The 121,896-nt window shown below is 62.4% G+C and overlaps 1 protein-coding gene across 12 annotated transcripts; it reads left to right on the plus strand.

Annotated features, from left to right (window-relative positions):
* The first annotated feature begins 41,583 nt into the window (after positions 1–41,583).
* Positions 41,584–120,174, plus strand: IKZF1 (IKAROS family zinc finger 1). 12 transcript variants are annotated; one of them, XM_036010375.1, is made up of 9 exons: positions 41,586–41,632; positions 55,371–55,424; positions 62,537–62,656; positions 91,558–91,617; positions 97,486–97,746; positions 102,942–103,109; positions 107,097–107,222; positions 111,201–111,305; positions 119,441–120,174. In XM_036010375.1, exons 2-9 carry the CDS (start codon positions 55,385–55,387, stop codon positions 120,148–120,150), a joined length of 1,590 nt encoding a protein of 529 aa, XP_035866268.1. In that variant the 5' UTR covers positions 41,586–41,632; positions 55,371–55,384; the 3' UTR covers positions 120,151–120,174. The 12 variants fall into 12 exon arrangements, with proteins under 12 accessions (XP_028381411.1, XP_035866269.1, XP_035866268.1 ...); XM_036010374.1 differs by having other exon boundaries at positions 41,588–41,632; positions 111,201–111,335; XM_036010378.1 differs by lacking the exon at positions 41,586–41,632 and adding an exon at positions 42,227–42,495 and having other exon boundaries at positions 111,201–111,335.
* The last annotated feature ends 1,722 nt before the right edge of the window (positions 120,175–121,896 follow it).

The following is a 121,896-nucleotide window of genomic DNA, read 5'->3' on the forward strand; positions in this document are numbered from 1 at the left end:
CAAAGGTGAAGGGTGAGCAGCCAGGGCTGGGGCGCAAAGGCTGGGGACTCCAAGGACAGGACGAGGGAGCCCAAGGTGAATGGGGCGGGGGACCCCAGTTCAGGTCCATTCACATGACACCCCAGGCCCCACTCAGGGGACACTCCGGGGAAGCGACCACACAGCAGTGGTGAGAGGCTGCCGGCTGTAGGCGCAGACAGCCCCGGGAGCCTGTTTCAGCTCCGCCTGTTTCACTACAGGCGAACCTGCGTAACGCCCTGGGCCCCCGGACTGGACCGCCCTCATCTCCGAAGTGGGTCCTTGGACACGGCTCAGCCGGGTGCCGAGTCTGCACGCGTGTTAATGCTGACGGTAGCAGGTGACACAGTAAGTGACACAGTCCGTTCACCCTACGCGCTCACTCCCGTTTATCTTGGTGGGAAGATGCGGCAGGAAGTTGGGAAGGGGAAGTACCCGAAAATGCCCTGATTTTATACAAATACAGCACGAATGCTTTAAAACCCCGAGGGCTCCAAGGGAATCACTTGAATTTCTCAATAACAATAATCATGTCATTTATACCACCATGCTCAGGGCGTCTTCCCTGGTGGTTGCTCTGTTTCCATTCCTGTGACCGTATTGTGCGCTTTGTGGTTACTGCTGGTGCCCTCTCCTCACCCCCAGACAGTGAGTGTCCGGGCCCGAGACCTGACTCCCAGCGGAGGACTCCTCCCGGCCCCACCCCCAGCTCTGTTTCCCGCGCTCGCTCCCCTCTCTGTTCACGAGAGAAAACTCCCAGAAGTGGGCCCTGGGACGGAGAGCAAAGCAAGCCCTTGACTCTCCTGCGACCCTGTCCCCACTGGCCTCAGCAGCCTTTATTCAGGTTTATTCTGGGCTGCGCGGTGACGGCGTGGGTGTGGCAGGGATTCTGGCTCCCCGTGTGAGTGGGCGGTAAGTACCAAGGATTTTCTGCTTGGAGCGAGGTTTCCTGTTTGGGGGGGATTCTCGCAAACCCGCCGACTTCAGCGAGTTGCCGTGAATACACAGAAACACCCTGCATCACCACCCAGAGGAGGGATCAGGATTCGGATTCCCGGCTGCCAGTTCTTAGAATTAATTTCTTATTTTCCACCAAAGGTCACCTTCCCCATTTTGGTCTTTCCATGATCGGTTGTCACACCACCTGACCTGCTCGTTCTAAAGATGAGGGGGGAGGGGGCAACCCCGCACGGAGCACGGCCGGTTGGAACCTGGGGGCTCCCGGCCACAGCGAGCCTCGGAAGGAGCACACCTCTCCCGCCTCGCTGCGGGTCTGAGACGACCCCAAGGCCTTTCGGATCCAGGAGACCATCTGCCCTGGAGCACACCGCACTGCGTCCTGGGGGGCCCCGGATGCATGTGGAGTGGCTTTCCAAACACCGTCGGCTCTTCCGAGGAACTTCAAGTTCTCGGTCATGTGCCCAGTTTGGGGAGTGGGAGGCACACCGGGAAAGCCGAGATGGGAATTCTCTTTGCCCGGGGCTGCTGGCTGGACACTTCCCCAATTCGCCCATTTCCAGGAAGAAAACTGTGATGCGTGCCACATGCAAATGACTCCTGAGACGGTGCATCTCCTGCCCACACTGCCTTATCACCAGCCGGGACCAGAGCGGGACTTCGGTCCACGGTGACAGTGGAACAGGACGTCGCCATTACCTCGTTAAAGAGTTTATTGTAAATTCCCGAGACACCGGTTCTCAGGAAAGGAGAAAAGCAGCACAAAACTTCTCCACTTAGAACTGTTCTTTCTGGGGGCTGTCGGCAGCACGTTAAGGTTTAAAGGACAAGAGCCTCACCCCAGAACATAGATACAGCCCTCCCACCGGCCCCGTACATGGCTTTGCCTTCCGGATGAATTTTGCAAATGGCCATCCTGCGTTATCCGGGTCCTCTGATTACTGAGTGACGCTTCCAGCCATTCGTGCTCCTAGTCGGGACGGTGCTTACCGTGGGGAAACAGACCTCATTTCTTACGTTCCAGGGTGCCAACGAGTACAAACCCAGCTACCGCAGGCTTCGCAACATCCCTCACTCCAGATGGGCACGCGTTACAGGTGCATGTCCTGCGTGGTACAGTTTGTGACCTGGAAGGCACGGCATGACAGAAACACGCTTCATCACACCCAGGTCATGAGATGCGCTCCGACGCCAAACTGCGGACGTAACGGAAAACACGAGTCGTAGTTGTAAGATGCTCGGTTTGCGTTTCCTTTACTTGTTTATTCGGGGTCACCTGACTCCATCCCGGTCCGTGTGATCGATCACACTGTAACGACTGGATCTTTTCCTGTTGGCGAATGTCTCACGTGTGAACTGGATTTCTGAGACAGGGACCGGGCACCCCAGGAGGCGGGCGGTACAGGGGGAAGCAGGAGCCTGAGCAAGGATGGGGGGGAAGCCGCACCTCGGCGAGGGGGCGGTTTGGAGAAGGCACGCAGGGGCCCAGCACCGGTCCAGGCCCAGGTGTGCTCGCCATCCTGGAGGGCTGCTGTTCCCCACCTTCAGGTGCGGCACACCTGCGTGTACTCACTACCCCAGGACACCATTCTCCATGCAGCCGGGAGCTCACACAGAGGACCCCAGTGACAACGCAGGCCCAGGTCTTCAGTGAGCTCCCCTTCCATATCCGCAACCCCGTTTCCTGCTAGGTCAAACATGGCGTCTCCCCGGAAGGGACCTGCCGCCCCTTGTGGCTGCCCTCCCCTGCCCCGACGCCTCTGCCATCCCAGCTGGGCTCGGATGCGCCCACTCGGTTTCCCTGGCACACACTGGGGCCTGGGCACACGCTGAAACCAAAAACGTGAAAAAAGGAAGCTTGGCCCTAGGGTTTTCTCTCTCCTGGGGGGTCTGCCCGCTCTCCTGCACGCTCAGGCCTGGAGCTCGTGTTCCCTCGGTCTGGAGTGCTGTGTTGGGTTCTGGCGGGGCCGGGGGGTGGGGGTGGACCAGTAGGAGCTTACTCGGGCCCCGTGGAAGCTGCTAGGGGTGTTTGTTTGTCTCGTTTTGTCCTGTTCTGTGTTTGCGGATGTTTTCATAATATTAACAAAGGATCTTCTAGTCCCAGTTTCCTAAGACTTTTTAAAATCATGGACGGATGTTCAGTTTTCTCATATGCTTTTTCTTCATTACTTACAGCATTACTCAAATATTCTATTTCTTATGCGTCCGTTTTCAAAAGCTGTGTTTTTCTAGGGATTTTACTGTTTTGTCCGATCTGTCAAAGTTATTGGCATAAAGCTTTCAATAAAATCCTAATATCACCTTTTTAATATGTGTGGTTTCTGTAGTGATGCCCCTTTTTTCATCCTCAACATTGGTAATGTATGCTGTTTTTATCGTCGTTGTTATTCTTTTATCTGCGGCCAGGAATCTGTCAATTGGATTAGCTTTTAAAAAAAAAAGTAACTTTCAAGCTCTCTGTTTCCTTATATTGAAGGAGTAAAAATCTTAGGTTTTCTTTTTCCCATCCTTTGTAACTCAGTCTGACCATCACAGTCTTCTGATTTGGGACATTCCAGTGTCCATTATTGTAACTGATTCCACACTGAGGTGTCAACCCACCACTTTACAGTTACTTTCAGCGGGCTGCCCTCCTTCCAGACGCACCTTCCTACCTTCTTATTTCTTTATTTGTACCTGGTGAAGCTGTTCAGGAAACTCATTGCTGGCCCCCCCTGCTCGCTCGATGACCCCTCAGCCTTTCCTTGCTGTCCCAGCAGTTCTTCCAGACCTCGCCACACGCCTCCTCCGGCGTATCTGCCAGGGTGTCACCACTTCCTAAGCAACGCCCGGCCTGCTGCCTTCATGTCTGGGGGTGGAGGTAATGAAACCTAAAATGTCACAAAGTTGCAGAGTCAGTCACGTGCAGGTACAAGAAGTAACAAAATGTCAAAGTTGCAGTCAGTCACCTGCAGGGCAAGAAGTAACACAGAGAGACCCCGTGTCCCCCGGCCCTCCTCTCGTCTTGTGACCCCACCTTGCACAACCCCAGCGAGGGCCGGGCCAGGTAGCTCAGTGAGAGCGTCACCCCTACACGCCACGGCTGCCGGTTTGATCCCCGGTCGGGGCACGGGCAAGCAGCCCCAGTGCGTCCATCAGAAGTGGAATGACAAATCAGTGTTTCTCTCCCTCTCCCCCTCCCTCTCTCGAAAACAAGTTTTTAAACGCAGTCGCATCCTCGCATGCACAGTCTTGGCACTGACGCAGCCGGCTGAGCTCAGCCAGACGCCCACTCTGGCTGGACTTGGGTGCGTCCAGCGCTCTCGGTGCCCCGCACGTGCCGGTCCGGCACCCACCACCCCGGTGGGGACGTGGCAGAGCTCCGCCACGCGAGGCCCCGGTGCCGCCCCCCACCCACCCCCACGCCTCACCCGCCGCAACGCTCCCCTGTCCTCCGTCTGTATAATTGTGTCGTCCGGACTTAGTCATTCTGCAGTCACTGTGTTTCTTTGTTCGATGTCCTTAACGGTGGCTCCGAGGGCTGCGGTTCACAGCACAGCCCGCCCGCTGCCCCCAACCTTCTGCCCCTGCGGTGGGGGGACGGGCAGAGACCCCGCGCACCCGTCGGTCGCTCTCCCTTCCCCACGGGGTTCCAGACACCGAACATCACCCATAAAACTCACGGGGAGGGAGCTCTCTTGCACATTCCAACACGCTGGTGCTTTCTCTGGTTCCTTCATCATCCCTGCTCCTCTGAGATTTCTCCTCTCTCATCTGTTTTCTATTCAAAGGACATCTTTCAGCCATTTTTAAGGGCTGGTCTTTTCGTGACACATTCTTTTAGGCTTTATTTTTTTAATGTTACGAATGTCTTTATTTCCCCGTAATTTCTGAAAGGCCATTTTCCTAAATGTAAAGTTCCCGGTGGGCAGGTCTTTCTCTCCACATTTGAACAAAGGCCCTTCACTGGTCCCTCTGGTCGGCTCCCGTGAGACGTCCCTTGTCACTCACATCATCCCGGGCGGGTGGGGGAAGGGTTGTTTCTCTCGGACCACTTCCAAGGCATTTTCTTGGTGTTCAGTTTTTGGACGTTGAATGAGGACACGCCTTAGCCTGGATTTCTCTGAGTTCATCCTATTGGAGGTCACTAGGATTCTTGATTCTGTAGACTTTTCTGTTTCCCCAGATTCAGGGGTTTTCCGCTCTCAAATTCACTGAATCCCAGATTTTTGGCAACATTTCTATTAAATTTTCTGTTATACCTTTCGATGAAGTTTCTGTTATACTGTCTGCACGTTTTATTAGAATTGTCAATAGATACGTTATTTGTATTATACTCCTATGAGCAGAATTTTTTACTAATTATTTAAACTTGTTCCTGCTGGCATCTACGCCATTTCATATTTGGTAAGTTTGGTTAAGGATTGTAATCATTATGGATTGTTTTCAGAGTGATTTTTAAAAGACATTAATATTCTAATATATACTGTCTTTATCCATGAGGTTGATATAATGTGTAATATTTCCAAGGTCATTTGGTCTGGAAAACCTTTATTTTTAACATAACAGTTAAGATTATTACCTCGTGGAGCTTGTATTCTGCAGACTTTATTCAGAAAGTGTTTCAACAGACTTCTTATTAAAATGACTTACAGTCCTGGTTTTAACCATTAGCAAAAGAGATTCTCACCTTGAAAATTCATGATATATTATGGTTTGCATCTGATATTGTAGATATATATAATACCACATTTATTGGGTAAAAAATCAAGTAGTACCTAAACTCCACCTTTAAGACATTGGTAGAAACATATGTAAAACTCAACAAATAGACTCAGAAAATGCATAATGTCAATAAAAAGATATAAATTACCATTAAAAAACAAATGGAAATTCTGGAGCTGAAAATAATAATAACTGAAATTTTAAATTTCCCTAAAGGGCTTTACAGCAAACTTGAGGTAGTATAAGAAAATTCAGTAACCTTCAGACAGAGCAGAAAAGTATTCAATATGAAGAACAAAGATAAAAGATTGAACAAAAATGAACAAAGTCTCTGAGACCTGTGTATACCACCAGGTTTATCAGTATATACACATAATGAGCGTCCCGGATGCACAGGTGAGAGAGAAAGGGGTACAATAATTATCTGGAAAAAAACAGTCACTGAAAACCTAGCAAATTGATCAAAAATATGAATCTATGGATCCGAAAGCTCAATACATTCCAGTTGGACAAATACCAAGAGATGCACAACTAGACACATCTTAGTTACTTTTTTTAAAAGCTAAACATGAAGAGAAAATCTTGAATACATCCGAAGAGAATAGATGTATCATTTAGAACAGAAAAACAATTCAATTAACGCTCTTTTCTCATTAGAAACAACACAGGCTACACAGCAGTGGAATGACACATTCAATGCGGTGAGAGAAAGTGTCAATCAAGAATTACACACCCTCCAAAACTATCCGCCAAAGGTGAGAGAAACACCGGCGAAACCAGGACAGAGAGGGTGTGCGGGCCGCACACCTGCAGGACCGGAGCCCAGAAAGAAGCCCTTCCCACTGGGAGGAACTAGACCCGAACGTACCCCGAATTCCTGGATGCAGTGTGGACAAGTACAAAACACTCCACAAACACTGTCCTTACTGCTTTTCTTAACTTCTTTAGAGGGTATCGGGTAGCGTAAAGCAACGATTTACACCACTGTGTTCTTAAGCTCACAGCCTCCACGTAGCAACAACCTAGATAATAACAGTCGCTCACAACAGGGGCAGGGGGCGGGGAAGAGGCACTGGGGCAAAGTTCCCATCTGGAGTGTGCTGTGAGGTTAAGTTCAGTGTTGCGGTCCCTCGTGTGACCATTAAGAAAATGAAGGGTTCCAGTGCAGTAAATATCAGAGACATTAAAATAGTGCACTAAAATATTACCTAACTCAAAAGAAAGCATACATAAGACAAATGGAAAGCAGATTTTAAAAACCGGCTGGCATTCATTCATCCACATCAATAATTACATTAACTGCAAACAAATGAAAACAGCCCCCACAAAAGGGGCAGATTGTTAGACTGGGTAAAAGACATACGACTCAACTATAAGCTGTCTATAGAAAATACGGCTTAGATTCAAATACATCAATAGGTTGGAATCAAGAAGATGATAAAAGATAACAAGTGAGCCCTGGCTGGGGTAGCTCAGTGAACTGAGTGTGGGCTGCGAACCAAAGTGTCGCAGGTTCAATTCCCAGTCAGAGCACATGCCTAGGTTGCAGACCACAATCCCCAGCAACCGCACATTGATGTTTCTCTCTGTCTCTCTCTATCTCCCTCCCTTCCCTCTCTAAAAATAAAATAAAAAATAAAACCTTTAAAAAAAAGATAACAAGTGGATGATAAACATTAAAGAGATGAATTTTCTATACTTGTAGCAGATAATAGCCACTGTATGAAAAAAGTATCACTAGGGACATTTCATAATGAGAAAAACAGCCATGTGTCAGGAAGATAAGGTAATTATAAACATATATATGTACTTATAACAGAGTCAAAAATGTGAATCAAAAGATAACAGAAATAAAAGGAGAAACACGCAATTCATGGATGATAGTTGGAAATTTTAATAACTCTTCCAGTAGTTGACAGAACAGTGAATCAGAAAAGTAGCGAGAGTACAGGAGACCTGAACGACACTCCCCACCAACTTGACCTGACAGGTGGGGAACTGTCCCCTCACAGACCAGAGAGCACCTGTTACTTCACGGTGCCCACGAAATGTTCTCCAGGATCAACCAGACCCTGAGCCATGAACAGCCTCCATACATTTGACAGATGGAAGTCATACGAAGCATGTTCTCTGACCGTGATGAAATCAAGTAAGAAATCCAGAACAGAAATAAATCTGGGGAAAAACCCATTTCTGAATAACCAGTGGCTCAAATTAAAAATTGCAAGGGGATTTTAGAGAATAGTTTAAATCAAATGCAATTTATCAACACGTATCAAAATTTATGGGAAGCTGCTCCCGCGGTGCTTACTGGGAAATCGGCGCCTTTGGCGTCCGCGTGAGCACACACGGGCGTCTCAGATCGACGACTTGCACTTCCAGCTCACAAGTGAGAAGGAGAGGCTTCACCTGAGCCTCAGGCAGGTGAAGAGCACACACACCTGCTGACGCTGTCCCGGGTCCCCCGATGCCCCCAAAGCACCATCTGGGGCGCACTCAGGCCGGGGGTCAGGGCGCGGCTGCTCCCAGCACCCGGGAGTACGCCGTCGAGGCGTTCTTAGCCATGGGTTCTCTGTAGCAACCCCCCGACTCTGTGGATGTAGCATGAACGCAGACACTGGCAGCGATGTGAAAACGTAAAAACCCTTTGAGGCTTGGAGATGGGGTACCAAGCGGTGGTGGACCAAACGGGGTCTGTGGGCCCCAGTTGGCCCGCCCTCTCTGCGGACGGTTGATGGAGTGAGTCAAGAAGTCAAATGCCCTGTGTGCATCGAGCCCCACGGAGGACGGGGCAGGAGCTTCCCGGTGCTGCGTCTCCCACCAGTGAACGCGGGAGGCGGCAGAGGCCAGAAGGGAGGGCACCGGCACTGCGGAGACCCTCCAGGGTCAGGAAGGAGGAGCGGCGGGCTCACCGGTGGTCACAGCTCCTGGAAGTGTGCTCCTCCGGTTTCGGGAAATCCGGGAGGCAAAGGATGAGGGGTGGAATTGGACGTGCAGACATGCCAGGACCTTCATTGTACAGATACAGGAGTAGAGAGAAGTCAGGTGACCTCCCCAAGGCCCCTGCAGAGTATGAGGACCGCCCAGGGGCCGTCTGCAGTTCGGAGCACGAGTCGCTCTCACCAAGCCAGGCTCCCCGGCCCTGCCGGCCACCAGCTCCTGCTGGCTCTCCCCTCACTGCGGTTCTCAGACCTCCCCTCCCAGCGGTAACACGCCCCAGCCCCCTGGTGGCAGCCAGAGCCTGGATCCGCCCCGGAGGCTCCCGGTTGCCTTTGGCCTTGTTTCCTCTGTCCCAGAAAGGGACGCACCTTCGTGAGTCAGTCCCTGTGCCTCCAGCCCGGGGAGCCCTTCCTCCCTGCGCTGCGTGACGGCTGCCCCCGCGGGTGTGGGAGAGATCGCTATCTGCGGCCGCTCGAGTATCTAGGACACCCTGTTCCATCGATAGGTCAAGTTTTCACTGATGGGATTTCACTGTCTGGTTTTCCCGGCAGCTGCTTCTGGGCAGTGTTTGTTCCTGGAAAACTGAGCATGGAGACTCCTCACCACGCTGCTCCTGAAGCAGCCCAGGTGGGAAAAAGGGCCCATAGGAAGGAGACACCGTGCCCCCCGCCCCCGGTGCAGGGTCCACGGACCCTCCCCTCCTCCTGCTTGAACTTTTAGGGCGGATAAGCATCGGCAGGTTGATCGCTTATCTGGAAACTCTGAACTTTCTGTGCCTATTTGGGTAGGAAATATCGTGAGATTAGGTTCGGTTGCCTGATTTCCAGAACTTCCTGATTTCTGAAGGGGCAGGAAATTCTTTGAAAACAACAAGAAAAAGAAGAGCCACGGGGGTGTCAGGCGGCCGTGACGGAGGGGGGGTTGCGGCCCAGGCGGAAGCGTGGGTGCTCACCTCTCTCTCCACCCTCCCCGAGCCTGCCCCCTGGGACACCTCGGCACTGGCCACGTGCTGGCAGGCAGGCAGGCGGGCGGCGTGAACCTCCTGCCGTCGGGGATTTCTGGCGTTGGTGCCACTCGGTGGTTAGCTCTGTCCTTGGAGGGATGGTCACGCCTCAGGACACCCAGGCTTTCTCCTCGGGGACTCTCAGATTCCCCATCTGGGACACACGCCCAGAGAAACCCACTTTCTCACCAGGTTTCTCTCGGGGATCAATAAGCCAATGAGCAGCTCCTGGTGCAGGACAGGCTCGGAAAAGGCCCACCACCGTCCCCCGGGGGGGCCTGTTCTAGCAAGAGGAGTGCCCCAAACGGGGCGGGTCCTGGACTCTCTGAGCGCACTAGCGCCCCATGTGGCGAAGGATGGAATGGACGGGGGAGTTCTGCTCTGGGCCTTGGTTCAGTCTGCACCCCAGGATGGTGTGGCTGGTTCAGGGTGGGGGTGCAGGGGTGCGGGGGCGGGGGTGCATCAGGCGGTCTCTCTGTGGCATAGATTTCCACGCTTCAAAGGGGCCTCTAGAACCAGCTTGATCAACGTAGCCTTCCAGTCGATGTAATGACCTTCCGAACACTTCCAGTCGTTATGGGATTGTTCCAGGCTTCGACGGAGGGTGTGAGAAGCAGGATGGGGAGAGGCGATGAGGCACGCCCACTGCCCTTCTGAGGCGAGAGGCAGAGCCTGGCAGGTGTTTGGGGGGCGGCGAGCCTGGGCCGCCTTCGGAGGAAGGGGGGAGAGGACAGAGGGTGTCGGTAAGGAGACCGACATGTCGCCGTGTGTCCAGTGGAAAGTTTCCTATTTCACCTGCTTCGGCAGCAACATTCCATCACACAGATGGAGAGTGAGGCCGTATATGGTCAGCGTGGAGGCAGGATCTTCCTCCAACCGACCTCGCTCCCCAGAGGAAATCTCTGTTCCCGCGGGCATGCCCTGCCCCGGAGCACAGGAAGTGACGTGAGGAGGGGGTGTGTGGCAGAGGGTGGCGATCCACACGGGGCCCGGGGCCGCGGCTGGAAAGGGGAGGGCGGAGGGAGGGGGGCGGTGCTTGAGGCCCGGGCACACCACGGGTGAGCAGGGCCTGCAGGAGCACGGGTCAGAGTTCGGACCTTGCCCTGGGGTTAGAATAGGGAACTGGGAAGGCGCTGAAAGGGCAGCCAGTGTTCTAGGAAAATCAGCCAGGCTTCTGCGAGCACCAGACAACAAGGGGACGCCCCGGAGGCAGAGAGTGGGGGGGATGGCGAGGGTCCCGATGGGCGAGGCTGAGAGCCTCGCTGGACTGTGCCATTCTCTCGTCCACTCGCTCACTCGCTCGTTCACTCACTCACTCACTCACTCTCTCATTCGTTCACTCACTTATTCACTCACTCATTCACTCTCTCACGATGCCCTTTCAGGTGCTTGGACTGCAGCAGGAACAAGACGAGCCGTGCTTCTCTTCCTGGCACCCGCACTGTCGGGGTGAATGGCAGAGGGTAGAAGAGAAATGACTTTGGGGAAGAGTAAACAGGATCCCAGCATCGGGTGGGGGACTGGTGACAAGTGGGGACAGGGTGACTTCTCTGAGTGACACTGTCTCCTCATGGACACACAGAGGCCACGGGACAGCCTGTGGGACAGCATGAGGTGAGGTGGAGAGGTCAAGGCCAGGGACCCAAAGAGCCTCTGTCCAGAGGGTGGCGGGTCCCCAGAGTCCGGGCAGAGGACCGAGGCCTGAGCCTGCGGGTCTAGGGCCGGATGTGGGGTGGGCAGTGGGAGTGCGGGAGCCCACGCAGGGAGGTGCAGCAGGCCCCGTGCTGGCTCTGAAGTCGGGGTGAGGAAGGGGCACTGCTCCTGCAGGCCCCCAGGACTGGGGACCACGGGCAGGGGAGGTGAGTGCCGGGCTCTGGGGAAAGGGGAAGTTTCCGGCCTTACAAAGAAACAGAGCAGGAGCGGAGGTAGCCCGTGACTCATCTGTGGCTTGAGGCCTCTTTCTTTTCAGGGCGGCTCTGTTTTCTTTCACACCGCCGTGGAATTTCCAGAGTGGGAATGGCTGACGAGAACTCACTTTCGGAGCTGTGAGCCTCAGGGAAGGGGGTCCTGCCGGGCTCGCCCGACAGGGTGTGAGGTTGGCAAAAGTGACAAGGGGACATTTTGTGTCAGGACACCCATGGCTCATCTTCAGGTTCAGGCACACGGGGCCAGCGCCCCTACCTGCAAAGTGGTTTCACAGGGGGCTCCCAGGAGACCGGCGAGCAAGTGGGATGGGGGGGGTGCAGAGCAAGGCCGCTGGGCGTGCCACGGAGAGGAATGCGGACGGCGGGGCTCCAGGAGACGCCGCGGATGAGAACCCCCGGAGGAAACGTAGAAACCGGCTCACGAGCAGGTCTCGCCCTGAGCGCCCTTGTCCACGGGCAGGGCAGGGCAGGGCAGGGCAGGGCAGGGCTCAGGGTGCTGCTGGTCCACACAGAGCCTGCCCTGGCCCTGAGCTTCAGAAGGGGGGACTTCTGTCAGGAGCACAGCTGATCATCGTCTCTCCGATGAAGACTCGGCCAAGAAGACGATGGCTCCCAGCGGCTGTTTCTCTCAAGACTCCTTGGCGGGCGAAGCCACCCCGCGCCCCCGGCGGCGGTCTGATGGACGCAGAGAGGGGGGCCCAGCGGGGTCGTGTCTGGGGCCCCAGGGGAAAACCGGGTCACAGGTCGGATAACCGTGAAGGACCGGCCCCTCCACGCAGCCCCTGCTCCCCCTGGCAGACGCAGCCTCTGAGCGTGTGGGCCTCCCCAGTGCGCACAGGTGTCCTACCTGCTGCCGGGTGCGCCCCCTCACCTGGCGGGCTGGAGACCGCGCCGCCTTCCCTGGCTCCCGCACCCCCTCTCCAGTGCCCCCCTCCTCCTGCTGCACCCCCAGCACGGTGGCCCCCACAGGGAATGTGCACCGTGGGTGTCTCGTCATCAACCTGCCTTCCTCCTACGGTGGTGGGGGGGAGGGTCTCTCCCCCCTTCCCACCACCCAGCCTCCTCGTCGCAGGGAGACCAGGCGAGCCGGCTTCCCGGGGAGGTGGACAGGCCGGCCTCTCGTCCTGCTTCCTCAGGGCCCCAGCGTGACCCAGGGCTTCTGCCCGGGCTCCAAGTCCTCCAGGCCCCCCTCCCTGGCCCGGTGCTGTGGCACAGCTAGACACTCACGAGGTCACACCCCCGCGTGCCCCCTGCCTCCGCCCGCCCCGTGTATGACTTGTGATGATACTTTCAAAAAACCTCAGGAGCCAGTGACGCCAACCACCCCAGCAGAGAGCCGGTGCGGCCGCGGGGCCCCACGCAGGCCCCTCAGGGTGGGTCGGAGGGCAGGGGCGGCGGCGTCTTCCTAACGGTCACATCGCCGTCTCCAGGTGCTAGCTCGCTGGCTCTCTCCCTGCCCCTCCCGCAGGGAGGGCTCCTGCCTGGCCTTCCCTTCCGGATTCTCGGCGGTTTATCGGATCTGTCTGTCCCTGGCTTTCCTGGGCAGTGCAGAGCCAGGAGCAGGCAGGGCTCGGCCTCAGCCGGGGAGGTGTGGCGGCCAGCCACGTGGGGTGGCCGGGGAGGGGGGTGGCCCCCGAGAGGTGAGGTGGGGCCCTCACATCTCCTCCCAGCAGGCCTTGCAGCTGCAGGAAGCCACCCACCCCAACTGCAGAAACCACCGGCTCCTGTGGGCTGGCCCGACACCCCGTGTGTGTGTGTGTGCACTTTGAAACAGGAGCACCGTTTCTCAGCTGGAACCCGGGAAGGGCACTGCTTGCCCTGAGCCACGTGGCCGGGATTTCAGTGTTCCCGGCCCCAGAGGGACCCCCGTCGCACTGCCCTGGAAGCCTCCCTCACCCCGTGTGTGGAAAGGGGGGCCTGAGTCTTGTTCGGGGCTCCCAGCAGCCAGCGCTCCGTCACGGAGGGGTGAGGCCCCTCTGGGTGGCGGCAGGGCATGCACCCCACCCAGGGCCATGGATGAGAGCTGCATACCCGCTTCCGCACCCCTGTGCCCGCTCTCCTCTGCCCAGAGCACCCTCATCCCTCCCACCTCCCTGGCCCCTACTCAGCTAGGGCGTGAATCACACCCGGCCCCGGCCCCGGCTGTGCAGGCCTCCTCCTGCTGTCCTCTGGCTTCCAGAGCGTGGGTCTGCCGCCAGTGGCTCTGAGTTCCCACAGGACGGGCCCCAGCAGAGCATGGGCCGTGGGGGGGCACTGGGCCCTGTGTGCCTCAGCCACCTGGTGGGACAGAGTCACCCGATTCTTCCTAGTCAGGGCAGCTGCGGGGCCGGAGTGGACTCGGCAGCCACTTCCTGGGGCCCCTCCTAGACCTGGGGTCCCTGGCCGACTCTGCTCAGCTGCTCGAAGCTCAGGGCCTGCCAAGGCCGCCCACTTGGGGCGGCTGCCGCTCAGGAGCTGGTCAGGGACTCGGCCAGTGAGGCCTGGGTGAGCCCCACACCCCGCAGAGGGCAGTGGCTCGGGTCCCGGGTGCAACGGGGTGCACAGCGAACACTCCACGGCTGTGGTCTCAAATGGCTGGTCATTGTACCTCAAATCTGTGTTTTGTATGTGGGGTCGGGGGGAGCAGGGAGCACGCCTCAGCTCCCACACAGGCCCCGGTCCAGGGGCCGCCCCTACCAGGGCAGGATGGGCTCAGGGCCTCCTGCCCCTCCCCCCCAGAAACCGCTGCTTCCTGCCACCCAGGCTGGGACCTGGGAGTGGGGACATGGGGACGCTCAGGTGCACAGAGTCCCGGGCCTGGCCCTGGGGGCTCTGAGGACTTGCAGTTGCCCCGTGGGTGTGCCCCCCCCCCAAAAGGAGATGACATCAAGCAGCAAATAAGAACATGATCACCTGCAGAGAGAGACAGGCAAGAAGGAGCGGGTATTTCAGTTCGCACAGTGCCCTGCCTGGCTGGCGTGTGCTGAGTGGCCCGGGACCCGGGACGCAGGGCACACTGCAGGGCTGACCCTCAGAGTCCCCGTGCCCCTGGAACTGGGGGCCAGCGCCGTCCAACCGGCGTGCCCCCCAAATGTGCGAACCATGCAGGACCTGACACTGAGGCTGGGGCACTGCCCTCTGTCCCCCCAGACTGTCACATAAAGAAGTGACGACGGCCGACACAACATGAGCTGCCTGGTGTGGTTCCCCGCCTTGGACCATCAGTGCACAGGTCCTGCAACCCAGTCGCATCTGATTGGTCGTGTTGCATAATGGGGCTGCGTCTGATTGGCTAATTCTTGGTGCTAGAAGTCCTTATATACAAGTATAGGCACCTGATTTTTTAAAAAGTCACTTTGGAGCAAAAAGGGTAGGTTATTACTGTTATTATTATTGTTATTGCTTTGTAAGTCAATCAAAATTATACCTATTTTTTGGGTCATATCAGCAAAAAAAAAAAAAAAAAAAAAAAAGCTCTTGTGGTGTGCTGCAGAATTTCCGTAATTAGTTCACATGAGCCGTGAGGTGGAAAAGGTGGGGAACTGCCGGTTGAGGTTGCAGCTCTTCTTAAGGAGCAGGGCGGGGACGCGGGGGGCCGCCCGCCTCTGTCTCCTGCAGCTTGCGCTCCACGCCAGCCGGGGCTTCGGCGGCTGGGGTCAGGCGGCCTCCCCCTCGGAGATAAAAGGGATTGTCGGGGGTTTCAGAGCTGCCCTCTGAGCCCTGGTGTCTAAATTAAGCCCGCAAGTTTGCATCTGCGATTATTTATGCCTGGAAATAAGGAAGTGAAATTCCCGCCTGCTGGAAAGGCCGTTGCCCGGCTGCTCCGTGGGGCGTGCGGCCGAGAGCGGCTCCGCCAGGGTGGCTCACACACACAGACCCGGGGCCGGGCCGGGCAGCTGCCACTCAGGGCGGAGGGGGACCCCCTTCGTGTCCTCCCCGGGGAGGCAGGAAAGAGCACAGACTTCACAGGGGAGGGGAAGGGCTAGCTGAGACTGGGCAGCAGCCAGCAGGGCCAGCCCCCAGGAGGGACGGGTGCCCGGGCAGGGACAGTCAGCACGGCCTGTGTGCATCAAGGGGCCTCATGACCTGTCACAGTGCTCAGGGACCCTCTGTGTGTGTCCTGGACCTCTGCTCGCCCCTAGGTCATGTCAGGGCCTGCTTCTTTGTCCTGTGCCTGCGGTTTCCTGCACTGGGGAGGTCTCATGGGGCTTTGAGTGGCTTTCACGCCCTCCCCTGAGTGGATGCATGAGAGGCACGGATTCGACAGCCAGCCCTAGGAGTGTGGGCCCTGCACACCCGAAACCAGCTGTGTGTCACACCATCTGACACCCATTAAGTAGTCAGGGACATGGTCCACCCAGAGCCAAAGATCTTCCTGGGTCCCAGGGAAGGAGAAATTCACTCTCAGGCCTGAGCTACAGGGGCAAACGTCCACCCTTCCTCTAGATGGCAGGGCTCGGGACGTGAGGTCTGGATGCGAGGGCAGAGCTTCTTGGAGGAAGATGCCAGCCCCCCAACCACCCTCCAGGGTCCGGGGCTGAGGCCAACATTGTAGACAGCAGACAGCAGAAACGGACAGTCACCGATGTCCTTGCCGGTCCCCTGGCTCCAGCTCTCTCTGAGCCTTCTGTGAAGGGTTTTATTTGAGCTGGTGCCTTTCCTATACTGTTTAGATAGATTTCAGTCGCTTCTTCACTTTAAAATTTTACTGACTTATTAGGTGTTAAGTCATTGTTCAAGTCACCTTTTGGTTAAGTCAGGAGGGACACTGTTAATTTTACCTCTTCTTGAGCATGCGACACATCAATGGTATGAGAAACCATATTAAACCTCCATCACATTTATTGAAAATATCTCTGTTTGAGCCCTGGCTGGTGTAGCTCAGTGGATTGAGCGTGAGCTGTGAACCAAAGCATCGCAGGTTCGATTCCCAGCCAGGGCACATGCCTGGGTTGCAGGCCATGACCCCCGGCAACTGCACATTGATGTTTCTCTCTCTCCCTCTTTCTCCCTCACCTCCCTCTCTAAAAATAAATAAATAAAATCTTTAAAAAATCTTTTTAAAAAAGAGATAAACTTCCACTTAAAAAAAGAAAGTATCTCCATTTGTTTTCCTTTTCATTTTATTTTTATCAAGTGCTTGTTTGGTAGAAGTTCCCTATGCTCGTGTGGCACATCTCTTACTCTCTTCCTCCGTGATTTGTCACATGAAAACTTTCTGACACAGACTTTGCTTTGCTCTTTATCTGTGAGATCTGTCTATGTCCTTCGTTTTTCCAAGATGCGTGCCTTAGAGTTATTTACCTGCTTTGTTTTGGTGTGTTTTCCACGGTACCCTTCTTCCTTCATGACATTTCTCAGGGATCTGTCGTTCCCAGCTAGAGATACTCAGTTCGAAGTGTCCCGTGCAGCGCCGGCTGGGTGGGTCACAGACGTGAAGGACAAGCCGGCGCTGAGCCAGAAGGAAAACCAGGTGTCGAAGGGCTGGGCGGGCCATGCCCTCCGCCCCTCCCTCTCTTCCTTCCCTTCACCGCCAGGACCCTGGCAGACACGTCTCCACGCGGAAGAGGGCGTGGGTGCCCTGGTTGGACACCGTGTAGCTCTGTCACCCAAGTCATGGAGTGACCCGTTCTCAGCCACCACCAGGAATGTCCGGGGAGGCCCAACTGCCGGGCCCGGGTCACCTGCAGGCGGGCCCAAGGCGGCGAAGAAAATAACACCTGGTATTTCCTCAAGAAGAAAATGCTTCACTCTCAGTTGTGAGATGGCTGTGAAACCCACCCTTCAAATCTGAGCCCTGTGTGACCCCGAGCCTCCTGGGAATGGGGACAGGTGATGGGCCGACCTGGGCTTCCGTCCTGAGCAGCGCTGGGGGGCCTGCCGGTGACCTGTGCCACACCCCGCCTCCCCCACGGCGGTGACCTCGGTCATCTGCTGCGCCAGAGAGCTGGGGCTTTGGGGGTCTCGGGATGGCTCAGGACGTCCCGCATCTGCATTTATTCCTGGAAGGGGATTTTGGCCTCTACGTCTAGGCTCCTCCGTAAAGGGGCTCAGTTGCTTGCGACCCAATTAAGAAGCTTTGGGACCAAGCTTTTCTCTATTACTTTAACCAGAGCAGGGAGGCCAGGAAAACAACCTTCTTCCTGGAACTCGGCCTGAGCGTTGCTCTGTTTGCACTAATGACTGCGTCGTTTATTTGAGTTCCCGGGCCCCCTTCTCGGGAAATAAGTCAGCCCCTCGCATGGGCGCCAGCCTGCACCACCGCCTGGCACCTTGCAGACCGGTTTTGGAGGAGTTTTCTCCGCTGCTTGAACCCTTCTGCTTCCCCGGTGCACACTGGCGAAGTTCATGTGCATCACGCGGGCGCTGGTTTTGGTCAGCACCGTCAACGATGCACCTGTGACCTAACGGGGCTGTCGAGGGGGCAGGGGAGCTGGGGTTCAAACCGGGAGAGCTCCCGGTCCCGGGCAGCGAGGGGCCTCGTGGGGGAGAGCTTCCAGCTGCGCTGCGGAGGGATACACGGATAACGGCAGGCCGGCTGCCTGGGCGCGCGCTGAGACCGGCCTTGGAGGGATGTAGGAGAGCGCCCCGTCTCGCTGCCTCTGCCCTCCCGAACCGGAGGGTCCGGGGCGAGCTCCGGAACAAGGAACAAGGAAGCAGGCTAGAACGAGGCTCTCCCTGCAGCGGGGCCGCGGCCCTCCAGTCACTGTCCTCTGTGGCCGCCCACGTGGCGGGGTGGGCCACAGCCAGGGTTCACCGCGCACCGAACGGTCCCTAGAAATACCGTGTGATAACCTCTAAGGCATGTACGCTTTGCTGTTGTTTTAACAGAGGCGGGGGGCCAGGAAAGCAGCGTTCTTTACGGAATTTTGCCTGAGTAGCACTCTCTATTCCTTCCAAGGAACATCTATCTATTTGGGGTTCTCAAATTTAAAAAGAAGTAAAGCAAAACAATTTGCATTGGGTTGAAGCGTCTGCATTGTCCTGCACACAGGTCCTCTCCGGGGGCGGGGCCAGGGAGCGGGGCCAGGGGCCTGAGGCCAGCCCCCTGCGGAGCACCAGGCAGGGCTCCAGGTCGGGGTGTTCGGAAGGCTGGTTCATGGGGTGTTCGGGAGGCAGTGGGAGATGAGCTCAACCCGTCCCCCTCCAGCCACCCCCTCCCCAGGAGCAAGCGTGGGGTCCCCAGCAGCCGCACACCCTGCTGGACATCAGGAACGGCTGCCGCCCTCTGAGCAGCTGGGCCCTCCTGCCTGGCCACCCGCGGCAGCCCATGCAGCCGCCTCTGGAGCTCCCAGGACGGGAGGGCTGCCATGGCGGAATGAGGGCCCTGCCGTGTCCCTCATCTGGGGCCGTTGCTGGGGCCCCTGAGTGTCTGCAAGAGAAGCTTCCAGTCCTGCCCCTGAAACTGACGACACCGCGGCGACCAGAACCGACTTGACTAAACCGAGGCTGGGAGTGGGGGTGGGGGGGCCCACAGATCTGCATCCTGGAGGGACCCTGTGTCCCAGAAGGGGCTCCTGGCACTCAGTCTCCCCGTCACGCGGGAGAAGGCGCCGGAACCGCTGTGCCGACGTGAACACGGGACGTTCTCGGAGAACAGCGTGTCCGGGGACGCTCTTGCCCCGGGTGCCAGGCTCCCTTCCCGCCCCCTCGCCTGCCTGTGTGGTCGTCACAGCCGCGCCGACCCCGGCCAGGCTGCACACCAGGCCTGCTCTGACGTGCTGACAAACACTGACTGTCAGTCTTCGATCGTCCCCACCCAGTGCTGCAGAGCGGGACCGCCATCCCCATTGTGCAGGTGAGGAAACCGAGACGCAGAGAGGCGAGGTCATTTGTCCAGGGATTCGCAGCGTGTCGGAGGCAGAGCCGGGATCGGAACCCAGGCAGTCCCACTGCGGACTCCCTGCTCTCCACCTCGGTGCCTTGTCCCAGGCGGGGAAGCGGGTGGCATGGGGCACAGGTGCAGGAGGGGGCTCTGCTTCTGTGACAGCGTGTCCCCAAGGCCAGAGACGCAGACAGGGAGGCAAGCGCACTGCGGTGGCCTCTCACACCCCATTGACTCTGTGCCTCTAACTGTCCCAGCCCACGCAAGGACAGGCTCGGGGGCCCTGGCACGCTGCCTCCCAGGCTCGGTCTCTGAAAGCCCCCCCACCCCTGGCCAGGCTCCCTTCCCCTCCTTAATGCTTGGGCTGGTTGATCTCATTAATTGGCACAAGCTACGTTCCCCCCTCTAATAAATAACCCTTCATTTAATCCATCTCCTTGCTAGAGCATGTGCTACCTACAGAGACGGTCGGTGCTCCTTCTGCGGAGGCCCTGATGGCGGGGAGACGGCCATCGCGGCAAATCCGTTGTTTCCGGAACATTAGCCCGGAACCCTTAATCGCCCTGCCGGAGCGCCAGGTCCCGCGGCCGCACGGTGGCGAGGCCCCTGGCCCACCCCGCTCTCTCCCTCGGAGGAAGCCCGCTCGAAGGCACGGGCTGGAAGGACATTGGTGTAAATTGGGGATTTAGAGGTCTCCCTGATGGGGAGCAGTGAGGTGGTGCCACTAATGGCCGTCTCAGTCCTGTTATTAAATTACCTGGACATTGTGTTCTTGGTTTCTGTGCCCCATTACGCTCAGCGGCATCTTTCTCTAAGTGGCACCTTGGGACATCTTTCTAATAGCCTATTAAACACTAACGGAGCTGTCTGTACTGAAGGAACTCATTCGTTAGCCGCTCTCATCCGAATAAACGCTCCTTTCTCTTTCGGACGGTCAGCCAGGAGAGCGGCCAGCGAGCGCTCACGAGTGTGGTGCCAGCTGCAGGCCCTCGTGGCCGGGCTGCCCCCCACCCCCCCACCCAAAGACTGGTTGGGAAGGGGTCCCTCCACGCCTGCCGTGCCTTCTTGTCACCCGAGACCCCCACTTCCAGCACCTCCTAACCGCCCCCAGTAACGGTGCTGGGCAACAACTCCTGAAGTTCACGGGGAAAGGAAAACCCGCTGGGGCCACCTGTAGCAGAATCCCACGTGAGGGAGGCGCGGGCCTGGGCTGCGAGTGGGTAGAGGTTTCGGGGAAATGGGGGCCCCGCCCACCACAATGGAGGGAAAGACAGGCATCCTTCAGTGGCCTGGACAGGCCAGGGTTCTGCCCCGGACTCAGCCACCGGCTGCCCTCCGCCAGCTCCCCTCCCCACGGTCCTGGCGTCCAACCGTCCCTGTGGAGGGGTTGGAAAGCCTGGGTGGGTCTGTTTGTCACACAAAGGTTCTCCCTTGCCTTAAAGACAAAGTAACAATTTTTGAAGTCTTTCGTCAGGTTTTATTACATGAGAAAAGCCAAAAATGGGGAAATAAAATTCTTAAATTTACATTGATAGGGTAATGATTCAGTCGAAAATGGTGTATCCGTCATCTAGAATATTGAGGATTTCCTAAAAGAATGAAGTGTGCTTGAAGCTGAAAGTTTTTTTCAAGACATTTTTCAAGTATTAAGTAGATACAGTGTTTTAAATGTGTGTCAGGTATAAAGAATAATAATCCCACAGCCACGAACTCACTTTAGGGAACCGATGGTGGCCGTCACTGTGAGGTGCTCGGGGTCCTCCCTCCCCCCTGCCCCATCCCAACCTGGACTCTTTCTGTGTCCGCTCAGAGTAAAATTCTACTCTGGATGTTTAGTTCATTTCCCCACGTTCTCTAGACAATCATTTTTATTTTCTAACTTTTACAAATAGTGTAGCATTTGGTTTTTTGTCTTTGGACTTTTATTTTCGTCCACCACCTGCCTTTTCCACCCGAACCTGAGTTCGTGGCGTGCAGCCCTGCGGACGGGCCAGGCAGGGTTCGCTCGTTCTAACCGCTGAGTCTGGACCCTGCGTGAGCACCCGCCGGGGGTTCAGGAACGCCCGTGGGACTCACCCGTGGAACTCCGGGCTCTTAAACAGTTGTCGTTGTTATAAACGGTGCTGCCATTCTTTATATTCTCGAGTATTTTCATTTCTTCCAATCCGGTGATATGATACTATGGCTTTAATTTGCATTTACCTAATCACTAATGAGGCGAACATTTTTCACGGGCCCGTAAGTCATTTATGTTCTCTTTTGTAATTGACTAGCCAACCCTTCTGTCATTTGCCATTGCTTCATTATCAGTTTTTAAAATCTGATTTGTAGGGGTGCTTCACATATTCTGAAAATGAGTAATGTATGTTCTCTGGGCATTCTGGAAATGACTGTTAAATGTATCTGTGAGAGAATGTTCCACTATGGAGTTTGTCTTTTTACTCTCTTCATAGAAGTTTGTGATCTTTTCCTCTTTGAAGTGTGTTTTCATCATGTTAACATTTTCCTTACCTGGGCATCATGAAGGGATGTTGCTATCTTTTCTTCTAAGGAGAATTTTAGTGCTTCACAATGTGGTCCCTCATGATCCGAGGTGAGGAGGCTGGATTGGACAAGGGGTTCATTTTCTTTGTTTTTCCTTATGTGGATAAGAAAGTATCCTCTAAATATGACACTGAGCAGTCTTTGCCTCTCCATTATTTGCGGTCCTGGCTCCATTATTAATTAAGTTGGCGCACACGTCCGAGACTGTTTCTGGGCTCTCGTCTGTTCTGGGGACCGACCCACCTCCTCCTGCACCGGCCCAGCCCCCCTGAGCCCCCAGGCTGCCCCCCACGACCCCCGTTAGCAGGTGGGGCACACGGTCCTGTCCTCGGCTGAGGGGTCGGCAGCTCTGACCTCCAGAGGCTCCTGCACGTAGATGTTCGAGTCGTCTTGTGGAGTTCTTCAGAGAGGAGGAGCTTAGATGGGCTTGAACTAAGTCCCCCAGTCGGTCTGGAGAATCGACATCTTCAGGATATTGAATTTTCTGACTCAAGAGCACCGTGTCATCTCCACTGAGGACTGTGACGGAGACACGTGTATTTTTCTGTCTAGTCCTGTGTGTGTGTGTGTGTGTGTGTGTGTGTGTGTTTCTATATCATGAGGCTCTTTCTTACTCTACGGTTTTCACCAGAGAGGTAGTAAGTTCACACTTCTCTCTTGTTTTATAGGAACAAAGCGGTTCTTGTTTGTGTGTGTGTGTGTGTGTGTGTGGGGCCTCTACCTGACGGCCGCAGCCCCGTCCACAGCTCCGTGTCTCGCCCTCCTGAAGTCCTCCGTGTCAGTGTCTCTCGTAAAGGGCCCGCGGCTCAGTGCGGTTTTGAAACCCACCTTCAAAATCCCGTTCCGTCTCAACGGGAGAATGCCGCCTTTGGAAACTTATATTAAGTAATGGCATGTTCTGACCTATTTATATCACTTTGCCATTTCTGTCTGTTCTGCTTTTTATTTTTCACTTTTCTTGTCTCCTTTGGAATTCGGTGTTTCTCCTTCCCCAGTAGCTTGGAAGTCATCCCTCTTCTTTCGGCCGGCGGTCATGCGGGCGTTTTAACGCTCCCACGTAACGCATAAAGCGAATCGATGTCTTCTACCTCGAGGCGGCTGCCCTGGGACCCCGCGGCGCCTGAGTCCCTGCGCTTCCTTCTGACGCCCGCGCCGCTGCTGCGGCCGCAGCCCCGCCGAGACCCGGGCCCAGGCCTTAGGACTCACCTGGGAGGGCTTTTCCTTCTGAAGGGAAGTTCCTTTCCAACGCTGCTCTCGGCTCCGCGCCTGCTACCCGGGATCTCCCATCCCCCGCTGTGGGCGGAGTAAGAGAGGGTTCGCCCGCGGCGAGAGGAGGACACCGCTCCACTGGGACGCACCTGCCCCGGGAGAAGACCGCCGAGGCGCCGCGCTCTCCCGGCGCGTCCCGGCCCGGGGCTGAGCCGCGTCCGCGTGGGCTCAGAGGGGAGCCCGCCAGCATGGCCGGGCCGGGGGGCTCTGCCTCCTGGCGAGACCGCTCTGAAGCCATCTCCAGAGAGGGGAACTCGGAGACTCCAAGAGAGGAAGTGGCTGAGGTCACCCAGGAGTCAGTTGGCAGAACCAGAAATAGACGTCAGACTCCAGGTCTCACTCTCGGCCCAGACAAGGAGCGAGTCCCGCTTTGGTCTGGGAGACAGGAGGGAGCGCAGGCAGGACGGGGCTCGGAGGGTGCGGTGTGCGTGGAGCGAATACAAGAGAATGGCGGCCCGAGGACCGCTCCCGCCCCTCCCCGCCCAGCGCAGCCCATGTGACATCCCTCTGCCCGCTGCCGCCTGTGGGATGAGGGCGATTCCCGCCAGACGAAACCCCCGGCAGCCAGAGCCCCAGCTGCCACCCGGCTGCCGGCCGCGTCTTGTGACTTCCGCAGCGCTCAGACGGCGCCCGGGCTCCCGCTCTCCCGGGCGCTGGTGTGGGAAAGCTCTGCGTGGGAGCCTCTGTCCTCAGCACTTCGGGGGGTCAGCCGCGGCCCCCGAGGGTCCCAGCACGGAGGGCAGCTCGGACCAGGGTGCAGACGACTTTGGGAAACCCCAGTGGGAGATACACCTCCTTCTTTCCGATTGCAGCTGACCTTCAATATTATCTCGTATCAGTGTCAGTTAGACAATGATGCGTTTTATAAAGGATCCCCCCAATATTTCCAGGGCCCGCCTGGCCCCAGGCATAGGCACCACCGTGTCCTTGACTCTGTTCCCTGTGCCGCCCTCCCCATCCGGCTCCGGGACACAAGAGCAGGGACAGCGTGGCACGCTCTCCCCTCAGGGGTCCCTTCGGAGAAAGAGGGGGGACGATGGTGCTCGTCTCCCTCAGTGGGCCAGCCCTTCTTCCCGGGGGGCAGGGGGCTTCCCGGGGCCCAGCCCGCACTCCCTGCAGGAGACCCAGGCTCAGCAAATCGGGGGAGAGAAGCGAGCCCCAGCCAGCGCCGCTCCCCTCCTGGAGCCCGAGCCTTCCCAGAAATCAGAGCCTGCCGAGAAAACACAAATGGAATCTAACTCTGGCGAAATTTGCAGAACCTCCAGGTTTCGCTGGGTCAGGACCAGGGTAAAAATAGTCTCTCGGGACAATTCCTGGCCAGGGAAACAGAGACAAGGGACAGGCAGGACAAGGGCTTCTAAAATTTCACTTTTTCCAACTTCCTGGTTGGTTTCACTGTCTGGCTCTGAATCATCCCTTTCTCTGGCCTCCCCGGGCACCAGGGCGCAGGGCGGGGCCAAGCAGGGGTTCACCGAGGTCCGCTGGCCAGCACTGCTGTGGAGAGAGGCCCCAGAGGCAGGCCGCTCACCCACGGAGCCCGCCCAATGAAACCCTCAGGACCCCTCCCCACAAGCACGCCCAGGAAGCCCTCAGAGAGGCCTCCAGGGGCCCCAAAGGAGAGGAAAGGCTGGACGTCACTCAGGCATGCGATGCTGCCAGCTACTCCAGGCCAGCGATGGCGCATCTCACGGCTGAAAATCTCCAAGACGGGGACACTCCCGCTTCCCCTCCAGCTGGTTCCTCTCTCCCTGCACACCCGCGTCGGTTTTCCTTGGGGCCATCCAGCCTGGGCCCGCTCAGTTCCTCATTCTTTGCAGATGGGCCCGTTCTATGTTCTATTCCGGGGCCGGGGCGCTGCGCCGGGGGCCTGAAGGACCCGCTCCACCTGCCACTGGGGCCGTGGCCGTCTTGTATCAAGGGCCCATCCAGAGAAACTGAACTGCCCGGGGCTCCTGGCGGTGACCGTAGCTGAAGACAGTCTCCAAGGACAGAAAGTCACGCTCTTTATGTTCGAGTTTGTTTTCCTTTTTCTTGTTTACTTCCTACTAAGCAGTGAGGGGTGTCTGGTGGCACCCGAGGGCAGAAGGTCCCCCGGCCCCCATCAGAACCTGGAACTGGAATCAGGCGAGTCCAGGGGGCCCACCAGGGACCTCGGTTCCTCTCGTCGCCAGCAGGGCACCCAGGGTCCCGTCTCATCTCATCCCCGCATGTCTCGTATCCCTAAAACTCCGCCCAATGCACTTCCCTGTCCAGGCCAACCCGTGACCAGCGTGACGGTGACGGACCGGTGTGACTCAGCCTCACAGCTCTCCCTGGACGCCGCCCAGCATGCGTGGTAACGGTGCGAAATTCCTGGATTGGGAGATAAGCCCTGGTCCCATAAACAGCGCTCAGAGGAGGAGGGGCTTGTGGTGGGGAGGAAGGGGCCTGCCCACCTCGTGTGGGTGTGGGGGAGGCCCGTGCGGGCTCCCAGGACGGCTCTGCAGTGGCGGCTGGCTAACCACTCTCCCGCACTTCAGCAGTTAGGAGGCGCCGTCCACGTCACTGTGCAGGAGGGCACGGCAGCTCTGGAGTCTCGGGGGGGAGATAACAGATGTTTATTTCTTACAGATTTGGAGACTGGAAGATGGAGAGCAGGGTGCCACACAGCCGGGTGGTCCAGACTTCGCCCTGTGCCCCTGCCTGGTGGAAGGGGCGTGGGAGCTGTCTGGGGACTCTTCAGGAGGGCGCTAATCCCAGTCACAAGGGCCCCGCCCCCATGGCTCCTCCCATCGACACCGTCTCCTAACGCCATCCCATCAGGAGCTAGGGTTTCACGCATGACTTTTAGGGGGGACACAGACACACATGCATAAAGCAAGCCCCGGCTTCCTTGGGGCGTCCGATATTTTGATGTCCTCTTCTCTGTGGCACTGGCCATCCTGATTGGCACGTGGCTTCGTGTGCGTCTCCTGCATTCATTCGGGGGGTTCTTGAGTGAAGGCTCCATATCTTAGGCACCTTGCTCTGTCACGGGCTCTGGGCCCGGTCCAGCACCTGGCACGCAGCAATGAGCAGTTGGCATTGGATGGATGACTAAGCGAAGGAGGGAGGGAAACGATTAGAAATTGAAGGCTGGAAAGGAAGGAAGGAAGGAAGGAAGGAAGGAGCTGCAAGGGGTGACGGGGGAGGGAGGGGGCAGGGAGTTCAATCAGAATGGAACAGCACAGGGAGCGGGGCCGGGGGGCGGGGGGCGTGCACCCCACCGGTCACCTCTGGGAGCCGGTGGGCACAGCTTTCGGCACCAGGCAAAGTAGAAGCCTCTACGTGCCCTCCGTGTCATTTCGTGCTTCGAAAGCTTATTTATTTTTGCTGATGAAGAACGTTCCACCGTCTGCAGGCACTGGAGTTTGTTTGTGTCCATCACCTACGAGAGGACTACCTGGGTGTCCCCAAGATTTGGCCACTGTGTGCAGAGCTGCCGTGAACAGCCTCATGCAGGTTCTCGTGTGGACATGAGGTTTCAACTTCTCAGAGCAAAGACCGAGGAGCGTGGGTGCCGGGTCGTACGGGGAGACTGCGTTCAGTTCTGCAAGCAGCTGCCCCACCGTCCCCCGGGGGCCGCCCCGAGCTGCATCCCCCCAGTGATGGGCCAGAGGGGTGGTCCCTGTGGCCACACGTCCTCGCCGGCGCTGGGCGTGGCCGGTGCCTGGATTTGGCCGCTCAAAGGGGTGCGTAGGGGCGTCCCATTGTTTTGATTTGCACTTCCCTCGTGACACGTGATGTTGAGCATCTTTCCACAGGCTCCTCCACCGCCCCCCGCCTCTCTCCTCCGGTGGGCAGCGGCTGCTTCTGCGCCTGTCGTCCTGCCGAGAGCGGAGTTGCCACCGGCAGATTCCGTAAGAGCGTTACCTCACAGGAGCGTTGCGACGCTTCCTTGTTAGTTTTTATTTTGGAACAATTTTCTCCAAAACCGAAGTTGCATCCCCATTTTATAAAACTGGAAACCAACTCGTCTCGTAGCCTCTGACGCGGTGTTTGTTAACCACGTTCTCATGTTCAGGATCGTCCCGGATCCCTTTTTAAAGCTGGAGACTGCGGTCGGAGACCCTCTCCCCAGTGACCGAGTCGGGGCCCAGCCCTTCCGGTTCCCGAGGAGCCAGAGAGCTCGAGCCCGTGACCCGCTGCCCCGGACAAAATCACCTTCCGCGTTCAGGAGCGCCTTCCAGCGAGCGCTTTCAGTGCCCCTCTCCACGCCCAGCACAGCCTGTATCTTCTCGACACGGCAACCTTAGGTTTTAGGCCACACTTTTTTTTTAAACTATGCTCACTTTTTAAAAAGATTTTATTTATTTATTTTTAGAGAGGGAAGGGAGGAAGAAAGAGAGAGAGAGAGAAACATCATCAATGTGCGGTTGCTGGGGGCCGTGGCCTGCAACCCAGGCATGTACCCTGACTGGGAATCGAACCTGGGACACTTTGGATCGCAGCCCGTGTTCAATCCACTGAGCTACGCCAGCCAGGGCTTAGGCCACACTTTTAAAAAGGAAACAAGTAAAGGTCGTTTTATTTGAAAAAAATTAAAAAGTTCCCAACTTGTTTTTCAAATAAAACGACTCTCTAAGTTCCCAACTTCTTAATTTTACACCCAAGTTCCAGTTTGACCAAAGAGATGAAGAGCGTGCATTTTAAAACAAGACTACAAGACAGAAACAGGCATTTCAACAGGAAATTATTTGTGGTGAAGAAAATATATTTAAATAAATAATCAGGGATTGTACAACACACCCATGTTTTTTATCTTATGGATACATTTGACTGTCAGAAGTACAGTAAAAATTATTAATTAATATTTGAGACCAAAAGCACAAGCAACAAAAAAAGATAAATTGAATTTGATCAAAATTAAAAACTTTTGTGCGTGAAGAACAGTGTTTATGTCCCGGAGAGTGAACAGACAGCTCACGGGTGAACCTAAATATTTTCAAATCTCGTGTCTGATATGAATGGGGGCTCCAGAGCGTATCAAGTCCGGTACACCCAGAGGAAAAGAGGTGCCCAGAACATTCGGAGAACGTTTGCCGTTCCACAACAAAGAGAAGCACCGCCCGGTTTGAAAGTGGGCAGAGCACTCACACAGACCGCTGTCCGGCCGCGACCCCCAACGGCCATCAGAAAACAGGAGAAGATGCTCAAGGTCGCACGTGCCGTGGAAACGCAAGCTAACACCACAGTATCCCAGCACAACCGCTAGAACAGCGACAATGCAAACAAGAACAGAACAAGGACAACAATGAGCATCAGGGTGAGGACGGGGAGGGGGTGGCACCCTCAGGTGCTGCTGGCGGGAGCTCCGACGGCGCAGAAAGACGGTTCAGCGTCTCCTCGACACACTCGGCCCCGAAGCGCCGTCCGACTCGGCACCCCCACCCGTGGCGCGCGCCCAAAGCTCTTCGAACCAGGTGCTCACGCCGGACCTGGGACACGGAGGTGTCCTGCGGCGGCTCCCTTCGCGTTAGCCCGGAGGCGAAAACGAGCGCGCGGTGACTGGCAAAGCTTCCGTACAGGGGCGTGACCCGGCCGGGAAAAGGCGTGACCTGCTGGCACGTGGTACAACGTGGGTGAACGTCACGCTCACGGCCACCGTGCTGGGTGGAGGGCCCCACGCTGTCTGATTCCGTCCACAGGACCTGTCCACAGCAGGCAAAGCCACGGCCCGGAGAGCGGGGGTGGGGGAGGGGCCGGGGAGGGGAGGATGGGAGCACCTGCTCCGTGAGCTCGGGGTTTCCGTGGGGCCGCAGGAAGGTCTGGGGGCGGGCGGCGGTGAGCATTGCACAACCCTGAGTGTGCTCGATGCCCCTGAGCTGTGCACCTAAAGGTGGCTGCGATGCAAATTTGATGGCAGGCGCCCTTTACTACAATGCAAAAATCGTCAGAACTGCTTCAAAAGAATAATTTAAACTTTTCCACGGGCCGATCGTACTTCAGAAGCCAGCTAGCGTTTCCACCGCGTGACATGGGAACTTCTCTGCGTTTGAAGCCTCTTCTCTGTGGGAGCAGGGAGTCGCGGGGCCTCCCACCTGCGTCTCAGGTGCGGACACGAGTGTCTTGTCTGTGATGTGGGTCGGTGCTGCCGCTACCTTTCCCCAGTTCATTTGGCCCCCACAAGTGGGTGCTCATTCTTGGGGTTCCAGCCTGCGACGGGGTCATCACAGGTGCTCTGGGGGAGGTGCGTGTGTCTTCCTGAACTTTGCCGCCCGGCTTTTGTCCACCAGCGCACGGCGGGCTCCGTCTTCCACTCTCCCGATAGAGTAATAATGAGGCTGTCAACGTCCCCGCGTCCAGCACTCTCAGGCGCATTCATCTCTTAGATTTAAATTAATTTCCCGAGCAGCCTTTGCTCATTACATATTTTCTTCCCCCTTATGAAGTCATCAATTATCATAGGATACTTTCCAACATAATTTTGACTCAGTCTTCTTACTAACACTTTTAATTTTTGAAACAAACCCGGGGAGCTATCTCAAGCACATTCTTCAGCAGACTCGTACAACACTTTACAAATACTGTTGCGTGTTACTAACAGATGATGATATAGCACCGTCAAAGAACATAGGAAATGGTCAGGAATGAAGCGTGAATCGTCCAAGACCCTCCCACCCACTGGTAACGCCAGCACTGTACAAAGCGGCCATCTGGATGTACGCATGAAATGCCTGTGCAACACGGAACACGATGTTGCAACCTGGATTTCATGTGACTGCGTGTGGAAACCTCAGAACACAGACGCACCTTACCGCCTGCCTCCACGGCTCCTGCACGGCTGTGTAGGGGGCACGTGACACATGGCTTCACCCTGTGATGGATACTTAGCTCCTTTTCCATTTTCGTCTGGAAACCTCCCTCCAACGGCCACCATCACACATGCACACCCGTGTGTTTCTGAGCACGCACCCCTTCCAGTGACCAAGTAAATGCTGCACATTTTACATTGTGACTCCCGTTGGACACGGAACTGTCGACTGTCCCCTCAGCTACCTTCTGAATGCCACCAAGGAGCCCCGATTTCTCCACCCCCTTCATGAGCATCTTGAAGGTGCAATGAATAAAAATGCGTATCTTAAGTAATTTATCTTAACGTTCCATTTCAGCCTCTACTAAGCGGAATTTTTTTTTTTTGCATTCAGTGACCTTTTGTAGTTCTTTTGTAAATTGTGCAATCAGTCCTTTGCCCACTGTGTATTGAGTTATTTCTTCTTATTTTTTATTAATAGGTAAGAGCTGTTTCTATGGGAGCAAATGCAACCCTCTTTTATATTTATGGCAAATACTATCTCAAAAATATCACTTGCGTGTAAGTAACGATCTTCTTATCTTCTTTCCCCTGCTTTAAAAAAAAAAAACTGCTGGGACAGACCCGTGTAAATACACACTCGAGCAGACAAGCACGTCACGAATTCTCACGTGGCCGGCGCTCGGTGTAACAGCAAATAGGGTGCCACCCTGGTCCCCTCCCTCCGCCCGTCTCTTCCACGTCCCCGTCGTCATTATTATCACTGCTGTTGGTTTGCGGAGGAATTTAAAAGCTGAGCTCGTTTTACCCACAAAGACATCAGCACACGCGTCTAATTAACAAGGACGTTTGGGCACGAAAGCACTCGCCATTTTCCCAACTCTTCCCCCCGTTGTGCGAACGGAATCCTTCCTGCCCTGTACACAAAGCCCTCTGGCATGGCGCGTGCCCGTTTTACAAACACCCCGGCCAGATGACCGTCTTCAGCCCGCCTTGCCTACTAAACTGGAGACAATTCCATCGACTTTGCATAGTTCCTTGAACGCTCGTCTCTGACTCTCACCAGATCCTCTCCTCTTACAAGGGGCTCTCGCTTCTCTCCGGTGTTCCCGGCCCCTTCCTCGCACCCTCGCAGCTCCGCGCTGGCCGGTGCCCAGCCTGTGAAGCGCGGGGCAGCTGTCACTCTCGCTTCCGCTGCCCGCCCTCCGCCCTCCGCCACTCAGTGTTTCCAACTCCATGAGAACGCGCCCGGGTCTCAGGGTCCTCCTGCGAATGTTCCATGTTGCAGGCATTTGCATAGGCATTTGGGGAAGTCGCGGGTTTTCCCCAAAGCGTTTCCCCCTCGCCACACTGCCGAATTCACAGCCGTGCTCAGGACTTCCCCAGATCAATACGCTGCGTGAAGTCATCTTCCTTAGCCCTCCCTTGCTGACGCAGTGGGCAGCCTTTCCCAAGAGCCCTGCTCTTCCCCAGGTGTCTCTTGTCTGACTCAGGTGGACTTTCCCGGGAAAACCCTGCCACCCGCCAAACACCGGCGTCTCTGTGCGGGCACCTCCGCACAGACAGGCAGGTGGCTCTCCGTCCTCAGCGTGCGTCTGCTTTGTTCATGCTCCAGGTCAGGAGCGCCTGGTCCCTCACGCTGACTCACGCCGTCTTGAAGTCGGGCCCTCCCGGTTTGGCCAGAGGGGTTCAGTCACCGCAGGTCAGTGGGTGGTGACGTTAGCGGTTGTGCTTGTGCGTCTTTGAGGGTGTGGGACGCTTGGCTGCTTCCGGTAAGGTCAGCCCTCAGGGCTGGGGGCCTCCCGGGGTGACACGCCCCTGAAAGACAGTGGGGGGGGCACTTAGGGGCGGCAGGGCTGTACCCAGTTCCAGGCCAGCCCACAGAAGCGCATGGCTGGAGCCACGGTCAAGTTGTGAAGGGTAAGCTCGGAGACACCGTAGACACCATCTTGTCAACCACTGTCGTCGAGTGACAGAAGGAACCAGAGCTTAGGAAGGTCAACTAAAGGTCTTGCCCAAGGTTGGAAACAGAAGCCTGACCAAGGCCAGGCCCCCTGACTGTCACCAGGGACCCTCTCCACCTACCCAACCCAACCCAACCCAACCCAACCCAACCGCGCTGTCTCTGGCTACTGGCTCTCGCCACCTACCCAACCTCCACCGAAGCCCAGAAGGCCAGTGGTGCCTCTCTGAAGCTTCTCGTGTTGTGGCTAAGCTTAAAATCACGTTGGTGGGGTTGACCACCGTCATCAGACCAGTTCCGAGGGACCCCAAATGGAACTTGGTCAATCTGGGGTCTCCTGGATTCAAGTTCAGAATCCCTCATCGTGGACCTCAGGAAGACGGGATCAGAGGCGGCCCCACCGGGCCAACCAGTGCCTACCGAAGCAAGAAAGGACAGTGTGCCCGTGACTGACATGAAGAGTACACCTCAAAAGAGAAAAGATTGTTGACCCCGGTGTCTTCAGGAGGCCCCAGTCCCAAGCTGGGTCCCACCCTACACTGGACCTGCTTCCACCCCTGAAGGACTTGGCCTTTTGTCTTGGAGACGGCGACAGACCGGGTCTTTCAGAGATGGAACGAGGAGCGAGGCCCTCCCCGGGTTGCGTGCAGCCGTGTCTCGCCTCTGACAACCCCGCGCCGCCGAGCTGACAGTCTGCTGTCACTAATCCATATGCATGGAAGGTGCGCGCTACCCCCGTGCGTACCGAGTCTCACTTAGCCAACGACATCTGTCTTTGAACTGTCATGAGATGCTGGAATAATTATTTTTCTTTTGTGGTGTCAATTCCTCCTTCTGTCATTATTAACCTCGTTAAATACCCTCTCCCCTCCCCGCGTGAAAGGCAGGAGCGGAGTGCTAAGTTTCAAACGCACCCTTCACACAGGCAGACGGGGAGAAAAACCCCACCCAGCTCCCCACTCCATCAGACACCTCCCCTCACCCCCCGACGGGGAGGAGACCCTTTTCTACACTTAACGAATTCGAGCAATTTAGCAACTCAGTGAACGTCTATGTAAAGTGCTTCAACAGCGAGGGGAATGAAGACACTGGTCCTCTGTCTTAGAACTGGTTAATGGAAGACGTGAAGTCTCAAATCGCGCACCGCGGCGGGCTCGCGCGGAGCTCCTAATGCACTGCTGGGAAAACCCTGAGAAGTTTTCCATCACGGCGGGGGGAGGGGGCTGACAGGTGCTGCTGGCGCTGACAGTGGCACTGTGGGAGGCTCCTAAATTTATGGTACCTTGGAAACGGTTCCCGAGCAAACCTGTCCTGGAGGACGCCAAGGAGCACGGCGGGGCGGCCTCCCGAGTGCATCTTCCGTGGTTCCTCCAAGGCCGCGAGGCTGGGTCCCGGCGGCGGCGCCGTGGGGGCGGTGACCACGGACAAATGTCCGTCTAACCGGGTCCAGGGGGTCAGAGCAAGGAACGGCTCCTGTTGGCCCCCTGCGTCCATCAGCTTGCCTGGCCTTCGCTAAACAAACAAAAAAACTAAAAAAAAAAATACATTCGGAGAGTAGAGTGGAGTCCCCGCGGCGGAGTGGCTCGGAGGCCCACGGCGGGAGGGTCTCCATGGAAACCCGTCGCAGCTGAGTGAACAGACACTGAGCAAAACCGGCGGTTAGAAGGCCAGAGGGCAGCCCAAACTTGAGGGCCGTCACGAAGCAGCTTTCACCCTTTCTGTTCCACTTGCTCACTTTCCCCGGTTTCCTCATCCAAAAAAAAAAAAAAAGCCCGTACATAACGTGATCCAACTTCCTGCGGAGGCGAAGACGGATGAGCGCTTTTTGCTGATGAGCTCGAGCGCCGCGCAAACATCAGTCACGCAGCTCCGAGCGCCGCCGCATCCCTCCGCCAGGTGCTCGCAGCCTCGCCGAGGTGCAGGGCAGCTGGCTCGGGAATGTCCGAGAAAGGCGCCCTGCTGAGTGGCTGGCTATCGACTGCTGCGTCCGGGCTGGCGCTGAGAGCTCTGCCGGGCCCGCGGTCCAGCTCCCAGGGCATCCATCACAGCCTGCGCGCTCGCTGTCTCACCGGCTTAATGGCCTTGGCCTTCCCGCGGCCAAACGCTGCTTCCCCGGGGACGTGCGCGCGGGGCTCTTCTCCAGCTGGAGGGGTGCGGGGGCACCGACTTTCGCTTCACAAGTCATGACCCAGTCCTGAAGGGTCGTCACACTCCCAGCCAGGTGTGGCGGCCTGCAGGTGATCCTGAGGAAGTACCCTCCAAACACACCCCACACTCTACGGCTCCGCCCACCGAGCCCACCCGCGACTCTGCTCTGGCCCCAGCCTAGCACCCTGGCCTGTGGCCCTTTGGTGGCTGTGGGGCGGGGCCCGGCTGGAGCCAAAACACCTGCAAACCCCCCACCTCCACTCACTCCCAAGAGTGGGACCTGCGTCCTGCACACGCCCCTTTGCTGTCACCTGTAAATCACGACGTCATTGTCCCCTCCCCCAAGGAGCAGGGCCCTCCCATACAGTCCCCTGGAAACATGGTGTCTGGCAGGAAACGTTGACGAGACACAATCGTAGAAAATAAAGGGACATTACGATGAGAAGACAGCCCTTCAGGTTACTTGCAGGACACCGTTGGAGCTAAAGGAAATTGTGTACTCGAGCTCTGGAGTGGAAACAAAGTTGCTATTTCCTGAGATGCATAGCACAGAAAATTAGCTCTTTTTCTTCCTTAGAAAAAGGTGTCTGCAAGGACGAAGGATGTTATGAGTAAATATTGAAAGAATGCACAGTCACTGGCCTGTGAGCAGTTACGGAATACATTGTATCTTTAAATAGTCTCTGGCTCGCCCGTCTAGAGAAGAACGGACTCCTGGCCTCACGAAATTACAGCCTGTTTCTCGTCCAGTGGAGAGAGAGAGGCATCAGCCCACTTGGGACAACCGCCCCGAGCAGCCCGAGCAGGGTTAGGGGAGTCCCTTCTGACTCTGAAGGCCTGCATTTGTAAATTCCTCTCTGCTTTCCTTCTTGGAAAACAGTTTGACAATGAGGGTAATGCCTGTGCAAGGGCAGGGGTGAAGTCAACCGCCAACTTGTCCGTGGCCCCAAGAAGGAGCGAAGCGCGGAACATTCCGGACTGAAGCCCTCCTTGCCCAGAGAGCAGTCACAGTCAGGGGAGGAGGGACCACAGCGCCCCGCAGGGTCCCCAGGTGCCGGAGGACGGAGGGACGGAAGGGAGGGGCTCCTTGGGACGCGCAGGCTAGGGACCCAGAGTCCCTGCGCAGACCGGGAAACCTGGTCGTCCGGGCGCGGAGTTAGGGAGGTCAGGGGAAGCCTGCGAACACGGGCCCACACAGGGGAACGCCTGTGCTCCAGGCGCCGAGGACGGAGAACGCACGCACACACACACGCACACGCACACACACCCTCCGTCTCCCAGAAGGTGCACAGAGTAACACCCATCACGCAGCATGCCAGGTGCCGTGGGGAGACGCTGAAGGAGCAGGAGGGGAGAGGGCGCTGGGGCTGGGGGAAGGCTTGCTGCCCTTTACAGAGGCCGGGCAGCGGCCGACTCAGACCACAGGTGAGCAGACTGGACGCAGGTAGGGGGCGGGCAGGTGACAGGGCACCGTGAGCTGTCCCAGGTGCTTGGAGACCAGCAGAGCGAGCACACTGGCTGGACGCCCTGAGCGCTGGGCAGGGGTCCCAGGGGGGACAGGCGGGGAAGGCTGCAGTCCTCCGGGCACTCAGGCCGCTGCTGGCCGAGCCGGCCCACCCTCCACGAAGACGCGCATGGTCCCAGCCAGCCCTTTCTCGGGCTCCCCAGTGCCGCAAGGGTCAGGGGCAGGCGGCTGGCAGGTGAAAGGGGGCCGCTGCTGGGACCAGAGGAGGCCACGCTGCGGGAGGCGGTCGGGGCAGACAGGACAGCAAGACGCAGAGGGGCGTGAAGAGTGCCCCCAAGGGTTTTGGTCTCAGCCACCCACCCCCCCCCCCCCTTGCGCATGGAGGAGACGGGGGGGCCACGGTGAAGCAGCAGTGAGCAAAAGCTCTGCGCTTCAGTTTGGGGGCGCAGCAGACGGGAGATGCCAGCCAGGCCTGCGGGGAGAGGCTTGCGGGGCCGTGAGACGCGTGAGTCTTGACTTCAGACGCAGGTCTGAGCCGCCCCGTCGGGACATGGGGAGGGCACGGGAAGCTGTCCAGGGCCTCGTCGGGGGGTGCCCAGCGTTCTGGGAGGGGCACTGAGAAGGGGCAGCCAGGGCCAGCGAGGGGAAAACCAGGCCGCTGGGGTCTCCCGGACATCCGCCTGCCGGCATTCCGTGGTTTGAGTGCCTGTTCGCGGGCATCTCTGTAAACCTGAGAGCCCTAGAGAAATGCTCCCGTGACCACAGGGCCCTTGCACCCTCCGGCGGGAGGCGGCTCTTCCCGGCTCTCCGCAGACGAAGCGGCAGTCCGCACGGCTCCCTGGCGCCGCATGGGTCTGAACTGCACGGTCCCCTTCACACTGATTGTTTTCCTCTTATGCACAAGCGGCCCAGATCTGCCACAGCATGCAAGCCACTCTCTTCTTTATGACCCTGTAAGTAACACTTTCTCCTCCCTGGCTCGCTTTGTCACACGAGCACAGCCTAGGACACACACAACATGAAACGTGTGTGCAGTCACTGTGATGTCATCGGTGAAAGTCCTCATCCACCGCAGGCTGTTTGTGGTTAAGTTGGGGGGAGTCTAAGGTCCATGCGCAAGTTTTCAACTGCGAGCGGGCCGGTGCCTCTGGCCCCTGCAGGGTTCAAGGGTCAGCCGTACCTGCAGCTGGGTCCAAGTTCGCCCCAGCCGCGCACCTGTGACCGGCTGGCCCGCCGCACTCTGCCACCTCCCTCCCCTGCCCGCTGCTGGGGGCCGCCTCCTGAGAACCTTCGTGCGGAAACAAGGAAGCAGCCCCGGTCCGCAGGTATCCGCAGCGAGGCTGGGCATCCACGCTCTCACGTGACCTTTCCACCGGGACCGCGCCGCCGGGCACGCAGCGAGATCCACTTCCCCTTCACCTGCCGTGGCCGGAGCAGAGGAGGCCAAGATGCCCGGAGAGGGGAAGTGACTCGGCTGAGCTCCCTCAGGGAGCCCGTGCGGGGCTGGCCCAGACGCCAGGACGGCCAGGACGCTTTCCACGGCAGGGCCCCGCGCTCAGGCCCGCTCCAGAACCGCCCACTTCCTTCCAGCCCGGACAGGTGGGAGGGGCGCGATGGGCCGGCGCCGACAAGGGGGAGACGCTGTGACAGCACAGAACCGCCTGGTTCTGCGCTTCCCGGACGGCGAGCCCCTCGCCCACCCCTATCCTCCCCGTCCCCGCTGTGTCCAGGCGACGGCCCCTCCCTCCATCGAGACTGGAGTGTGGAGCGTGCTGCCAGTGCTGGCCGCCCGCTGGAGAAAGATGTGTTCTGGAAGGGGCACCCCGGGGTGGGGGGTAGTTTGCTGCAGGGAAACGGGGCACAGGCAACGGGCATCCCACCCACCTGGGGACCGAGTGCCTGCAAATGTCAGACACCCGTTCACAGCGGAGTGCCTGCCCGGGGTGCAGCTATACCAGCTCCTCCAGACAGACTGCCTGTGCCAACCCCTCTGGACAGACCGGGCCGGAGGGCCGCATTACTGCTGCTCTTGTTATGACAGTGTGACCACCGCCGATGTGTTGGCTCTGGTCCCCAGTGTCGAGAACCGAGGCGCTGACAACCCGGGAACTGGCCACGCCTCCAAACCAGGTCCAGGCACCTCGCTCGACCTCCACCCCCGGCGGGCTGCCCCTGAGTGCTGGTGTCCCTGCATGGCACCGGGCCCGCAGTGCCGGCCCGGCCGCTTCCCTAGCCGCCGGCCGTGTCTGGAAATACCCCTCACGGAGCCGGGCTGCACGGCGGCGGCTGCGAGAACAGGGCTGGTGGTCTTGGGTTAGCGCTCTCCGCTGAGAAAGAGCTTTCGGCCGCCGCCACCCCGCCCCACGTGGAGAAGAAAACCATTTCCCCATTTCCCATTTCCCCTCCCTCCGAGGTTCCCAGAGCCCTGCCCCCACCTCCAGCGCCCAGCCAGAACCTTCCCGCTCCGAGTCCCACGGGCTGCGTGTCTGAATTCACCCCGCCGTGACACGCGTGCGTCCCATCGAGGTGCAACCGTTTCCACCTCATCAGACCGCACGCCCCTTGCAGGGTGAGCCCCCACCTCGGGCGGGACAGCCTGCCTCTCAGACACCCCCGCCTCGGTGGACACATGCTGACAGATGAAGGGACGGGCCCCCAGGGGTGCTCCCACCTCCAGAAGGAGTGCCCCCACCTCGTCCCCGAGCAGTGAGCTCAGGCGCTCAGCTGGGTGGGTGGGGGCAGCCGACCCTGCTCTTCTCGACCCTGGTCCTTCCACAAGGGACCAGTATCTGCCAGTCCCTCACTCGCCCCAAACCCGTCCAAGACCTTCCCACCAGCGACCCCCCTTTCCCAAGTCCCCGTATCCAAGTCCCCGCATCCGACTCTGTTTGCTTCTCAGCCCCTTCCAGCCAAATGTCGCTGACAACACGTCACTGCTCTGAGGACCTAAGTGTGTTTATTCCCCTCACAAACACCGAAGGGAAGAAAGGGACCGAGTCGTCAGAGAGGGGGAAGGGTTAGGAGGTCAGCTGCCACACACCCCTGACCTGACACCCAGAGGCAGAGCAGTGAGTGGTGGGCGCTCCGGTGGGTCCCAGAGCCGGGAGCCGGCCCGAGAGGTGGGGAGGGTCTCCGGCGGGGTCCACCCTGCCCCGGGTCCTGCTCCTTCGTTTCCAGGGCAGGCGGGAGCTCGTGGTGCGTGCTCAGAGCCAAACCCATGGAGCAGGCTCCCAGGGAAAAGGGTGACCAGCCCTGCTGGGGCCGGAAACTGCTAGGCTGTGAAAGCAGAAGAAGCTGGGAACTGCGAAAACTGGGAAAAGAAACCGAAGAAGCACAGGGCTTGTTGCAAAAGGTTCCTCCACGTCCTGGGCCTTCTCCCACGGGCCCTGTTCCTTTTCAGACGAAGCCAATGAGCTCTGTATTGGCTTAACACTGGAGGAAGAAAAGAGCATTTCTGTAACCAAAAAAACCCCACATTTCTTGATATTTAAAAACATATTTGCTGTTTCCCAAATGCTGGGGGAGAAAAAGGATGCTCGTTTTCTTGCTGTTTTACAGATTTCTTTTTATTGAAAAAATTTACAATGCTAGTGATGATAACTACGGACACACATCACCTCGTTGACTTTCCCCTGTCCCGTCTGCGCCACTGTGCAGCAGGGATGCCCTGCAGGCGGCAAACCGAAGCTCAGAGAGGTTGGATAACCTGCCCGGACTCACACAGCGAGTAACAAGCAATACCCGTGACCGTATCACATCCCGTCTGCTGAACCCTCGTTTTCCTCTGTGAAACTCAGTTTTCCTTCAACGCCACCGCCCCGCCCGCCCCAGGCCCTGCCGGAACAGCAGGGCCAGCAGCGTATACAGAAAGCTCCGAGCAGCAGCCCTTGGTTAATTCCACACATGCTCTCTGTTCTTCGGGTCATGTCATCTCAAGAGAAGGAAGATGGACAGTTGAACAATTATTGTGCTGATAAACTTAGCTACACGTGGTAAACTCTCTGACAGCGTGAAAGCAGCAACATGGAATACAAACATGCTCCTAAGGGAACAAAGTTACTTTAGACCTATAACCTTTTTAAAGTAGCACACACGTTTCAATTTCCGTTTCCCCTGCAATGTGCCTTCACTGTTGTCTTCTACTGTGGGCCCTCTCTGGTCCCTCCGTGTCCACGCCCACACCCCAGGTGGCCACCTGAGCTCTTTCCGCCCCACCTGTCTGCAGGTGGAGGGAGCAGGCTGCCCATCCCAGCGGGATGCTGGCCGCGGGCAGGTTGGTGACCCATGACAGTTACCACTCACAGAGTCCGCCAGGTGTGGTCTCTGTAACGCACAAACAAACCTGCGAGAGGCAGCTGGCATCAGTGCCACCGCTTTATAGATGGGGAAACTGAGGCGCAGAGAGGTGAAGGGCCTCACTCACAATCACACAGCACAAGCTGGGCTCTCGTCGCATGCTCTTTTGTGTCAGGGGGGCTTGCCTTGGCCGGACCGCCAGGCCTGAGTCCTGGGCTCCCACCCCTGGCCTGGGGACGCACGCACATTTAGAGAGACATGCCGGGTGGAAGGTGCTGCAACATCCAAGAACCCCAGGAGCCCCCAGACCCCTTAGGGCTTACTGCACCTCGAGATTATGGCTTCCTTTAACCCTGACATGAACTCTTAAGATAAGGTGGCACTTATTTCTTTTGCAGATAAGAGTGGGGAGGCTCAAGGGCGTTCAATAACTTGCCCAAGGTCATGCAGGACAGGTAGGCCTGGGAACAGAAACCCTGGGCCTGTCCCTAGTCCTGCCTCCCTGCGCCCCGGGCAGGGTGCCGGCCGGCCAGCAGAACTTCTGTCCGGGGGGAGAGATGGGCAGGCGGCCCAGGAACCCTCGGGCCAGATGCTGTTCACGGTCCTGGAGGGTGGAAGAGGCTGCTAGGTGGCCCCAGGCCACGCGGGTGGGTGGGGTGCCTGGGCCCTGCCCCTGGCAGCCTCCTGGGCCAGGCACAGCCTTCCCTGACCCCAGTCCTTCTGCCACACTCAGCTGCCCAGGGGGGACATTTTTGGCACCGTACCCTCGACTGCCGCTCTCTCTACCTGGAGGACCTGCAGGGCTGGCCTGTGCCCCTGCCCCTGGAGGTCCGCCGTCCCTGCCTGGCTCTCCCGCAGGAAGTCTTTCTGCCTCGCTCCATCCACCCAGAGCGCCAGGTCTCTCCCGCCCGCAGGTGCTCTCCTGATCGCCGCGGGTCCTGACGGACCCTCATCTCGGGATTGTTCCTCTTCTGCTCCTGCCCAGGCGGCGCGGGCGCCTCAGACTGATGGGTCCTTCGCAGTGCGAGGAGGTGCGTTGTCAGAGCGCATCCCTGCTCTGAGACCCGCCGCGCCCTGCGCGCGCGCTTCTGGCTCGGCTCGGGAGGGGAGTCTGCGGGGCCCAGAGCCGCGCGGCGGGATCGCCTTCGCCGCCGCCTCCGCCGCCGCCCGTTCACACCTGCGTGTGCATACGGGCCAAGATGGAAGGCGCGATCCTAACTTCTGCCGCGAGCAGGTGGGAGGGAAGAGAGCCAAGAGGTATTCCATTGGTTGCCTGGGAAAATGAACTGCACCTTCCCTCGCCCGCGGAGGATCAACTTTTCCCTCCCCCTCGGGTGGGCACTCCTGACTTAGGGGAGCAGCCAGAACCTGGGAGCCCCGCGCCCCATTCCCAGGGAAGTGGGGCCGGGCGGGCAGGGGGCGCCCCCAGACACTGGGGAAAGTGCTTCCCGGGGTCCCGAGTCCCGCGAGTCCCTGAGCTTGGCGAGCACGCGGGGCCCGAGCCGGGCGGCCCTGGGCGAGGAGTGGCGAGGCCCGAAGGCGTGGGTTCCCTCCTCCCGCGGGCCCGCCGGCTTCGTCCGCGCCGGGTCCCCAAGGGTTAAGCGCAGGTCCTGTCGCGCTGCGGCCCATCCCGCCGCCCGGTCCGGGGCTCAGAGCACCGGCCACCGCCAGCCGCGCGGGGCCGCGGGACGATGCGGCGCTGGGACGAGGAAGCGCCGCGGAGAGGGGCGGGCCGGGGCGTGCTGCGCGCGGGGGTGGCGGAGGCGCGCCGGGCGAGGCGGGCAAGACAGGCGAGCGGGCTGCAGCCGGCGGCGGCGCTAGCAGGTACGGCCCGCGCCGCCGCCGCCCGGGGCCCCGTCGGGCTGTGGCCAGCCCCGCGCCGCGACAAAGTTTCTGCGCGCGGCCCCGGAGTTGCGGTCGGGACGGTGCCGCGCCAGCCCCTGACCCGGCGGCGGGGTGGGGGCAGTGCGCTGGGCTCTGTGCGGCGCAGGGAGTCCGGGTCCGCGCCACGCTCCGCATCCGCAGCCATGTCCCGCTGCTCGTCCCGATCCGTGTTCCGCTCCTTGTCCCGCTCCGAGTCCCGCTCTGTGCCCCCGCGGGTTCCGCTCCGTGCTCCGGAGCGGCGAGCCAGGAGAGTGCCGGGGCGTGCGCGCGGGGCGGACCGGCGGGGCTGCAGGGCAGGTCCGGCCCGGACCCCCGTGCGCGCAGCCCCGAAGTTTGCGGAGGGCGCCGGCCTTGGGCCGCAGGTGGCGAAGCGCCGGCCCGCCAGGGCGCGGCCGGCAGAGGCAGGTGCGCGGCCCGTGGGCGGCGCTGTGAGCGAGGGGCCGCCGCGGGCCGGCACCGCGAGAGCCGGGTCGGGCCCAGCGGGGGGTGGGGAGCGCGGCGGGGAAATGGGGAACAATGCGAGTGAGCAACTCCAGGAAGTCGTTGTGAAAGAAAGCCGGGAAGAGCGAGGCTGCCGAGCCGGCCGGCCGCTCTAACAAGTGCCTTCGGGGCCGCGCGCCGGGCGGCGACTGCGGGGCGGTCCCTGGGTCTCCGCGGAGCGCAGCCGGGCCGGAGGGACGCTGGGCCGCTCCGAGGCGGCCGACCCAGGAGAGCCCGGCCGGGCGGACGGCGTCCTGGCTCCGAGGTTGCTCTTCGAGCCCGAGGATCAGTTTGGGCCCCCGAAGCGCGACGCACAAATCCACGTGAGTGTTTTCAGTTGCATTTCGGAAGGAAGACCGGGGGTAGCGGTGGGTTTGAGAGGCGGAGACGGGGAGGAGAGACTGGGCAGCGAGCCCCCGGCCCCCGGCCCCACTCGCCTTCCTGGGGACGGCCGCAGCGCAGGTGCAGGGCCTGGCGGGCAGCCGGGCAGCTCTGAGTCGCCGCGGGCTGTCGCCAGGAGGACCGCCTTGCGCCGGTCACGTCTAAATTGATATCCACTTACACAGGGAGATCAGGAGGCCAGCCTTTGTGGAGTCATTCATAGGAGCCTTTTTTCTTGTTTGGGGGGCGAGAGAGTCTGCTTTCACTGCACAATCAATTAGAGCAGAGTGGGAACTGGCTTTCTGCAGACCGGGATCGCCCGGCTTGAAAAGTTAGTGGTGCTTCTGCCGAGGGTGACGCCGGCTCTCCGGTCAGACAACGCCCGGGTCCCCCGGCGTCAGGTTACTTGGGACTGAAGGTGAAGTGTTTTACAACCTCGTCAGGGATCCCTGGTGTTTCCTAAGGAGTCTCCCCAAGGTGTGATTTGTCCGATGTGCTGGCTTGGAGGAGCAGAGCGAGGCGTGTGGGGGGGAGCCATGTCGGGGTCTCGCAGGGTCTGAAGGACGCAGCTTCCCCACGCGAGCGCCATCCTCTCCGGGGGCCCCCGGCCCCCCGGGGCCAGCCAGCCCTGGACAGTGTGCCTGCCCCGGACGGCCGTGCGGTCCCCCAGCTCACTCCTCCTGGGGTGTCTCAGCCTCCAGGGGCCTTGTTTTGAACTTGGAAGGACACAACTGCTGTTGAAGAAGTATCTCCTTTCAAAGAGGAAAAAAAGGGTGAACACTGAAAATATTTAGTAGGCACGATATTGAAATGCTGGTGGCTGCAAGGAGCTGGGAGGAGAGGGGACCTGCCGGGGATGGTCGCAGCCTCCTGACTTTGTGTCTTTGTTTCCCAGTGTTCTGCCTGCCTGATGAGGCTAATGGGACTCGTCTTCTACGTGGGGTTTTGAAAGTAACAATTTAACTATTATTTATATTGAATGTGTCAGCATTGTTTCCGTGACAAATCAGATTATTTGGTTTGTGGCTTAAAATTTAAACAGTGACAAATGTCCATGACAGGAGGATTACCTGCTGGCGTTGTCGAATAGGCAGAACATGCTAAAAAATAGCTCGGAGACACTAATAGAAATAATGATGTCACAGTTTAAAATCCTGTGCTATTCTGGTTTGATATAATGTATCTGATTGTAAAATCTCCCCCCCACACACACATTTATCCCCTTTTTACCTGGGGGGGTGGTGGTTAGTGCTTCCTGGTCTAACAGTCTGCCGGCCCTGGTGCCTGAAATACCTCATGGAGTCAAAGAGGCCGTGTTTTCTTCCGTTTTTGTTTTCTGGGGCCGGTGGAAGGCAGGAGTTGTAGTGACTCTGCCACGGCCGTGTGTGAGGTTCGTCTGTGTTTCCATGAAAGTGCTGCACGCTGCAAAACTACACAGCCCACACCACGCCGGAGCCCCCTAGCAGCCCCGGCCCCCGCTCAGGCTGAGCCCACGAGGGCTGTGAGTGAGCGTGCACGGGGCACGCCTGGCCCTCTGTGAAGGCCCGCCACCGCCGTCTCTGAGAAGGTGACCTGGGGCCCACCCTGCAGCCACTCCTCTGGTTGAAAAATTAAGATCACGGTGACTTTTCCGGCCGGAGGCCTGATGCCCACACGTGTGGGGACCGCCGCGCTGTCCTCACTTGCCTGGAGACGTAGAATTTCAGGACAGTGGTTCTCTGCTGTGGAGTTGTTTTGTCTTGTTCTTCTCTTTCCTTTCCGCACTTGGCCTGGATGTGCGTGTTTCATGTTTGGCTAACGTGGCGGCCTATTGTCAACCCAAAGGAGAGGCTTTTGAAATTTTAGAGAGCACTATGCTGTCTACCGCGTACCAGAGCCCCCCCGCAACCCCCACGCACGTGCATTGTGTGTGTGCTTCCAGGCTGTGCGTGCGTGAGTGGGTGCAGGAAACACACACACGCATGCAGCACACACGCAGCGTGCAGAGAGAGAGGCGTCAGACCACCTGGCCTCAGTAACCAGCCCCTTCTCTTCGGTGTTTGTCCGGCTGGTAGTTTTGCACCTGTTCCTGAGACAGGGTGGGTTTTCGCGTGTGTGATGGTGAGTCTGGGCGTGAGCGGGGTGAGCACCTCGGGCGTCTGCCCGCCGCCGCCGCCGCAGGCTCACGCGGGGCCGTGCGGCCAGCCCTGCCCTGGGCCAGGGCCCCTTCGGCTCTGTTCGCCTGTGGTCTTGCAACCCTGAGACAGGCATGGGCTTCGCAGCCTCGTCCTAGGGCAGGGGCACGGCCGTGGGAGCAGCTCACAGAGAGCGAGCCCGGTGCTGTGTCTCAGGCCGGCGGGAACTCGGGGGCCTGTGACTCCTCCTGCTTCCTGTCCCCCACGTCGCCTGGCCCTCAGCACTGCTCCCTGTCTGCCGTCCCCCCACTTGTGTTCCCAGAGCCCCCAGACATGTGTGCAACGGCCCATTTTCTGGGGAGGAAACGCAAAATGTAAAAGCCACAAGCGACCCACGCTTACAGGACCAGAGCCGCCAGCCCAGGTCCCACCTCGGGGCAGAGGGTCCCGCTCTGCTGCAAAGGGGAGCGGGGGCCGTGGGACACAGGCCTCCACGGGGCCGAGCCCCAGGTATCAGCTCTGTGCACCCGTCCAGAGCCCAGGCATGGGGGGGGGGGCAGATAGCACCGGCCCCGCCGGGGGCTCTGGGCAGCCCTCAGCGGCGGTTTTTATCATGGTGTCAGCGTGCCGCACCCACGGCTCCTTCCTGGGGACCCGCGGTGTGACGGCCGCGCCTTGCCGCTTCGTGACTGACTCCCCCCTCCCCGAGCTCAGCCCCCTGCAACCTGGGTTCACGGCCCTCCCGTCCCCATGCCCAGCCTGGAAGGGCTGGTGTTTGACATGGTTTTTAAATGTGTGGTGATGTCCTGACAGATAGTTTTGAGATGTTATGAGTCTTTGAGAGGGAAGGGAAGCAGCAGACAGAAGAAGCTCTACAGACACTTGTGAGTGGAGGGATGGGCCGGCCCGCCCTGCGGGGGGTGGGGCCCCGCCCCTGCCCCCAGGCCCCCAGGCCCGGGGGGGGGGCAGCGCTGGGCTGCCCCCTCCCTCCTCACATCTGGCTGTGAGGAATGGCTGTGCCCTCAGCCAGCCGCCTGGTGGGCAGATGTTAGCCCCCATGGAAACCCGAGTCCTGGGCTCAGGGGCCACCAGTCTTCCCGAGAAGGGCCCGGCCCCAGGGCCCGTCGCCCGCTGCCACCTGCGTCGCTGGGGAGCTCTGGATCCCCGCCGGCGGCGGGAGGGGGCCCGCGCTGCGCCACGACCTGTCACATCCGAGGAGCCAATAATCTCTGAAACCACTCTGGTCAGAGCAGGAAGCTCAGGCTCCCTTCCTGCCCCTGTTTTCCTGACAGAAAACTTTCTTCCCTCCTTTTTTGCATATTTGGCAAATGGTTCCACCTTTCTCTCCGCCCCGGTGGCGTGCGAGGGCGGCAGAGAGGAGCAGGCGGCCGGCGGGACAGCAGGGTCCCTCCCGGGAGGCCGAGTTGAGGGGGCTCCGAGGTCCAGGGACCCCAACTGTCCACGTCGGGACTTGAGTGGGAGGCACAGGCTCACGGGTGAGTGCCCCCCAGCCCGGGCTGCGTGCGGCACCCACCTGCACGGGGGCCCTGCGCCCCAGATCTGCGGCACCGGGCCGCCCGGAGGGAATGGAGAGAGTCAGGGAGGCCCACCCCTCGCTCTGCGTCTGGGTGGCCCCACGCGCCACCTCCGGGTCCAGGGAGCAGTGGGGCCACCACTTCACGGGTGGCGTAAAGGGGCCCTAATTCGTGGGCAAGTGCGTTCTCCATCCTTTCTTGCTCAGCGTGGGCCAGGACCCCTTCCCCCCGCAGTCGCTCGCCGCCGAAGGGAATCTGACTCTCTTCCTGCCACCTTCGCGCCAAAAGTGTGCCGTGATGGGCAGGCGGTGGGCGCCGGGCTCGGGGGGGACGGGGGCAGCAAGGGGGGCCGCACCACTCTCAGTTCTTTCCTTTTCTCCCTTCTCCCCCCTCTCCCCCCTTCCTCTCACGTGTGGTGTTTTGCAGAGGCCATTAAAAAAAAAAAAAACTGAAAAGGCACCACGTATTTCTAAATGGCCTTATACATATTGAAATAGATTTTTATGCTTCATTTCTGAGATTGCACACTAAACTGGACACTCCAGAGCAGCCCCTGTTAGTCTGGAGCTGGTTAGAAATGACGGGCAGCGTGTGGGGGGGTCCCTGTCTGAGGCCAGGAGCTCCACGCCGAGTAGGGGTTCGTCCGTTTCGGGTAAATGTGTGTGGCTCAGTCAGGCTTTACTGGCCACCTTGGAGCACATACGACAGCACACGAGGTCCCTCCCTAGAACTAATGGGACAAGGTTTAATTTGGGATCTTTGGGGGGGTGATAACGAGGGGTTGGTCTTTCCTGAGCTTCCGTGGGAGCGTTCTGGAAGGAGCTCCGGAGCCCGTGGGGGGAGCAGAGAGCGGCGGCGGCCTGGGGGCCAGCCCCAAGGTCAGCCCGGGAAGGCGACCGACCTCCTGCCCTCCCCTGGCGCCCAGTTCTGTGCCGGGCAGAAGATTAAAGTGGGTTCAGAGAGAGCCACGGCGAAACGTATTGATACACTGTGTATCCCACCCCATTAAATTAAAATCATCCGGCTAATTATCTCAGGTTGTTAGAGATAAGGCAACTAATTACCATTTTTAAAAGGTCTGGATGAGCCTAGGCTTCTCCGCGAGTGCCTTCCCGCTCCTGCCTGGGGTCGTGTGTGTTCCCCTGCGTCTGGAGACTTTTCAGGTGAATTCAGAGCAGACGAGGCTTTCGTGAAGGAATTGTTTTTTTTAGCAATTTGCTAAAGAAAAAAAAGAAAGAAATCTTAAAGTAAAGCATTGAAAATAAATAATGTAAACGCATCGAAGGGCCGCAGGAAAATCAGACGGTAACGTCTACCCTGAGCCTTCCTCTCTTTCGCTGTCTGAGGGACGTGAGCGTTTTCTGCCGGATTATAAATAAAGACCTGCTGGTATTTGTAGCCGGCGAATGAGGAAGTTGTAGCTGCTGTGAGCTTCTGCCGGTGCCCCCCACCCCCGCCCCGGGTTTACACGGGAACACTGCAGGCCGAAGGCTGCGGGTTGCAGAATGGGCTCCCCGAGGGCCCGGTGGGGGCTGGGACCCCGGGGGCCGGGGTCTCCCGAGGCTGGGAGGTTTGGGCTAGAGCTGAGTTCTCCTCACGGAGTAAGATGGAACCCCGGGACTTCTCTTGAGGATTTGGTACAACACAAGGGCCAATCAGAACATCAGCTGGTATTCTCTCCTGTAATTATTTGGTTTCTTGCCCAGAGCAACGCTTGTTGCCACATAATTGATCAATGCATCAGTTGACGATACATTGTATCCACGGAGATAACATTGATTCTTCCCACCACCCTCTCGGACACAGAGTGACGTGACTTTCGCTAAACGGTTTGGAACTGGGAGGAGGAGGAGGTGAGGGCCCCCCTGCGAAAGCCACTGAGAGGCTGAACTGGACTTAAGGAATCCAATTTGGGGTCTTCATCCTGTCTGCTGCGAACGTAATTTAAAGTGTGAACGTAGATCCTTCCTTAGATAATGTTTGTGAAAATGCACCTCGTTTCCACTGGGTACAGGGGCTCATTTTGTGGGTGGGTGCTGTGAAAGAGCTGAGCCCCGAGCGAAAGTCCTTGAGGAAGAATTTTCCATTAGTTCGGACACCACGTGGGCCTCAGCGGTCTGGGGAGGGTCACGGGGAGGCTGTGCCGCCCCTCTCTGGAGTGGCCCCGCGTCGGAGGTCGGAGGTCGGAGGTCGGGCCAGGCCGGCTGTGGCACAGGCAGGGGTGACGGTGAACGCTGGGACGCCTGAGCCCGAGGGCACGTGTCCCGCCGAGTCTGTCTCCAGACGCACGGGCCGTGTCTCGGCACCAGCAGAGGCTCACTGCCACTCGGCGAAGACCAGCTCTCGGGCCTCGGGCAGCGACCTCGGCGGGCAGACCGGCCCGGCTTCCCGGTGGTTGCCGATAGACGCAGGGCCGTGGACCTGTGAGCAGCCGGCCATCCCCGTGAGGATTTGCATAATTTTACTTCCTTGGGCCTAAAGAAAAGGCGCTTTCGCCCAAGACACTTCTGCGCACCCGGCTCCGAGCAGCAGGCAGACGGCCTGGGGGGGAGCGCGGGCGGGCGGGCGCACAGGTGCATCTTGGGAACCTCGCGGCCGGGCCGGCAAGCTCCCCACCGCCGCCTTCGGTCCTCAGTTGGAGTTTTAACGGGTCCACGCGAGCCGGTCCTCGGGCGGGTCAAGAGGACTTCCCAGGGAACCCGTGAGCTGCCGTGCCCTCGGGGACAGCATGTTGCCTCCCGAGGAAGAAGCGTGGTTAAGCGTGGAGCCTTGGTGTTTATCTGTGTTTCACACGGGAGGGAAAAACCACTCCGAGACTCATAGAACAGAAAGTTGCTCAGGGCTGCCCCGCCTGTTCGCTCTGTAACAATCGGTGGCGAGGGGTCAGCCCCGGGGGGCAGGTGTGTAGGCCACTATTCGGGGCGGCGTGCGAATGCGTTTCGGATGTGGGTCTCCTTCTGTTGTGCTGGTGCTGGCCGTGCATGGAGGTCCTCTGAAATCAGGAAGAGGCTAGAAGAAAATGAGTCTAAACTTAGAATTTTTTTTTTTTACTTCAGTGATGAAGTGTAAACGCCATGTGTGTTTGAGGAAGCCGCTTCGGAAGTGGCCTTGCTGTGGGGGTCAGACCCCGGCAAGGCCTGGGAACGGCAGCTTCTGGAAATCTGGAGCCCGGTGGCTGTCAGGGCCCGGGCACCATGCGGGAGCCCGGGACACGCGGATCCTCGCCAGGAACCGCCCCCCCCCCCCACACACACAGAAGGGGCACAGCCGGGACAGGGGGCAGACGCAGGAGCCGTGCCAGGCCCGGCCAGGGCAGCCCTGGGCCAGCGGCCCCCTGCCCCTGGCGGCCACAGCTCCCCTTTCTCTCTCTGAAATTCTGACTTGATAGTTCGCGTCTTTTCTCCCACGTCCCTTTGAGACAAGCAGCCCCACGGCGGCAGCCTTTAAAAGTACCCTCCTGGTTCCTTTCCTTCCGCCTGAGGCCCCGCTAGCTAGGAGTGTCTCCAAACAACCGGGAGCGGGTCTGCAAGGGCTCCCTGGTGCCCCCTCCCCGACCCGGACCCTTCCTGGTCTGTGCGCCAGCCCCGCCCTGGGGAGAACGGGCGCGCTCAGGCGCCTGCCACCGCGGGTGCCCCGGCCCCGGCACTTCCTGTGGCTCCGTTAACCGTGGGGGCGGGGACGCCAGTTGGATCCCGCGCTGTCCTGTTTGCATCTTGTTTTCCATTGTCATGCGCGCCAGCCATCCTCCGGGGAGTAATCACGAACGCCTGTGACTGGCAGCTAATCTCTGAAAAACGAAAAGAATCCGGAATGAAGGGAGGGTGCCGGAGTTTTTGCGTCCCCGGCCTGTTCTGTCGGGTTGTCAGCACAGCCTGTCCGGTCCCCCGGACGCGGCAACACAAAGCCCCTCGGATTGCCGTGGCTTTCTCTCGGGAACGCGCTTTCTCCCCGGCACAGTGTAATTCGCAGCGATGTGATAGGCGGGCGAAAATAAACTCCGCTGGTGGGAGATGCAAGGCCGTTCTCCGGGCTGGGATAATGGCTCTTCTTAAAGGGCGCTGTGACCCGGGGGCGTTTGAAATAGATTACGGGCTCGGCCCCCATTCCTCCCCCCCAAACCCGCCCCCTCCAAAACCCGGGTCATGTGAGCCACAGGAAGTCACCCCAAACGCTAGTGCAAGTCACTTGTCACGGCGGAGAGTCAGTAGGGTGCAAGGGACCGAGTGGCCAGGGTTTAAACGAGTGGTAGAGGTTTGGTGGGGGAGGGAGTTTGTGTTAATTGCAGAATATTGCAGGTACATGCCTGTTTGCTGTTAAGAGCCAGGTGACATCATGCATTTGGGCTCTGGGGTGTCTGTGCTGGGCTCGGAGGTCCTGACCCTCAGGACCAGGACAGTGAAAAGGTATCGCTTTCGCGTGGTCATGGGTTCAAATCTCAGCTCTGCTGTCTACTGGGAGTGTGCCCTGGGGCCGGCTATTTCTGCCTCAGTTTTCTTGTCTAAAAAATGGAAATGGTAACATGGACTGTGTGCATGAACAATAATAATACGGTTTTAGATCAATCACACACACTGAGCCAATGGGTGGGGGGTGCTGGCCTACATTGGACACCATGCCAGCCGCTCAGAGAGAACGGTGGGTGGGGAAGACGGCGTTCTGGGGCCTCAGCAGTTTCCCTGTGAGATGCCAGGCGCATAGTAGGGTGCTTAAATAGCACTACCTACGTCCAGTGTCCTTTTCTTTACCAGGTTTTCTGGCATATAGAAGGTGCCCAAGAAGTGCTGTCAGACATAAGTGGGTAGACAGTTACCTAAACTGTGCTGGGGAGGGGAAGCACCTGTAAGTGTGTGTGCGTGTGCACATATATGTATGTGTACATGTGTGCAGGTGTGTTTGTGTGTATGCGTGTATATGTGTACATGTGCATGCATATGTGTACGCATGCCTTTTTTATCTTTGTATTGGGGTATAGTTGACATGTAACGTTATACTAGTGTCAGGGCTACATTCGATAGTTATATATTTTCTTGCATGTTGCAAGGTGATCACCTCGACCGGTCCACTTAACATCTGTCACCCCACAAAGTCACAACACCCACTTTTCCTGTGATGAGACCGCTAGGCTCACCCTTGCAGCGACCTCCCCACACGCTGTACGTGGTTACTGGCTGTGGTCACCGTGCTGTACGTGGCGTTTGTTTTTCTGGGTAAAAAGTGTAGTTGTGAGAACCTCAGGGAACCGAGGTCACAGGGCCGGCAGCCGGGCCATGTGCCCGTGGACAGGTGGGCCTCCGAGCCCGCTGGCCGTCCACGCCGTGTGCCCGGTGCTCGAGTGGCGTGGATCCGGACGGCCCGAGAAGGACTCGGGTTGGGGCTTCTGACAGATGCCTTTTAGCTTCACGGCTCCGGGCTCGCTGTCTCAGAGCCACGGACGAGCCCACACATCAGAGCTGTTTGCTGGGGAGACTAACGGGTGCAGAGGGCACTTGGGGTGTCCGAGGGGTACCCCCAGCCTTGCCCCTGACTGTGGCCTCCTGGCTCCCCGGCTCTTGGGGCTGTTCCCGGGCCACTTGGTCGCTTGCAAGCAGCAAGGAGGGTGCTCCCCCTGGAGACGTTCCCGACAGGCAAGGTCGGGGGGGTGTTTGCAGAAAGTCTCCCTGTCCCCAGAGGAAGCTCCTCAGGAGGGTCCGCCTGGGTCCCAGGGTCCCAGTGTCCCTGGTCTCGCCACTGGGGGCAGGGGCAGAGGGCCTGGGGGCCCGTTGGCTCCTGCCTTTCAGGCCTTTGCTTTAGCCTCCACATCCCTGTTCTCCGAAGTCACCAAAATGCCAGCTCTGTGGGACAGAAGCTAGGGAAGTCCCGCTGGGTCCCCTCCGGGCACAAGGACCAGACGGAGACGCTAAGATGGGGAGACGGAGAGGGAGAGAGGGAGGGGGCAGACCCAGAGAGAGACTCGCAGATCAGTGACCGCCCTGGGAGCGGCGGAGCAGAGGGCTGGGCAGTGGCAGCAGGTGGCGTCTTCCTGGGGGACGGCCACACCCAGCCTCCGCCCCCTCACCTCCGTCCCTCGGCCGCCGCGTGCCCCGCAGAAGCAGCCGCAGCGTGCGTGGTGCTGGCCGTGTCTGGAGCTCCCGCCTGCCGCGGTCCGGGCTTCCCTGCAGGGGACAGAGCTGCCGCGTGACTCCCTCTGGCGCCCGCTTCACCGGCCTGCTGGGCCTGGTTTTCGTGCGCGAGAGGGTCGGCAAAGATCAGGTGTGGACCCGTTTAGGGGGTGAGCCCCCCTTTCAGAGTGGGCCCTCCCCCACAGCTGAGAGCGCGAGGAGCGGGAGCTCTGCCTCCTCAGGGACCCGGCCCTGCTTCCACTCGGGAGCGGGGGCTGCGGAGGTGCAGAGCTGGGTGGTGCCCGAGCTCCCTCCGGGGGTGCTGGGGTCTCCGCGCCCCCTCCCCCCGCCACCGAGAGCACAGGGACGCCCCTCGGTCACAGACGGGGCAAATGCCCTCTCCCTGAGAGAGTTCCCCTCTCTGGGATCAGCCCTCTGGTCTTTGCCGAAAAGCAAAGTCAATGTCACCAAAAGCCACTCTTTGCTCCATCCCAAGAGATGCAGATCGGGAGTCTGGGGAAGCCCGCGGGAGCCTGTGCAGTGGCCCACTGAGTGACGTCAGACAGGAGGGGCCGTGGGCCCTGCAGGGCCCGGTGCAGAGGGGACCCTGTGCACTGACCCCGGTCACCACAGATGGACGTCTGGACGGTGGGGGCGGCCAGCGGGAGTCCAAGCAAGGAGGTCATCTCCGAATGGCCCGGGGACGGCGAGGTGCCCGAGCAGAGCTGGCGGAGAGCGGGCAGAAGTGTGTGTGAGTTCCACCTGTGTGTGCACACACGTGTGCACGTGTGCGTAGGTGCACATTCAGTGAACCTGGGGACGGCCTGCTGCGTGTGGTCGCTCGTAGCCCCCCCCAGTCCCGGTGCGCAGACCGTGCTGCGGCGGGGCCCCCCGAGGACGGAGCCCTGGGGACGTGCGGGACACCGGAGCGGGAGGACGGCCCAGCGCCAGGCTTCCGTCGGCCACACGCTCAGGGCTGCAGTTTCCTTCCTCGGGGCGCGCTCTCCCGTCCGTCCGCCTGGACCAGCCAGTGCTCCAGGGGGCCTCAGTGTGGCGCTCGGTAAGGGTGGGGGTCCCGCCCCTGCCAGCAAACTCAGAGGGCCCCCCAGGGGCAGGCTGGCAGGCAGGGCGTGTGCTCTGGCCTCGGGCGTAGGTGGGGAGCCGCCCGCTGGGCCTTAGGAGACGTTTTTCCTCTTCGTTGGAAACAAGGAGCCTGCAGTGGGGCATCGGTCGGATCGCTGCCGACAGCGGGGCAGGGCAGAGCCGCGAGGCGAAGGTGGGAGCACACTCGTGAGCAGAGTGGACAGCTGGGGGTCGGCGTTGCAGCCTTGCTGTGTCCCAGCGGCGTCTGTCGTATCGAGACTGGGTCCAAGGTGCACCCCCCCCCCCCACCGTCCGCTCAGGGACGGCTCAGAGCTGGGCGGTGACGCACTGCACGGGTCCTCAGAAAGCTGACCCCGTGTCCCTGCCGCACCGGGCGACCGAGCTTTTTCCTCTTTCAGGTCTGTCTGGTTTCTTTATCATTGTGTTGACAGTTTCGGAGGAGCACCGAGCTTTGCTCGTGTACAGTCAGTGTGTGTGACTCTGGACGGCTGCTCTGGTGGCCCCGGGGCTGCTTCCTGTTTGCGCCCGGGGCTGGTGGGTCTGCCCACGGCGGCGCCCGGCCCCTCCGCCCTGGGCTGCTGCGCTTGGGAGCCAGGGGGCCCCTGCACTTCGTGGTCCCCAGCTGCGCCCCCAGGCAGGCAGTGGCCTTGGAAACAGGTGCAGCACCTCGTCAGACACCCTCAGGGGGTGCTCACAGTGAGGTGAAACCCCTCCCCATCCCGGGAGAGTGACGGGCACTCTCGGCTTCGTGACCGGAGTGGGCACGTGTGCAGCTGGGACACGCATGTGTTCCACACGCTCCGTGAACGTATGCACGTGGCCTCGGCCTGCAGGTCGTCCGCCTGGCTGGGGGGGGGGGGGGGCGGTGAGGCGCCCCGAACCTGCTGCCTGTGTCCGGCTCTCTCCTGGGACAAGCCCCACAGTGCAGACCCACAGAGTCCGCCCCCCCCGCCCCCAGAAAATAGTGACGTGACATAGACGAGACAGCCTGCCCGGCCGGCCGGCTGGCTAGAGAGAGGTCTCTCCTGTAGGCTGTCCAGCGGAGCAGAGAGGAGCAGCATTGCCGAGGTCCCCTTTGGCCGCCATCGGCCAGGGCCACCCAAGACCAGCCAGGGGCAGGCCAGGACCCCCAGGGCCATGCACAGCACGCCCTGCCCTCCTGCCCACAGACGCCGGCCCCTGCCTGGTGTCCCCCGGTGCCGGGGTGGCCGGCGGGGCAGCGGCGGCTCTTCCTGGTGGCTTTTCTCTTTTTAAACCAGCCGTCTGCCAGCAAAACAGGAAGGCTCGGGCCCTCTCCTGGCCCCGGTCTGCCGCCACGGTGGCTTCACTTCTCCCCGAGTGGGAGCGCGGCGGGGCCTGAGGCGAGGGCCCGGCGAGCGCGTGGGGACAGGGACGGGGACGGAAGTGTCCGCCCGGCCCATCTGCCAGGCGGGAGGCGCATTCATTAGTGACGGGCAGCGTGTGCCGGCTGCTCAGATATGCCCGGGCAAATGAGACATTCTTCAGCAAATTGCTTCGTTTTTTCTGATTGCTGATTGTGCGCGTGTCACCAAGCTGACTCAAGGTTCATCGATGCGTGCTCAGTAAATCAGAGAGAACATAACCGCGGATCAGCCGAGAGAATGAGTTCTGTGCCTACAATGACCCGGGGCCATTTAATTTTCTGCTTAATTTTGTTGCAGTCAGTTTGCATTTTGGGTTATTATGCAGCAGGAAATTAACAATAAATAACAAATTTGGTCTCCCTGAGCCGGTAATGATATTTTTATAAATCTTTGTAATGCCGTTTTCGCGGGGATCGGGGTCCATGCCGGTGTGATGCCCGGCGCGGGCGTGCGGGAGCTCGCGCATTCTCCTGGGCAGACAATATCGTGGCTAAGCACACGGCGCTGCTTTATCTCGGGCGCCCGCTCCCGTATCTCCCCGGGCCTCGCTCTGAACTCAAGTGCCTTCCTCTCTTTCCCAGGTGACCTGACCACCATGGATGGCGATGAGAGTCAAGACATGTCCCAAGTCTCAGGTGAGACCCTCGTGGGGTCCTGTCCGGGGCTCTGTGAGGACCGCCCCCCCCCCGCCGCCCGCCACAACCCCACGCCGGGTGCCGGAGGTCACGGTCCTGTTCCGGGGGAGGGAGAGGGGCTGCCGTGCAAAAGGGCAAGCCCAGATGGAATTCGTGTCCCTGTTTAGTGCCGCCCCTGGAGGCCGCCCCCGCTGGAGAAGCTGGGCGGGAAGGTGTCGGAGTCACACCTAGTGTTTCTGTGACATCTGAGGCCACTTGGGAAGCACTTACCACACCTGGGTATTCTGGGGGCGGAGTGGCTGCTGACTGATCTTCTCTAGACCCTAAACACGTGCCCACGGCCTCGTCTGAGAGAGAGGAAGCGGGACATGGGGGCGGGCGGGGGGAGGGGACAGAGAGAGAGGGAGGAAGGGGGAGGAGCAAGCAGCCTGGAAAACAGCTGGAGGGCGGCGCAACCCGGGGTCTCCGCTCAGCGTGGACACGGCCTGGCCCCTCCCCCCGCTGCGAGTGGGCCTCACTTCAAGCCGTAGTGCCCGCAGCCTCTCATCACAGGGGCCCAGGAAGCGGGCAGTGAGCCCTGGGAATGAGGCCCGAGGGTGGGCCGCAGACTGTCCCACCCGCTGGGTGACACCAGCCCAGCCCGCCCGACCCTACGCCCCCCCCCCCCAGGTGAGGAAACCCACCTTCCGTCTGTGCCGCACCGGGGGGCCTCGGCAAAGGCGGCCTCTGCGGGCTTCAGTGTCTCACGCGCTGCAGCCCCTCCGACTCCCGGCCCACCCAGGTCGGGCTCCACGGGACGGCGGCCCGTCATCGTCCTCTGGGCTTGGCTGGCCTGGCCCCACTGGCGCCCCAGGTTCCGTGGGATTCCGCCTCCTGGTCTGAGTCAGCCCCGTGATGGACGGAGCCCAGGCCCGAGGCGGCCGGCTGCTGCCCACCCGGTGGCCGAGCTCAGACGTGCCGGCCAGGAGACTCAAGTACCGCCCACCCACCACCGACCACAGAGGGCCCCTCCTCCTCCTCCTCCTCCTCCTCCACGAGGCTGCTCCGGCCGCACGCAGCGTCCGGGCATCAACTCTCTGCAGAGCAGGAGCCAGGAGCTGGCGTTGCCAACCCCGTGGCCTGTGGGCCCCAGAAGCATGGCTGGCGGGAGTGAGAACTGGTTGGCACGCGTGGCCCGGTCATGGCAAGTGAGAGCGGGTGGAGGGCTGCACCCGAGAGTTACACTGTTCCGAGGGCACCGAGGGTTCGTGCAGACACACGTCACTGTGACTGGTGTGCGGGTGACGGTGCGGTGTCCCCAGGGAACGTGCAGTCACGAAAGAGCGTGCCTGCCTGACCCGGGTCCTGGACGTGAAAACAAGCCGTGCACACACACACACACACACACACACACTTGGGAAAGTGCTGAGGGTGTGTATTGGTTCTGGGCTTCCCCGTGGAAGTCCGGGGACGAAGGCAGGACTGGGCTGGGGAGGGGCGTGTGGAGACTCCGCCTCCCGCCTCCCCGTGCAGCGCCCTCCGGGCGTCCCTCCCGCGAGCACGAACCCAGGGTCCTGAGCGGAGCCGGAACCGGGGCAGCCGGCGCTCCGCCCATGACGACAAACAGCGTTGGCTGGGAAGCCTCCCAGGTGACGGGGTGCGGGAGGCTTGGGGGCCCTCCCCCCAGCGGGGCCCCTCCTTCAGCGCGGCCTGGGGCCGGGGGCCGCAGGAACGCCCAAGAAACAGCCCGTTAAAAAGAGAAATCCCAGGGAGAAAGAGACTCTTCCTCTGTGCTTGCTGCCCTGCCTCCGGTCCTCCCCTGACCTCGGATGGCCTCTGCACGGGAGGGCGGGGCCGGCGAGGCGTCTGGAGAGGAGGGGACCCCCACTTCTCGCAGGGCCCCCAATGCAGGCTGGAGCCCCAGCCCCGGCAGCAGCTCCGCCGCCAGGCACTCCGATCTCATCTTGGCAGCACAAACAGCAAAAGCCTCCTTTTCTTCTTGCCCTGAATGTCATGCTTACGCTCATCTGTCCCGGGGGCTCCGGCTGCTTAAAGGGGAGGGTCTCCAGGAGGGGGCACCTCCTGACACGACCCCCTGACCCCCGAGGTTCTTGGGGAGGAGGGCGAAAGGCCGTCCTGAAGCCCGGCTGGTGCACGCTCAGCAGAGGACACGCTCCTCACGAATCGCTCACCGCACTTCGGTCTGTGCCGCCCTGGAGCACTCCGCACGGCACCCGCCCGGCGGCGGCCTTTTCCCTGGAGATCGGAAGGGTGCTTTCTCCACTTCTCGCTGCTTCTCCAGTTGAACCCGACGTCCCCTTTTCGTCGTGCCTGAAGCCGAGGGAAGCGGCAGGTGGTGAGGGAACTGGATGTGTATTTGTCCAGACAGGGGTGGACATCCTGGTCTGAAAGCTCAGGGATATGTCACAGAGCTATCGTCTGGTCCCATAAGACTGTTCCGAGTTATGTTCTGTCCACCAGGGGGGGGGGGGGGGGGGGGGGGGACACACAGATTGTTCTAAGTGGCACCCTATAAAACTTCCAGTGTCGTAGGCGAGACAATATTCCGACGTCAGCAGTTCCTTAGGCGGCAACCTAGTGTCTGTAAAATACGTGAAAGATGGAGAAAGACTTAGTATCTGAGTCTTTTCAGACCACCCGGCTCTCCCTTCCCCGGGGTGCGCCCTGGCTGTGGACCGCGTGCTCAGTCCGTGCCCCCGAGATAGAGGCAAGGCTGTTGCACACGCCCGGAGGAAAGCCCCCCCCCCCACCCGCCGACGCACTGCCCCCTGCTGCTTTAAGGAACACCTCGTTTGCTCCCTCCCTCCGGAAGGCCTGTCTCCCCGTCCTCTGCGGCCACCCTCCCGCAGGGCTCTTTCGGGCACGCGCATCACTTTGCTTTGGTCCCGGGGGGCGGGCCAGCCTGCAGGAGGAGAGGGGCGTGGGCCCCAGCAGCCCTCGCTGAGCCCCCTCTGCCCCCGGCTGCGGGACTCTGGACGGTCATCCCTGCCGCCTCCTGGGGCACTGTCCTGTCCTCGCAAACCACCAGACCAGACGTGCGCCAGGCCCTCCGCCCCGTCCCCACTGGCCCCTGCTGGCTCCAGGCCCCGGAGCGACACTGGGTGTCTTCTCGGTGGCATCTGTGACGCCTGCCGGGACTCGGGGGCGAGCAGCCGTCCCTGTGCCCACAGCCAGCCTGCTCCTCCGGGAGACGAGGCCCCTCAGCTCTCCGGAGGCGTCAGCAGGAATGCCCGTCGCAGGGCGTCACGCCGACTGGGTGGCGGCCACACACTGCGGGGCGTTGTTGCCGGTTCCCCTCCCCGGGAGCCCAGCGAGGGAGGGCCAGGCTGTGCCGTCAGCGTGTGGCAGCCGAGGCTCGGAGACCTGAGTCAGGGGCGGCCCGAAGGATGCCCCCCCTCGCCAGGAGCCAGCCCCACCCGGGGGTGAGCTCCTCCCCGCTCCTGCAGGGCCGAGAGTCCCACGGCCCCCGGGGACCACGTGCAGCGGGGCAATCGCACGCAATGGAAACGCAGGCCTTGGGAGACCAGGAGTCGTGGACTCTGTGGGTGGCGCATGGTCTGCCTGAGAAATGACTTGCTTGCTGCTGAGGCACTAATTACCCAGTGCGCTCATTTAATTGGCCCCCGAACGCTTCTTAGAGGTGACGCTTTATCCGAAACCCGGCAGCAGGGGAATGAAATATGAACCGGTAAGGAGTGTGGCTCGTTTTTCTGAGTGAGTGGAATTACACCGCACCTCCTCCATCACGCCCCGTCCGGGCTTGATCCCCTGCTGCCCGCAGGGGTGTGTGTGTGTGTGTGTGTGCACACACGCGTGTCACAGGTCACTCAGGGGACGTGTGGGGCTTGGTGCCACACACACCTGGTGTTTCCACGGTCACCGTTTACGAAACAGCCCCCCGTGCCCAGTCGGCACCTCAGCATTCACGCGCATGGTTGTTGTTTTATCCTCACAACAGCCCTGTGAGCGAAGCCGAAATCGTGGGTTTTTTTGTTTTGTTTTGTTTTTTGCCTCGGTTCACTCGTGGCAGAGCCTTGAAGAGGTGGCTCGCTCGGGGTTCCCATCAGTCTCAGACCAGGTCAGACCCGAGCTCCGTCCGGGGCAGCGCATGCCCAGTGGCAATGTGCCGACCTCTGGGATGTGTGCCCTCGGTTGAACGGCCTCCCCTCCGTGCCTTGCACACCGGTTTCTCGGTTTCTGGTTTTACCCGGTAAACTGAGCCCGTTTGTTGGGGACCCACCGTGCGCCCCTCACAGAGGTTTGCAGGATGGGGCCCAGGGCCTCCGTGGAGGCCTCCGGCTGCTGCCGTGCATGACGCAGGCCTCAGCAGCCGCCGCCCAGACTCTGGGGGCCTGGGGGCAGACCAGCTGAGCCCCTCACGGCGGTCACGGTCACGGTCACAGTCTCGGAGCGAAGGCCAAGCCAGGCTGACCCCCAGCAGAGCTCAGCCTGTGCCGGAAGCTCTCCAGCGCCACTCTCCTCGGGTCCTGCCATGTGGGCGGGGCCCCGGGCTGGGGGCTCAGGTTTCCTCCCCTGCTCTGGGTGGGCGCTCCTGAGCATGGCTGGGGGCGAGGGCGGGGGCTCCTACTGACCCACCCGGCCCCCGGGGTTTTAGTGTTGTCAGTCCTTTCCTCCCCGACGCCGGCCGAGTGCAAGGGGCGCTGGCCACGTCCCCCCTGCCGGAGCCGCCCCGGCGCCCTCAGTGGGTCGGGGTTGGTCTTGTTCCCTAATAACCCGGCCGGCCAAGTGCTTTCAAGGCTACTGGGAGTCACTCGGACACACACTGGTCAGCGTGAGCTGAGCAGAGGCAGCGTGCCTTCCCTAGCTGAGTCCTGATGCCTTGCGGTACACCCCCCACGCCCCGAGACCCTGGCTCCGGCATCGGACGGGTCCCAGGGCTTCACGGGATGCTCCCCTGTCACCACGGTGGGGGGGGGGACCACACTGAGACAATGGGGTCCTCAAGTTCAGTCTCTCCCCCAGCCCCACGTTCCGAGAACGACAGCTGGTCAGTCCCCAGACGCCCCCGCACACCCCACACTCGGTGACGCGTGTTTGACTGTCGGTCAGTTTGCAAGACCAGGGGCCCGCGCTCCCAGCTCCGCGGGGGTGGAGGGGGTGTCCGCAGGGTGTCTCCCAGAAAGCGGGCGGCCTGGGGCTCTGGTCCCCCGGCCTCCCCGCCCTCCAGGGTCCCCACTTGCGGTGACAGACTGGCCTTACCTCCTGCTGTCTGCGAAAGACCGCTCTTCGTTTTCCCCGAGTTGTCAGAGAGACCTCACCTGCGTGAGGCGATGCTCACCAAGAGAGCACAGCGAGATGTTTCTCTGAGCAGCTTTCTGAAGCCCTTGGCGTCCGAAATCCGTGACTCTGGACGCTGTGTCGTACGAGACGGCGGTCGGACGGTGCGGTGCGTCCGCCGCCTGCACGCGCTCTCACAGGGGAGCTCGCCCCGCTGTGCAGCGGGTGAGGGCAGCGCGGGCGTTTGGGGGCGTTTGGCGCTCGATGCCCTAGAGAGAGTCTGCTGTGCGGGCAGGGGGGACGGTAGGGCGGCAGCGCACATTCTTGTGGCTGCAGCATCCCGCCGGCCCTTTGGGTCGCCGCCCCCGGCCTCTGTCTCCCCCGGGGAACCCCTGTAATTGTGCCCCCTTTACCCATGCCTCTCGCCCTGGCTCTCCCAACGTCCCCGCGATGCCCCGTCGGGAGACAAGCCGGTCTCGGAACCCCCGCCAGGCTGGGTGCGAAACGCCGCGTCCGCTTCCTGGAGAGGGGCTGCCACTCGGTGCCGCGCGGGCTCTCCGCCGAGGTGTCCCGGGACGGCCGTCTCACGGCGGGGGGGGGGGGCACTTGCTCCGGGCCTGCCCGTCCTCAGGAGTGTCGGACGAACAGGAGAACGGCACACTCCCCGTAGCCGGGCGTCCTGGGCACATGGGTCCCTCCTGCCCTGCCCTGCCCTGCCCTGCCCGGGTTGCCTCGTCACCAGCCTCCTGCACACCCGCCGCCCCCGTCCGCCACGTTCCCACGCACCTTGGGGGGCGGAGGGTAGCCATGTCTCCCCAGCCTTCTCCCTGGAGGCCCGCCCTCGTCAGCTCAGGGCCCCGCCACCGTCCCTGGCCTGTGGCCTGCGTCCCCCGACTCCGTGTTCAGTTATTTCCTGACGGCGAGAAGACACAGGGGTTTGCGTTCTGAAGGAGAAAGAGCGTTTCCTGCCGGCCAGGGCCTCCCCAGGCCGGAGCCTCTGGCACAACTTCGCTCTAATGTGGCATCCACGCGAGCACCCAGCAAAGCCCTCCCCCCCGGGGCACCCGTCGTGGGGGGACCGCACCGAGCACTCGCGTGTCAAGGGTGAGGGTCCCACCGGCAGAATCCCGCACGTGCCAGCAGCGGAGTGGGGGCCCCACCCCTTCCCTTCCCTTCCCCAGCCCCCCTTCCCCACCGGGCTGAGTCAGGTCAGGCAGCCTCCGAAACACTCCCCGGCTGCAAAGCGAACAGACCCGGGGTCTGTAGCTCTGAGCTGGGACCCCCCCCCCCGCCCCCATCTGGCGACCCAGGAACCAAACCCAGGGGAGCGGTGGTGACGCCGGCTGGCAGGCGGGTCCATCAGAACGGGCTGCAGGAGGACCGGCGGCCTGAAGGGGTTGCAGGACGCTGCCGCTGTACCCGGCCTCAGGCCCCGGGGGGGGGGGGGGGGGGTCAGGCTCCGGATCATCGGGGTCATGTGAGGAGGGTGTCTGCTCCGGTGCCCGTTATTAAAGACATCGAGAACCGTCGTCCAAGGTCACAAACAGGAGAAGGAGGTCGACCGGCCCTTGTGTGCCCATGTGGTGTGGACATCACACTCACCCCATGTCATCTGTGGTATATAGACACATAGGGGTGTGCACACACATGCACATGCATGCACACACGCATGCACACATATGCGCACACATGCACACACACCGCATGGCTACGACAGTGGCCGTCTCCCGCACCGCCGGGGATGTATGTATTTCTGCCCCGCATCCTCCTCTGAAGACCACGTGAGGCCCAGGTGCCGCCCTGGGCTGGCTTCCCTGCCGGCTTGTCCTGGGGACCACGCCCCCGGAAACCCACGCTCCCGCCTCTCTCCCCAGGGAAGGAAAGCCCTCCCGTGAGCGACGCCCCGGACGACGGCGACGAGCCCATGCCTGTCCCCGAGGACCTGTCCACCACGTCCGGAGGCCAGCAGAGCACCAGGGCCGAGCGAGGAGTGGGTGAGTAGGCCGCCCGCTGGCCGGCCGGCGCCCTGGGGTTCCCGAGAGCCCCATGTCTCTCTGACCTTCCTTCTGCAAGCCGTGAAACAGGGACGGGGGCCGTTCCCCCTGCCGTGCCCCCTCGGCCACCACACTAGGGGGACAGAAGGGAGACCGGCGGGCCCTCTTGTCGGAGGGAGGGGACAAGCTCACGGTCACCGTGGCCGTGAGAGTCGGGGGCAGCCCACGTGGGGGGACTTGTCACCGGCAGTGTCTTCTGTCCCCCATGCACCGAGCGAATGTCCAGTTTCATGGGTTGTATGCAGCACAAAAGACGTGTTTCTGGTGCCGTGGCACCAGGGCCATTTATTTTCGGGGCTCTGAGTTCAAAAGACCAAAACTGGCCATTTTTACGCTGTCCCTCTCATCTCCGCTTCTTCAAGGTTCAGTGTAACTGAGAAAAGAAAGTCTGGTGCCTAGAGACCCTTGAGTGACAAACACAAGCCCAGCCGATCGCAGTCGGCACGCCCCCACATGCCCCGTACACGGCGGGACCCGGTCTCTCCACCGTGAGCTAGCGTGCGCTTCGGCCCGGGCTCAGCAAACCCCACCCACCCTCTCGGGCCCAGGAGAGCGACCCCGAGGTCCAGTGGATTAGCCGACCCTAAGCCCCCAGTAGCGAGCAGCCTCAAATCAGGTTTAGTTTCCGTCTCGAAATCTGTCTTTTGCTCCCTCATGCTGCGTTCTCACCAGCGCGTGGGTCCACAGTTCTTGGAATGCCTGTGTGTTCCTCCTTTAAAGGGAAAAACTGTGATATGGGGGGCACTTGTGTGCCCAGAAGAAGGTCACGGAGGGTCCCCAGGGAGAGTGGAAGCAGAAGGGACCTGCGGGCGGGCGGGCGGGGCTGAGGCGTGAGCCCCGCAGCGGCCAGGGTGGCAACCTCTGTCCGTGCTCTGGTTTATGGGGTCGGCACGGAGGCCTTCCTGGGGGCGTCCTGACCGAACGGCTAGCAACAGGACGCACGTCTTCCTGCGTCTTGGAACCCGAGAGCACCTGGGTACCGTCGTCCTTTCCTTACCTCGTCGGACGGTTAATCAGGGCAGTGAGCGAGGTCACCCGTCGTGGGTGAGCCGGGGAGAGTGTGTCTGGGAACCCCTGTGCAGCCTGCGGCGGGAGAGAAGTGGCATCTGGGGACCTCGCGCCCCACGCCGCCCGCCCCACTCCAGGGTGCCCGCAGCGGGGAGGCCGGGGAGCGTGCTGCGTTATAAGGGACGCGCTTATTTTCAACATCACCTTCTGTTAATTCCACCTGCTGCTGGCTGGTCCCACACAATGTGGCTGCGAAGGTTCCTTTCAAGACACAAACCGAGGTGACGCTACGCCGTCGGTATGGTGCAGACGTGCACGGGTGGCTGTGGGTAGCTGGTGCTGGGGTGGCCTCGTGTGTGTTGGGGGTCTGGAGTGAGCCGGGGGGCGGGTCCTGCTCTCTGCCCTTGTCACGTGGGCAAAGGTGCTCGCGACCCACCCGGGGCGAGGAGAGAGGGGTGCTGGGACCGAGGGCCGGGGGAATTGTGGGGTCACGCACCCACTAACCTTCGCAAGGAGCTGAGCGCCCAGACGCCAGAGTTAGGGCTCTGGGGGCCCGTATGGAGGGACCGGGGAGCTGTCCCTGCAGTCCCCTGCAGCCGGGAAGTCAGAGTAGCTGTGGCACCCCCACAGGAGCTGAAGGCCAGGCTGGGTCCTGGGAGTGGAGGGCAGCACCCAGGGGTGCTGGGGCAGGTGACCAGGCCTGTCAGCAACGCCTCCATAGTACTACACTGAGTGCATCGCCTGTGTGGGCATCAGAGGGCAAGCGATTTGCCCCTGGTGGGTGCTCCTGCTGGCTCCCAGACTACGTCCTCTGGGTGGGGGACAGAGCGGCAGGGGCACACACCCCCGAGTGGGTGTGGCTGTGGGGTGGGGGCTGGTCGGTGATCACTCGTGATCACCCCGGCCCTGGGCAATGTGACGATGTTCACTCTCCTTCTCTTCCATGATCAAGTTTGTAAACAGGGAGTCTCATAGCGTAAAACCTGAAGCGCCTAGAAAACCTCTGTTGGCTCCTGCCGCCGTCCACGTGGGCGCCGGTGCACGGCCTCGGGGCAGAGGCTCGAGTGGGGGTGGGGTCCACAGGGCCACCGTGGGGCGCGGTGGGAGGGCCGCCCCACAGAGAAGCGCAGGGGGGCACTGGGCCACTCTCAAGGGGACGGGTTTCAGGCGGGAGCCAGGGAGGGCGAGGCCCCGCCCACCTGATCGGGACGTGCCCACGGCTGAGTGTTGGACACCGTCCCTCGGGGGAGTGTGGACGGGGGTCGGCCTGGGTGTGTGCGGCTGTTGGCTGTGCATTAAGTTCGTGCTGCGGCGTGGGAAGCACGCTGGGTGCGTGCAGAGTGGTCGAGACAGTCTGAAAAGATGGGGGGCGTCGGCACGCTGAAGGAGGAAGCCTTTCGTGGCCCCTGGGAAGAAGGTGGCGGGCCCAGGAGCGTCAGGGGACGGCCGCAGGAAGTGGGGCGCCCTGCCCTGTGTCCTCGGGAGCAGTGGGGCTCGGGGAGGATGTGTGCGGGGGGATGGGGGGCACCTGGCAGAGCCCAGGCACGGGCCCCTCAGGCTACAAGCCGGGCCCAAGCCCCTCTCTGGCTGCTCCTCTCTGGGCCTCCGTTTCCTCGCTGTCAAGTGGCAACAGCAACAGCCCACGTCCCGCCGCGTGGCGTCGGGGGTCAGAGAGGAGAGAAAACCAGCTCGGACGAGGGCAGGGCACCACAGATGCAAGGCGAGAGGCACAGAGACGGGGCGGGAGGGCAGGCGGCTCACGCAGAGCAGAGCAGACCACGGTGCAGGCCAAGGGCGAGGTGCCGCGGGGGCCTGGAGGGAAGGAGGCGAGAGGCCAGGCCCTGAGGGCTGCGCCAAGGAGGGAGGAGGGCTGCACGAGTGTCGTGAGAGCGACCGACCCGTAGGATCAGCAACCTGAACACGCCGGGAAGGAGTGCCTGAGCCCGGGGCCAGCCTGAGAGGGAGCCAGAGAGCCGGCCCCCCAGGCCCCGGTGGAAGCCCGGGGTGCCGTCCCTTCCTGCCCCAAGGTCGGGAGACACGGCGGGTGTGGGGCCAGTGGGTGGGGGGGGACAGCCTCGGCCCCCGGGCGGGCGTCTGTCGGAGGAAGGGCCCGGTGCCTTGGAACGGCTCGGAGCTCATCCCCGCCGGAACAGCCGTGGCTGTGCACACGTCGGCGGGATGGGGTGGAGGTTGGCCCGCCGAGGAGGGGAGGTGGTGGCCACCCCGGGGGGCGGGCTGCCTGCCCACAGGGGGGGAAACACTGGTGTCCCACTGCCGTGCCCCCCCCCCTTGCTGTGGAAGGCACATGGATAGGGCCATGGACACTAGGTCACCTGGGTTCAGGGGACAAACAAAGCCACATGGGAACACGGGTGTCGGAGACACAGGGCTCAGTCCCGCCTGCCCACCCCCCTCCCCCAGCTCCCTCCTGTTCCAGGTCTGACTGGGAGGCAGTGAAGCCCCCAAGGGCAGCCCGTCCCTGGCACCAGCCCCCCGGGCCAGCCCCGGGGCGGCCTGGGTTCGACATGGAAGCTTGCTCTTCTGAAGTGGTCTCTTTAAAAACGAGAGAATCTCACCTCTCAGAAGTGGTTGTGTGCGAAACTGCCTGGAGCCGAGGGTGTACTCGGTGACCTCCCAGCCAGGCACCCGCCGTGGCTCTGCCCGCCTGTGCGCCGGGGGGGTGGGGGGGGGGGCGCCGAGGTCTGTCCTGGCAGCCCTTGGGCTCGGACAGGCGGCCTGTGGACGGATGAGGTCAGCGCTGGTGTACCAAGGACAGACGGGCGTGACGCTCTGCCTTTATCCACCGCCCGCACACTTCTCCTTCTGGGAGCGTCCTGAGGCTCGCCCGTTCCCGCCCTGCCCGCCCTGGGCCGTGGGGGTTCCGAGTCCTGACACTGAGCGAGGACCCTGGGGCCCTCGAATGCTGTGGGGGACACCCAGGCCTGGGGGAGCGTGTCCCACTCCGAGAGGAGGGGCTGTGGCCGTAGCTGGAGGTGGCCCCTGCCCGTGAGTCCCGAGGGCTGGAGCTGGGGTGGGTGGGGCGGACACGGCCGAGACGAAGAAGACCAGAGGTGGGGCACCGAGCCGGCCACCTGGAGCACGGTGAGCCAACAGTGAGCATTTAGGGCAGAAGCGGAGGGCGGACCCAGGGCTGACGCCCAGCGAGGCTGCGGACGGAGCTGGGAGGACGCACCCGAGCACCGGGGGCGGCTGATCCGGCGGGAGAAGGCGAAGACCTGAGGCCCAGGCGGGCTTGCCCCCGCGGCTCACCGCCCTGTGTGGTGACCTGAGCTGGTGCCCGGGCCCCGGCTCGGTGGCGGTTGTTACGCACAGGCCAGGGTGAGGGTGGGTGTGAGTGCAGAGGGGGAGGGGATGACGCATGTGTGCACTCACACCCGTTCATTCTAGAAAGTGCTTCTTTGCCTCTGCTCGCTCGGGCGGCCTCCTCCCCGGCTGCTCCCCGCCGCGCACGTCAGGGCTGCGTCACCGCGGCTGCGGCCCACAGTGGGGTTGGCTCCCTGGGCTCCTTCCCTCTGAGCAGTTTGGCCAGGGCTTGAGTCACCCTGGCAGTGATGGAAGAGGGAAAAAAATAGGAGAAAAAAAAACCTTTTCTCCCCCCCCTCATTTTTCTCAATTCAGAAAAATGACTAACTGTGGAAAAGCAAACTTTCGTTTTTTGGTTCATTCCCTGGAAGTAGGCATTCCTCCACTCGGCCTGGGCTCAAGGCCTGGAGTGGGAATTTTAAGAGGATCCCTGTGCTGTTAGCTGCCTTGTGGTTTTTGCTCTTTGGTGTCAGCTCTCACCTTCGTTGTAAAGTTTCCGACAGGATACGTTCACCGCGCAGCAGCGGCGGGTGGTGGCAGGGCCGGGGGGCCGGGGGGCCCCTCCCCGGCCTGGGAGGGGTGCGGGCGCACGTTTCCTGGTGGAAGGAGAAGCTGCCGGGCTCCGGTCGGCTGGGAGACGGGGCAGGGAGCCCGCTTATCTCATCAGCAGTTAGAGGAAGTCGCCGTTATCTGCGTGCTGCATCGCTTCTGAGCGATAACCCAGCGAGCTCGGGAGCAGCGCTATCTGGCAGCATCTGAGCTGGAGCTGCAGCCAGCTGCGTGCGTGCAGACGGGACGGCCGAGGGCCGCCGGGGCGCAGAGCGCGGCTGCCGGACCCCGGGCGCGGGCCCCGCCGCCTCGCTTCCCCACGAGGAGTGAGCAGCTGCGGCTTGCTCGCCTCCCTGCTGCAGCCCGCTGCTCCTCCTCGAGGCGGAAGGACGGTGTGACGGCCGGGGTTGGGCACACCCTGGGGAGTCCGCGATGGTCCCCTTGCAGTGAGCAGTCTGACCTGGGAACACCCAGCAGACGCACGAGACACGGCGTTCAGCTTTTGGAAACAGAGGCTGGGGCGTCCTCACGGGGTCCTTGCTTCCCGGGTGGGAGGGAGCGCTGGGTTTCTTGCTGCCTCCCCTTCGTGGGTCCCGGCGGGACGCTCAGAGGTCACGCGCTTCCCGGACGTCGTGCTGTGTTGGCCTGCTGACGCCACACACGCGGTTGTGTGTGTGCGGAATGCTCTAGAAGAGAGAGCCAGGGAGGAGGTGGAGGGCGAGGTGTCGGACTCGGGGAAAAGGTCTGGGGAGAGACCTGGTGGGGGGGGCCACTGGGCGAGGGGCTGGAGGCAGCCCGGGGGGCTCGGCGGGGTTCCCTGAAGCAGCCCCGTGGGGCGGAGGCCCGGGGTGCAGATCCCAGGAGGCAGCGCTGGGGCTTGCCGGAGAAGCCGGTGGGGGAGGGGAGAAGGGCAGCGGGGGCCGTTGCTGGGGAGCATGTCCAGTTTGTCTTTGTAGGAGGGAAGTATTTACGTGTGTCTGAAGGCCAATAGGAGGCTGCTGGCGCAGACGACGATGCAAATGTAACAAACGCCCCGAGTGCAGTCCTAGGGAGGCAGGACCCGCCATCCGGGGGCCGGGCTGGGGCTCTGCCTGGCCGTGTCCTGTCCCAGAACATGTCCCCCTGGTGTCCTCAGGGCCCGTCCCTCCCTGCACTCAGCGTCCACTGGGAAGTCCCACAGACAGAGGTTGTCCTCGACCCCTCGGCCTCGTTCCTCACCCCGTGTCTCCCCCCTCACTGCAGCACCTGTCACCATGAACCTGGGGAGCCCTCCTCCGGGGCTGCTTCCCAGCATCCAGAGACGCCCGAGGTGCGTGGGCCACCTGAGTGAGCGAGTGAGTGGGTGAGTGAGCAAATGAGTGAGTGAGTGAGTGGGCAAATGAGTGAGTGAATGAGTGAATGTGAGTGAGTAAATGAATGAGTGAGTGAGTGAATGAGTGAGTGAGTGAATGAGTGAATGAGTGAGTGAGTGAATGAGTGAGTGAATGAGTAAATGAGTGAATGAGTGAGTGAGTGAATGAGTGAGTGAATGAGTAAATGAGTGAGTGAGTGAGTGAGCAAATGAGTGATGGAATGAGTCGATGAGTGAGTGAGTGAATAATAAGTGAATGAATGAATGAGACAGTGAGTGAATGAATGAATGAGAACAAGCGAGAGAGTGCATGAATGAAGGAGTGCATCACTGAGGCAATGAGTGAGTGAATGACTCGTGAATGAATGAGTGAGTGAGTGAGTGGGTGACCAGTGAAGGCAGGGGTGGCCTCCTTTCCGGGGTGGAGACAGCAGGGACAAGCTCCAGTTGAGGGGCAGGGACTTAGGGCCCAGCGTGCAGACACTTCAGGTCACTGCTTCTCGGTGGGCACAGGTGCGGTGTGGGGCGGCGCCTGGCCCCCCCTTGGCGGGAAGTCTAGCCACCACGTCCCGCCGTGCCCTGGTCACCCTGCACCCCGAGTGCCTTGTATTTCCCGGCGAGAACCTGACGGAGGCCCTGCCGCCGTCGAACCCCGGGGCTCATGCACGAGCCCCCTGCACACACGAGGGCACCCCGGGGCTGCTCACTCAAGACGCCTCCCCACAGACCGTGCGGCCCAACACCTGGCGTGTGAGTTTTCTAAAAACGAGAATTTCTGCAGAAGCGCCAGACCAGAAAAAGTTAGTCAAAACTTGGATCCTGACATTTCTGACCGTACTTCCAGTTTTAACTTCCTGCCTCTGCCGTTAACTGAAAAGCTGTTTATTTTTACAAGCAGAAACCAGGGTTCATCCTATCTCTGACAGCTCACACGCAGGCCCACCTTGCCCCCGGCCGGCTCACAAAGGGGGGTGCAGATTCTTATCCCCCGGAGGGGGCGGGGAGGCGGCCGGTCCCGACTCTTCTGGGGCCCCCGTGTCGAAAGAGGTCTCCGCTGCCGTGCCTGTCCAACACCCAGCCAACATTTCGTTAACTTTCCTTCCACACGGGGTTTCAGAAAGGAATGGAAAAAAAAAAAAGGTTTTGAGCTGTGGTTGCCGGTTGCCACCTGTCCTATCTGGTTAGGACATTTTCTGATTTGGGAAGTGTAAATATAACCCAGAAAAAAAAAAAAGCTTCCCTCCTTTTATGCAAAAGCGGAGAGGCGGAGGCCGGGCAGAACCCCAGCAGGGCCTGCAGCTCCCACCCTGTGCTCTGTGGGGGGGGGGGACGGTGCTCCTGGGAGCCGCACCCCCCCTCCTGAGGAGCGGCCCGCTGGCCCTGCACCCCGCACCCCACGAGCCCGGGGCCGGGACTGTGCCCTCCAGATAAGCCCTGCAGGAACTGCCACTCACATGTTGCCGAGGCTCTGGCCCAGATCGTAGGATCTGGGGGACAACGGGAGCTTGCAGGGGGCTCCCTGAGGACACCCAAGTTGGCGGCGTGCGGGAGCAGGGCAGCCCGGGCCCGAGACTGATCCAGGAAAGCTGTGAGGCTCTGGTCCGGCTGTCGGCAGTTCCGGGGTGCCTGTGGCCTGAAGAATTCCCACCACAGACATCAGCAAATGCTACAAATTAGGGTTTTTCCTTCTGCTTCGTGGACACTGGTTTTCCCGCCCAGCACCGGCTTCCTGGGGATCGCTGCGTCTGGACAGCTGGTGTGGGGAGCAGGGGGGACTGGGGGGGTGGGGGCGCCGTCAAGGGCGAGGGAGCCCGTGGGAAGTAAGGGCGGAACGCAGGCTGTCCAGCCAGAGCCGGTGACTGCTGCCCCCGGGCTGCGACGCTGCCAGGACCAGCGAGCCTGTGTTCCTGCACCGAAGCGCTTCTGCCCCGACCTGGTCTCGCCGCCGCCGGGAGAGTGTGGCTGTGGCTGCCGCCGGGTCTGTGTCCCGGCGTGACTGTCACTGTGCCTGGGGTTTGAAGAACTTGCAGATGCCAAGCGAGACTTGTCCGTGTACCACTCACATGTGACGGAATTACGGCGGTTTCCCCAGGAAAGCGTGAGGCTCACGGCCCCCTTCCGGACCTGGGGCTGCGCTGGGGGTCCTCAGGCCAGCGTGAGACCCTTGGACGACACAGGCAGCCCGGGGATGTGTGTGTAGATCTGGGGCCGGGGGGGGGGGGGGCACCTCTTCACCCGCCTCCACGAGGGTGTGCGGCGGCTTCAGGAGGGCGCTGTGTCGGCAGGGCCCGGGCCACCTGCACGTGGCCAGGGGACGGTCACAGCCAGCGACGACTGAAAGCTGGCGTTCCCCTCCCCGGCCTGCTGCAGGCACCTGACACCCGGGGCAACTGCAGCAACCGACCTGCCGTTCCTGCCCTACTTTCGGGACCCGGCTCAGCTGCAGGGACCTTCGGGGGGGCCGGCCCCTCTCGGGTGGGGTGTGTCTGTGCAGGGCTGCCTGCCTGGAGGAGAGACGCCGTCCCCCACAGGGGCCCTGGCCGCAGGCTGCCGGTTTCCCCTGGAGTCGCCAGGGCGTGAGCTCCATGCGGCCTCGACAGTCGGGTGGCTTTCCCCGCCGGGTGTGGCGCTGCCGGAGGGGCCCCCAGCCCAGGCCTGGCTGCAGTTTCAGGGGCTGGCGGAGGCCACTGCTCTCCTTTCCAGGATGAAGGACTGTCCCATTAGCGGTGAAACCCCGCTAAAATGAGAAAAGGATTGTTATTAGAGCCCTGCAGGCACCTATGTGATTATTTTTATTATCCTTGGAACCCAGCAGAATTTTCTGCTTCTGCAATATCTCCGCGCTCTGCCGTTGCACAGGAGAGCAATAAGAATGGGGCTGCAGCAGCACCCCAGAGCACTCCGAGGGCCTCTCCCTGCCCCCCGTGGTGCCTGATGACAGTCGGTTATTACCCGGTGTAGCTACTGCTCACTGAACCTCAGCCCCGCCGCCCGAGCCGTCTTCGGTGGGATCGCTGCTCACTTCAGCCCTGCAGGACGCTGTGGTCTTAAGTGGCGTGGTTCCATCCCGAGGGTTACTTTGTCGCTCTGCGTGTTGCAATCGACCCACAGCTTCAAAGCAGGGCTGGCGCTGCTACAGCGATTCGGCTTGGCAGCTGAGGGTGTTACAAATTCTGCTAAGGGTGGTGTGTGTTCATTGGCTGGTTCCCCCCTCTAACCACTAGGTTTTATGACCGACGGGCATCTCCTGACACTTAGCCAGCAGACCACCTGCTCAGGGCGGGGTGGGGGGGGCACATGTGCGCCTTCTCGGTGCCGGCTCAGGGGGCTGGCCCCCGCGGCCAGTCCTCGTGGGGGACGGAGGCTTGGCAGACGAGTGACCGCCAGCATTCCTGGGACACGTCTGTGGAACACGGGAACCCCATGTCCCCGGGTAGCCGTCCTGTGACAATCCAACGCACCCCCCCCACACACACAGAGGTCGGTCTCGGTCCCCAAGGAGCCACGCCGAACACAGGGCATGAGAGGGGGGCGAGTTTTAGTAGATCATATTGAACTCGTGTTAGTAGGCATTCGCCGTCAGCCAGCCTTGGGCTTGTCAGTCTCTCTCTGCCCTGAGCCTTTGAAGCCTGGCAAGCATTTCACACACACAGGACACCCCGGGGGGCCTGGCTGCCTTTCCAGGGCCCGGGGCCACCTGGGGCGGGGGCGGCAGGGGGGCTCGTGTACAGGGAGAGCGTGTCACTGAAATACAGGAAGCGCTCTGCCTTCACCCTGGCCGAAAGGCAGCCCAGGAGGCGCCATTTCCCAGCCCCTCAAGTCGCTGTTACATCGGTTTCCCCTCCGGAACGTTTTCTCTGTTGTCACCACAAATGTGTGTGAAGACGTGCTTGTAGTTCTTCCATGTCGGGGGGCCATGCCTGACTTAGAGAAAGTCCAGGCCCCGTCCCACGTGCACACCCTCGGGTCTGTTTCCGGTGCCTCTGTCTTGACTGAGGGTCTCGCAGGCACTTGGCGGAGCACAAAGCATCGAGAACAAGCACGGCATAAACGAAGCAGATCAGTTTTTCCAGAGCGCAGCAGCCGAAATAAACACAGAAGGGTGTCGTGCGTCCCAGCTTCCAGCCCCTCACTGGGTGCCCATGCACTCCCCGGGGCGAGGCCGGGGCAGGGGGGCTGGGGGGGGGGGCGTCCCTAGGGGTTTTTGGAGCGAGAGCTGGCTGTTCTCCGGGCTCACTGCAGCAGGCTGCGTGGCGGATGGGCCCCCGCTGCGCCACCCCCTGTGCGGAGCAGTCTGCGGAGCGTGGGGGGAGGGGCTTCTCGGGCACTCCCTGCACCCTGCCTGCCCGCGAGCCACGCAGCGGGCGGCCGGGACGGCTCCCTTCATTCTCTCAGGGGGAGAGGGCAAGCGGCCGAGGGAGCAGGGCCCGCACCCCGGCTGGCAGGGCCCCCGGCCCCCGCCAGGCTGAGCCGTGTGCAGCCCCGCCCCAGGCTCCTGGGCACCGGGCCTCGCTCACCGACGGTTCCCTAACGTCTCGGGAGAACGGCGTGCACGTCGCGTGGTGCGTCGGCTGCGCTTCCTGGGCACACTGCGAGCCCGCACAGGCGGCCCTGCTTCTTCGACTGTGCTTCGGCTTCGACTGTGCTTGCTGCTGCCGCCGCGCCGCCGCCGCCTCACAGTCTGTCTGTCTTCTTCCTGCCTCCCTGCCCCCTCCCCTCCTCTCTCCTCCCTGCACTCTGTTTCCTTCCTTCGCCCCCTGTTGCTTCCTTCCTTTCTCTCGTCCTCCCTTCTTTCCTCCTCCTTCCCTCCTCCTCCCTCCTTCCCCTCCCTCCTCCCTCCTTCCTCCCTCCTCCCTCCTTCCTTTCCTTCCTTCCTCCTCCTCCCTCCTTCCCTCCCTCCTTCCCTCCTTCCTTTCCTTCCTTCCCTCCCTCCTTCCCTCCTCTCCTTTCTTTCCTTTCCTTCCTCCCTCCCTCCCTCCTTCCCTCCCTCCTCCCTCCTTCTTTCCTTCCTTCCCTCCCTCCTCTCTCCCTCCCTCTTCCTTCCCTCCTCCCTCCTTCCCCCCTCCCTCCTTCTTTCCTTCCTTCCTCCCTCCCTCCCTCCCTCCTTCCTTCCCTCCCTCCTCCCTCCTTTCTTTCCTTCCTTCCCTCCCTCCCTCCCCTCTCCTTCCCTCCTCTCCTTCCTTCCTCCCCTTCCCTCCCTCCTTCTCTCCCTCCCTCTCTCCTTCCCTCCCTCCCTCCTTCCCTCCCTCCCTCCTTTCTTTCCTTCCTTCCTCCCTCCCTCCCTCCCTCCTTCCTCCCCCTTCCTTCCCTCCTTCCCTCCCTCCTTCCTCCCTCCTTCCCTCCCTCCTTCCCTCCCTCCCTCCTTCCCTCCTTCCCCCCTCCTTCCTTCCTCCTTCCTTCCTTCCTTCCTTCCTTCCTTCCTTCCCTCCCTCCCTCCTCCCTCTCCCTCCCTCCTTTCCCCCCTCCCTCCCATGCCTGCATTTCTTCTACAACTGATCTCAGATAAAGCTTCATCAAGACTCTGTTACGTAGCCCAGGAATGAACCCAGTCAGAGGGCTAATGGAGAGGCTGCCCAGCCCCCCAGGTCCCGCACACCTCGTGACAGGTAACCAAAAGAGGCAGGACAGGTGGCCATGACGAAAAGAGGCAATGGAGTCAGACGGGGGTGGCCTGGGGCAGGGGTCCTGGACGGAAGCTACTTCTTTGCAGGGAAGGCCGTAACCCGTACCGGGAGAAACCCCTCGTGGTGGCGTGGCCGCGGGCAGCACCCAGGTCCCTCTGGTGAGCGTCCGTGGCACGTGACGCCGTCCGCAGGGCCTGGCTCCAGGGCCCGTGCAGCTGCGTGCATGCGCCAGACTGGCCCACGGGTGCAGGCCGGTCCCGTCCCTCGCCTGCCCACAGTCGGTCACCCCGCTGTGCCCTGCAGGGCCCCAAGCACGCGCTCGAGAACATCGGACGCTAGGTCCTCCTTTTCTTTTAGAAAAGTCCACTGGGAACCCGGACCTCTGAACACATTATTGAGTTAACCCGGGACATGCTATCATTTCTCAAAAAGAAGTTTTCATTGTAAAGCAGTGAGAATTATCTTCGGGGACAACTTACAGATGCACCCTAAACAACTGGCGGGCAGCTGGGGGGAAGGCTGGGAGCCGTCCTGGGTGTGTGGCTGTCTCTAGGCCTCCCCACGCCGAGGGGTGGGGGCCTCCAAGCCCTGCCCCCGGCTACCGGGGATGGAGCAGGGACCCTGCGTTCTTCCGAGGCGCGCACCAGCGAAGTGCTCTTTTATCATAAAAGTTTGCTCATTCGCTTGACTCCATGGGAAAGAGGGACGCCTTATCCTGTGTTCACTGCACACACTTCCTCATGTTGGGACGGACGAATGGATGGACGACAGACAGGCCATGTCCCTTGCCGACCTCTGTGTCCTTTTTCCTGTCCCGTCAACCCTGGGTGAAGTCATTCGGCCTGTGTATGAGCTCTTCCTCTCTTCTCATCGGCAGCCCCCGAGGGCCAGTTGTCCGCCTGTCACCTGGGCATTCTTGGGGACCTAAGAAAGGCATTGCACAACTTCCAAACTGTTCACCTGAGTGCACCTGCGCACACCTGGCCTGCTCCCCCTCCTGGGGGCCGGCACTGGCCGTGCGGACACAGTGCACGGTCTCCAGGTCGCACAGGCCGGCGTTGGGACGCAGCCTCTGCTGGGTTGCGCCGGCGTCTCGCGCCTGTCCCTGCAGCCCGCGGGCGGGGTCCCGGCAGGCGGGACCCCTTCTCTTCCCTGTGTCTTCATGTGGGGCCGGCGGCCCCCGGAGGGAGTTCGGGTCCAGAAGCAGCGCCTCACCCATCGGAAGAAAATAACTAAAGCAGGGGGCCGGGAGCCACCCTGGTCCAGCTGAGGGAGAAAGAAATGTGTCACCTACACACGAAGCCACATGCCGGTGGGACATGAGGGAAACTGGCATTTTCGGTTTCGTCTCGCCTTGAGTAGAATCGGCTTTGTGGTCTCGCGTCTGTGCGGGCCGGCCCCTCGGCCTTCCCCCAACCCTCCGGGGGCAGCGGGTCGGGGGACAACTGCCCGGGGTCTCGGAGGTGGTTCTTGTGCCTTCCGTCGAAATACCTTCGTATGAAAACGTTCACAGTATGCATTTTTAATTTGTCCTATTCGGCCTGGAAAATAAGAAAAATCTGAATGCTTATGGATGTGGAATTCAAACCATGTCGTCTTCCAAGTGTGACCTCTGGGCCCATGACCGGGTGCTGGACTGGATGTCCTGGGGTCACAGGGGGTCACAAGGGGTCACAGGGCTGCTTCCCTCCAGGGCTGCATGAGCCTCAGTTCTGGACAGGGGCCCCTCTGACTCTCTGGGCGGGTCCGGGGCAGGTCCGAGGGGTGTCGGCGGGCCAGAAGGTGGGAGCACCTCTCGGGGCCTGCGCTGCCCTTGGAGGGTCGGTGAGTGAGGCAGATGCTTCTGAAGGGAGCAGCGCCCGGGGTGACCAAGAGGGTCCGATCCAGGGGCCCAGAGCTTACCGTCTGGTGGGGAGCTGAGCAGAGAGACCGACATTGGGGAAAGGGAGAAAACAGAAGTGAACTGTAGAACAAACCCCCTTCCTGTCCCACGGGCAGCTCCGCCTGGCCCTGAACTTCTGCGGGTGGGTTTTCACTGAATTTGCAACTGGTTGCATGGAAGTCCGAGGCTGTCTTTTCTGAGTGCCGACGGCAGTGGGACCACCCCCCACCCCCGGGTGGGGGGGAGGTGAGGGCAGCTTCTGTCCGCGGGGGAGCAAAGCCTCGAACCCGTGTGTGCGCGAGGTCCTGGTGCCCACACCCCACCACCCCCACTGTCCTCGGAGGCAGCGTGAGCACGGCTCGTCTGCTCAACGCCGGGTCGCCGGGCGGAGAATCCCTGCTCCCGACAACATTCCAGGGACAAGCCGGGCATTCGCCCTGGAGCGGGGGGAGGGGGCAGCCCGCGCGGACCCCTCGGGAGACAGCCTGTGCCCGTGTGCCAGAGACACGGGTCATTAGGAAAGCCTTGGATGGAGTGTGCTCTCCCAAGAGCTAGCCCTGTCACCGCCCGCACAGCGGCGCTTCCTCCTGAGCGTGGGGGCTCCTCCCGTCAGGACCGCCAGGTCCTCCGGCCGTCCTTCTCCGGGCTGATGTCCCCCACCCCCCCTGCCCACCCCCCGCCCCAGGACGGTGGGACAAACAGGACCCTACATGGGCTCGCTCCTCCCCTCCGTCCCACTCAGGCTGGGCTGCAGCATTCAGGGGCCGGGGGCCGTCCTAAAACTCACCCTGAGGGAGGTGCCGGGCCTGGGCAGGAAAGGCAAAGGGGCGAGAAGGCCCAGCCGCAGCCCCCGATCTGCCCGCCTCTCCTTCTGCCCCCGGGGCTGGTGGCAGACGGGGTGCACAGACGCACTCTGTGCTCCCGCCCGGCGCTCCCGCCACTGACACAGCGTGGACGTTAGCCGCATGTCAGGGGCTTTTGAACTTTATATGCGACTCCAGCTCCGAGGGCAGAGAGCCACGTGGGACCCCCCGAGCTGCAAGGGCTTGGAAGTGCAGCCCCCCCTCACTCGCCCTGAGGGCAGTGCGGCCCGGACCGCGCCTACTGTCCCCTCATCTTGCGTCCTCAGAGCCTTGGCTATCAGGGTCCCGGAGAAAGCAGGGTGTGCCACACCCACACCGGCTGGGTGCCGTGTGCCACGTTCGCTCGCTGAGACCTGCCTGGGACACCCACGTGGCCAGGCGCGGTTCAGGGGTGAAGGAGAGACCCCCCCCCCCGGAGGAGGTGCTGCTCTTGCAGCAGCTCCGGCGAGGGGCCTGGCCGGACCTTGTCTGCCCGAGAACCAGGCCTGGGGTCAGAGCCAGGCGTTTGAAACCGTTGAAAACGGTTCTGCAAGTCGCTCCGGCCGAGCCAAGCTCACGCCGCACATCTGAGCGGAAGCCAATACCGCAGCCGCCGCCGCGCCGCGCGCTCCCGTGGGAACCTCTCCCCCGCCCCACCCCCGGACCCCAGGCGGGGCTGCCGGGCGGGTGGCTGCGTCGCCGCCTTCCCAGCACAAGCTGACCTTCTCCCTTCGTAAGGGACCACGTCTCCCCCCCAGACAGACGGGTCCCTCCTCAGACCCAGAGTGTCCGGAGCTTGTGCTGAACGTCCGGTGCCGTGTCCCCTCGTGTCATGGCGCCTTCGAGGGCCGGTGGCACACCTGGGACCGTTCAGGCGCACCTGTGTGCACGCACCGTCCCCCAGGGGGCCGTCGGACCGCAGGGGCTGCACCTGCCTTCCCAAGTCCCGAGTCCCCCCTCCCGGGAGGCACAGAGAGACGGGCGCACCTGGCGTGGGGGGGGGGGGTGTTTCACTCTCAGGTGACGTGTGAGGCCCGTGGCTTCGGGAGAAGAAGGAAGATCACAGGAGCCCCCCCCCCCCCGGCTGTGCCGGGGGCCCTTCCAGGAGAACCCCGGTTCCCGAGAGACGGATCAGCGGGCCCCCCTCCGTGGGCTGTGCTCCCCAAACTGTTCATTCGGAGCCCGGGAGGGAACTTCACCCGGAGTCTGTCTGTCTGTCCGAGGAGAAGCCAGGTCTTCAGTTGCTACCAGGGACACGCCCGAGCTGTCGGCAGCCGCGGGAAGGGCCCTGCGTCCTGGCCAGAGAGAGAAGTCGTGCGCCGCGCCATGACCTTCCGAGGCGGCTGTGGGCGCGGCTCCCGCCCCGGCACGAGAGAAGAGCAAGAGCGGCGGGGCCGCACCTGGAGACGCAGCTGTTGCTGGCAGGTTCTCCGAGGGAGATAACACACCTCCGTCGGGCGCCGCTTCCCGGGGACGATGGGGGGACGATGGCCCCGAGACAGAACCAGAGTGCGGCGGCTCCGGGACCATGGACGCCACCTTGGCCCCTGCGGGGGCTCTGCCCACGGGGCCCAGGGCCCGGGCCCCGTGTGGTGTGGGGAGGGAGCACGCTGAACCCCCGGGCAGGCGTGGGGCAGACAGGCACCGTGTCTGGGGGCTGGCCGGGAAAGAAGTCAGTGGGCCCGAGCCGGAGGGGGTCTGCACGGACCGGGCGCAGTGGTCAGCGGGTGGTGCCGTGGGCAGCAGTGGCCCCGCCCACTCGGTCAGGCGCACTGGCGTGGGGCGCTCGGCACGCTGGGACTCCGCTCTGCGGGGACGCGGGCGCTGGCCCCGGGGACGCGTGGCTGACGCCGTCCTCACCAGGGCGGCGCTCTCTGCCCCTGTCATGGAGGATCGCCCCGGCCGGGGCTGCACCGTCACGCTGCGAAGAGACGCAGCTGGGACCCAGGGTGGCCAGGCCTCCTCTGGGCTCTGTGGTCGGTGACACCACGAGTGGGGTCCATGAGCCGGTCCTCACATCGCGCCCCCCGGGTGAACCCAGCTTTTCCGATTCTAAACCTGTGCTTCTTTGGGCTCCTGGCTGGTCCCACGCTGTATGCGAGGCCTGGCCGCCGCTCGCTGGTGCCACCCGGGCTGGGCAACTGCTGGGTGGCGCCGGGAGCTGCTGGGACCGGCTCGAGGCCCCTGCCGTGCACTCGGGCCTCCCCCGGGCAGTGTCGCTGGGCACAAGGGAGCCGAGAGGGCGAGCGAGCCCCACGCCGGCCGCCCGAAGGGGACGGGACACGCAGACGCACCGTGGAGTGTGGTGCCTGCAGCAGTGCGGAGCAGGGGCAGAGTCAGGGCTGACGGAGGCCGCGTGGGCTGGTTAGAAGATGTGACATTTGTTCCGTCCCCACCAGAAGGGGTAGGACTTCAAGAGGCTGACAGGGGAAAGGGTCAGGTGGGGGAACAAAACCGTGGGCCCAGGGAGTCCCGCGTGGCTCTGGCTTCTGCGTGGGCCGTGGGGAAGGCCCTCCCGTCAGTGGGTCCCCCGGCAGCCACGCGTGGGTGCGAGGGGCCCCGGCTGGGAGTCCTCCGCGGGGCCCAGCCCCCAGAGCGGCTGCTCGCCGGGGCCGTTTGTTCTGTTGACTTGCGTCGGGAGATGTGGTAGGTGTGTGACCCGAGCCGAAACCCTGAAAACACAGGGGTAATTCCTGCACTTTCAGTAGCGTTGCTGCAGGGCCCGTGAGAAGTCGGTCTGGGGTGGGGCGGGGGGGGGGGGTCCCCGCCAGGCGAGGTCTGAGGAGGCTCTGGGAAGAGGACAGCGTGTCTCGTCCGAGTGTTCTCCCAGGTCTGAGCACCCCAGGAGCCCAGGGAGAAGCGAAGGGAATGCTCCCCGAGTCAACTGGTGGGAGTGTCTGCGAGGAGAAGGGGGGTGGCGCTCAGCAGGCCTGGGTCGGGTCCCCGTGGGCGACTACGCTGGAACCACTGCCCTGCCTCCCACGCAGCCACAGGCTGTGCCGAGGCCCCCACCCCCCCAGGAGCGTGCCAGGGGAGGCTGGGATCCACGGGGGTCTGCTTCTCCGGGGGCAGCACCAAGCCCCCTCCTCCCGCGTGTCACCGCTAGCGGCGTCGGTGCTCACGGTGCATGTGCCGGCGCGAGTTTCAGGCCCTTCTGGGCAGCGAGCGTGCTCAACAAACAGGTGGGACAGGCCGAGTTTCCGAGTCCATCGCCACCTTTTCCCCGACGGCGAGCGTGTGGGCCTGCCGGCGCCCCCGCAGCGGTACGGAGCTCCCGGGCCAGGTTCGGAGGCCGGCCGGCGGGCGGGCAGGAGACTCGCCGGGCTGGGACAGTGTGTGTCAACAAAGGGCCGGGTGCCTCCTCGTGTCACACGCCGAGACTGCCCCTCCGGAACCATTAGGTGTGTAAGGCTGACGTGCAAAAATACTGGCGCCGGGACGGTTCCCATCATCTTCTGCGCTTTCTCCCCCTCCAGTGTGCATTGGTCCCTCACTCGTGCAGGTTTGGGTGTGATTTGCACACCTCCGAGTGTGTCCGCTGCTGTTGCTCTGCCCTTGTGTGGGGGTCAGCCGTGCGGGTCTGCACGGGGGTGTCACTCGGACCCCTGCCTGGGCCACCGAGCAGGGGCGAACGGGGACAGTGTGGGCCCCAGTTGCACACTTGGGGGGGAACACCTGCTTTTCCAGGCACTCACTGTGCCTCCCAGCCTGAGGGCTGGTGTGTAACATGGTGGTTCCAGCCGTGCGATTCCTGCGTGTGTTACCTCTCTGGACAAAACCAACCAGTGACCAGCCTGACCAGTTCTGACGTGAGACCCCCGACCCACTCACCACCCCCCGTAACTGTCCACCGGGGCTTTCTCCCTTTCTTGCTGCCCGTGGGCAGACAACACCCGACACCCAGCGCCCAGCAGTGCTGTGGCAGGGGAGGGGAGAGCACTCAACCATTGTACGCGTTGGGTGTTTTTTTTTTCATTTTAAAAAGTCATTTATCGTGAGGAGAAATCATATGTCTCAAGAAGCTTGATAAACTCGGCTGTGCATGATTACACCTTCGGGTTGAAACACATTTCATTTCATCATTTCCCAGAAGGGGCACCGCATCCACCCGTTTCCTGTTTTTCGTCTCGGAGGGTTCTGTTTCCTCCAAGTCTGCCTTCCGGCAGCGGGACCGGGAAGCCGCCGCCGCCCAGCACTTTACCACCCGACCGGAGGCCCTGCCCTCCGCCTGCCGTGGCGGTCACACCGGCGGTCTGCACAGCAGTGGGCACGGCGTGAGGGCGTTCCCGGGAGGGACAGAACCGTCAGCGGAGCTGGGCAGCGGGCCCCGCGGGGGTGGGGGGGGTGGGGGCCCCCCTCCCCACCGGGTCTGCAGGGCTCGGTCACAGCCACCGCCCACTTGGCCACTCCCCGTGCTGCACGGGGCCCCCGGTGGGCGGGGTGCACATCCCCTCCCAGTGAAACTCTCTGAACGCTCAAGCCTGCCTCGTTCATTTTTGGCTGTCTTTTTGTTTTTAACCCTTCTTTCTGGGTAAGGACTCTTCCCAGCATTACGGGACCCCCTGGGATTCTTGGAAGGACAGGGAAAGACCTTCACCTTTTCTCCTAAACTCAAGTGCCCTCCTGCGGATTCGCCTCTGGCCTGAAGGAGAGACCACACACCCGACAGGCCGTAAACCCCGCAGGCCGGGAAGCCCTTGCTTCCTCCCCTCGCTGGTCCACTCACTCCTTCGCGGGAGCCTGTCGCGCCCCCGGGGGAGCTGGGCTTGGGCTCCAGATTTTCCGTAACAGCGTGGAGCACAACCGTGGGGGCTAGAAACTGCCCCGTGCGCTCGTTGGCCAGGTGGAGACCTGCCACTTCCCTTCGGAAAAAGTCACTCCACAGGGACAGCGCCTCCCTGCCCCCAGAGGCCCTGACCTTGACGTTGCTTGTGTGCCGGGGCAGTATTTTCAGTCTCTCCTCCTCTCTCCCCCTCTCCCTCTCCCCCCACCCTCCTCTCTCGTTTGCTGCTTTGCGTCTGCTGGGCTTCAGACAGGAACGAGCCCTGGAGTCCTCGGGAGACGAGGGCCCGGGCTCCAGGGGAGGAGGGGCTCGCCCGTGAGGGAATGTGCGAGCCGTGGTTCAGGATGTTTTATTCTCTTTTGCCTGGAGGCCTCAGAGGTCAGTTTTACTTTCTTTCTCCTCCTGACCTATTGCCGCCACTGGCTGCCGAGGGAGTGTCACTCTGTCACTCCGGTCCCTTCGGAGTCTGCGTCATGTCACCGGGAGGGGAACCGGCCACGGGACTCAGGAAAACCTCCTTTTTCCCAAGTTCGCACGTTCAAGTGGGGACGCAGAGGGAGACAGGGGGGTGGCGTCCGCACCCTCTCGGGGCCCCAGCACCCCTCCAGGGCGAGCCTGGCGTCCGGCCGCCCACCGGGCACAGGTCCGCCGGCCTTTCCGCTGCCCCTGCATTTGAACTTGAGGCCCAACTCCTGCAGTGTCTGTGCTGACACTTGTGAGGGGAACGGGATGGGAGGTGGCCCCCTCCCTTTCCTCTCACTTCCGGCCCCGAGGCCAGGGCTTCTCTGGGGCCACCGAGGGAGTGCCGGCCGTGGGACCGTGGGACTGTCCTCTCGTGGGGACAGTGCAGTGGGAGCTTTGACATGGGGCCAGGCCTTCTGGCCCCCGAGGCTGTGGGGAGCCAGATGGCCAGGGCCCCTGTGGGCCTTTGACTTGTTAGGGATGGTCTCCGCCCCCAGCAAGTCACTAAAACCCTCATTTATCGAATAGCACAAGGACCCTTTTCCGTGTTTCTCCTGGCGCCTCCGTGGCAAGGTGGGAGACGGCCCGGGGCCGGGGCCGGGGTGCGGGGGCTGTGCCAAAACTCAGGGGCCCTCAGGCATCTCCTTGGGAGAGGCTCTGTTCAGGAGCTCCGCCCAGTTTTCAGTTGGATCGTTTGTGCGGTGTTGAGTTGCGCGAGTTCCTTAGGCATTGTGGGTATTAGCCCCTTGCCTGCGCTGCTGTTTGCAGTTACCGTCTCCCGCTCGGCTGGCGGCCTTTTGGGTGAGGGGTCAAGTGCACGGGGCCAGAGGAAGATGGGACTCCGGGTGGCGGGCACACCGTGCGACACACAGATGCCGTGTGGCGGAAATGTCCACTTGAAACCGCAGCGATCTTACTAACCAGTGTCACCCCAACTCATCTAATTAAAACAAAATAAACAGTGGTGGAGGACCCAGGGAAGGCAGAACCCCTGGCCTCACCCCACCCCACCCCACCCCACCCCACCCCGAGTCGTCTGTGACTTGGTCCCCTGGCCCAGAAGCCAGTGACCCTGCCGCCCAGGCTCCCCGCACAGCAGCCCGGGAGCAGCGTGGTGGTGAGCAGGGGGTTCGTCGTTTCTCTCAACGGTGGCCCTGGGGGGCCGGAACTCAGGCAGAGGTGGGGCCCGGGCTCCCTCCGGTCTTGCCGCTGAGCCGCCTGCCTACCAGGCTGCCGGAGGGGCCTGCACAGGCTGCGGCTGTCCGGGCGAGGGTGACGAGGGTCGCGCCGGCCACCCTGCGTGAGCGCAGCCCCTCCTGCAGCCCCAGTGAGCGCCCAGGGCTGAGGACAGAAAGCACGTGGAGAGCAGGGAGGGACTCCGGTCCCCGCCCGTGGGGGGCGGGGGCAGTTCGAGAGGCCCCCTGAGAGCACCCGGCAGCCGCAGGGCGCTGGGTGCCGGGGGCGGGAGGAGGGCTCTGCTGCCACAGGCTTTTTTTAGACGCCGAGAAAGAAAAACAACCGCCGGGGAGAAGGAGGCTCAGAGAGAGAAACCCAAGTGCCAAAACCAAAGGGGAGAAAAGCACCGGGGCTCGGGGGTCACAGGCCGGCCGCCCCCCACCCCCCGCCTTTCTGCTCTTTCCTGCGGGTGGGAGAGGGCCTTAGAAGTGAGGCCCCGGGGCCCTCGGGCCTGGCCTGGGGCCACAGGGTGGACGTGACATTCTCCGCAGCACAGGGGTTCCCCCCACCCCCGCCCGCCACCCCGAGGCTTGGTGCAAGCGTGTCCAGCAGCGTGTCCTGAAGTCTGTCTCTGCAGGAGCCGTCAAGGACCCTGGTTCTCCGCAGTCCAGACAGCACAGGTCCCCCCGCAGGGTCCCACACGGCACAGCGAGGGCACTGTCCCGGGACGCTGGTTGGGCGGGCGCGCCAGAGTCATCCTGGAGCTCTCGGGGCAGGGGGGGGCGCAGAGAGGTGCCCCTCCCCAACGGGCAGACACGCAGGGACAGCAAAGCTGGCAGTCCAAGCCATCACTGGACAAAGGGCCAAGGCACCAGGAGGGGTCAGGGCACCGTCTAACTGTCCCTGGGGCGGCCAGACAGCAGGATGGACGGGTGGGACTCCAGGACAGTGCTGGGCAGGCCTGCGGCCCCTCCCGAGCGGGTTTTGGAATGCTGGCTTCAGTGGAAAGAAAGGATTCTGGGAAGGAAATCCTGGGGTGTGTCAGCTCAGGGGGCGGTCAGCAGCGTCCCTGGGGTGGGCAGGGTGTCCTTGGGACATAAGTAAGGGAGAGGGAAGCAGGTGCACCTGGGGGGACTCCCCATCTGAATTGGGAGGCCTGGGAGGCTGTGGAGAGGCCCACCCGTGGGGCCCCCCTCCCACTCCCGCCTGTGGAAAGTGCAAGACCAGGGCTCCTCTGCCCGCTCCCCGGCTGCTCCGGAGGGAATGCCCCGGTCTGCATCCCGCCGCTCGCGGCCTCTCTCTGCGAGCAGAGACCCAGCAGGCGGGGCGACCCCCAGGGCCTGTCCCGCTGTCCCCTGGCTCCCGGCCTTTCCCAGTATGCGGAGTCTCCTTGTGAAACACGGGGTGCAGAGGCCTCGGGGGTCCACCCCTCCTCCCCTCCCCGGTCTTGGCCCCCGACGAAGGTCTCGGTGACGACGGGGCCACAAAATGGGGCCCGTGTTCACTCTGCTGCCTTTCCCGACGCGGCAGGAAAGTGACACGAGGGCCTCCTGGCGCTGCTGGGAGCTCCTGCACCTCCTGCTGGCAGCTGCGGCGGGGGCGGGGGCGGGGGCGGGGAGGACGATAGGCCCAGGCCGCCCAGTCTGCAGGCCACCGCCCCCCCCCCGCCCTGCACTAGTCACTGTTTCTTCTCGGGGGCGCAGAGGCGGTGCCGCCGGGCCCCGGGCCCCGGGAGGAGTTGGGTTCAGGTGTAAGAAGGACTGCAGGAGTGTGTTATGTCAGTGGGAGCGTGAGCCCGTGTGTCCGTGTGTCCGTGGGTGTGCCTGAGAGCGGGCGTGTCCACAGGAGCCTGTGTGTCTGGGAGGGACCCCCCCCCTTGTGCCGGCCGGGCCACCTGAAGCCGCTCCTGGCTCCTGCTTCCCTCTCGGCCGCTCCTCCCCGAGTCTCGCCTTTCGGTTTGGGCCGGCGGCTTCCCCTTTCCCTGCATCCCTGCATCCTGCCCGCCTGCCCGCCCGGTTCCCCTTCTGGGCCTGGAGGGTGTGGAAACCCGGTTACACTATGACGGGGGGCGGGGGGGGGGGCGCCGTGTCACAATCGCGCTCGCGGGCCTGCCGCCTCCTCCGGGAGGGCGCGGCGGGGGCGGGGCCGAAGGGCTGCCCAGGAAAGGGGTGGAATGCAGAAGTTGGGGCTCTGGAAGCCGGCCTGGTGCACGCTGGGACGGCGGGCAGGTGCCCCCCTGCAGCCCAGCCTTTCCCGTGAGCGAGCGGCGACTCCCGCCGGGAGGTGGCGTGGCGGGCGGTGGCATCGTGCCTGGGGAGCCCGGCAGGCACCTCGGCCGCTCCCGCCCCAGCCCCACACGGGCCCCAGCTTCCCTCTTTCTGTCTGTGGGGTGCGGGGTCGCCTCCTCCATTTCCTGCTCCTCCTGCCCGCACCATCCCGACACCTGGGCCCGCCCCGGCCCACCAGGCCCCCAGAGCAGGGCCACCTTCTCAGCCTCCTCCCGGAGTCCCCTCCCCACCCACCGGCCCCGCTGCCCCGTGTCCCCTGTGAACTCCCTCCTCCGCTTCCCTTTCGGCTGGTGCCCCCCCGGGGAGCCCAGGAGGCCCCCCTTGCCCGGGATTGCTGTCTCCCTAGGACGAGGACACCCGGGGCCTCAGCCTCCCCTCAGCGGGTGGGGGGTCGGACAGGTCTCCCCTTCATCCGCTCAGACTCTCCCGCGCTCGGAGGCCGGGTTTCCCGTGTGCCACGTCCCGCCGACACGCTTGGCCACACACCCACCCTTGGCACCAGCCAGTGACCTCGGGCGGGCCCGGGGGCCTCTCAGGTGAAGCGGGGTCACCTTCCCCCCACCCCGGGCCGCTTCCGGAAAGGAGGGAGCCGGTGTGCAGAAGCGGGTGACCCCCGCCCCGGCGCACAGATGCGGGGACGGCTGACCCCGCTCGGGTTTGAAAGGGGACCCGCCGCGCCCTAAACGGGTTCTTTTCACTCGTTTCCCGGAAATGGTGTTGAATCATACAACTCCAGGGGGTGGGGAGCGGAGCAGGCCCCGCCCTGGTTCGGAGAAAAGCGGCTCCCTCGAAGGGCAGGACTTTCGAGATACTCTGATCCTCAGAACGCAACAGAGGGAAGGGCAGAGGGCAGCTCCCCGGGAGGCACCCCGAGGTGGGAAGGGCTCTCCCCAGCAGGCTCGAGCTGTCGACGGATGTGAGGCCGGGCTGAGGCTGCCGGCGACTCCCCAGGGCCCCGGGGCGGGGGGGGGGGGCTGCTGTCCGTCTGTCCGTCCGTCCGTCCGCACGCTGTCCCCTGAGCGTCCCACTCCCCGTCAGTGCCGGGCTGCCGGCCTCGAGTCCAGGACGGAGCTGCCTTTGTAACTGCGTGAGCGAGAAGAGTGACCTTTGTGTGCCTTTTACACGTGCACACACCTGTGCACACACTGTGGCCCTAGGGCACAGCCAGGGGCAGCCGCCCCCAGCGCTCACCCCAGCCTCAGCTCTGGCCCCCCAGCCCCTCTGCCCCTCGGCAGCCGACCCGGCTGCAGACCAGACCGAGGGGCTCAGACACTCCGCCCCTTCCCACCCTTGACCCCTCCGCTGGCCGCCCGAGAAACTGCTTTGGGGGGAAAGAGGACAGAACGGGGAAGACAGGGATGAAGGCTCCGTCTCCACAGACCACGGCAACGTCACTGGGAGTGCTGGGCCGGCCCCAGGGCTCCAGCATGAGGGTCCCTGGAACACGGCCCTCAAAGCCCAGGGCCTGTCTGAAGACAGGGGCCAAGGCCAGGGGTGGGGGGGGCTGCAGGCTCGGGGGCTGGGGACGGGGGGTGGGGGGCTGCAGGCTCGGGGGCCAGGGACGGGGTGGGGGGGGGAGCCGCAGGCTCAGGGGTGTGAGACAGTGAGCAGGGGGCTCGGGGCAGGGGACACGAACTGTTCCTCTTCCTTTGCTGAGTCACCGTTTGCTTGGAATTCTGGCAGGGACACCCCTCGAGCCTCTGGAAGGGAGGGACAGCGGGGGCCCGCCCTCTGTGTGTCCCGGGGGAGATTACTTTATCTCTGGCCTCCTGAGGTGGCCCTTGGGCTCCTGGAATCTCTGGGCCTTGACCCCGTGCCAGCCGCAGGGGCCGGGGAAAGGGCAGGCGGGTCCATGGGCCCGGGGAGGGCCCGGGGCACTGGCGTCCTCGGGAAGGAGCCGGGGTGGGGGTCCAGCCCCTCCGTGCCTCCCCGCCCCCAGGGAGTGGGGGCGGGGGCGAGTTCCCAGTCAGGGTTTCCTCTCGTCTTCAGCGCCTCCTTTGGCCGACCCTCCCAGGAGCCCCCCCGCTGAGCCCCCAGCGGGCTCACGGCCACATGGAGTTCAGAACGGGGCCTGTCCCCACGGATCCTGGGAAGGGGACACAGCAAGGGCAGTCACCACTGGGAGAGCGGGGCGTCACAGGACAGGGACTGCCCGGCCCGAGGGGGCGCAGCCCTGTTGAGGGGGGGTAGCTGAGCAGGCGGAGAGCCGGCTGGAGGAGGGGACGCCCTGGGCAGGAGCCCGGAGCTCGCATCATCCTCTGGCGGAGGCCGAGTGAGGGGTGACGGGGCGCACCCCGAGTGGGAGCCGCGGGGGTGCTCTCAGACGCCGCGTGTGGGGCTGTCTGGGTCCCTGGCCTCCCCTCCTGGGGCCCGCCCCTCTGGTTCCCGAGTGGCAGCACCTGCTGAGAGCGTCGTGGTCCCTGGGACCAGCCCGGAGGGCCCGGGCAGGACTTGGGGCTGAGTCTCCTTGCCACAGTGCAGCCCGCAGGGACTTGGGAAAGCATGCACGGCCCACGAGGGCCGTCTTGAGGGTGACGATTGCAGGACGGCGGGCACAGCCAGGGGCCCACGTGCCGCCCACCTGCCCCCTGCTGGGTGGGGGGCAGCTCGGGGACAGACTGGGGCGTGCGGTGGGTGAGCAGACGACAGTCTGGAGACGCCTTGAAAGAGCGTGGGAGAAACTGGCCGAGGAGGCCAGTGCGGACCTGAGACCATGTGGGTTGGACCCCATGGGGCCCGAGGGGAGCGCCGTCGGCACGTGTGGGATGGGAGGAGGGACGCTGTTTGGATTTGGGGTGCCCGTCTGTGGTGTGGCAGGAGGAGAGACAGCTCAGCGGCACTGAGGGCAGGAGAAGGGAGTCCCGGCCAGGAGGCCCTGGCGTGTCGCTCCCCGCCTCCCGTAAACACTCCGAGTGTGGCGTTCTGTGGGGCCGGGCTGGGTGCTGGCTGGCCGAGGTGCCGTGGCCGCAGACGGGGACCTGGCGTGGCGGGGAGGCAGCTCAGCCGCGGCTCCGTCTGGGGGCGACACTCACAGGACAGCGGGGCGCTGTGTCTGGCCGTCCCCTCGCCTGTGCCGCAGCCTCCTCTTCCATCCGTCGGGAAGCTCAGAGCCCCCGGAGGGAGTGGTCAGGGCCCGCTGGCCCGTCCCCTCCCCGGGTCAGACCCCGGGCCCTCGCTAAGGACATGTGGTGAGAACAGGCAGACGCTCCAGAAACGCCAGAGCAGGAGGGGGGGCGGGGGGGGCTCCAGGACCCAGCGGGGGGCCTGGCCTCGGAGTCCGGCTCCACGCGGGGCCTCTGGCCCTCCCCTCTCTCTCTCTCCCCGCTGCAGTCGGGCACCCTTGCTCCTGCACAGTGACAGGTGGCTGTGACATGACGCAAAGGTCACTGCCAGCCCCGTCGCACAAGTTAATTAGAGACAGGTGGTCTGACCGCCCGGAGGGCTAGTAGGATCTAAAGAACATGTATGTGTGTATGTGTAAGAGGCAGGTGCCGGCACACTTTCAGATTCTCCCGAATACACATGGGAGCATGGTTACTGCCAGAAAGGGGCCGGGCGGTTCCCGTCACCTGAAAGTCTCGGGCTGGTTTCTGAGTGTCCCGGAGGGGCAGCTGCAGGCCTTTAAATGCACGGCTAACGGCAGACTTGCAGGGGTGGGTGATGGGCGGTCTTTCTTCCAGAATGTTCTTCGGTTGGGCGGTCTGAACAGGACTCAGAATCTGGGGCATCCACAGCATCCCGTGCGGAAACGCTGGGCACCGTGTAGGGAGTGGAGACTCCTCCCCGTGGTTGGAATCCCACCCCGAACATGCTCATTAGATACAGATTCAGATTTGCATATTCACGTGCCAACCACCCAGTGGACCAATCCCAGAGCTGCCGGGGAGCCCAGGCCCCTCCCTGACGAGAGGTGACAGTCCCTGTCTCCTGGGACCCCGGTGAAGGTGACAGGCAGCCTGTGAGCAGGGCTTCACACATACCCAGCGTCTCCAAAGCTCCCGGGGACCGCCCTCCACAGGGGACGGGAGGGTCAGGCAGGTCAGGGCCGGCCCAGCCGACTCGTGGTCCCACCGAGGCGGCGCCCGCTCGCCCCTGGGGACTCAGGGAGCGTGGGTGCTGTGCGCAGCTAGAGCGGGTTCCGGGGGCCGGCCCTCTGGGGGAGCAGATGGGCTCCGGGCGACAGCTGTGTTTGGTTTCCTGGATTTTTGTGATTTTCAGGGAGTTAAACACTGAGGGCAAGACTTTCAGAGTCAGCTGGGGTCACACTAGAAACGAGCGATGCCCTTGAAACGGTCAGCACGTGGTGTCGCGCGAAGTGCTCGGGGTCCGTTACGTTCAGCGGTCGCGGGTGGCCTGGAAGGGTCCGTGGAATTGCATGTTTCCAGACTCACCCTGGGACGGCCCGAGGCCGGCCTAGGCTGCAGTGTCTACCGGCGGGAAGGGGGTGGATACATTGTATCAGGTCTCAGCCCCAGCTCGCTCGCAGTGAACGTGAATGTGAACTCCCCACGGCCGGGCCCAGCACCCCACGCCAGCGGGGGCCTCGGAGCAGGCGGCCCGCGTTAGGAACCGGCTTCCACACCCGGCACGGTCAGGCCCCCTCTCGGCTGCGTCCCAGGGAGCCGTGCGTGCGGCTATCCGGCAGGGAGCTTTCTGTCACCTCACGTGTCGGCCGGCATGCCCCCATTTTAAAAGGTGATACGTACCGAAGATATCCTTGCCTTCCCCCGATTATCTGAAACTTGACATGAGGGGTCAGAGCTCAGTGAAGACGGCCGGTAGCCAGGCCACTGGCGGTCAGCCTCACGCCGTGACCGTCTGTGAGCCATCCAGCCTTCGCGCGTCCGGGCAGACCAGCTGCTTGACCGGACACGTGACAGTGACACCCTCTGCCAGGTCTGGACGAGCGGGAGCAGGGTGAGGAGGGCAGCGTTCGTTAGGAAACTCGTGAGCTGGTCGGTTCAAGCGGCCGCTTTGGGCGGGACCCCCGAGCTGTTTTTGCCCAGGACCCCGACACTTGAATGTGTTTCTCACGGGGAGAAGAGGGAGGGCCTGGGGCCAGATGCGCTTCCCCCACTCAGTGTGTTGCTCAAACACTTTCTACCTTTTCTGCGAACGTTTTCTAAGAAAAAGCGGAGGGAAGACCATGCACCCTGCAGGGGGTGGGGGGGGGCAGCCCGCTAGGGCACAGCCAACCTCGGTGGGGGCGCAGGGTCTCCCCGCGGACGCCAGCGGAGGGGTGCGCGCCCCGTACCTGTCTGTGCGGCTCAGCGTCCCCCAACCTGGGACAGTGCGGGGCAGAAACCCCAGGCCGTCCCACGCCAGAGGCTGCTCCCAAAGGCCCTGAGACATCACGCCCTGAGCTCGGACCTCCGGGAGCCGCGGCCCGTCTCCGGGGCACCGCTGCCACCTCCTCCCGGTCTGAGGGCCGCACAGTAGCGTCGAGCAACAGGGCTCGCTTGTTGTGAAGTGCTGCCTCCCGCACTCCTCACCACCCAGCTCTCTCTCTCTCTCTCTCTCTCTCTCTCTCTCGCTCTGCTTCTCTGTTGCAGCTTCCTACGGGGCTGACGGCTTTAGGGACTTTCATGCAATAATCCCCAACGCTTTCTCTCGTAAGTACACGCTTCGCTCCCGAAGAGCGGGAATGTGTGTGTCCGTTGCATGCTCCGCGTGTCCCTTGTGCGGCATCATCCTGCATGTCCCCGCCGCCCTCCCGCATGCTGGACAGAACCAGGGGCGTCCGTGCCGGCCCTTCCGACCACTAGCCATCCCCCCAGCAGGGGCATCACTCACACCGTCAAGTGCCCCCGTGCCCTCTCTGGTGTCCGGGACGCGTGAGGGAGCACCCTCGGTGGTGGCGGCGGAGCAGCAGCGAGAGCAGAAGTCACAGGAGGATGGAGGCGATCGCTGCTGCCCTCGCGCCACCGAGCGGTTTTGTTTTGAGCCTGTGGTTTCCTCCTTTTCATCGAGAAGACGGCGAAACGGCCAGACTCGCCGTCGCCATGGAACAGCCCGGCGTGTTCCCCCGCCCCGCAGGGCGGGAGAGAGCCACTGTTCGTTTCGGAACCGAGAGGAGGCCCGGGGACCCTCGGGCTGAGCGGCGGGCGCTGCGTGCCGGGAACCCGGAGGCAGACGTTCGTTCCGTCGTTCTTCCTCGGGCGTGGGGCGGGGGCAGACGGCCCGCAGCTCCGAGCCACAGCCTGGAAGGTGTAGTTCAGGGCGTGGGAGGGTGCTGTTGAGACGATGCGCAGACGGCGGGAGACTCAGAGTGGTGCGAGTGGCTGCCCCCTGAGGACTAGGTCTCCAGAGCCCGCGTCAGCCAGACCCCTGGGTGTGCAGCACCGGCAACCAGGGCGTGCCTGTCAATAATGCCCCAGCGAGTATAACGAAGGCTTCTCTGACCGAGAAGCTGCCGGGCACAGGCTCCGACGCCCCGGCCGGCCGCAGCCCCCCACAGGGGAGCCCGCCGGCTTTGTCTGCGTCAGCCCTGGGAGGCCCCCCTGCTCACGGCCTCTGGGGGCTCCTCCCCGGCGGGTAAGGTCCCCGGAGAGACCCTGCCCCTGCCCAGTTTCCTTTGGTCCAACCTTTGAATGCTAGCTTGCTCCTCACGCCTGTGGGGCATGCACGTAAGTGTCCGTGTGTGTGCACGTGTGTGTGCGCTTACATGACTATGGCAGAGGGCCCTAGGCCCTAGGGCAGAGGACTGGTGGAGCCTTGGAGATGGACCGTCCCACCGCGGGCACGTCCAGGAGTCGGGGCCCTTCGGGGTCAGGCGATCCCGCCTCGGGCGCGGGTGCGGGGAGGCCCCGGCGCGGAGGCTCAGGCGAGGGGGGCGGTGCCGGAGCCGGCGCTCCGGTGAGGGCATCGGCGCGTGGGAAGCGCCCGCCCCTAAACAGAGCCAGGGACACTGGTGCTTCTGGAAGGCGTGTGCTGCGAGGGTCCCCGCACAGGTGTCCGTGCTTCTCCCTCTTCCCCCCTCCCCCGTGGCCCCAGACTGGGAAGGGCACAGGGCACAGGGGCTGTTGACTCGGGCGGCTCCGCCCCTCCCCCCTCCCCCCAAACAGCAACCAAACTGTTCTGGGCCAACATCGCCACCTAGTGGCCAGGGTGGAGGATCGCCCTCCCCGCCTCTTTTTCTTCCGCATTAAACACACGACCTGTTTGTCCCTGGGTCTCTCCTCTGTCCCAGTGCGGGTCCCTAGTCCCCTGGGGACCTGTAAACCTGCTTGTGACTTGTTCCCGTCTCATGCGCTTCCTCTTTCCTCTCTCCCTTCATCCCATCTAAAGGCCGAGGACATAACCTAAGAATTAAAATACTGCTGATCTCTCATCTTGGCAAGAAAACGGGGGAGAAAATTACATTCAAAACGGTGTTGGCTCTCATACTGGGTTTTACTGACCTTCAAAACGTTTAAAGAATGTGACAAACCCCTCTCAGAGGCAGCGTGAAAACCCCTGCGTCTCTCCTCCCCCTGAATCGTCGCGTGATGGCCCTCCTTCCAGGCCAGCCATAAATATTTTCATTCCATTTGACTTTAACGGCCTGGTCGTGGCGGTTGCAGGACCATTTCTGCCTCCCAGGTTCTCATTTAACATAGTGGGCATTTCAAGCTCCTGTGGCCTAAACTCCCATTACGGGGACGATTCTGGAATAGTGTCTCGGTAGAAAATTGTGGCCTGAACACCAGCCGTTCACCCGGCCATCGAATATAAAGACACGGGCCCCCGGAGAGGAGCACTGAGAGGCAGCGTGACCCATTTCTGGGGCGGGGGGAGGGGGGACTGCCTGCAGATCCTTGGGCCGTTTGGGACAGTGTACGACGCCGGGCAGCAGACCCGTCTGGCCTCGGCCCCACCAGCCCCGAGTCCCCAGGATTCTCCAGACCCGCGACAGTGGCTTCTGTCCGAGCTGAAGTCCCCCTCCCACTACTCAGGGGCCCGGGGCCGCTCTTAGCACTAGTGCGGCTAACGACACAGACAAAGGGTAACAGAAAGCCTTCAGCTTTTCCTAAACTCAAGCAGCCCCCGGGAAGCAGGGCAGGGATTGACTCAGGGTTGAAGACACCCCCTCTCTCGAGGGAGGCCAGGCGGGCGGCTCGGTGATGGAATGGGGGCCCCAGGCGGGGCTGGGCAGGGCCGGGTCGGGGTGAGGGCGGAACAGGTCCCGGCTGGTGCTCCGTGCTGTCAGCCTACGGGGCGTCTCATGGAGGCCGCCGAGTGTCCGCCAGGTGGGGAGCGGGGTTCCAGACGCCCGTGAAGTGTGGTCCCCACGTTCGGGGGCAGTCGGACAGCCCACACAGCCGGCAGCTGAGCCAGGCACGCCCGGGTCCGTGGAAATGGCGCAGAGGCACCGGCTGAGGACTCCGGAGCGAAGCCTGGCCGGTCGGCGTGAGCCCCGGCCGGCCCGCCCGCCAGCCAGACGGCGTCCTCGGGGTAGACCGGAGCGCAGCGCCCCAGGGGAGTCGGCTCCCACCCCCCGCTGGCCTCGCCCCGCCCACCGCAGGCTGCCCGCCCGGTGCGGGGCCCCGGGGCTGCATCTGGGGTTTTCCCTGCTCCCGGCCACCCCGCTCGTTGAGCTCACGTCAGCTAGAACCCCGAAACCCTTCCGAAGGCTTCCACAAGGGAAGCCGAGACGCCCCCATCCCGCGAGCTCGTGTTTCACAGGTGTGTGTTCTAACTCGAGCGGACCTTGCACCTCTGTCCGTCAGAGACACGGCCTGCGGTGGCCACCGCCCAGGGTCGCTTCAGGCCCTGGTTCCTGCCGCCTGCAAACATGACGAGCATGCCACCCGAGCTCCCCTCCCAGCCAGTGGGAGGGGGTTTCCAGGGTGGCCCCTTCCTCTGACAGCCGGTGCCGGTCCACACGAGAGGAGACCTTCCCCATTTCAGGGAGCGTTCACCTGCCCTTGAATGGGATGCCCTCGGTGGACGGTGCGGCCAGTTTGCTGTCACCGACGCCCCTGGTCTCGGCAGCCAGCCCCTCCGTCTCTGGGTCCCCACAGCCCTTTTCTGGTGTAAAAAGACCCAGAATTGGTCCTGAGAGTGAGAGCAGCTGGTGGCTCTCACATGCTCAGACTCTGGCTGCGAAATGCGTGTGGGGTTTGCCCCCGGCCCCCATCCAGGTCCCTCATCCGTGGCTCCTGGTCTTCGCCATGGAGATCAGGGTTCGCCTGCATTTTCCCGGGGACCTAGAGCAGGATGGGGTCCTGAACTCTGTTCCTCGGGCTGTGCCTCCTCGGGCTCAGGGCAGACCCCGCCGACACGGTGCCTGGCGGTCCCCATGCTCTCGGGGTGGCTGGCCCCCATGCCTGCCAGCCCTGCTGCTCACCCGGGCTCCGGGTCAGCTCTCAGACCCCCTGCCCCACGGCATCGTCGAGAGAAAGTCCCTGCTTTGTGAGCCTCTGGCCTCCCGGCTGGGGGACTCCTGTGGTCAGAAGGTGACATGCAGGCTGGCCTTCCCTCACGCTGTCCTTGTCCCCCGCCCCGACACAGTGCCACCTGCTCCTCTGCAGCCCCCCTCCGGGAACGCACGCCTCTGGCCTCAGAAACCCAAGCGTCACCCTCTGCCCTGCTAGGCCTCAGGCTGTCACCGATACCACGGCCCCGGGCCCACCTCGGGGCGGGGGGGGGGGGTGTCACAGACACACCTGTGGTTCTTGAGGGCCCAGAGCAAGTGGGAGCTAGGAGCCCTCTGCCCACGGGCGCCTTCGGGGAACGGGAGTCGGCACTTTCCGCGGGGGCGGGGGGGGGCCTCTAAAAGCTTGAGACAGGGCCGGGTGGACACGGGAGGGGGCCCCCCAGCTGTCTGTCCGGGGGCCTCCGCTGCCTCCCGCTAGGGCCCTTGGCTCCCTCCTCACACTGCAGCCGGGGCGTCAGCTCACTTGCTGCGCTGTGCTCTGAGCTCCGTTTGCAAACCCCAAGGTGACGACGGGATGCAGTTCCAGGCCCAGAGGCTCACGGGTCTCTGAGCTGTGAGGTCACGCTCCTGGGGCGGACACTGGCGGGCAGGGAGGCCCCGGGGAAAGGTGCATGGCACGCGCCAGGGGGCAGGGACCCCAGGGAGCGCCCGTGCCCCTGGCATGCCGCCTCCCTGCCCATCTCGTCTCCTGCCTCGCTGAGCTGCCGGCAGCCGCGTGAGGTCGGCGGGAGCCGGGGACGCAGGGTCCTTCCGGGCTCTGGGGTCTGGACCCCGCTCCAGGGCGTCGCCTGCAGAGACGCCTGTGGGATGCCGGGTCTCCTGGGGAGGCAGCCCCTCCCTCCGGGGCCTCAAAGTCCCCGTGGCCTATTCGCTGTGGCCCACGTCCCTGCTAATGCGTTCCCTTCGCTCATTTGTCTGTGAGCCCCCTCTCCAGAGGGCTGCTGGGAAAGCTGGGTGGGACCGTACCGTTAACTGAGTTGATCAAGACAGGGGGTGACACACACCTGAGTCCCCTGGGGTGGGGGGGGGCTCGGGACAGTGTGGGACACTGAGCCCCACCCAGGACGCTGGCTCAGGGCATCTGGGGGGTGCCGCAGGCCTTGCTGTTCTTGCCGGTTCTCAGGTGAGGTGGGTGCGGCCGGGCCAGGCATCGGCCCAGAGACCCACCGACTGAGAACACCCATCGGAGCCTGGGGCCACGTCCCCACCGTGGTTCACCGGCCGGCTCCGACTCAGGTGTAGCCACCGAGGCAGGGCACGGTTTCCACGGGAACGCGTCTCAGAAGGGCGCAAACAAAACGCCTCTTGTTTCCTTTGCCGGGAAAAATCCGTGAATGCCGTGCACCTTGACCCTGAACGTGACGCAAGGGGAAGGCGAGTGCGGGGCGGGCGGTGGTTACTGTGTTTGTCAGCCCGTGGCCCCCGAGTGCACACGGCTTTGCCATGAAAAACTAGTCTCTGTCTCCCAAGTTCACAGCCACCACCACGGGCTCCCGGAGCAAAGCCGAGCTCATGGCTCTGGGTCAGCACCCAGCTCTCGGGACCCCCGTGACATGAAAGGGGCTGGAGCCACTGTGCACCGAAGAAACAAGCAAAGCCTTCCGGGGGCCTGTGCTCAGGAGTCTACCTACGCCCCATCTGCTGGGCTTGGTCCCCACGTTTGTCACTCTGTGACCCAGGGAAGGGACAGCAGTTCCTCACGCTCCATGGCCACTCACAGGGGACCCTGCCAGACAAGGCCGCAGCCCCGGAGGAGCTGAGGGGGTGGTCCATCTGGTGTGAGGGGCTCACCTGGTGGGGGGAGGGGTGCAGGCCCCGCCTCCGGTGACTGCCGGGCGCCCAAGGCTGTCCCTGCAGAGCCGGGGACCCGAGCGTGCTCAGAGCCTCAGAGCGAGGGCCCCAGTCCACGGGAGACGCCGGGGAGCCTGCCGCTGGGACCTGCGGAGAGGCAGGCAGGCAGGCCGCCTCCTGCCCCGGGCCCCCGGGGGCCGCCACGGGCCGTGTGCTGCTGCGCCCTGTCCCCTGCGATGACACTGAGTGGCCACTGTGTTGTGTCTTTCAGCCAGTAATGTTAAAGTAGAGGCTCAGAGTGACGAAGAGAATGGGCGTGCCTGTGAGGTGGATGGGGACGCTTGTGCCCAGGACTTGCGCGTGCTCGGTGCGGCGGGCGAGGACGTGGCTGGCGCGCACAGTGGCCCCGGCGGCAGAGCCGTGTCAGGAGCTGGAGGCATCCGCCTGCCTAACGGCAAACTGAAGTGCGATGTCTGTGGGATCGTGTGCATCGGCCCCAATGTGCTCATGGTCCACAAGAGGAGCCACACGGGTAAGGCCTGGCGCGGGGCAGGCGGGCGCGGCGCGCGGGCGCGGCGAGCGGACGTCCCGGGGGCGCGACGCACGGGTGGGCGGAGCTGCAGGGGTTCCGGGGCGTTCGGGGTGTGCAGGGCATGCGGAGCATGCGTCCTCCTCCTGGGGCTTCCCCAACGGGACTGGCTCGACCCTGGACATCGGAGCAACAAGCAGAGCGCTGAACAGCCTCAGATGCCCGTGCTGGGGAGGGGGGTGGCGGGGGTCGCTCCCTCTGAGCCGGGGGGGCGGCGGCGGGCACAGTCAGGGTGCATGGGGCACACGGCTCAAACCCAAACGAAAAGGTGAACACAGCAAAACGCACGCCCCACGCTGTCCACTGAGAAACCTGGAGTCCGTGAACCCGCGTCCCTTTCGGACGAGCAGGGCCGGGCCCGTGGAAACGCTAGCGAGTGGGGTGCAGCTCCCCAGAAGGCGTCTTCCAGGAAGAGTCCCGGCCAGGTCTGGGCCCTGTGGGCGAGGCCGGAGTCAGAGTCTGTGAGTGCAGAGTCGGTGAAGACGCTCACGCCCGAACCCCCGTCCGTCGGGGGCAGTGGAAGGATGAGAGGGTGCAGTGCCCCGCGTCCAAAACCGGAGGGGCAGGACAGTCCCGGGCCCGACGGCTGCGCCCGCACTCACACGGGGGCGGGGCGGGGGCAGCGCGGGGGAGGCCCTGTCCCGCCCCCTCCGTGTGCCCAGCACGCGGTCCCAGGGGTCGACCAGGAGCACATTTTCCCCCAGAACTGCCTGGTCACCTCTCACGGCCCCGGGGGGCCTTCGGAGAACCGTGTTAACGCGGTGCCTGCACGTGCAACTGGGCGCACACCCCTCCCTGCTCTGAACGCAGCAGAAACATGACTCCCTGCCGTGGGGGTGAGCCAGACGGTGCGTTCCCCCACCGCAGCGGCCCCTGGCCATCGGGACGCAACACGCAGAAGCCCCGAGTCCCCGTGGCCTGGGAGGGGCATCCGTGGTCATCCTGATGGCAGCCTCTGCCAGCGCCATCCGTGGGAGGAGGGACGGTCACGCAGGTGGACGCCACACCATAGAGACGCAGCGGGTTCCCGCGGGAGCCCCGGGAGGGGGGGAGCCTCGGGCGAGTCCAGCAGGTCCAGGGGCACCGGGAACGCAGCCAGAATTCGGGGGAGTCACGGGGCGGCAGAGCCGGGGGTGTCGGGTAGACCAGACGGCTCTGGTGTTGCCATGTTTCTGACAGGAGGACTCCCACGTGTCGTCCCTCTGGGGAAAACAGAAAGTGCGTTTCTTTTCAGCAAGCGTTCCTTTTCGGTGAAAACTCGTTTTCCGAAACGGAGCAAACTGCTTTTCCGGATGCGCCACTCACTCCTGAAAGTATCCCGCCCCCTGCCCTGCCCCCACCCCAGCAGCCAGTGAGACACCCCATTGGCCGAGAGAGGGGCAAAGCCTGGCGAAGGCGGGTCTCGGGCGCCTGGCCGGAGAGGCACTAGGCGGGACCCACGGCGGCCGGCCCCTGCGCTCCTGGGGGGCCGCAGCCGGCCCAGCTGAATCGCCCCCTGAGTGCGCAGTCTCTCCGCTGCACGTCTGACCGACGAGTCGGACCCTGGCGCACTGGGGCGCCACACTGGAAGGGCGCCTGCCCCGGTGGCAGGACGATTGTAAGGAAGAAAGCTGCCAGGGGCGGACACGCCGAGCGCACGGCCGCTCCTGCCCACCTGTCCCCAAGGGTGGCCGCCCACACTCCCGCCCTCCGTTGGCAGAACCAGAAACCCCGGGAGCAGGCGCTACCAGCCAGAGGTGTGAGCGAGCAAGCGTTCCTGCCCGGCCCTCTCGGTTTTTGCTGTTGTTGTTGCTGTTTTGAAAAAAGGCTGAAACAGGGAACTTGCAACCGTGCCCAGAAGGCGCTGCCCCTTGCGTGATGGACGGAGAGGGCCCCAGGCGGCTGTGGGGTCGGTCGCCCGGGCAAAGTCGGTCTGACTGCGTAGGTGTGCTGGGCAGTGTGCACGTTCCTGGGCCCTGAGTAGAATGTGCTGGAAAGGGCATCGCCGGTCCTGCCCCAAATCCTGCAGGTGTAAACCTTGCTAGAACAGCGCTGCTCCCCTGTAAAGACCATGGGAGACCCACAGGGGTCCCGTGAAAAGGTGGAGTCTGGCTCGCCCCGAAGAGCACCTGGGTGCTGGGCCGGGAGCCTGAGTGTGGGCAGACGGCAGTTGAGGACCCGACAGTGGACGCGACATTTCAGGGGGCCCTTCCTCTGGGAGCCTAGGAACCACCAGAGTCACTCCCGTCCCCTGAGGAGCGAGGACCTGTCCCTGCCCCCAGCGAGCGAGTCAGGTGCCCAGGATCGCTGTCCCGAGTGACTGTCACCCCCACAGGCCACCCCCCCTGCCCGGGACACCACCCCGGTGGGGAGCTCGGGGCTGCGTCGAAGGGCAGGTTGACGCCTGAACAGCACTGCCCTCATTAGCAGCTCAGCCTCCCTGTTTTCACACCCACGGGGGAGCAGGGAGAGCAGTGGCTCCTCCCACCGTGTCAGGTGAGCCCGGAGGGCGGGGTGCCCGGGAGAGACCTGACACAGGGCCGCCCCCTCCCGGCGGTGTGCAGCATGGCTGGCTCTGAACACTAAAGACCCAAAAAGCACCTGAACCATGGCAACTGCGCCCCCCCCACGCCCACCCTGCTCCCACCTGGAGGCGGCCAGGCCCGTCATTGGGTCTGCCCGGCACTGCACCGGCCCGCACGCTGCTCCCAGGCCCGGCCCGAGGGCCCCACTCCGGCCCCGAGGTCCAGCCGTCTCTCCAAAACCCTCCCCTCTGCCGGACCCGCAGAAACCCACGGCGGGGCAGCCACGGGCACTGTCCTTCTCCCCAGTTCAGTGATGAGGGGCTCGACGTGCTCACGGAGCTGCTGGGGCTGAAATCCAGATTGGGAAGGACGGGTATTAGAGTCCTCGTCCCAGTGAAATGAAAGGGATGACGCCCCCGGAGAAACCTGCATTGACGTAGCGACCCTGAGCGAGACCGGTGGGAGGGCGGGTGGCAGACCCTGGCCGACAGAGGGGCTCGCTCACGGGCACGTGGCCCGAGCCCTGGGCCGGCTCCAGCGCCCGGCCCCTGCGCCGCTGACCCCTGGGGAGGGACGGAACGTGAGTCCAGCTCCCCGGGCCGTCCCTTTGGGGGGCGCTCTGCCCGAGGCCCGAGCCTCACCCAGGCCGCCGGGACGAGGAGACTCCCAGGAGAGTCGCGGGCGGGCGGGAGGGAGGCCCCGGCACAGCCGGGTTCCTGGAACCGGTGACTCAAACTGGGAGCCAGATTTCACTCTTGAAGAAACGGCTGCCTTTCCTCCTCCCTTTCCTGTCCTGTTCTGGGGAAGCCAGGGTGGGGGGTGGGAGGTGGGGGAGTGGGAGGGGCACAGCGCCCGAGGCCTGGCCTTGCTGTCCCCGCGAGGCCCTGGCTCACCCGCAGGGTCCCGCCGGCAGCCCCCAGCAGCCCCCACACCTCGTCCGCGGGGAGGGGTCTAGCTTTGGGTCGTGCACACACACACGTCGCAGACAGGTCCCGCATCCTATCACAGCATCGCGTGGCAGGAGGCCCCCCAGCTGGCTGTCTCTCCAGGACCCCAGCCTGGGTGTCCCAGCATGCAGGGGGCCCCTCTCCCCTCCTTAGCGTCTGACGCACGCCTTCACGCACGCTCGTGTGGGCAGGGCCCGGGGGTGCTTCTGGTAGAAGGTGAGACGGTCCCTGTGTTGGGAGCTCCCCGGGGCTGCCTGGCCAGCAGCAGGACTCAGGGCAGGGGAGGCTCAGCTCCAGTCAGACGACCACTGGCTCCTGCGTCCAGGCCGGGTGGACGCCTGGGTGGGCAGCCAGGGCGGCCCGGTTAGTGCCGCCCCCCCCCCCATGGGTCTGCGTCTGAGCGCCATGGTCGGCCAGCTCCGGGGTCCAGAGCGGCGCCTCTCCCTTGCCCCCTCAGCAGCAGAGGGGACGAGGACACCGCCAGGCAGGTGCAGGTTTGAGGGGCCCAGAGGGCTGCCAGGGAGTCACCCCTGACACTGGCACCTCGAAGCCGCTGGGGAGCTTGGGAAATGCGTGTTTTCTCGGGCCCCAGTTTCCCGAGGAAAAAAGTGCTCCTGGGAAGCGCGTTCTTACGGCATCCCAGCAGCCATGGCCGCGGTCCTGCGGAGCAGTTCTGCAAAACGACATGGCATGTGCTTGTGAGAGGGCCGTCACAGCTCCTCACACGTGACGGATGCCTGGCTCTTGAAAGTGAGCGGTGCATGTCGAGGCCGCGGACCTGGGCCCCCAGCCACGGGGCTGTCCCTGAGCATCTTCTCACACTAGTGGCCCGAGTGGCCCTCGGACGAGAGGGTCGCTGCCCGCCTGCCCCCTGGCACCGCCCGGGAGAGGACTCCTAGGGACAGCCCGATCGCATCCTAGACCCCCTGCAGGGAAACTGTCTCCCGTCTCCCAGGGACAGGCTCCTGGGGCCCCAGGGTGTGTGAGGGAGGCAGGGGGACCGGGGGCTCTCGGGACGCCGCGGAGTTCCCTCCGGCTCCCTCCGGCTTCCTCACTCCTCGTCCCGCCGGCCTCTCCCCGTCTCCCTCTCCCTCCAGACCCGCCTGTGTAGGGACAGACAGGTAATGGAGAAGAAATTGAAAAGGAAATACAGGGAGATGTAAATGAAAAGAAGTTATTATAACTGTTATAATGAACTGCCTTTCATTTAAATATAAGAATGTAACGCTGAAATGAACTTGTGATCCTGAAATGCATTTTTAATGAGTTTCCTTTTTATTTTGCTGCTTCAGTGGCATATTTTAAAGACCCTTTGAAAAAAGCCACATTAAAAAAACCCCGCCAAATGCCACAACACGCAAAATTGGATATTGGTTTATTCCAAAACTGCTGATCAGGAAGAGTGGCTCTTCATCACAAAGTGTTGCAGTCACTTTATTTAAATGAGTTTGAATTTGCATTGTGATGTGCCGCTCTGATTTAGGGGAAAAAATTAGATTTTCAGATCAAATTGACCCAGGCAGTGAAGCGTTAAGAAGCTGGCAGGTTGAGGCGTCTGAGAGCCTCATGTTCGATCAAGGCTGCCGCCGGTGGGAGTCGCCGGCCCCGTGGGAAAGCGCCGCGTGGCCCGCGCGCCCCCCGGGCCCCCGGCCGCCGGCCGCGCTCACGGACCCCCGTCTCCCCGCAGGAGAGCGGCCCTTCCAGTGCAGCCAGTGCGGGGCCTCCTTCACGCAGAAGGGCAACCTGCTGCGGCACATCAAGCTGCACTCGGGCGAGAAGCCCTTCAAGTGCCACCTCTGCAACTACGCCTGCCGCCGGCGGGACGCCCTCACCGGCCACCTGCGCACGCACTCCGGTAGGTCCTCGGGGCGCGCGCGGGCGGGCGGGGGCCGGTCCCCGGGGCAGCCCTGTGTCGGTGGCCACTGGCCGCCCCCGGGACGGTGGTGGGGGTGGCGGCAGGGTCCCGGACTGGCCGGTGAGCCAGAGAGGCGGGGGGCGGGCGGGCGGGAACCTCGCCCCCCAAGCCCCACCGTAGCCGGAGCTTTCGGAAGAGGCCTGAGCTGCGGGGCCAGGTAAGTGCTCTGCCGAAAGGACTCCCCCGCCGCGCTGTTGCCGGGCCTCGCGTGAGCGTGCAGGAAGCCCCCAGGTCCGTGTCTTCGGGCTGCGAGCGGAGCCGCAAGCGTGACTGGGTTATGCAGAGCATTTCAGGAGCCGTCACTGCAGAGGTGACGAGGGCCCCTGTCCTGAGCAGGTGCACGCTGTCGCCGAGGGGGCACGCTGCCCCCCCCCCACGAGTGGGCCCCGGTACCATTCCTTCCCCCCGGAACCAGGCCCGCCTCCTCGGGAGGCCAGTTGGCAGATTTGGCTAGACACACCCCAAATAATCCAGGTCCTCCCTCTGCCACCCGAGTGGGTCAGGTCGTCCGCCTCCTCGGGAGTCTTTCTTGCTCTTTTTCGTCATCCGGCGGCCCGGTGGCCTCACAGGCCAGAGCAGGGGGGCTGCAGCCATGCGGGGGCCCTGGGTGGGAGGTGGCAGCCCCGCCCCCATGGAGCTGTCCACCCAAACCAGCCCGTGTCGGGGACTCTGCTGGACCAGGGCGCTGGGGACAGGAAGGGCCTTCGGGCCAGCGCCCCTTCCCCCCCGAGCAGGGACGCTGTGTTCGGGGTGGGGGTCTCGCGCCATGTCCTTCCCACACGCGATGAGTGTAAGGAGGGTCAGAGGTCAGAGGTCACGTGCTGTGTCCGTTTCCCGGTCACCCACGTACGCAGCCCCTCGGGGACCTCGTTCCGCAGCAGAGGAGACGAAAGCAAAGTGGCAAAGCACCAGCGTCCCCCCAGGGCTGTGACGCAGTGTCCGAGGGGCGGCGGGGGCTCCGAGAGGGGACAGTCCACCTTCGGCGTCAGGAGAGACCCCCGCAGGAAAGGGCTCGGGTCCAGGCCGAAGGGCGGGGCTCTGAGGCTGCCCTCCAGAGACGTCCAGGCTGAGTGTGCGGTTCTGTGAGGGACCCAGGCAGGGGCGCTGGGCACATGGCGGCCAGTGGGGCTCGGCCATTCTCCCGGAGGAGCCAGGGCATGGGAGTGGCTGGGGGTGGAGCCCCGCGTCCAGTCCGGCCCTCGCTGCTCTGCCTTGACCCCCTTCCCGTGGTCCGCCCATGGAGGAGGCTCCCAAAACACTCCTTGCTGTGGGCCGTGGTGGTCAGGGTCAGGGTCGTCACAGCCGAGGAACGGGCCGTGCAGAGCTGAGGAGCCCTTCCTTCCTTCCTTCCTTCCTTCCTTCCTTCCTTCCTGTGGAGCGGGCAGGTCGGGGGGGGTGACCGTGAGGCCAAGGCCACCCCCCCCCATCGGGGACAGGGCTCATGCTGCAGCCTGGGGAGGCCGTTGCTGCAGGGGGCAGGGAGAACCGGGGCTCCCCCAGAGAGGGATGGCAACGAGGTGACAGTGGGCGTTTTTAAACGTCTCCACATGTCCATGATGAGGGGCGTGCGTGGCCCCCCACTCAGAGGTGAAGGTGCGTGAGGAGCCAGACGCAGGCTTTGGGCGTGACCATCGGCGGTCTGCGTGCCGTGCCCAGCAGGGCCTGGGGCAGAGAGACTGGGCGGACGGACGCCACTTCTGAGGTGTCGAGGGGACGTCAGCGCCTGTGACGGTGGCAGGGCTGGCCGAACGCACAGCTGCCCGCGCGGGCGGGTCCTCGGCTGAGTGCCAGCTGCACCATCCCCTGCATCCCTGGGGCACAGGGACTCGCCCCAGAAACCTGTCCCGCGAGCCAGCCTCAGCGCCCAGCACGAAGCCGCTCTCTCTGGTCCCCGCTGGGATGTCAGGACCGCCCACCTCCACGTGCCAGGTGGCTCCCTGCGGGACCGGCGCTGCCCCGCTCGGACCGGGGAAAGCTCTGTGGCATCAGCAGGCCCTGGACGGTGCGCTCCTATCAACGGGCCCGCCGCCAGGCAAGCCGGTCCTCCTGCCGGGGTAAAGCCGCCTCGGGCCCAGGGCTGCCGGCGGTTCTGATGCCTGGAGGGGCCACGGACGCAGCTCTTGGCAGAAACGACTCCAGAAGACCGCGGCACAGTGAGACGACGGCTGCAGCCTGTGTCTGTCCGCTCAGCCGTGGCCACACTCCGTTCCGCTGTGACGGGGTCGCTGCCCGGGCCCCGGAATCACAGTGCAGCTCACAGCTTTCCCGACAACGGGGGGTGGGGACCGAGGAGGCTGCTGAGCCGTCAGCGGTGATGTAACTGGAATCGTCCGGCGCTGATACCAAGAGAGAGGCAGGGTGGGCGGGGGGACGCGTGGCCGGCAGAGAAGGGACCCCTCCCGTCTATACCGCTCTCTCTGGGCGCAGCAAGCTGAGCCGGAGCCCTCCACCCAGAAGAACGTGGGGTGACGCACGCCCCAGGACGGGCTGCGCTGCTGCCGTCCCCGCGAACGCGTGTCTCGGCTCCCGGGGTTCACGCCGGCCACGTGTGTGCTCGGAGACACGGACGCCTGGACGCCGGCCGTGACCCAGGAAGCTGCTAAAGCCCCAGCTCACTCAGGGAAGGACGCCGAGAGGTCACCTGCGTCCTCTTCACTGCCTAAGGCAGCGCTCCGGGGAACACGCCGTGTAGGCCACACCGTGTGTGTCGGCGCCATTCCCCTGATGCTAGGGCTGCGGCACCTGCTACAGACAAAGGTCCTTTTATTCCTCATTACGGTACATGTTCCAGAACTTCGATTTTGAGGGTTTTTTTTTCCATCCCAGTCTTCTTAAACGATAGCTTCTATCCACCTAAGGAAGAGAGCTACCCAGTGCAAGCTTTGGTCAAGCCGTTTCACCCAAGATTCCTGTTTGGCTGGTGTCGACTCTTATATAATAATTTCAAGGATGTAAAAGCTAACATCCTGGGAAGGAAGACGATTCTGGTCTTAGGACGGAAATTTGTGCTCCTTACGTGACCAGCTGAAGACGTGTACCCACGTCGCCCCTGGCAATGGTGCGCGTGGGGGTCCAGAGACTGGCCGCCCCATGAAGCTCCTCCCTTTGCCGTGACACCCCTGGCGCTCAGGAGGAACCAAGGTCGCCGTCCGGAGCTGGGCTGCTCCGCACCGCAGCTGCCAGCCACGCCTGGCGTTCGGATCAGAATGGAATCCGAGAAACAGACAAGTGACCACTCGGCGAATGCTCCGCACGCAGCCCCAGGCGGCTGGTGGCTGCTGTGCCCAGGACTGGCCACAGCCGGCGTGCTGCTGGGGTCCGTACGTAGGTCCTCAGGGAGTCCCGCTGGACGGGGCCCTTCTAGGAACAGAACGCATCTGGGAAAACAAAGGCTCCTCTCATGGAAGATATTTGTCTTGCCGGTGTCCTGGAGACCCAGATCACCCAGCGTGCACCCTGGGAGGGAGCTGGCTTTGGTGGCGTGAGGCTCTGGCCCCGGGGGAGACGCGGGCAGGGGTCCGATGGCGCAGGCGAATCTGACTGTTATCCAGCCGCCAGCACACGCCCCTCCTCCCGCCTCGGCCCGGGGGGCCCCTGGGCACCGTGGCGCCTCAGAGGTGCGTGCCCTCCTGTCACGGGACAGGTGTCAGCAGCGCCTGAGGCCAGCCGGAGAGGCCCGGGGGTCGGCAGGGGAGACCGATTGGGCCGGAGCCTGGCCTGCAGCAGGTCTCAGGGCAGTTCAGGACCCCGCGGCTTCCCCGGCGCCCCCGGTGTTCCTCGGCCATGCACGTGTCGACCGAGCGCACGGTGCTCTGAGCTCTCCGGGGCAGAGTGTCTTTCGGCTTCTCGGTCATGTCTGTGTTGCCACCCCCCACCCGTAAGGCCGGCGTCTAACTGGGGACTTGACCTCCATTCTGTTTTCTGCAGTTGGTAAGCCTCACAAATGTGGATATTGTGGCCGAAGCTATAAGCAGCGAAGCTCTTTAGAGGAACATAAAGAGCGTTGCCACAACTACTTGCAAACCATGGGCCTCCCAGGCACGCTGTACCCAGGTAAGCGCCACGGCCGCTCGCGGGGGCCAGACCCCGCCCCGGGCTTGCCCGCCCGCCCGCCTGCCGGGACCCAGCGACCCCCACGCACACGCATGCACGCCCACTCGCAGCACAGGCCCATCTCACCGGAGGGAGCTGGGCCTTAGACCCCTCCCTCTTCTAAGGTGCTAGGGACCCTTGACATTGGTTTTGTTTGTTTGTTTTGGGTTTTGGTAATTTTCTTTTTGAGCCTGGAGTACTGATTGCTTCTTTGTGCCCAGTAACCAAGACAAGATGTGAACTCTTGTTTGAAAACACCATTTTCACGAAGTTTTTCTGATAAGAGCTTCCGGGCTGTTTTCGGTGCTGGCCGGCGGCACCAGCTGGGAGCAGGGAGCAAGCCCTGGCAGTCGACAGCAGGGCCGCTGTCTCCGGACTCGGGGACTGGCCCCCCGTCCTCGCCAGCTCGAGGTTTCGCACTGGGCTGCAACTGGAGAGCGTACCTGGCCCCCGTCTTGAACGGTTTGAGGGAAGAGATGGGGGGACTCCAGCCCAGGGGCTGCGCCGACTCCGGGGGATGGTGGTGCTAGCACGGGCACCTCCCTGTCTCGTTGAGGCAGAAGACATTTCTGAGCAGGTCACCTGCGGTGCCTTTCCCTGAACACGGCCGAGTTAGCGCGGCTGTTGGGACACCGGTCCCAGGTCGAGGGGGGAGGCCGCCACGTTAATGGCTGGGAACGGAGGAAGCCTCAGGCAGCTCTCCGACACCGGTGGCTGTCGCGTCAAGGAAATCCACTAGGGACAGATATTTTTTAAACTTAAATTTTCTTTGATTATTGTGTCTTTTTGTCGTGGTCAAACCAATGTAAGACTCGGGTGTGTGACCATTTCTCTGCGTGCAGCTCAGCGGCCGTCACGGGCTCGGGGACACGCAGGCCATCGGAGGCGGAGGAGAGCGGGGGGACAGGGGAGGAGGGGTCAGATGAGGGGGAGAGTCACACGTCCTGGCCCGGAGCGGCCACATGGGACGGGACTCTCCAGGTCCTGGCACTGTCCCCGGCCCACCGACCCTCACCCGGGCTGGCGGCGGCTGTGCCTGGGCCCCACTCTCCCCCGCTGTAGAATGGGGAGAGTCCGTGAGGTGACCATGTAGCTTCCTTCAGGGTCCGGGGCGGACCCCCAGCATGGAGAGGCATTGTGGGTCCGTGGAGGAAGGAGACCAGATGTTAAAAGCAGTAACGACCATGCAACAGTCACTGGTTTCTGGGCAGACCCCGAGACCAAGGGGTCTCCCATCTCTCGGTGGGAGACCGAGGGAGGAGAAGACGGTGTGTGCTCCTTTTGCAATAAAATGCGAACACTCAGATGTTATACTTTCTGTAAACGATCGGTGAGCGGGTCTCAGGCATGAGCACTGCCGATTCGCCTCTAAACAGCCGCTGTCCGCCCCCCACACACTCACCAGGACCTGGGAGCCGCGGCGCCAACCCCGTTCAGTGGGACAGCAAGGGACCGTTTCCCTGTGACGGTCTGGTCCACACTCGGGGCTGGTGGACAGAGCAGACAGACAGGCACAGGGGCCCACGGGTCTCCCCGCCGTCCCCGTGACGGAAGGAAGGTGGCAGCTTCCCACTCGGGCCTTTTCCTCCCGTGTGGCCCTGAGCCCCCCTCTTCTGTGGGGTGGCGCCCCCCCCCCCGCCGGAAAAGTGGGGGAGGAGGAAGGGGTGTGAGCGAGGGGTGTGCGCCGCACGCTCACCCGGGCACTCGAGGCCTGACACTCAGCTCTCGCCTCTCGGTGAGTCCCGGAGCTCCCGTGTCCGCAGCGAACACGCTCACGGCCCCCCGGGCCCCGAGTCACACGCTCATGGCCCCCCGGGCCCCGAGTCACACGCTCACGCCCCCCCGGGCCCCGAGTCACACGCTCACGGCCCCCCGGGCCCCGAGTCGGCACAGCCCTGACCTGACGTGCTCCTTCTGACCTCCCCCATCCACGCACATTGTCTGGGTCCCCCGGTGGGGGTTGCCCCCCGGGTGGTGTAGGCTGTGGGGGCTCGGAAGCCACGGAGGCCCCTGAGTGCCAGTCCGCCCGGAGGACGTCTGGGGTCCGAGGGCAGGTGGGGGGCCGCGGTGGGGGCTCCCGGCCGCGTGGCTTTGCCGCGCCCCCTCCTGGTGCTCCCGTGCCCCAGACAGCAGCCCCCACCCCAGCGCTCAGGGGGACCCCCACCCCCCTAGCTGGGGGCCATCCTCTGGACTAGGTACAAACAGAACCTAGCTGACAGGGTGCAGGAGAGATTAGCTTTCCTAACTACAGTGTCCTTAGGTAAAAAGCATTTGGGCCGTCGATACTAGTTTCCTAATGTCCCTACAAAACACACCAGCCTCACGTGAGCCTTAGGGGAGCAGGTGGAGTCACGAGTCCTTAGCAGGAAGTCCAGCGAAGGGCCGAGTGGCCAGGGGTGGGGGGGGGTGGGGTGAGTCAACTGTCCTCCCTGGGCACTCTGAGGGTCCGGCCCGCCCGCAGGGGCCCGCAGCCTGGCAGCGAGGGAACCCCGCTGGGGAAGGGCGGGGTGGGGGGCACAGCGCCCTGCTCTCAGGGAAGGGCAGACGCCGAGGGAAGCCTGCCCGCTCCACAGGTCCAAGTCCGGCCGGCAACCCTGAACTTCACAGGTCCCGTGTGCACCTCTCATAGAAACCAGGGTGTCGTGTCTGTGCATTTAGTAAGAAGCTCACTTCTAATGCTCAAAAATGACACACCTGTGATACCGACCAATTCGAAATACATTTTTTCAAAATGGCATTCGTAAGGATGCCCTGAAGGCAGAAAACAATCAGACACGACCTTAGCAGGTGATGCGCAGGACACGACAAGGGGGAAAGCTAGCGCGGCAGATGAGGAGGAAAGGTACCGTGGTGGGTGGGTGGGGTCAGAGGGCCGGACGCTGCACGCACGTGTCCCTGAGCCCAGGTGTGGCGGCACATCAGGTGGCTTTGGACGCCTTAGTGGGACCTGGAAACCACCATCATGAAGTGTACCTGAAAACCCCGGGGGGGGGGGTGGCAGCTGTTGGAAGGAAGAGCGCTGTCTGGTGCTGCGTCCAAGTGCAGCTGCGGCCGGGCCGCCCGCCGGGGGGGCAGGGGGGGCAGGGGGGGGGCTGCGGCGGAGGTGCACACAGCCGCGAGGCCCCAGAGAGAGATACGCCCGCGGTGGGGAGTGTGAGGACTGTCCAGGCGCTGCGCTGGCAGGATCCGAGACCTATTCGGAGGGCGGTCAGTGTATGAAATGTGTTCAGCTCCGTGCGCCTGGGGATACGTCTCAGGGAGATGGGAGAGTTCCGTCTCCGAAACTCCAGCTGTAAAACTAGCTGAGGCCGTGCAGGACCCAAAGCCGTGTCCTCCGCGGTTACGGGACGAGAGAGACAGCCCGAGAAAACCGAAGGTGGCCCAGGACGCCGCCCTCCGTCCCCCCTTCCCCGGGGTCCGAGGGCACCGTCGGTCGTGCCAAGGGTGCATTTGGTCCGGGGCCAGAGCCCGGGGCTCTCTCCCCGTGAGGCCGGCATCGGCTGGGGCGTCTCGAGTGTTTCTTCTGCCTCTGGGTTCACCGCGCCCAGGGTGGGAGTCGACCCCCGGATCAGCTCCGGCGCTGACAGTGCTTGCTGCTCCGGGGGGGGGGACTGGGTTAGCGGATTTGGGCGCCTGTGAACAGTTAAGACCCCTCATCAGACACGATTAGTCCCAGCCCGCTCCCCGGTGACAGTCACGAGGCTCGGCCTGTGGGTCGGGGGGCGGAGGCGCAGCCCCGCGCGTCTTCAGCAGGTGGGTCTCCTCCGCGCCCCGTCCCTGGGAAGATTAGAAGTAATCTCCGCCGCGAGCCCGGCCTTTGTCGGCGTGTCAGAGCCGTCAGCTTAACGCCGGCCGGGCGGGCGGGCGGGCGGGGGACGCCGCCGGGTGCTCTCCCCGCCCGCCGCCCTGACCGGCCTCTCCGACTGTCTTTGCCTGCAGTCCTGAAGGAGGAGGCCAACCACGGCGACATGGCGGAAGACCTGTGCAAGACGGCGGCTGAGCGGTCCCTCGTGCTGGACAGGCTTGCGAGTAACGTCGCCAAACGTAAGAGCTCTATGCCTCAGAAATTTGTTGGTAAGAGTTCACCGTTTGCTGTCTCTTAAACACTCCCAGGTGCGGGGCGGGGGGGGGAGGGGAGGGGGCAGGGGGGCGGGTCTAGGCTCAGGTGGTGGTTACACGAGGGTAGGAGAAAGAAAGAGCACCCCAGTTTTTTTTTTTAGAAAAAGCAAAATTGGGCAAGTGTACCATTTCTCACATACCCTGAAATTCTTCCCAAAGGCCTCGGAAACGCGGCAAACTTCCTGCCAGTAGCCTGTCCCAGACGTGGTGTTGCGGTGGCCGCACACTAGGGGTCTGCCCCGGACCCCCCGTGGGCACGGGGAGGGGCAAGTCAGTGCACCCAGTGTCACGTGTGGGAGCCCGGCTCGGCCAGGGGCCCCCCACACAGCCCAGGTGCCCCTGCCTGAGCTGGACACGGCTGTTTTCCACTTGAACCTCACATGGCCTCCCACGTGGGCGGCCTTGAAGGGTTAACGGGCAGAACCGCCCAGCACCCGGCCCGGGAGCGGTGCCCAGGGAGAAGGGACACCGCCAGGTCGGTGACTGTCACAGGTGACTCTCTACCTGGGGCAGGTGCTCGAAGAGGCAAACAGTGGAGGCAGACAGCTCGTCTCCGGGAACTTGCTGCCCAGCGTAGGCGACAGACAGGGGCACCCAGGGCCATCACGCAGGCCGGACCCTGAAGGGCAGCAGGGCGGGGGGAGGCAGGCAGGAAAGTGCGGGTGGCCCTGGCGGGGGGCCCACCTAGGTGTCCGTCACGGCCACACACTAACACCTTGGTGACACGGGGGACCTCTCCCAGTCTTGGTTTTACTCCTGAGTTCTCTCACCGGGTTTGATGACAAAGTGGCAGCTGTCAGTATTAAGGTCAACTGTCATCCCTGGGATGAGGTAGACAGAGGGCCACAGGGGAGGGTCCCCTCGAGGGAAGGGGGCCACGGGGGAGGGCCGTGTCCGGGAAGGAGGGTCGGCAGAAGCTGCTGAGGCTGACGGTGAGCTGGTTGGAGCGGCAGGGCTGGGCCCAGGGCGGGCAGTGGGAGAAGGGAAGTGGACCCTCAGACAGACCGAAATGCAGGGAAGGGCTGGGGCTGGCGGGGGGCAAGCGGGGGGCAAGTGGGGTCTGGGTAAACGGTGTCCCTCGGGGGAGCGATGACAATGAAGGCCCGGTGCACGCCGGCCGGGGGGCTGCAGCCTGGAGTGCAGAGGGGAGCACAGACTCCGTTCACGCACCAGGTGGGCAGAGCGTGGCGTGTTCCCACGGGACCTCAGTCTGTCCTGGCCGGCGGGGGCTGCACGGTTGGAAAGGGGGAGGGAGGGGCGGGGCGGGGCGGCCCCGGAGGGGAGGGGTGGGCAGGGAGGCTGCAGGGGGGGGGGGGGCGGCGGGCCGGCGCGGACCCAGGTGGTGGAAAGCGTGTCACTGCTGTGCCAGGTGCAGCCGTGACCCAGGCGGGCTCTGGAGGAAACCGAGTTCCATTTCCAGCCCGCCAGTCTCCGAGGACTTCCGGGGGCAGAGGCCACGTGAGAGCCGGGTCACGGGTGCTGGGGGAGAGGAGGGTCTGACGGGGCCACGGTTCCTGGGGCAGGGGCCCCAGAGGGTGCCGCCACACCCCCTGAGGACGGGCAGGGCACAAGCGGGAAGGGGGCACAGGGCGGAGGCCTGGCCCCAGATTCTGGCCTCCCCGCTGCACTGGAACTAGGCCTCCTTTGATCAGGCTCTAGAGAGAGGTTTGCCACAGGCTGCGGGGGGTGGGGCGGGGAAGGAAGTCAGAGACACTCTGGCAAACCGCCGGCTGGAGCCGCCGTGGGGGAGGTGCCCACGCGCGTGAGCTCTTTCGGGCCGCTGCGGGGGAGACCTGGAGCTTCCTGGGCAGAGCGGGGGTCGAGGCGCAGCAGAGCAGAGGGGGCTGCCGCACGGGGCTTCCCGTCTCCCTGGGCCGAGGGGGCGCGGGGCGCACTCCCAGGTGGTAGGAACGGTGGCTGCTGGCGACCCGGGACAGGCAGTGGGTGACCGTGGGGAGCCGGGGCCCTCACGGGACGCTGCCCAGGGCTTTGCTGGCAAACACGGGCGGCCGGCGTGAGCTTCCGGAGACTTCTCCCCAGATGAGACCGTGAGACTCCGCGGCGGACGCCCCGATGGGCCGCCCCGATGAGCCACCCCTTAGGCGCTGCCTTGAGAGTCGGAAGCTTCCGTGTTCGAAGGGAAAGCCTCGCTCCTCCGTCAGTCGGAGCCACGCAGGTGGCCAGCTCTGACGCGGCTGTGCGCCCTGCCTGGTGTCCCCCCCACCGGCGGCTGGCGACTGGTGACCTTCGTCTTACACAAGGGCTGTCCCGGCCCCCGAAGGCTAGGTCGCTGTGCCGGGCGTTCAGTGAGCCACTGCCGACCTGTCGTAGCGTCTCCCCCACCACTGAGGAGGAGACGCATCTCTAAGTTCCCCCTTAACTTCTGGGTGCCATGTGCATCCTCTGTGCGAACTCAGAAAGAGCGGGTAGGAAGGAGCTAGCCCCGGGGTGGGGGGAGGGGCAGTCAGAGCTCCCCGGCTTGACCTTGAGCACGCCCCCCGGCTGACCTTGAGCATGTCCCCGGGCTCAGTGTGCCCGTCTGTGAAGCGGGCCTGAAGCCCCTGCCCCCCTCCCCACTGCTGCTCTGAGGACCCCAAGGTGCGGCCGCCAGGGCTGGCAGCACCCTAACACTAGCAGGCGCCTGAGATGCAGGAGCTGACAGTTTTCGTGCTGAGTGTTGCTCAGAACGGCATATATTGTTGCTTCGTGGATATGCGATTTACATTTTTAAACTAAACCCTGGCATGAGTGTAAGTTTTTACTTTGCTGGTCACCCTGCCCACTGCTCTGTGGCATCGAAGACCTTGTCCCCTGAGACAGCCAGGCACTGGGTGGCGGGGTGGATGGGCCACGCCACGAAGGGGCAACGTGGCATGGCTGCGTGGCAGTGCCGGCCGCTCCTCTCAGTCTGTTTGGTGGCGCTGGTGAGAGAACTTTTAAAATACTGACAAGGAAACAGAAGGAGAAAAGAACAGCCATCGATACCCCTGCTACCTGTCATAACTGTCTCAGCAAACTTCTCCCAAGAAGTTTGCACTTTTTTAAATTAAAAAATTCCCCATTGCATTATTAAAATGACACGTGGCTAATATAAAGAATTGTAACTCAGAGATGAATACTTTAAAATCCCCACAAAACCCAACATCCAGAAATGACCACCACTAAGAGTAGCTGAGATTGATTCTAAATATCCTTTTATTTTGATAAATAAAATAAAGTAAATCTGTGAGCAGGGAGGACGATGAGTCCGTGAACTGATCAAATACACACGTGAAGGTTCCGTCAGCTGGCAGATGCTATTTCAAATGAAAGCGTCCCTCTTGCCCGTGTCCTAACTTTAGGGGGTGAGGGAGAGCCACGCCAGCTCGTCCTCAAATGGATACCCTCCCCCCCCCACACACGGAAGCTATTCTTAAAGCGTTTCTCTAAGATTAAGAAGATACATTTGGAAAACTATTAAAGCCTTCACAGCATGTTTTCTTTGCTTACATCGGTGCAGTCCGTCCCTGCCTGCTTCCCTGTGTGCAGCTACATTGTTGCTTCTAGCAGCTACATTGATGCTTTTACCAGCTACATTGTTACTTCACCAGCCACATTGTTACTTTTACCAGCTACATTGTTGCTTTTACCAGCTACATTGTTACTTTACCAGCCACATTGTTACTTTTACCAGCTACATTGTTGCTTTTACCAGCTACATTGTTACTTTACCAGCTATATTGATACTTTTACCAGCTATATTGTTACTTTACCAGCTACATTGTCACTTTACCAGCTGCATTGTTACTTTTACCAGCTACATTGATACTTTTACCAGCTATATTGTTACTTTACCAGCGACATTGTTACTTTTACCAGCTACATTGTTACTTTTACCAGCTACATTGTTACTTTACCAGCTACATTGTTGCTTTTACCAGCTACATTGTTGCTTTTACCTCCCACTTGGTTCTCCCACCCTCCACCCTGTGATCCGAGTTCCCTTGGGTGAGCGGCCTGTTAACTCTGCATTTAGGGGAAAGGCTCAGCCCCAGTCCTTTTCCTGCTGGTTCGTTGTTCAGTGTTTTTGTGGTCGTTTTTTAGTAACGGTGGCCATTCCCTGTCACCTGGGCTTTGGGTGTCACCGTTCTATTTCAGTAATGCCTTCACTGGTTGGACTGCACAGTCACACAGCCTTTTTTGAGAAGGTTCCAAGGGTGTTCTATGTCAACTCTCGTTTTGGGTCTGAGGGTGGCCGCCGGCTGCCTTTCTGTCAACACCTGGGGGGCCTATTGGCTGAGGGTGTGGTGTCGGGTCGCCCCATGTGTCCCCCTGAGAACTTCGTAGATCTTCCCATGATTCACGAGGATGGTGACGTTTTCACACTCCCCCAAATGCCCGAAGAGTCCTCTTTTTAACCTTAGAGTCAGGCGCCCTCGCTTGGATGGGACTTGGTGTTTTACATTCTAAGTAGAAATGCCCTGCCATTTAAAAATGGGAATTCCCTTTCTTTTCTTTACTTCTGGGAAATTCTCTCTTACAGAAATGCGTTTTTGGTCCCATCTGTGGTGTTCCGGCCTCGGGGGTGCCAGCGGCCCCACGCTGGACGGTCATCTGTCTCCCGTATCTGTTCACATCTCTGTCGGGTTTCTTTTCCACACACAGCCCCCGTGACCGTGGCGTGTCTCTCCCCTGCACCGGTGGTCCCAGGCCCAGGCGGCCCTGCCCTCCCGCTGGGTGGTCTCGCCCGCGCCCGGGCCCTGGGGGAAGGCCGCAGGCACCGGCCGGGTCCTGAGACCCCGTCTCCTCTTCCTCCTCTCTCGGCTGTTTCCACGCGCCCCCTCTCAGTATTTTTCTTTTCTTTTTCTACCGGGCCCGTGTCACAAAGCCATCGTGAGCCATTTCCTGTCTTCTTTGAATCGGGCCCTTCTCCTAGGGCGGCCCGGTGGTTTGTCACTTCCTTTCTCCCGCTGCACTGTGAGAAAACATTTTCACCGTGACCAACGCGTTGCTTTTCATCTCCGTGTTCACCGCGGTCCGACATAGACCGATTGATGTCTCAACATCCTTCCCACTGTATCTGAGACTTTTGCTTTCCCGTGAGAGCTGCCGACCTTTCTAAACCCCGAGGGAAGGCCAAGGGCGGGCAGGGTGGGGGGGAGGGGAGGCGGGTGACGTCTCTGTGGAGAGGCCGTCTCTCGGCTCTGTCGCCCTCGTGCTGAGACGGGGCTCGGTGTCCCCAGCTCGCTCCTGTGGCACCACCAGGTGGCGGAGTGCTGTCCGCCCCCACGGGGACCCCCGGGCACCGTGGGCCGAGTCCCTGCATGGAGGACGTCGCTCCCGTCGTGGGGGCCAACCTCAAGCTCTCTGGTCCGGGGTCACCTGGCTCTCACGAGCAGAGGTGTCCGCGGTGTTTCTGGTCAGATGTGGAAAGCCGCCACCTCTCTCGCGAAGGCCCTAGGGACACTCAGGCATCAGGGGAACTTGGAGGACTGGGCTGACTCGGACGGCAGGGTCTGGGAAGGGAGTCGGCAGCCTCCGGGCTCTGCCACGCGCTTGGTGCTGGGGTTTTCTTTCCTGGGCCGTTGACTTGTTAAAACTCGAGTTTCATGGGAGCATGCATCTTTCCTTACCTGACGCCCAAGTTTGTTTGGGGGGGGGGTCCTTTTCTGACTTAGAGGAGCGTGGGGGCGGGAAAGAGCTGTGGACCACATCAGGGCATGCCTCTGCCCTGCACCCACGTGTCATCCCCACCGCCTAAGGTCCAAAACCACAGCTTTCGTTGGTTGCTGGGAACCCACCACGCGAGACTTCAGGGAGGGGCGGGGGGGGTGAGCGGGAGAAGTGCGGCTTCCAGCAGGGCCGGGGCTCTCTCACGCTCCCTAGAACCTTCTGCAGACTCCCTCGGCCTCCTCTCCCAGCCAGGAGGTGCGGGAGGGACAGGCCGGGGCCCAGCCAGAGCCCCCGAATGCTGCTCTGGGGTTGGGGTGACAGGCTGGCAGCACCTTGGCACGAGAACCGGTTTCCGTCCGGCTGTCCAGCCGCTCCTCCGACCCCGACGGAGAGCGCAGCCCTCCCGGGGGCCGGCTGCCCACCGGGCACCGAGGGTCCCTGAGGGTCGGGGGCTACAGAGGGTGGGGCGGGCCACCGGCAGGTGCTCTGCCGGTCACCTGCAGACCCCAGGGAACATTAGAGCAGGGTCTGTGCCCCTCGGGGCAGCCAGGCCATCTCGGGTGGCGGATGTCCACCAGGAGGCGAGAAAGGAGACGGAAGGCCACCTGGCAGAGTGAGGGGACATGCCCTGGCTGTTACCAGGGGTCACGGGCTTCTTAAAGCGGTCATCAATGAGCCCGCACACCGTGGAGGACCTGTCCTCCCGAGGCCATGGCTGAGCAGGAGACCTCGGTGTCAGGGCCACCGTGGGGGTCGGGGGGTGGGGAGGGCACCCTCCTCTGCCCCCACCAGCTACAACCCGGGCTCTGGGGACAGCCTGCGGGTGCCCCCCTTTCCTCCATCCCTCCCGGCCCGGCCCCTTCCCTCAGACCCTGCGGGGGCTTCTTCCCGTCTCCTCTGGACAAAGCCCCTGCCGGGCGCAGCCCTGCTGTCGACCCCACCCTGCCCCCCTCGCCCGCCCTGTGCCCTGGCTCTGGCCACAGCACCCTCACCACCCCCGCCAAGCCCCAGGCTCCCTGGGGCCCGTGCCCTCCTGCCGCAGCCACCGCAGGACGAGGAAGCCCCTCCCCCGGCCGACTGTCCTCCGTCCGCAGCCAGTGGGTGACACGGTCCCCGCGAGGGTGCTCTGTCCTCCCGACTCCGGACGGGGGTGGGAGGAGCTTCGGGGCTTCAGGGTCCGTCCGCCGTTCGCTCACCTGCTCCCCCTCGGCCCCGCTGCCCGGCGGCCGCTGCAGAGGCTCCCGGAGTGCGTGCTGGAGGAGGAGGGGGACCGAGTGAGGGGCGAAGCGAAAGTGTGTCCCCCACTCCACCCCGGGTCGGCCCCGCCCCCGGAGCACCCGCCGGCCGCCGCCCCGAAAGGGAGCAACCCCGCAGCCCTCCCAGCAGCGGCCGCCCGAACCGAGGGCTTGCACGCTGAGCTCCGGCCAGTGGGGAGGGCATGGCTTCGAAGCAGTGCGTTTTAGGTCTTCGCAAAAACGTGCACCCAAGGGCTCGACAGGAAGCCAGAGCTAGACTCAGAGTTCAGTCTTCGTGGGGAGGCGAGCTCTCCCGCAGACCCAGGTCAGGCCGCGCCTGGCCAGCGCTGGGCGGTGGCACCGGGGGCCTGGCTCTTGCTCAGTCTGGTTTGGAAAGGACACGCCCTCTTCCCTGTGGCTCCACCCCCTGCCCCTGTGGGCGGGGCCTCATTCCTGCTCAGTCAGGTTTGGAAAGGACAGTGAAGGACACGCCCTCTTCCCTGTGGCTCCACCCCCTGCCTCTGTGGGCGGGGCCTCGGCGCTGCGGGGCGAGGGGCAGGCAGAGGGGAGTCGGGGGCAGGGGTGGGGGGTGGCTGTTACGTCCGGACACCCTCTTGAACCCAAGTCGCAGCCCCTTCGGCTCTGTGCTCTGGGTAAGAAGGCTGTCAGTTCTCATACATGTCGATTCAGTTTTATTCCAGAACACGAACGCTCCGAATTTAGAGTGCATTACATACTATTATTTTAAATTCATGCATTGCATATTATTAGGAATGATCACGTAATTATGCATTTAATTAAATAAATGTATAATACGTTGTAAATTATTTAGAACGCCATATTGAATGTACATCATTTAAATGCAGAAGTCAGTTATAATCCTGTTTAATTATATACGAACTCACGTGGAGAAAGGACACGACCCCCCGTTTAGCCCGTGGGAGTCGTCTGTGTCGCTGGGTCATGCGCTCACCTGCCCGGCTGAGCTTTGTTGAACGCCAGGTGCGGGCCAGCCGCGGCGCCAGGTGCCGCCAGCAGGAGTATCTCAGGGCCCCCAGGTCGGGAATGTTCAGACACCCGGGTTGGGCCCCCCCACACCCCCCCAAGCAGATAGCTGTTGCTGCCACCCAGCAAGGTGGCCCGGCCCCGCTGACGGTGCCCTGCCTCCCACAGGGGACAAGTGCCTGTCGGACGTGCCCTACGACGGTGGCGCCAGCTACGAGAAGGAGAACGAGATGATGCAGACCCACGTGATGGACCAGGCCATCAACAACGCCATCAGCTACCTGGGGGCCGAGTCCCTGCGCCCGCTGGTGCAGACGCCCCCCGGCGGCTCCGAGGTGGTCCCGGTCCTCAGCCCGCTGTACCAGTTGCACAAGCCGCACGGCGAGGGCCCCGCGCGGCCCAACCACGCCGCCCAGGACAGCGCCGTGGAGAACCTGCTGCTGCTGTCCAAGGCCAAGTCCCTGTCCTCCGAGAGGGAGGCGTCCCCGAGCAACAGCTGCCAAGACTCCACGGACACGGAGAGCAACACGGAGGAGCACCGGGGCGGCCTCATCTACCTGACCAACCACATCCCGCACGCCCGCAACGGCCTGTCCATCAAGGAGGAGGGGCTGCCGGCCTACGACGCGCTGCGGGCCGCCTCCGACGGCCCCCAGGACGCCCTGCGGGTGGTCGGCACGGGCGGCGAGCCCATGAAGGTGTACAAGTGCGAACACTGCCGGGTGCTCTTCCTGGACCACGTCATGTACACCATCCACATGGGCTGCCACGGCTTCCGCGACCCCTTCGAGTGCAACATGTGCGGCTACCACAGCCAGGACAGGTACGAGTTCTCGAGCCACATCACGCGGGGGGAGCACCGCTTCCACATGAGCTAAGCCCCCGCCACAGCCCCGCGGCCTCCGACGGCCTCCGATGCCCTCTGACGCCCACCATGAGCTTTTCTGTTCTGTTTCTGTTTTTTTTAAAAAGTGGATTAGCTACCAGTTTGATTTCCTTTTGAACACAAGGTTTTTACTGCTAGATACAGGGCTACCACAGCACCCACCCAGACTGCCACGTTGGAGCCCCTTCCCCCTATTTCTAGAGTGTCCTCCTCCGAACAGTGGGTCATTGCACTGTTGACACAAGATACTGTTGCCACAGCATCTTGTTAAAAAAAAAAAAAAAGAAAAAGAAAAAGAAGAGAGACAGAAAGGAAGGAAAGAAAAGAGAAAAGAAAGAGAACCAAAACCTGGACAGAGAGAGCGGGTCCCAGGGCCGAGCCGGGAAGCACACACCAGGTGCTCCTCCCCAGACCCCAGGGGCAGGGCACCGCGCCCCCGAGGTGGGGCCGGGCAGGTGAGCCCCTGCAGGTGAGCACCCCTGGAGGGGCCCCCACCCAGCAGGGCCTGCGCCGTGGGTTCTCCCGTGCTCGGTGGGCTGTCCGCCGGTGTCTTCAGTCGCTGCCGGTGGGTGACAACAGCACCCTGCCCATCGACAGCAAAGCATCTCTCCAGGCGTTGCCCAGCGTGCCCGGGGAAGGACCTCCGCTCTGGACGATTCTAGGCCCGCCGAGGGTCTGCACCACCCACGCCCCCAGATAGCGGCGATCAGCAGGCGTCTGCTGGTCAGCAGTCTGGAGCCCCACGCACGCCCTCCGCAGTCCCTGCAAACGCCGTGGGGGCCACCCCCCTGCAGAAGCATAGCTCCTCGGGTCCTGTCGGCAGGGAGGAGCCCACACGGGCAGTGTTCCTGAGCCAGGGCTCCCCTTGCTTCCGGAACTGTGTGGCGTTTTGAAACTGGAAATGAACCAGGGGTCAGTGACCCTGAACAACGGGACAGAGAGGAGCTGGATGCTTGACAGCTTCAGTTCAATGTCCAGCGACAGAGAAAGACACGCCCAGCCAAACAGACCCGCTGCCCAGAGCTCTGAGTTCGGCTCGCCGGCCAGCCCCCCGCCGGCCTCTCTTCCCCTCCGGCCCGCAAAGCCGCGCGGGCCACGGCGCTTCCTCGCCTCAGAGACCTCAGGACGGAGCCCAGCACGGGCTGTGTACACAGGGCCTCCGCGCTCTGCCCCCCGGATCCCCTTCTCCTCGTCGCCTCTGGCGCCCAGTGCCATTTGCATTCCCGTCCTTTCGCTGGAGATTTACATTGTTATACCGCTTTTCCTAGAAACGTTGTATTTAAGTGAGGTTGCCTTCAAGGCCCCAGGTAATTAAGTTATGTTCCACAGGTCCTCCGCTCTCCGTGCCACAAGCTGTCCCCACGCCAGAAGCTGTCCCCGTTTTCTTCTACAGGCAAAGGCAGGGCTTGGCGTGACGTCTCCCTCTCGGGCCCACGGTCCTCCCCGCCGTGGGGCGGTGTGTGTGCTCCAGGCTGACGCACCGAGGATGGCCCGCACTGTGTTTAAAATAAATGTCAGCGCTGGGGGGGGGGGGGGGGGGGGGGGGGGAGCATTGCAAGTCACAGGCCGACCTGCCGAGGGCGACAAGCCTCTGCCCCTCGGCCTTCTCCTCCCGTTGTCCGCGCTGCCGGCTTTGTTCCCCTCTGTCTGCGCCCGTTTCTTGTCTCGTTCTGATCACACTGCGGCCCTGGCAGGTGCCCCCTCTCACCGAAACAGAAGCGAGACGAAGTGGGCGGAT

The sequence above is a fragment of the Phyllostomus discolor genome, chromosome 10 (genome assembly GCF_004126475.2).
Source record: "Phyllostomus discolor isolate MPI-MPIP mPhyDis1 chromosome 10, mPhyDis1.pri.v3, whole genome shotgun sequence".
Lineage (NCBI taxonomy): Eukaryota > Metazoa > Chordata > Mammalia > Chiroptera > Phyllostomidae > Phyllostomus > Phyllostomus discolor.

Excerpts from the sequence above, each read along its gene's own strand:
- IKZF1 (XM_036010374.1), top strand. The coding sequence starts at position 55,385 with ATGGATGGCGATGAGAGTCAAGACATGTCCCAAGTCTCAG. Across the intron at positions 91,618-97,485 it reads AATCCCCAACGCTTTCTCTC|CCAGTAATGTTAAAGTAGAG; the intron begins GTAAGTACACGC and ends TGTGTCTTTCAG. Across the intron at positions 111,336-119,440 it reads TATGCCTCAGAAATTTGTTG|GGGACAAGTGCCTGTCGGAC; the intron begins GTAAGAGTTCAC and ends TGCCTCCCACAG.